Source organism: Carettochelys insculpta, chromosome 6 (assembly GCF_033958435.1).
Source record: "Carettochelys insculpta isolate YL-2023 chromosome 6, ASM3395843v1, whole genome shotgun sequence".
Lineage (NCBI taxonomy): Eukaryota > Metazoa > Chordata > Testudines > Carettochelyidae > Carettochelys > Carettochelys insculpta.
The window spans coordinates 126,946,539-127,083,466 of NC_134142.1; the positions used below are offsets into that span (position 1 = coordinate 126,946,539).

Sequence of the window (136,928 nt, forward strand, 5' to 3'; positions counted from 1 at the left end):
AACATCCCCAGCACCATGGCCCCCGCCGCCATGGGGCAGGGCAGGGCTGGCACACTGCAGGGACGGGCGGCTGTCCCTAGCAGGGCAGGGCAGGGCTGGCACACTGCGGGGACGGGCGGCTGTCCCTAGCAGGGCAGGGCAGGGCTGGCACACTGAGGGGACGGGCGGCTGTCCCTAGCAGGGCAGGGCAGGGCTGGCACACTGCGGGGACGGGCGGCTGTCCCTAGCTGGGCAGGGCAGGGCTGGCACACTGAGGGGACGGGCGGCTGTCCCTAGCAGGGCAGGGCAGGGCTGGCACACTGCGGGGACGGGCGGCTGTCCCTAGCTGGGCAGGGCAGGGCTGGCACACTGCGGGGACGGGCGGCTGTCCCTAGCAGGGCAGGGCAGGGCTGGTACACTGCGGGGACGGGCGGCTGTCCCTAGCAGGGCAGGGCAGGGCTCGCACACTGCGGGGACGGGCGGCTGTCCCTAGCAGGGCAGGGCAGGGCTGGCACACTGCGGGGACGGGCGGCTGTCCCTAGCTGGGCAGGGCAGGGCTGGCACACTGCGGGGACGGGCGGCTGTCCCTAGCTGGGCAGGGCAGGGCTGGTACACTGAGGGGACGGGCGGCTGTCCCTAGCTGGGCAGGGCAGGGCTGGTACACTGAGGGGACGGGCGGCTGTCCCTAGCAGGGCAGGGCAGGGCTGGCACACTGCGGGGACGGGCGGCTGTCCCTAGCAGGGCAGGGCAGGGCTGGCACACTGAGGGGACGGGCGGCTGTCCCTAGCAGGGCAGGGCAGGGCTGGCACACTGCGGGGACGGGCGGCTGTCCCTAGCTGGGCAGGGCAGGGCTGGCACACTGCGGGGACGGGCGGCTGTCCCTAGCTGGGCAGGGCAGGGCTGGCACACTGCGGGGACGGGCGGCTGTCCCTAGCAGGGCAGGGCAGGGCTGGCACACTGCGGGGACGGGCGGCTGTCCCTAGCAGGGCAGGGCAGGGCTGGCACACTGCGGGGACGGGCGGCTGTCCCTAGCTGGGCAGGGCAGGGCTGGCACACTGCGGGGACGGGCGGCTGTCCCTAGCAGGGCAGGGCAGGGCTGGCACACTGCGGGGACGGGCGGCTGTCCCTAGCAGGGCAGGGCAGGGCTGGCACACTGAGGGGACGGGCGGCTGTCCCTAGCTGGGCAGGGCAGGGCTGGCACACTGCGGGGACGGGCGGCTGTCCCTAGCAGGGCAGGGCAGGGCTGGCACACTGAGGGGACGGGCGGCTGTCCCTAGCTGGGCAGGGCAGGGCTGGCACACTGCGGGGACGGGCGGCTGTCCCTAGCAGGGCAGGGCAGGGCTGGCACACTGCGGGGACGGGCGGCTGTCCCTAGCAGGGCAGGGCAGGGCTGGCACACTGCGGGGACGGGCGGCTGTCCCTAGCTGGGCAGGGCAGGGCTGGCACACTGCGGGGACGGGCGGCTGTCCCTAGCAGGGCAGGGCAGGGCTGGCACACTGCGGGGACGGGCGGCTGTCCCTAGCAGGGCAGGGCAGGGCTGGCACACTGCGGGGACGGGCGGCTGTCCCTAGCTGGGCAGGGCAGGGCTGGCACACTGAGGGGACGGGCGGCTGTCCCTAGCAGGGCAGGGCAGGGCTGGCACACTGCGGGGACGGGCGGCTGTCCCTAGCAGGGCAGGGCAGGGCTGGCACACTGCGGGGACGGGCGGCTGTCCCTAGCAGGGCAGGGCAGGGCTGGCACACTGCGGGGACGGGCGGCTGTCCCTAGCAGGGCAGGGCAGGGCTGGCACACTGCGGGGACGGGCGGCTGTCCCTAGCAGGGCAGGGCAGGGCTGGCACACTGCGGGGACGGGCGGCTGTCCCTAGCTGGGCAGGGCAGGGCTGGCACACTGCAGGGACGGGCGGCTGTCCCTAGCTGGGCAGGGCAGGGCTGGCACACTGCGAGGACGGGCGGCTGTCCCTAGCTGGGCAGGGCAGGGCTGGCACACTGAGGGGACGGGCGGCTGTCCCTAGCTGGGCAGGGCAGGGCTGGCACACTGCGGGGACGGGCGGCTGTCCCTAGCAGGGCAGGGCAGGGCTGGCACACTGCGGGGACGGGCGGCTGTCCCTAGCAGGGCAGGGCAGGGCTGGCACACTGCAGGGACGGGCGGCTGTCCCTAACTGGGCAGGGCAGGGCTGGCACACTGCGGGGACGGGCGGCTGTCCCTAGCAGGGCAGGGCAGGGCTGGCACACTGCGGGGACGGGCGGCTGTCCCTAGCTGGGCAGGGCAGGGCTGGCACACTGCGGGGACGGGCGGCTGTCCCTAGCTGGGCAGGGCAGGGCTGGCACACTGCGGGGACGGGCGGCTGTCCCTAGCTGGGCAGGGCAGGGCTGGCACACTGAGGGGACGGGCGGCTGTCCCTAGCTGGGCAGGGCAGGGCTGGTACACTGAGGGGACGGGCGGCTGTCCCTAGCAGGGCAGGGCAGGGCAGGGCTGGCACACTGCGGGGACGGGCAGCTGTCCCTAGCTGGGCAGGGCAGGGCTGGCACACTGCGGGGACGGGCGGCTGTCCCTAGCAGGGCAGGGCAGGGCAGGGCTGGCACACTGCGGGGACGGGCGGCTGTCCCTAGCAGGGCAGGGCAGGGCTGGCACACTGCGGGGACGGGCGGCTGTCCCTAGCTGGGCAGGGCAGGGCTGGCACACTGAGGGGACGGGCGGCTGTCCCTAGCAGGGCAGGGCAGGGCTGGCACACTGCGGGGACGGGCGGCTGTCCCTAGCAGGGCAGGGCAGGGCTGGCACACTGCGGGGACGGGCGGCTGTCCCTAGCAGGGCAGGGCAGGGCTGGCACACTGCGGGGACGGGCGGCTGTCCCTAGCAGGGCAGGGCAGGGCTGGCACACTGCGGGGACGGGCGGCTGTCCCTAGCAGGGCAGGGCAGGGCTGGCACACTGCGGGGACGGGCGGCTGTCCCTAGCTGGGCAGGGCAGGGCTGGCACACTGCAGGGACGGGCGGCTGTCCCTAGCTGGGCAGGGCAGGGCTGGCACACTGCGAGGACGGGCGGCTGTCCCTAGCTGGGCAGGGCAGGGCTGGCACACTGAGGGGACGGGCGGCTGTCCCTAGCTGGGCAGGGCAGGGCTGGCACACTGCGGGGACGGGCGGCTGTCCCTAGCAGGGCAGGGCAGGGCTGGCACACTGCGGGGACGGGCGGCTGTCCCTAGCAGGGCAGGGCAGGGCTGGCACACTGCGGGGACGGGCGGCTGTCCCTAACTGGGCAGGGCAGGGCTGGCACACTGCGGGGACGGGCGGCTGTCCCTAGCAGGGCAGGGCAGGGCTGGCACACTGCGGGGACGGGCGGCTGTCCCTAGCTGGGCAGGGCAGGGCTGGCACACTGCGGGGACGGGCGGCTGTCCCTAGCTGGGCAGGGCAGGGCTGGCACACTGCGGGGACGGGCGGCTGTCCCTAGCTGGGCAGGGCAGGGCTGGCACACTGAGGGGACGGGCGGCTGTCCCTAGCTGGGCAGGGCAGGGCTGGTACACTGAGGGGACGGGCGGCTGTCCCTAGCAGGGCAGGGCAGGGCAGGGCTGGCACACTGCGGGGACGGGCAGCTGTCCCTAGCAGGGCAGGGCAGGGCTGGCACACTGCGGGGACGGGCGGCTGTCCCTAGCAGGGCAGGGCAGGGCTGGCACACTGCGGGGACGGGCGGCTGTCCCTAGCTGGGCAGGGCAGGGCTGGCACACTGCGGGGACGGGCGGCTGTCCCTAGCTGGGCAGGGCAGGGCTGGCACACTGCGGGGACGGGCGGCTGTCCCTAGCAGGGCAGGGCAGGGCTGGCACACTGCGGGGACGGGCGGCTGTCCCTAGCAGGGCAGGGCAGGGCTGGCACACTGCGGGGACGGGCGGCTGTCCCTAGCAGGGCAGGGCAGGGCTGGCACACTGAGGGGACGGGCGGCTGTCCCTAGCTGGGCAGGGCAGGGCTGGCACACTGCGGGGACGGGCGGCTGTCCCTAGCAGGGCAGGGCAGGGCTGGCACACTGCGGGGACGGGCGGCTGTCCCTAGCAGGGCAGGGCAGGGCTGGCACACTGCGGGGACGGGCGGCTGTCCCTAGCTGGGCAGGGCAGGGCTGGCACACTGCGGGGACGGGCGGCTGTCCCTAGCAGGGCAGGGCAGGGCTGGCACACTGCGGGGACGGGCGGCTGTCCCTAGCAGGGCAGGGCAGGGCTGGCACACTGCGGGGACGGGCGGCTGTCCCTAGCAGGGCAGGGCAGGGCTGGTACACTGCGGGGACGGGCGGCTGTCCCTAGCAGGGCAGGGCAGGGCTGGCACACTGCGGGGACGGGCGGCTGTCCCTAGCTGGGCAGGGCAGGGCTGGCACACTGCGGGGACGGGCGGCTGTCCCTAGCAGGGCAGGGCAGGGCTGGCACACTGCGGGGACGGGCGGCTGTCCCTAGCAGGGCAGGGCAGGGCTGGCACACTGCGGGGACGGGCGGCTGTCCCTAGCAGGGCAGGGCAGGGCTGGCACACTGCGGGGACGGGCGGCTGTCCCTAGCAGGGCAGGGCAGGGCTGGCACACTGCGGGGACGGGCGGCTGTCCCTAGCAGGGCAGGGCAGGGCTGGCACACTGCGGGGACGGGCGGCTGTCCCTAGCTGGGCAGGGCAGGGCTGGCACACTGCAGGGACGGGCGGCTGTCCCTAGCTGGGCAGGGCAGGGCTGGCACACTGCGAGGACGGGCGGCTGTCCCTAGCTGGGCAGGGCAGGGCTGGCACACTGAGGGGACGGGCGGCTGTCCCTAGCTGGGCAGGGCAGGGCTGGCACACTGCGGGGACGGGCGGCTGTCCCTAGCAGGGCAGGGCAGGGCTGGCACACTGCGGGGACGGGCGGCTGTCCCTAGCAGGGCAGGGCAGGGCTGGCACACTGCAGGGATGGGCGGCTGTCCCTAACTGGGCAGGGCAGGGCTGGCACACTGCGGGGACGGGCGGCTGTCCCTAGCAGGGCAGGGCAGGGCTGGCACACTGCGGGGACGGGCAGCTGTCCCTAGCTGGGCAGGGCAGGGCTGGCACACTGCGGGGACGGGCGGCTGTCCCTAGCAGGGCAGGGCAGGGCTGGCACACTGCGGGGACGGGCGGCTGTCCCTAGCAGGGCAGGGCAGGGCTGGCACACTGCGGGGACGGGCGGCTGTCCCTAGCAGGGCAGGGCAGGGCTGGCACACTGCGGGGACGGGCGGCTGTCCCTAGCTGGGCAGGGCAGGGCTGGCACACTGCGGGGACGGGCGGCTGTCCCTAGCAGGGCAGGGCAGGGCTGGCACACTGCGGGGACGGGCGGCTGTCCCTAGCAGGGCAGGGCAGGGCTGGCACACTGCGGGGACGGGCGGCTGTCCCTAGCAGGGCAGGGCTGGCACACGGCGGGGACGGGCGGCTGTCCCTAGCAGGGCAGGGCAGGGCTGGCACACTGCGGGGACGGGCGGCTGTCCCTAGCAGGGCAGGGCAGGGCTGGCACACGGCGGGGATGGGTGGCTGTCCCTAGCAGGGCAGGGCAGGGCTGGCACACTGCGGGGACGGGCGGCTGTCCCTAGCTGGGCAGGGTAGGGCTGGCACACGGCGGGGACGGGTGGCTGTCCCTAGCAGGGCAGGGCAGGGCTGGCACACTGCGGGGACGGGCGGCTGTCCCTAGCAGGGCAGGGCAGGGCTGGCACATGGCGGGGACGGGCGGCTGTCCCTTGCAGGGCAGGGCAGGGCTGGCACACGGCGGGGACGGGTGGCTGTCCCTAGCAGGGCAGGGCAGGGCTGGCACACGGCGGGGACGGGCGGCTGTCCCTAGCAGGGCAGGGCAGGGCTGGCACACTGCGGGGACGGGCGGCTGTCCCTAGCAGGGCAGGGCTGGCACACGGCGGGGATGGCAGAGCAGCTCCGGGGTAGCCCAGCAATGACCCCACTTGCCGCACTGGCTGGGCACACAGCAAAAAGGCCTCGGCCCTTGGCCCGAGCTGCTGCTGTGCTGAGAGGTTTGGGAGGAGCCTGTACCCACATCCCTCAACACCATCCCACATTCCCAGGCCACATGCTGCCCAGCCTTGAGCCCCCCCCGACGCCCCAGCTCCTCCTTGGGCACCAATGCAGCAGCGCTGTGTCGCTCGGCAGGGCACCTACCAGACTTCACTGTGCACGTGGACGCAAAGGCTGCCTGCCTCCACCTGTGCCTGCCCCTCCCTGCTCCCTTGGCCAGGCAGCGCCCACCTGGAGCCCCATGGCAGCAAGGGCAGCCCAGCCCTTCCGTGGGAGAACAGAGACAGGCTGGAGAGACGGGCGTGGGTGGCACTGATGGCTTTATTCAGTGACCACAGGCGCTGGGGTCACCCAGGGCAGCCCGGGTGTTGGTGCCCCCTGGGTGTCTGGGGCCCCAGGCTGCCCCACGGGCAGGGGACATGGGGGAGGCAGCAAAAGATGCTGGGAAATTCTCAGGCAATGTCAGAAAAGGTGCAGAGCCAGCGTGGAGTGGGAAAGGGTAATAAATTATCCATGGAGCTGGGGAGAGGAGGCCCAGGCAAGCCTGGGAGGGGGCAGATCTCAGGGGGCAGAGGACACCTCAAGCGGGGCCTTCTCAGGCAGTTTCTCAGGCTGTGGGGTGCAGGCAGGGGCACCAGGGGCGATTCTCAGGGGACAGCCCCACAACAGAGGGTTCTTGGGGGGACCAGCCCCTCTCGGCGAGGTTCCTGGGGCTCAGCCAGCTGTACGGTGCCTCGTTCCAGGGCTGGTTCCCTCCTGCCACTGCGTCTGCCTGCAACAGAGAGCCATGGGGTTAGGGGACGGCCTGGGCAGGGCTCAGGTAATGGAGATGGGGGGGCGGTCCAGCCATGGCAGGGGAGACACCTCCCAGCATGGGTGACTGGGGCAGAAGGGGCGCCCCAGGTAGCAATTCAAATATTGGCAGGGCCAGAGACTCCCATGCAGGACTCTCCATCCGCTGAGCATTTGGCAGCCGCCCACAAGAGTTTTGGCTACTGTCCAGCTGGTGATCAGAGCGCCTGCAGCCACCCCCAGCCAACAGGGGCCCTGCCCCTGCCCCCACCTTTCCCCCACACCCGGTCCCCAGCCGGCAGGGTGTCCTGGGGGTGCTGAACGTCCGCACACGCCGCCCTGCGCAGCGCAGAACTTAGCCCGCCCCCGCCGAAACCCGTAGCGGGACCCTCTCCCACAGCGCACGCGGGGCAGCCAGAGCTGCTGGCCCTGGGGTGGAGGGGTGCTGGACACAAGGACAGGGAAGTGGAACAAGTCACAAGGCAGGGGCAGAGACGGGAGAACACAGCCAGGTGGGGCCGGGGCCGGGGCCGGGCAGCGCTGGAGCCCGGGGGTCAGTACCTCGGACTCAGCGGTGCAGGTTCTCGTAGTCTGGACCGTCGTCCTCGCTCTCCCGGTTGCTGGAGCCTGCAAGGCAGCCGGGGGAGGGGTGAGCTGGGGCTTTCTTAGAGCCCCCAGGCCCTGCACACAAGTGCCCCACAACCAGAGCCGGGCACCGCTCCCACACCTCGTCTGTCAGGCGGTTCCCAAGTGAGGAGTGTCCCTCGGGCTACTGTACGAGAGCGCAGGCCAGCAACGGCTGTGCATGCCTCAGGTTCCCCGGTGGTGGTGATCTGGGCATGTGATTCTTGCCCAGACCCTTTGGAAACGTGAGGATGGGGTGCCTGGTCTCTAGACCCTGAGCTTAGGAGGGACTGCAAGCAGGTGACAGGGGCTCTGGGGGAGGGGAGCTGGTGTGTTGGGGGTTGGGCAGTTCTGCTGTTGGGGGGGTGCAGGGGGTCCAGCTGGGGCCCCCGTGATGGACTGAGCTAAGTCACCGCTGTGATGGAGTGGAGGGGTGCATGTGTGAGACTCAGGCTGGATGTGAGAGACAAGCAGAGCAGCTCCCGGTGGCTAAGGATGACCCTGGGGCTATAACCTAGGCTGGCAGGTAACACCTCAGCCCTGAACAAAGAGGAGGGTGGAGCCGAGCTGTTTTTTGAATGTGGGGGGGTGGCAGTTGGAGGCTGGAAGGAAGAGGGAGCTGGGAGGAGCCAGCCGGGCGAGGGGGGAGCTACACCCCAGAGGGGCCCCCCTCGGGCTCCTCTCCCCAGGACGGGTTGGAATGACCGTCTCTGCCGGCTGCACTGACACCTCTGTGCTGAGCTGGGCTCTGTCGCCTCATAAACCCCCTGTTCTACCTGCTGGGTGAGAGTCACTCCTGCCGGGGGAGGAGGTGCAGAGCTGGGGGACCCCAAACCCCATCACAACCGTTTCCTGTGCTAACAAGCTCAGTTCCATGCTGCGTCCCTGCCCCCCCTCGCGCCCCTTTGCACACCAGCTGAGGAATGGGGGACAGGTGCCCTGGCGCTGTCGGGCCCCAGGGACTTTATGGAACCATTAGTGCTCTCACTGCCCTGGCTTTACACCAGATCTCCGGCCCAGCAGGGTGTGTGCTGGGAGCCGGCGATTGCTGGGCCTGTTCACGCTGCTCGGACGTCTGTGGCGTTTGCGTATGGGACACTGCACATCCCGGCTCCGGGCTGCGATTTGAAATGTTAGTTCCTGGGAGAGCACAAGGCCAGGCCAGGCACACCCACAGTGATCTGAAGCTGCACGTAGCAGAGAAAGGGCTTCGTCAGACTCTGAGCCACACCTCAGGCAGTGTGGCTGTGGAGGCCACTGATGGCACAATGTCTCAAGAAGGACGTACTCCAGAGACCTGTCAGAGAGCAGCTGTGCCATCTGCTGCAGCCTGCACCCAGACCTGTGTGACTGGCTGTGATGGAGTGGGGAAGACCAGTGGCTCACAGGGGGTGTGGGGCTCTGCTGGGGGTAACCTGGCGACCAGGTGACACCTCTGTGCTGCAGACAAAGGGGAAGGTGGAGCCTGAGGGGTTTGAGTTGGAACTGGGAGTTGGAAGCAGGGAGTCTGGCCTGGGAGACAGAGAGACAAAGGAGGGGGCCAGGCCCCGGGTTTGGGGGCCCCTCGGGGCCTCCTCTCCCCAGCCTGGATGGGACTGGCTGTCTCTGCCGGCTGTACTGACTCCTCTGTACGACGCTGTGTCCTGTCAGTTAATAAACCTGCTGTTCTCCTGCCAGTGAGAGTCACTCCTTGTGATGGAGTGCGGGATACCTGTGTGTATGTGAGTGGCTCACAGAGGGTGTGAGGCTCCTGCTGAGGGTAACCCTGACGACCAGGTAACACCTTTGTACTGCAGACAAAGGAGGAGCTGGAGCCTGAGGGGTTTGAATTGGAACTGGAAGTTGGAAGCAGTGAGTCTGGGCTGAGGGAGAGAGAGACAAAGGAGGGGGCCAGGCCCCAGCTCTGGGGGCCCTTCGGGGCCTCCTCTCCCCAGCATGGATGGGACTGGCTGTCTCTGCCGGCTGCACTGACTCCTCTGTACGATGCTGTGTCCTGTCGGCTAATAAACCCGCTGCTCTCCTGCTGAGTGAGAGACTCTCCTGCCTGCGGATGGGGTGCAGAGCTTGGGGGACCCCAGAACCCCATCACACTGGTGTCAGCAGTGGGATCTTCTGCACCCCGAGGGTGGAGCATCCAGCAGTAAGTGACCGGGGCCCCGGAAGAAGTGGGGCCTGCGAGACCCAGGTGTGCTGACGGGCAGTGAGGTGCAGTTTCCCAAGGCAGAGGGGCCTGCGGCCGAACCCAAGCAACTGCGGTTGTGGTCCTCGAGAGGGGGTGCCACACCCGAGCTGGGGTTACTCCTGGGAATCTGTTGGAGTCGGTCCCAGAAGGTGGAGAGGCCGAGGGCCCAACCCCCAGAAACAAGTGACCCACAAGGAGGCTGACGCTGAATGAGTTCTTCCCAAGACAGTGTGGTCGTGGTCCTTGAGAGCGGGTGTCACACTGAAGAAGGGGTTCCTCTGACAGTCTGTTGGAGTTGGTCCCAGAGGGCAGAGGGGCCTACGGCCTAACCCCAGGGAGCCTGTGACCCGCAAGGAGCCTGGCACACTGAAGGGATTCTTCCAGGAATCGTGGGGTGCAGAGGGCATCAGCCTGAGAGCCTGCAACCACGCTGAGCAACTCCGCTGTGAAGTGGCAGCACCTGGAAACCGAATCGAGATTAAAGGAGCTGGACAAGGCAGCGTGGATGTGCAGTGGCAGAGCTGAGGGTTAAGGAAAATCCTGAAGAGGTGAGCCCGGATCGGGGAAGGGAACCCTGGACTGCCTGGAGCTCTGAACCGAGTGGCCTGCCACAGCTCAAGGAGGGAAGGAGCGATTCCAACCCATCATCTACTAGTGGCCAAGACAGACCTGTGAAGAGTTTTCCAGGCCTGGGCCGAGGAAGGTGCCTGTGTGTCTGTGCAGGAAAGCAGCTTGTCCACTGGGAATGGCAAGTTGTCTGTGAGAGAAGCTGCTTCACCTTCTGTGTGTGTGTGGAGACCAGCCGGGGGGCTGGGACAAAGGAGAGAGTGTCTCCCATTGTCTGTCTGTGTTGAACAGCAGCAGCAGCAGCAGCAGCAGCCTGGGGAGAGAGCAGAGCCTGCATTTGGAAAAGGTGCCAATTAGAAAACTAGACCATTGTCTGAGGAAGATTCACCAGCCTGGGGTGGCTGGAGAAGGAACCACCAGGAAAGAGCATTCCAGGTGTGTCTCTGAATCCAGCCATGGGGGCTGGAGCAGAGGGAATGGCTCTGGGATGGGCAGTGGTGTCCCTGCTAAGACACTGGTCCTTGGTGCAAGAAAAGTGCTTCTGCTTCTGGGGAAGTGAATCCTTTGCCTGAGCCTGTGGGGGCTCGAGATGGAGCCAAGATCCCAGAGCTGGATCTGAGGGCAGCTGAAGCCCAGCTGGGAAGTGGGCCTACCTCTGTGTCTCTCAGGGGGAATGATGCTTTAACTCGGTCTAATCCAGTTAGTATCATCAGGGAATCCCAGAGACCAGACGATTCTGGTACTTGTTCTTTGCCTGATGCTGAGGTGTTACTGGGAGGGGGTGAGAGGACTCTGTCCTACCAGAGTCATCCTCTCGCCAGGACACAAGAACAGACGGGCAATGGAGTTACGCTGACTGATGAAGATAAAGGAGCTGGTAGCAGAAGGGAGGAAAGGGACCCTAACCTTCTGTCCGGTGGTACTGGCTGTCTGCCTGGAGGGGGATTACATGGGAATCTGCCTGATGGGCCAGAAGTGATCCTGGGTGTAGGTGAACCCCAGGAGCTGGTTGTGGCTCAAGGGAGCAGTGCCCCTGTGGAGCCAGATAGGGGTGAGTTATTTTTTGGGGGAGCTCTTGAGGAAGACAATTTCCCTGAAACTTTTCCTGACCCGTCTGTGGGGACTGCAGAAAATGGGAGTGAGGTGGAGGAGAGTGAACAGGAAAGGTGCTTGTCTGTAAGCACCAGAGCAACCCTTTGCCTGGGGAGAAGTTTGTTTCAGCTCCTGATGTCCAGGACCTGCCTGAGTGTGAAACCACTGGCTGTGCTCTGCAAGGGTCCAAAGCAGGCAGGGTAAAAGTTTCTCAGGAATTGGAAGTTGATGCAAGTAAAGTGAAAACTATCAGGGAATGTGAGCAGCCCTGTGAGAACCAAGTAAAACAGCTGCACAGTCAGTCTCTGTAGGATGCAGGAGAGGGCCAGCAATTCCCCATCTCCAGATGGTGGAAACACTTATATTCTCATACTGGATTCGACTTCTGATTCCATGGGGAGGCAGAAGTTGGAGGTGGACAAAGGAGCTTTGGGCCTGGTGGGCCAGTAAGGGATAAACAGTAATTCCTTCATGTGGATTCTGAGTCTGGGACTCACAAAACAACTCTCAGAAAGCAGTTTGGTTTGCAAATTTCCAGACTGGCAGGGAGGGGGCCGTCTCCCTGAGATCATCAATGGCCCAGCTCTTGTTAGAAGGGAGGGCACACCCAGAGAGATCAAATTTCCACCCCAGGGGGCAAGGGAGAAGATTAGAACTTGATGGTGCTAAGAAAGGCCTCAGCCATTTATCCCCAAAATACCAGATTCTCAAGGATGTTGCACAAAGGTTGTGGTCTACCAAAGAGCAACGTAAATGTACAGTTGCAATGGGTTCGTTCTGTAACTCACGCTGACTGCTGTAACCAAGGGGTGCTGCTACCAAAAGCTGTAGAATTGTACCATGCACTGAATGTTTGGAAAGAGCCATGTGACATGATGACATTGATGTAGAAGCATGAATTGTATGTTGAAGGCGTCTGTAACTCTGAAATGTCACCATTGTTCCCTGTAACTAGTCTGGCAACCTCTCACATGAGGAGAAACATTCCAAACCTATTGTGTGGCAGGGAAAGGGAAACTGAGGCACACAGCCATTGTGGTGGTCTGGCTAAATGCCGAGGGTGGAAGCATTTGTACCTTCTTTTACTGGACTGTAACTGAATTCCAGACATGTGCCGGAGCAGCTGTATGGGTTGGTGGTCAGACAGGGCAGGGCCCAGACCAGAAAAGAACTATTTGATCTGTTGGTGCTGCAGCATCTGTATGGGCTCTGCCTGCTCGACTTGAGAACGTGGCTGATGGACCAGAGACAGAAGCAGGGAGACCGACCAACCTGAGGGAAGTAAAGGGACTTGCCCGGCTGCATCACATGAAAAGGGCCAATACCAAGCTCCTGAATTGGAGCCTCCCCCAGCAGGATTATGACATGGAGGTGGTGCACATCAAGGGGAGCACTGAGGGTACAGCCAATGCCCTGTCACGAGGGGAGGGCCCTGAACTTCCCCAGGTCACTGGCTGAGTGACCCCGCTCAGTTCAGTCTGGAAGGGGGGAGAGATGTGATGGAGTGGGGGATACCTGTGTGTGTGTGAGGGGCTCACAGAGGGTGTGGGGCTCCTGCTGAGGGTAACCCTGACGACCAGGTAGCACCTTTGTACTGCAGACAAAGGAGGAGGTGGAGCCTGAGGGGTTTGAACTGGAACTGGGAGTTGGAAGCAGTGAGTCTGGGCTGAGGGAGAGAGAGACAAAGGAGGGGGCCAGGCCCCGGCTCTGGGGACCCCTCAGGGTCTCCTCTCCCCACATGGATGGGACTGGCTGTCTCTGCCGGCTGCACTGACTCCTCTGTATGATGCTGTGTCCTGTCGGCTAATAAACCTGCTGTTTTCCTGCTGAGTGAGAGACTCTCCTGCCTGCGAACAGGGTGCAGAGCGTGGGGGACCCCAGAACCCCATCACACTCCTGCCTGCGGATGGGTACGGAGCTGGGGGACCCCTGAACCCCAACACTCTTCCTCTGAAGGAGAACAATGGAATTCCCTCCACGCGGGTAAGGGGACAAAGGGGACCCTGGGGCTCCCCCGTTTGCCTTCGCTCCAGCTCATCACGTGTGCGGGGAACATCTCTGCTATGAGCTGGGCCCGGGAGGGTCGCTGACCCGTCCCAGCAGAGGACGTACTCCAGAGACGGGTCAGAGAGCGGCCGTTCCACCTGCTGCAGCCTGCACCCAGACCTGTGTGACTGGCCTATGGAAGTCGAGTGCTTTAACAATTGTACCCTTCAGCTGCTCGCTCTCTCTTTTCTTAGTAGCCCGCTAGCTGTTAGCTGCCAAAGGACGGGCCCAGTGTGCCCCTGGGGTGAGACCGGAGGTGCACACTGACCCAGCCGGGCCTGTGGGGCTGGAAGCACCTCTGGGGATCTGGTGCGAGTGGTTTTCGTAACCTCTCCTCTGGCTAGGGAGGGGACTGGCTGCGACACCAGGGAGCTGGAGTGGTGAGGGAACGGCTGCTGTGACTCCTGGCTGGCCAGGTGCCCGCGGAGGTGCCCGTGTGAGGGGCTTGGTGCCTTACAGCGGAGGGCCCCAGCCTGGGCTAGCAGTGGCCCTGCGTGAAGCAGTTTGCCCTGGTTTGGCCTCTTGGCCGTGCCCAGGGAAACCTGCTACATTACATCCGCCCCCATCACACCTGTTCTGAGACAGAGCCACCGGCGCCGCCTCGGACTATTTCAATGTGGCACCAGCCCATGTCTCAGCAGCGCCGCATCTGCCCTGTTTGAAACCAGGCGCTGCCCCCGCCTGCCACGGGCACCGCTTTCGAAATGAGGCGCCCGCCCTGCCGAGCTATTCTGACAGCGCATGCACCTGCCGACGCTCACAAAGTCATTCGACTTGGCCCTGCAGCGTGAACGCAGCCTGGCAGAGGGGCAGCCGTGCCGCGCGCACGTTGGCCGGGGCGTGCGCTGGCCCTGGGGGACCAGAGAGCCTTTAGCTTGGGAGCCGTTGTCCATCCCGCGCCTGGGGACGGGAACAGCACGTCTGGCTCCGTGCGGTGGCAGAGAGGTGCTCTTTGGGAGCGGGGCTGCCTGGTTTCTCAGCTGCTCGCTTGAAGTGGTACTGCCACAGTGTGTCCCCAGAGCACGCCTGTGACCTGCCTGTTACACGCTGGCAACACAGCTCGCCCCGTGCACACGCACACTCACCACAGTGGTCATCAGGGAGGCTGCAGCCAGGCTCGGGCATGTTGACGTACTCCAAGCTGTCGGCTGTGGGGAGCGATGAGGGGAGTGAGCCGTGGGGCGCACAGGGTGATCCCTGACTGGGGGGACCTGCCTGGCCCAGTCCCAGGTGGGAAGCCCCTGTACCAGGGCCTGGGGGGCTCACTCCTGACCTCCACCCCCATGCACAAGGATCCCTTCCCAGCCCCTGCGGGTTCTGTCTCACCCTTGCTGCTCCCCCCCATGGGCCATGCTTGGGAACAGCCCTCTTCCCCACTCCAGGCCACCCCAGCAGCAGGCGCCAACAGACGGCCTGGGTCCCGCACTCACCCAAGGACTGTCTCTGGGCCTCTGGCGCGTTCTCGTAGTCCTCCGCTGGCGCCGCTGCCAGTGAGTGAGAAGGGGTCAGGGAGGGCAGCTCCCGGTGCCCCAGCCCCCCGCAGCGAGCCTTTGCTCTGCTCTGCACCCTGCGGCAGCAGCTGGGACCTGCCCCAGGTCCCCGGCAGCCAGCGGGGTGCGGGAAGGACGTGGCTCTGACTCACCCGAGGACGCGTTGCCCCTGTCCGGCGTCGAGGTGACCAGCTCAGTGGGGGGCATCTCCGTGACACTGTCGGGGAGCACCTCCCTGTGCCGGCAGGGGGATGGATGGACAGCCGCACAGAGCAGCCTGAGCACGTGCCAACCCCTGCCCTGCCCTGCCCTGCCCTGCCCTGTGCCCCCAGCAACAGCCCCTGCCCATGACCCGAACCTTAGACTGGGAGGCAGAGCCACCCGAAGTCTTGCTACCCCATCGCCCCCCGCCAACCTCCTCTGCCTGACTCCCCCCAGCCTGTCCCCATGCTTCCCTGACCCCCTCCAGGGACATTTCCCCTCCCCTCATCCCACCCCCCTTCCCTGACCCCCTCCAGGCCCATCTCCCCTCCCCCAGCCTGTCCCCCTGCTTCCCTGACCCGCTCCAGGGACATTTCCCCTCCCCTCATCCCACCCCCCTTCCCTGACCCCCTCCAGGCCCATCTCCCCTCCCCCAGCCTGTCCCCCTGCTTCCCTGACCCCCTCCAGGGACATTTCCCCTCCCCTCATCCCACCCCCCTTCCCTGACCCCCTCCAGGCCCATCTCCCCTCCCCCAGCCTGTCCCCCTGCTTCCCTGACCCCCTCCAGGGACATTTCCCCTCCCCTCATCCCACCCCCCTTCCCTGACCCCCTCCAGGCCCATCTCCCCTCCCCCAGCCTGTCCCCCCATTCCCTGACCCCCCTCCCGGCCCATCTCCCCCCAGCCAAGCCCTTACACGTAGCCGGTGGCGTAGAGGTCATTGTTATAGTCGTTGTCCTCGTCCCCGTCCCCGTGGGGCCGCTCTGCAAGCAGAGATGTGTGGGGGTTAGTGCGTGGGGCCTGAGTGCACTAACCCCCTCCTCCGGCCCCTGCTCCCCGTCCCCGGGGTTCCACACTCACCCGCATTCTCGTAGCTGGGCACGCTGTCTGAAGGGGAGGAGAGAGAGCGTCAGTCACCCCAAGTGCCAGTGACAGCCCCGCTGCCCCCGGGCGCCACAGACGGTGGAGAGGCACGCGCAGAATGGGGCCCCAAGCCCTGCTGCAGGCTTGCAGCAGATCTGCCGTGGCTGGGCAGGGTCTGTGCCAGGCTGCTGAGTGGCTGGCTGGGTGTGCCACTCTGGTGCACGCAGCCCTTCTGCCCGTGGAGTTATGGCCCAGCTCCGGGCTGCCGGGAACCCCAGCCGCAGGCATGGCCCCTCCTGAAAGGGCTCCTGGCTCTTCTTGCGTGACAAGAGCCCTCTGGGCATTGGGCTGGACCAAGTGCGACGTTCACGGACATGGAAGTGAATGGGGAACCGCTGCCCTAGGTCCGCACCAGACCTCGTGCCAGGCGGGGCCGTGCGGGTCTGATGGATGCTGGCGACTCGCTGGCTCTTTCTGCGCTGCTGATCTGTCGGTAGCGTTTTTACATGTGGCATTCGGAGCGCTGGCTCTGGGCTTGTAGCTGACCCGATAGGCTCTGGGAGACCACAGCGGGCGGCCTGGCACCAGCCACAGCAGCGCTTCACTCCACCCCACGCCTGAGGAACGTGGCTCTGAACGCGTAGCCTGGGAGGCTGCCGTGACCGAGTGCCCAAACAAGGCCATGGGCAGGGGACAGGCTCCATTTAGGATGTGCTCCCGCAGAAGGGGAACAATGGAGTTCCCTCCACGTGGGTAAGGGGACAAAGGGGACCCTGGGGCTCCCCCGTTTGCCTTTGCTCCAGCTTATCACGTGTGCGGGGAACATCTCGGCTATGAGCTGGGCCCGGGAGGGTCGCTGACCCGTCCCAGCAGAGGACGTGCTCCAGAGACAGGTCAGAGAGCGGCCGTTCCACCTGCTGCAGCCTGCACCCAGACCTGTGTGACTGGCCTATGGAAGTCGAGTGCTTTAACAATTGTACCCTTCAGCTGCTCTCTCTCTCTTTTCTTAGTAGCCCGCTAGCTGTTAGCTGCCAAAGGACGGGCCCAGAGTGCCCCTGGGGTGAGATCGGAGGTGCACACTGACCCAGCCGGGCCTGTGGGGCTGGAAGCACCTCTGGGGATCTGGTGCGAGTGGTTTTCGTAACCTCTCCTCTGGCTAGGGAGGGGACTGGCTGCGACACCAGGGGGCTGGAGTGGTGAGGGAACGGCTGCTGTGACTCCTGGCTGGCCAGGTGCCCGCGGAGGTGCCTGTGTGAGGGGCTTGGTGCCTTACAGCGGAGGGCCCCAGCCTGGGGCTGGCAGTGGCCCCGCATGAAGAAGTTTGCCCTGGTTTGGCCTCTCAGCTGAGCCTGGAAATACTCTAATATTACAGTCACTGTGCTCCTCCACCCACCCCGCCATCTGTCTGTCCATCCCTCATCTGCCTGACCCTCTTCTGCCCATCTGTGCATTACAGTGTCGGAGCTGCGCACTCCCCCACCGCCCACGCCCCCATTTATCTCCACACCCCCACTCACCGTTGTCGGTCTCTGTCCTGCTGAAGGAGGCCTGGCGGCTCTGGGGCACCTGTGGGGATTGCCTGGAAATGGAGCTCTGGGTCAGGGGGGGCAGGTCAGGCCTGAGCCCCCGCCACCTGGACAGCCGCCTCTCCCAGTGGTCCCAGGACTCACGTGCCCCACATGCAGGGCATGAGCACCCCGATGGAGGGCGAAGCTTTGATTGTGGGCAACTGTTGGGCATGCCTCAGTTTCCCCCATGCTGTCTGGTTCGACAAGTGGCGGGTAAGGGCACGGCCCAGAGACGCAGGTGTGACTGGCACCAGCTCTTGGTGTGGGGCAGATGCAGGTTGGTCAGAGGGCCAGGGGCAGGGCAGGGCAGGGCTTGGCATTGCTGCCACCTGGGGCTCTCCCAAGCACGGCTGGGTTTGGGGCTGGCTAAGAATTAACCTGCCTCTCTCTGGTTAACTGAGGCCTCCTGTGCCGTGGGCCGCGCCCATTGCACTCTCCTGTGGGGGGCAGCTCACTGGTTAGAGTTTTGGGGTTGTGAATTCTGGGCTTGGGGGATTCAAGGGCCTGGGGCAGCAGGTGCTGCCAGGAGGGCTGGGGACTGGGCTGAGGGACTTCTCAAGGTCCCTCCCACCCATGAGCTGTGCACAGCTCCATGTCTGAATGAGCCAGCCGTGCCACGTGGGCCCCCCACGACTGCTGGCACCGGAACAACCACAGCGCCCTGCGGGGTGCTCTCCGAGTCTTTCCTGCTCAGCTGGGGGGTGGATGTGGGGCATAGGGCTGGGGGGCGCCGGCCGGCACTCACGGGATGGACAGGAACTGCTCAGCTGGCCCCACGGGTTGCTGTTTGATCTGGTTCCTGGAGGGATCTGGGGAGACACCAGCAAACAGATCAGTGGCCGGACTGTGGGGCAGAAATATGGAGGTACAGGGATACAGAGATACAGTGTGGGGTGCACTGCAGGGGACTGGGGACATGAGGGTGAGGTCAAAGCATGGTGGTGGAGAATAGGGCGTGGGGAACATGTGGGGCAGAGGAGAGTGGGGTGGTGGAGGGCAGGGGATGTGGTGGTGGGGAATAGGGCACAGGGGGGCAGGGGAGAAAGGGGTGGGGAATAGGTCAAGGGGGCGGGGAATAGGACAGCATTGTTACAGACTAGGGGCTGACTGGCCCAGCAGCAGTACGATGGAAAGGGACCTAGGGGTTATGGTGGATGAAAGGCTGGATATGAGTAACCAGTGGGCCCTTGTAGCCAAGAAGGCTAACGGCAGACTGGGGTGCATTAGGAGGGGCATTTCGAGCTGATCTAGAGAAGTGGTTGTTCCCCTCTATTCGGCACCGGTGAGGCCACAGCTGGAATATTGTGCCCGGTTTGGGCCCCCCAGTATAAAAAGGATGTGGATTTGCTGGAGCAGGTTCAGTGGAGGGCAACAAAAACGATCAAGGGGCTGGAGCACATGAACTATGAGGAGAGGCTGAGGGACTTGGGCTTGTTTAGTTTACAGAAGAGAAGACTGAGGGGTGATTTAATAGCAGCCTTCAACTTCCTGAAGGGGAGCTCTAAAGAGGAGGGAGAGAAACTGCTCTCAGTGGTGTCAGGTGGCAGAGCAAGGAGCAATGGGCTGAAGTTGAAGGGGGAGAGATGTAGGTTAGAGATTAGGAAAAACTCCTTCCCCAGGCGGGGGGTGAAGCACTGGGATGCGCTGCCGAGAGAGGTGGTGGATTCTCCATCCCTGGAGGTTTTTAAGTCCCGGCTGGACAAGGTCCTGGCTGGGATGACTTGGTGGGGGGGTTGATCCTGCTTGAAGCAGGGGGCTGGACTAGATGACCTCCTGAGGTCCCTTCCAGCCCTGGGATTCTGCGATTCTGTGATGTGTGTGTGTGTGTGTGTGTGTGTGTGTGTGTGTGTAGCAGCTGCAGGATGTGTGTGTGTAGCAGCTGCAGAATGTGTGTGTGTAGCAGCTGCAGAACATGTGTGTGTGTTTAGCAGATGCAGAATGTGTGTGTGTGTAACAGCTGCAGAACATGTGTGTGTTTAGCAGATGCAGAATGTGTGTGTGTGTAACAGCTGCAGAACGTGTATGTGCACGTGTGTAGCAGCTGCAGAACGTGTGTGTGTGTTTAGCAGATGCAGAATGTGCACGTGTGTAGCAGCTGCAGAACGTGTATGTGCAAGTGTGTAGCAGCTGCAGAACGTGTGTGTGTGTTTAGCAGATGCAGAATGTGTGTGTGTGTAACAGCTGCAGAACGTGTATGTGCACGTGTGTAGCAGCTGCAGAACGTGTGTGTGGGGGGGGGGGGGGCAGCCTTCAACTTCCTGAAGGGGAGCTCTAAAGAGGAGGGAGAGAAACTGCTCTCAGTGGTGTCAGGTGGCAGAACAAGGAGCAATGGGCTGAAGTTGAAGGGGGAGAGGTGTAGGTTAGAGATTAGGAAAAACTCCTTCCCCAGGCGGGGGGTGAAGCACTGGGATGCGCTGCCGAGAGAGGTGGTGGATTCTCCACCCCTGGAGGTTTTTAAGTCCCGGCTGGACAAGGTCCTGGCTGGGATGACTTAGTGGGGGTTGATCCTGCTTAAAGCAGGGGGCTGGACTAGATGACCTCCTGAGGTCCCTTCCAGCCCTGGGATTCTGCGATTCTGTGGGCCGGGAATAGGACAGGGGCGGGGGGGGCGGGGGACAAGGGGGTGGGGAACAGGACAGGGGAAGGGAACAGGATGGGGGCAGGGGACAAGGGGGTGGGAAATAGGGCATGGAGGGGGGGACAAGGGGGCAGGGAATAGGACAGGGGGGTGGGGAACAGAACAGGGGGGCAGGGAAGAAGGGGGCAGGGAATAGGACAGGGGCAGAGAATAGGGCAGCGGGGGGCAGGGGACAAGGGGGCGGGGAATAGGGCACAGGGGGTGGGGAAGAAGGGATGGGGTGGGGGGTACTCACAGGTGGTTCGCGTCAGCACCATGAAGCTGTTGTGGGTGACATAGGGGGGGGGCCTGCAGGGCACAGAAGATTCCATTAACTCAGGCAAGGTCCCCCCAGCACCTGCCCTGCCTCGATCCAACCCCCCACTCCAGCCCCCCAGCCACTCCCCCAGGGACCCCAGGCAGCCTGCTGGGCAGGCCCGGGGCATGCAACAGACACATGGACACAGCGACAGATGGACTCACTTGTACTCGTAGTCTGCCACCGCCTGGGCGCCGTGGGCTGGCGAGAGAGCAGAGCGCAGCGTTAGGGGCAGAATAAACACTGTTCTGTGCACTGAGGCAAGCGAGCCGTGCACCTCGCGAAGGAACACAGGAACAGCTACCAGCTGCGGGCGCCTCCTGCCCGGCCCCTGAACCTGTCCAGGCAGCTGCCCCAGTGCCTGGGGGGATCCCGGCCAGGGGAGCCGTGTGCCTGGGGGGGATCCCGGCCAGGGGAGCTGTGTGTGGGGGGTGGGGATCCCAGCAAGGGGAGCTGTGTGCCTGGGGGGGATCCCGGCCAGGGGAGCTGTGTGCCTGGGGGGGATCCCAGCCAGGGGAGCTGTGTGCCGGGGGGGGGGATCCCAGCCCGGGGAGCTGTGTGCCGGGGGGGTGGATCCCGGCCTGGGGAGCTGTGTGCCGGGGGGGGGATCCCGACCTGGGGAGCTGTGTGCTTTGGGGGGGATCCTGGGAAAGGGAGTTGTGTGCATTGGGGGGCATCTGTGATGGAGTGGGGGGTACCTGTGTGCATGTGAGTGGGTCACAGAGGGTGGGGGGGCTCCTGGTGGGGGTAACCTGGCGACCAGGTGACACCTCTGTGCTGCAGGCAAAGGGGGAGGTGGAACCTGAGGGGTTTGAATTGGAACTGGGATTTGGAAGCAGTGAGTCTGGGCTGGGAGAGAGAGACAAAGGAGGGGGCCAGGCCCTGGCTCCGGGGGCCCCTCAGGGTCTCCTCTCCCCACATGGATGGGACTGGCTGTCTCTGCCGGCTGCACTGACTCCTCTGTAGGACGCTGTGTCCTGTCAGCTAATAAACCCTCTGTTCTCCTGCCTCATGAGAGTCACTCCTGCCTGCGGACGGTGCAGAGATTGGGGACCCCTGAACCCCATCACACTGGTGTCAGGAGAGGAATGTGCTGCACCCCGAGGATGGAGCATCCAGCAGTAAGTGATGGGGGTCCAGGAGGAAGAAGGGGGCCAGCGAGACCCACGTGTGCTGACGGGCAGGGAGGCGCAGTTCCCCAAGGCGGAGGGGTCTGTGGCTGAACCCGAGCAACTGCAGTCATGGTCCTCGAGAGGGGGTGTCACACCCGAGGAGGGGTTACTCCTGGGAGTCCATTGGAGTCGGCCCCAGAAGGTGGAGGGGCCGAGGGCCCAACCCCCAGGAACAAGTGACCCATGAGGAGGCTGACACGCTGAATGAGTTATTCCCAAGACAGTGTGGTCCTGGGCCTTGAAAGCGGGTGTCACAGCGAAGAAGGGGTACTTCTGGGAGTCTCTTGGAGTCGGTCCCAGAGGGTGGAGGGGCCTATGGCCTAACCCTGGGGAGCTTGTGACCTGTAAAGAGTCTGGCACACTGAAGGGATTCTTTCAGGGATTGTGGGGTGCAGAGGGCATCGGCCTGTGAGCCTGCAACCGCGCTGAGTAACTCCTCTGTGAAGTGGCAGCACCTGGAAACTGAATTGAGATTAAAGGAGCTGGACAAGGCAGCGTGGATGTGCAGTGGCAGAGCTGAGGGTTAAGGAAAATCCTGCAGAGGTGAGCCCGGATCGGGGCAGGGAACCCTGGACTGCCTGGAGCTCTGAACCGAGTGGCCTGCCACAGCTCAAGGAGGGAAGGGGCGATTCCAACCCATTGTCTACTAGTGGCTAAGACAGACCTGCGAAGAGTTTTCCAGGCCTGGGCTGAGGAAGGTGCCTGTGTGTCTGTGCAGGAAAGCAGCTTGTCCACTGGGAATGGCAAGTTGTCTGTGAGAGAAGCTGCTCCACCTTCTGTGTGTGTGTGGAGACCAGCCAGCGGAGCTGGGACAAAGGAGAGAGTGTCTCCCATTGTCTGTCTGTGCTGAACAGCAGCAGCCTGGGGAGAGAGCAGAGCCTGCGTTTGGAAAAGGTGCCAAGGAGGAAACTAGTCCATTGTCTGAGGAGGATTCCCCCAGCCTGGCGTGGCTGGAGAGGGAACCACCAGGAAAGAGCATTCCAGGTGTGACTCTGAATCCAGCCATGGGGGCTGGAACGGAGGGAATGGCTCTGGGATGGGCAGTGGTATCCCTGATAAGGACGCTGGTCCTTGGTGCAAGAAAGGTGCTTCTGCTTCTGGGGAAGTGAATCCTTTGTCTGAGCCTGTGGGGGGCTCGAGATGGGGCCAAGATCCCAGAGCTGGATCTGAGGGCAGCTGAAGCCCAGATGGGAAGTGGGCCTCCTCTGTGTCTCTCAGGGGGGATGATGCTTTAACTCAGTCTGATCCAGTTAGTATCATCAGGGAATCCCAGAGACCAGACGATTCTGGTACTTGTTCTGTGCCTGATGCTGAGGTGTTACTGGAAGGGGTGAGAGACTCTGTCCTACCAGAGTCATCCTCTAGCCAGGACACAGGAAGAACAGACTGGCAATGGAGTTACGCTGACTGATGAAGATAAAGGAGCTGGTAGCAGGAGGGAGGAAAGGGACCCTGACCTTCTGTCCGGTGGTACTGGCTGTCTGCCTGGAGGGGGGTTATGTGGGAATCCGCCTCATGATCCGGAAGTGATCCTGGATGTAGGCGAAACATAGGAGCTGGTTGTGGCTCAAGGGAGCAGTGCCCCTGGGGAGCCAGACAGGGGTGAGTTGTTGATTGGGGGAGCTCTTGAGGAAGAGAATGTCCTTTGAAATTTTTTCTGAGCTGTCTGTGGGGAAAATGGGAGTGAGGTGAAGGAGAGTGAGGAGGAAAGGTGCTTGTCTGCAAGCGCCAGAGCCAGACCTTTGTCTGGGGAGAAGTTTGTTTCAGCTCCTGAAGGCCAGGACCTGCCTGAGTGTGAACCACTGGCTGTGCTCTGCAAGGGTCCAAAGCAGGCAGGGTAAAAGTTTCTCAGGAACTGGAAGCTGGTCCAAGTAAAGTGAAAACCATCAGGGAATGTGAGCAGCCCTGTGAGAACCAAGTAAAACAGCTGCACAGTCAGTCTCTGTAGGATGCAGGGGAGGGCCAGCAATTCCCCATCTCCAGATGCTGCAAACACATTCTCATACTGGACTCCACTTCTGATTCCAGGGGGGAGGCAGAAGTTGGAGGTGGAAGGACAAAGGAGCTGTGGGCCTGGTGGGCCAGTAAGGGATAAACAGTAATTCCTTCATGTGGATTCTGAGTCTGGGACTCACAAAACAACTTTCAGAAACCAGTTTGGTTTGCAAATTTCCAGACTGGCTGGGAGGGGGCTGTCTCCCTGAGATCATCAATGGCCCAGCTCTTGTTAGAAGGGAGGGCACAGCCAGAGAGATCAGATTTCCATCCCAGGGGGCAAGAGAGAAGATTAGAACGTGATGGTGCATAAGAACATAAGAATGGCCATACTGGGTCAGACCAAAGGTCCATCCAACCCAGTATCCCGTCTGCCGACAGTGGCCAATGCCAGGTGCCCCAGAGAAGGAGAACAGAAGACAATGATCAAGTAATTTATCTTCTGCCATCCATCTCCTGCCCCTGTACTGAAGGCCAGGGCACCATACTTTAACCCTGGCTAATAGCCATTTATGGACCTAACCTGCAAAAATTTATCGAGCTCTTTTTTAAACCCTAATAGAGTCCTGGCCTTCACAGCCTCCTCGGGCAAGGAGTTCCACAGGTTGACTGTGCGCTGTGTGAAAAAAAATTTCCTTTTATTAGTTTTGAACCTACTACCCATCAATTTCATTTGGTGTCCCCTAGTTCTTGTATTATGGGGAAAGGTAAATAATTTTTCTATATTCACTTTCTCCACACCATTCATGATTTTATATACCTCTATCATATCGCCCCTCAATCGCCTCTTTTCCAGACTGAAAAGTCCCAGTCTCTCTAGTCTCTCCCCATATGGGACCCGTTCCAAACCCCTAATCATCTTAGTCGCCCTTTTCTGAACCTTTTCTAATGCCAATATATCTTTTTTGAGGTGAGGAGACCACATCTGCACGCAGTACTCAAGATGTGGGCGTACCATAGTTTTATATAGGGGAAGTATATCTTTTGTCTTATTATCGATCCCTTTTTTAATAATTCCTAACATCCTATTTGCTTTACTAACTGCCGCTGCACACTGCGTGGATGTCTTCAGAGAACTATCCACTATAACTCCAAGATCCCTTACCTGATCTGTCGTAGCTAAATTTGACCCCATCACAATGTACGTGTAATTTGGGTTATTTTTTTCCAATGTGCATTACCTTACACTTACCCACATTAAATTTCATTTGCCATTTTGCTGCCCAATCACTCAGTTTGCTGAGATCTTTTTGTAGTTCTTCACAATCCCTTTTGGTTTTGACTGTCCTGAACAACTTGGTGTCATCTGCAAACTTTGCCACCTCACTGCTTACCTCATTTTCTAGATCATTGATGAACAAGTTGAACAGGATCGGTCCCAGGACTGACCCCTGGGGAACACCACTAGTTACCCCCCTCCATTGTGAAAATTTACCATTTATTCCAACCCTTTGTTTTCTGTCTTTGAACCAATTCCCGATCCATGAAAGGATCTTTCCTCCTATCCCATGACCGCCTAATTTACATAAAAGCCTTTGGTGTGGGACCGTGTCAAAGGCTTTCTGGAAATCTAGGTATATTATGTCCACTGGGTGCCCCTTGTCCGCATGTTTATTAACCCCTTCAAAGAATTCTAATAGATTAGTTAGACGCGACTTCCCTCTGCAGAAACCATGCTGACTTTTGCCCAACAATTCGTGCTCTTCTACGTGCCTTGCAATTTTATTCTTTACTATTGTTTCTACTAATTTGCCTGGTACTGATGTTAGACTTATCGATCTATAATTGCCAGGGTCTCCTCTAGAGCCTTTTTAAAATATTGGCGTTATATTGGCCATCTTCCAGTCACTGGGTACCGAAGCGGATTTAAAGGCTAGGTTACAAACCACTGTTAACTCCGCAATTTCACATTTGAGTTCTTTCAGAACTCTTGGGTGAATATAACGTTGTATAAGAACAAAGGAGACAGAAGCGACTGCAACAACTACCGTGGAATCTCCCTCCTAAGCGTCACTGGTAAACTGTTTGTCATCCTTGGCAGACTCCAGAAGATTGCTGAGAGGGTGTATCCCGAATTGCAGTGCGGATTCCGCGCAGAGAGATCTACCGTTGACATGGTCTTCCCTCTAAGGCAGCTGCAGGAGAAGTGCAGGGAGCAGGGAAAGCCACTCTACATAGCCTTCATCGACCTGACCAAGGCCTTTGACTTGGTCAGCAGGGATGGTCTGTTCAAACTGCTCCACAAGATCGGCTGTCCTCCACGGTTACTCAAGATGATCCAGTCGTTCCACGAAGACATGAGAGGAACCGTCCAATATGACGGCGCATTATCGGATGCTTTCAGAATCAGGAGCGGCGTCAAACAAGGATGCGTGCTTGCGCCAACACTGTTCGGGATCTTCTTCGCACTCCTCCTGAAGCATGCCTTTGGATCTTCAACAGAGGGCATCTTGCTGCACGCAAGATCTGATGGGAAACTGTTTAATCTTGCAAGGCTGAGAGCTAAGACTAAGGTGTGGGAAGTCCTCATCAGAGACATGCTGTTCGCAGACGATGCTGCCGTAGTGTCTCACACAGAAGACCAGCTTCAAAAACTGCTGGATCGGTTCTCCAAAGCGTGCAAGGACTTTGGGCTTACCATCAGCCTAAAGAAGACGAACGTACTCGGTCAGGATGTTGCTGAATCCCCATCAATCAGCATTAACTATACGTTAGAGGTTGTCCACGAGTTCGTTTACCTCGGGTCCACCATCACTGACACCCTGTCGTTGGACACTGAGCTAAATAGGAGGATCGGAAAAGCGGCCACAACTCTGTCCAGACTCAGCAAGAGAGTGTGGAATAACAACAAGCTGTACACTCACACCAAAATGCAAGTCTGCAGAGCCTGCATCCTCAGCACCCTCCTTTATGGCAGCGAGACTTGGACCCTGTATGCCCACCAGGAAAAGAGGCTGAACGTCTTCCACTTGCGCTGCCTCAGGCGCATCCTTGGAATATCATGGAAGGACAGAGTGACCAACCCTAACAAAGAACCACCATGGCTAAACAGCCATGTTAAAAAGGCAGTGAGAGAGAAAAGGGCAGCTTTTAAAAAGTGGAAGTCAAATCCTAGTGAGGAAAATAGAAAGGAACATAAACACTCCCAAATTAAGTGTCATAATGTAGTAAGAAAAGCCAAAAAAGATTTTGAGGAACAGCTAGCCAAAAATTCAAAAAAATGATAGTAAAATGTTTTTTAAATACATTAGAAGCAGGAAGCCTGCTAAAAAAGCAGTGGGGCCCTTGGACGATAAAGATATAAAAGGAGCGATCAAGGAAGACAGTGCCATTGCGGAGCGATTAAATGATTTCTTTGCTTCAGTCTTCACGGCTGAGGATGTTACAGAGGTTCCTAAATCTGAGCCAGCCTTTTTAGGTGACAAATCTGAGGAACTCACTCAGATTGAAGTGACATTAGAGGAGGTTTTGGAATAAATTGACAAGCTGAATAGTAACAAGTCTCCAGGACCAGACGGCATTCACCCAAGGGTTCTGAAAAAACTCAAATGTGAAATTGCGGAGTTATTAACAGTGGTTTGTAACCTATCCTTTAAATCCACTTTGGTACCAAATGACTGGAAGACGGCCAATATAACACCAATATTTAAAAAAGGCTCTAGAGGAGATCCTGGCAATTATAGACCGATAAGTTTAACATCAGTACCAGGCAAATTAGTAGAAACACTAGTAAAGAATAAAATTGCAAGGCACATAGAAGAGCACGAATTGTTGGGCAAAAGTCAGCATGGTTTCTGCAGAGGGAAGTCGTGTCTAACTAATCTATTAGAATTCTTTGAAGGGGTTAATAAACATGCAGACAAGGGGCACCCAGTGGACATAATATACCTAGATTTTCAGAAAGCCTTTGACACGGTCCCACACCAAAGGCTTTTATGTAAATTAGGTGGTCATGGGATAGGAGGAAAGGTCCTTTCATGGATCGGGAACTGGTTAAAAGACAGAAAACAAAGGGTGGGAATAAATGGTAAATTTTCAAAATGGAGGAGGGTAACTAGTGGTGGTCCCCAGGGGTCAGTCCTGGGACCGATCCTGTTCAACTTGTTCATCAATGATCTAGAAAATGAGGTAAGCAGTGAGGTGGCAAAGTTTGCAGATGACACCAAGTTGTTCAGGACAGTCAAAACCAAAAGGGATTGTGAAGAACTACAAAAAGATCTCAGCAAACTGAGTGATTGGGCAGCAAAATGGCAAATGAAATTTAATGTGGGTAAGTGTAAGGTAATGCATGTTGGAAAAAATAACCCAAATTACACGTACTACATGATGGGGTCAAATTTAGCTACGACAGATCAGGAAAGGGATCTTGGAGTTATAGTGGATAGTTCTCTGAAGACATCCACGCAGTGTGCAGCGGCAGTTAGTAAGGCAAATAGGATGTTAGGAATTATTAAAAAAGGGATCGATAATAAGACAAAAGATATCATACTTCCCCTATATAAAACTATGGTACGCCCACATCTTGAGTACTGCGTGCAGATGTGGTCTCCTCACCTCAAAACAGATATATTGGCATTAGGAAAGGTTCAGAAAAGGGCGACTAAGATGATTAGGGGCTTGGAAAGGATCCCATATGGGGAGAGGCTAGAGAGACTGGGACTTTTCAGTTTGGAAAAGAGGCGATTGAGGGGCGATATGATAGAGGTATATAAAATCATGAATGGTGTGGAGAAAGTGAATATAGAAAAATTATTTACCTTTTCCCATAATACAAGAACTAGGGGACACCAAATGAAATTGATGGGTAGTAGGTTCAAAACTAATAAAAGGAAATTTTTCTTCACACAGCGCACAGTCAACCTGTGGAACTCCTTGCCTGAGGAGGCTGTGAAGGCCAGGACTCTATTAGGGTTTAAAAAAGAGCTTGATAAATTTTTGCAGGTTAGGTCCATAAATGGCTATTAGCCAGGGATAAAGTATGGTGCCCCTAGCCATCAGAACAAGGGCAGGAGATGGATGGCAGGAGATAAATCACTTGATCATTGTCTTCTGTTCTCCTTCTCTGGGGCACCTGGCATTGGCCACCGTCGGCAGATGGGATGCTGGGCTGGATGGACCTTTGGTCTGACCCAGTATGGCCATTCTTATGTTCTTATGTTCTTATGTCCTCGAGCAAGCTGGAATCCCAACCATGCACACCCTCCTCAGGCAGCGTCGGCTCCGCTGGCTTGGCCACGTCCACAAGACGAAGGATGGAAGGATTCCAAAAGACATCCTGTATGGTGAGCTAGCCTCTGGCAAAAGACCTCCCGGACGCCCCCAGTTGCACTACAAAGATGTCTGCAAGAGAGACCTCAGAGAGGTAGACATCGAGCTGGACAACTGGGAAGAACTAGCAGACGACCGCGGCAGATGGAGGCAGGGGTTACACAAGGGCCTTCAGAAGGGCGAGATGAAGATCAGACAGCTAGCAGAGGAGAAGCGAGCGCACAGAAAGCACAATAAGGACTTGCCAGACACCCACTACATCTGCAAGAGATGCAGCAAGGACTGTCGCTCTCGTGTGGGTCTTTATAGTCATAATAAATGCTGTAAATGAAGTCCTCAATTGAAACTTTAAAGGACGCAGACTGAAGGATGCCTACTACTACTACTGGGTGAATACCATCTGGTCCTGGAGACTTGTTACTTGCAAAGAAAGGCCTCAGCCATTTAGCCCCAAAATACCAGATTCTCAAGGAGGTTACACAAAGCTTATGGTCTACCAAAGAGCAATGTGAATGTACAATTGCAATGGGTTCATTCTGTTGCTCACGCTAACTGCTGTAACCAGTGGGTGCTGCTACCAAACGCTGTAGGATTGTACCATGTACTGAATGTTTGGAAAGAGCCATGTGACATGATGACATGGATGTAGAAGCATGAATTGTACGTTGAAGGAGTTTGTAATTCTGAAATGTCACCCTTGTTCCCTGTAACTAGTCCTGCAACCTCTCACATGAGAAGGAACATTCCAAACCTATAGTGTGGCGTGGAAGGGGAAACTGAGGCACACAGCCATTGTGGTGGTCTGGCTAAATGCCGGGGGTGGAAAGCATTTGTACCTTCCTTTACTGGACTGTAACTGAATTCCAGACATTGGCCAAAGCAGCTGTATGGGCTGGTGGGAAGACGGGGCAGGCCCCAGACCAGAGAAGAACTGTTTGATCTGCTGGTGCTGCAGCAGCTGTATGGGCTCTGCCTGCCCGACTTGAGAATGTGGCTGATGGACCGGAGACCAAAGCAGGGAGACCAACCAACCCGAGGGAACCAACGGGACTTGTCCGGCTGCATCACATGAAAGGGGCCAAGACCAAGCTCCTGCCTTGGAGCCTCCCCCAGCAGGATTATGACCTGGAGATGGTGCACATCAAGGGGAGCACCAAGGGTACAGCCGATGCCCTATCCCTTGGGGAAGACCCCGAACTTCCCCAGGTCACCAGCTGAGTCTGGAAGGCGGGAGAGATGTGACGTAGTGGGGGACACGTGTGTGTGTGTGTGTGTCTCACACAGGGTGGGGGGCTCCTGCTGGGGGTAACCTGGCGCCCAGGTGACACCTCTCTGCTGCAGACAAAGGGGGAGGTGGAGCCTGAGGGGTTTGAATTGGAACTGGGAGTTGGGAGCAGTGAGTCTGGGCTGAGGGACAGAGAGACAAAGGAGGGGGCCAGGCCCCGGCTCTGGGGGCCCCTCGGGGCCTCCTCTCCCCACATGGATGGGACTGGCTGTCTCTGCCGGCTGCACTGACTCCTCTGTACGACACTGTGTCCTGTTGGCTAATAAACCCGCTGTCCTGCTGAGTGAGAGTCACTCCTCCCTGCAGATGGGTGCAGAGCTTGGGGGACCCCGAACCCCATCCCAGTCAGGGGAGCTGTGTGCATGCGGGGGCATCCTGGCCAGGGAAGCTGTGTGTGTAGGGGCAATCACGATGAGGGGAGTTGTGTGCATGGGGAAGGTCCCACTGGAGCATGGAACGCCCACCGGAGGTTGTGGGTGCAGTAGCTGAACTTACCGGGGGAGCTGTTGTCTCGGCAACCAATGCACAGAGCCATCACCAGCAGAGCCGGGAGAACCAGTGTGAAGGCCCAGAGCACCCCAGCCAGAGAGATGGCCTCCATCGCACCTGGGGGCACAGGGGTTGGGTACTGACCAGACACCACCTCCATCGCACCGGGGGCACAGGGGTTGGGCACTGACCGCACATGTAGGGAAGGGGGATGGGGCACACAGCACTCCTAGTTTTATCCCCAGCTGTGGGAGGGGAGGCAGTCCATGAGTTACTGCAGGGGGTGGGAGCCCGGACTCCTGGGTTCCCCCGCCGGCTTGGGGGTCGTCGCTAGGGAGCCCTGACTGCTGGGCTGTTCCAGCTGTGGGAGGAGAGAGGGACCTGCGGGCCTGGGGCTGTCCCGCGGCGGCTGCAGGGTTGAGCAGCGCCGAGCACGGCCCGTGCCCTGCAGTTCCGAGCGGGCGTTGGCGGGGGAGCGCGGCTGACTCAGCCGCGGGGAGCTGCTGCTGCAGCCGGCGGGAGGTGGAGGCAGGGCGGCTCCGCTCCAGCTGCGGTTTCCAAACCCCGCTGCGCCGCCCCCGGGGAGCCGGGCTGGGCCTGCGCTGAGCGAGCGGCACCGCGACCGCAGCCCGGCCTGGCCCGGCTCCCACACGCCCAGCCCCCACCACTTCCCGCTCCCGCTCCCGCTCCCGCCCCCTCCCCTCGCCGGGCGCTGCCGGTCACCCCTCGCCCCTGCTGCCGGGACATGGGGAGCCAGACCCGCAGCCACGGGAGACAGACAGGGACCCGCAGACCCCGAACCCCAGGAGTCCTGGCTCCCGGCCCCCTGCTCTCAGCCCCAGCCCCGCCCCCGCTGCCCTCCCAGCGCCGGGAGAGAACCCAGGAGTCCTGGCTCCCAGCCCCCTGCTCTCAGCCCCAGCCCCGCCCCCGCTGCCCTCCCAGCGCCGGGAGAGAACCCAGGAGTCCTGGCTCCCGGCCCCCTGCTCTCAGCCCCAGCCCCGCCCCCGCTGCCCTCCCAGCGCCGGGAGAGAACCCAGGAGTCCTGGCTCCCAGCCCCTGCTCTCAGCCCCAGCCCCGCCCCCGCTGCCCTCCCAGCGCCGGGAGAGAACCCAGGAGTCCTGGCTCCCGGCCCCCTGCTCTCAGCCCCAGCCCCGCCCCCGCTGCCCTCCCAGCGCCGGGAGAGAATCCAGGAGTCCTGGCTCCCGGCCCCCTGCTCTCAGCCCCAGCCCCGCCCCCGCTGCCCTCCCAGCGCCGGGAGAGAATCCAGGAGTCCTGGCTCCCGGCCCCCTGCTCTCAGCCCCAGCCCCGCCCCCGCTGCCCTCCCAGCGCCGGGAGAGAACCCAGGAGTCCTGGCTCCCGGCCCCCTGCTCTCAGCCCCAGCCCCGCCCCCGCTGCCCTCCCAGCGCCGGGAGAGAACCCAGGAGTCCTGGCTCCCGGCCCCCTGCTCTCACCACCAGCCCCGCCCCCGCTGCCCTCCCAGCGCCGGGAGAGAACCCAGGAGTCCTGGCTCCCGGCCCCCTGCTCTCACCACCAGCCCCGCCCCCGCTGCCCTCCCAGCGCCGGGAGAGAACCCAGGAGTCCTGGCTCCCGGCCCCCTGCTCTCAGCCCCAGCCCCGCCCCCGCTGCCCTCCCAGCGCCGGGAGAGAACCCAGGAGTCCTGGCTCCCGGCCCCCTGCTCTCAGCCCCAGCCCCGCCCCCGCTGCCCTCCCAGCGCCGGGAGAGAACCCAGGAGTCCTGGCTCCCGGCCCCCTGCTCTCAGCCCCAGCCCCGCCCCCGCTGCCCTCCCAGCGCCGGGAGAGAACCCAGGAGTCCTGGCTCCCGGCCCCCTGCTCTCAGCCCCAGCCCCGCCCCCGCTGCCCTCCCAGCGCCGGGAGAGAACCCAGGAGTCCTGGCTCCCGGCCCCCTGCTCTCAGCCCCAGCCCCGCCCCCGCTGCCCTCCCAGCGCCGGGAGAGAACCCAGGAGTCCTGGCTCCCAGCCCCCTGCTCTCAGCCCCAGCCCCGCCCCCGCTGCCCTCCCAGCGCCGGGAGAGAACCCAGGAGTCCTGGCTCCCGGCCCCCTGCTCTCAGCCCCAGCCCCGCCCCCGCTGCCCTCCCAGCGCCGGGAGAGAACCCAGGAGTCCTGGCTCCCGGCCCCCTGCTCTCAGCCCCAGCCCCGCCCCCGCTGCCCTCCCAGCGCCGGGAGAGAACCCAGGAGTCCTGGCTCCCGGCCCCCTGCTCTCACCACCAGCCCCACTGCCCTCCCAGCGCCGGGCAGAGAACTCAGGAGTCCTGGCTCATGGCCACAACTCCCATCCTGCTCCTGTTCCATTGCCCATGTGTCAGAGAGGCTCAGCCCCACACAGGTCGCCCTGGAGTGGCAAAGGGGTGACCACAAACTACCAGAGTGCTTGGGGCGAAAGGAGCAGCACTTGGGACTGCTGGGGGGGAACCGGGGGGAGGGCGCTTGCAGAACGCTCCGGGGCAAACCAAATCTGGGGTTATGGGTCAGGAGTGGCAGGGAGCACCATGCTGAACTCCAGCAGGACTGGGGGTAGTGTGTGTAGCACCCTGGGGGCAAGTGGCACGGGGGAGGTGTGGGGAGCCCAGACCTAAGGAGGAGCAGTAGGTCCAGCAGAGAGGCACGGGGGAGGTGTGAGGAGCCCAAGGCTATAAGGGGAGGGGCACTGGGGAGGTGCAGGGAGCCCAGGGCTGTAAGGGGGGCAGTGGGTCAAGCAGAGGGGCACTGGTGAGGTGCTGGGAGCTAAGGGGGGGCAGTGGGTCGGGCAGGGGGGCACTGGGGAGGTGCAGAGAGCTAAGGGGGGGGCAGGGGGTCGGGCGGGGGGTACTGGGGAGGTGCAGGGAGCTAAGGGGGGCAGTGGGGCACTGGGGAGGTGCAGGGAGCTAAGGGGGGGCAGTGGGTCGGGCAGAGGGGCACTGGTGAGGTGTAGGGAGCCCAGGGCTGTAAGGGGGGGCAGTGGGTCAGGCAGAGGGGCACTGGGGAGGTGCAGGGAGCCCAGGGCTGTAAGGCGGGTAGTGGGTCGGGCAGAGAGGTCCACCCGTAGGGTGCCACGCGTGACCCATGAGCTCCTTGGTTCTAGGCTGTGCTCCAGTGCCCCACTCCCAGTGGGGGGGCCCCATGGCTGTGCCAACGCCCCATGGGATGGAGCTGGTGCTCCAGGCACCCTGCATGAAAAGGGGGCACAGCACGGCACGGACACCCGGCTCCCACAGCCTCCTGCCTGCACAGCTCACCCCACTGCTCTGGGGCCTCCTCTGCAAGCCCCCCATGGCCTGGGCCAGGCCTCCAGCCCTGGCGGCCCAGCTCCAGGATGAAGCTTATCTCCCAGCTTCTGTCCCTGCAGGGCTCACAGGCACAGCCTGGGCTGGGGGTCAGAGCCCCCGGCTGGAGCAAGGGCTGCGAAGGGCGCCGTGGGTCAGGGCCAGGCCACGGAGGCTGGGGGAGCGGCGCTGCCCCCCACGCCCACACTGCAGGGTGGTGTTCAGTCTGACTCAGCCCCCAGGCGGAGCAAGAGCCGCATCTGTGGCTGGCCCCAAGGGACAGACGCCACGTCCGGCTTCCGGTGGCCGCAGCCAGCCGGGGGGGCTGGCACCTACCTGGGCCGTGGGGCGTCCGGCGCTGGCTCCTCTAGCACTGACGCCCGCCCGGTGCCGCGCTGCGCGCTCTACCCGGCAGGAAGCTGCGGCCAGCAACGAGCTCCCAGCAGGAAGTCGTAGGGCTCAGCAAGTGGCAGGTGTGCAAGGCTCAGAGGCTCACGTCCCCCCAGCGCACAGCACACGAGGGCTCACACTCTTGTGTGAGGGGGATGGGGCTCCCAGCCAGGGGCTGAGCGGGGCTCCCAGGGAAAGGGAGGGGGCGAGGGGAGGCAGCCCCCGCAGGACAGACACCGACGGCAGGAGACGTAACAAGAGTTTAATGAGAGAACGGGGCAGCTGCACCCCCTGGGCACTGGAGGACCTGGGCCAGCAATCCAGGAGCCCCTCCTGGAGCCGGGCATCTCGGGGTCCCGTCCAAGGCCGCCCAGGGTGCCCAGCTGTCTGTCCCTGAGCTGGCCAGAGCCCAGAGGCTCTGCGACCATGTCAAACACCAGCCCCCAAACTGGTGGGGTTCCAGCCACTCCCCCAGCCTGCCTCGTGGGGCACCCAGAGGCCCTGTCTGCTGGGGCCTGAACTCAGTGCTAAGGGGACACCCAGAGCCTCTGCCCGCCGGGGCCTGAGCCCAGCACTACAGGGACACCCACAGTCTGTGCCCGCTGGCGCCTGTGGGGGCACCCAGAGCCTCTGCCCGCCGGGGCCTGAGCCCAGCACTACAGGGACACCCACAGTCTGTGCCCGCTGGCGCCTGTGGGGGCACCCAGAGCCTCTGCCCAGTGCTACGGGGACACCTGGAACCTCTGCCCGCCGGGGCCTGAGCCCAGCACTACAGGGACACCCACAGTCTGTGCCCGCTGGCGCCTGTGGGGGCACCTGGAGCCTCTGCCCGCCAGGGCCTGAGCCCAGTGCTAAGGGGCACCCGGAGCCTCTGCCCGCCGGGGCCTGAGTCCAGTGCTAAGGGGCACCCGGAGCCTCTGCCCGCCAGGGCCTGAGCCCAGTGCTAAGGGGCACCCGGAGCCTCTGCCCGCCGGGGCCTGAGCCCAGTGCTAAGGGGCACCCGGAGCCTCTGCCCGCCGGGGCCTGAGTCCAGTGCTAAGGGGCACCCGGAGCCTCTGCCCGCCGGGGCCTGAGCCCAGTGCTAAGGGTCATCCACAGTCTGTGCCCGCTGGTGCCTGCAGGGGCACCCGGAGCCTCTGCCTGCCGGGGCCTGAGCCCAGTGCTACGGGGACACCTGGAACCTCTGCCTGCCGGGGCCTGAGCCCAGCACTAAGGGACACCCACAGTCTGTGCCTGCTGGCGCCTGTGGGGGCACCCGGAGCCTCTGCCCACCGGCACTCGAGGGGCACCAATGTCAGATGAGGACGCTGGAGACGGGCACTTTGGTGGATCGCCCGCACTGTGGCACCACAATCCCATCCTCTGTCTCAGGCTCCTCCGGCAGCAGCCCTGGAGAAAGGGGAGAGAAGGGGGCTGGCACAGTGGGGCAGGTGCCACGGGGAGGGGCAGGTATTCATGGTGCCAAGGTTTGGGGCAGTACGCTCCCTGGCACACAGCTGGGAGGCAGCTGGATCCTGGGGAAGGTGACGATGGGGGCACTAGGGGGCTGTGGGGCACATACCCTGGGCACAGAGCTCGGTGCCTGCAATCAGCCAGGACGAAGGGCGTGGTGGTGGGATGGGGCTGTGGGGGGCGGTGGTGGGATGGGGCTGTGGGGCACATACCCTGGGCACAGAGCTCGGTGCCTGCGATCAGCCAGGACGAAGGGCGCGGTGGTGGGATGGGGCTGGGGGGCACATACCCTGGGCACAGAGCTCGGTGCCTGCAATCAGCCAGGACGAAGGGCGCGGTGGTGGGATGGGGCTGTGGGGGGCGGTGATGGGATGGGGCTGGGGGGCACATACCCTGGGCACAGAGCTCGGTGCCTGCAATCAGCCAGGACGAAGGGCGCGGTGGTGAGATGGGGCTGGGGGGCACATACCCTGGGCACAGAGCTCGGTGCCTGCAATCAGCCAGGACGAAGGGCGCGGTGGTGGGATGGGGCTGTGGGGGGATGGGGATGGGGGCACTGGGGGGCACATACCCTGGGCACAGAGCTCGGCACGCCTGCGATCCCCCTGGATGAAGAGTGCGGTGGCGAGGAAGAAGCCGCCTCCCAGCACCCCCGCGAAGGTGCTCAGCATGAGGGAGTACTCCAGGCTGTGGAACTCCAGGAGGTAGGACGGGGGTCGGCCCCGCCGGATCCTGTCGCTGATCTGGTGGGGGAAGAGGATGAGCCACACCATCCCACAACCCCCAGCACACACAACACACAGTGCCCCAGCAGGCCCTCCCTGTGCTGCGAGCTTCCCCCAGCAGTGCCCCTGCCAGGCCCTCCCTGTGCTGTGAGCTTCCCCCAGCGGTGCCCCCAGCAGGTGCTTCCCCCACATGCTGCGAGCTTCCCCCAGCGGTGCCCCCACCGGGTCCTGCCCCCATGTGCTGCTAGCTTCCCCCAGTGGTGCCCCCAGCGGGCGCTTCCCCCACGTGCTGCGAGCTTCCCCCAGCGCGAACTTCCCCCACGTGCTGCGAGCTTCCCCCAGCAGTGCCCCCAGTGCGAGCTGCCCCCAGCGGGTCCTTCCCCCACGTGCTGCGAGCTTCCCCCAGTGGTGCCCCCAGCGGGCGCTTCCCCCACGTGCTGCGAGCTTCCCCCAGCGGTGCCCCCAGTGCGAGCTGCCCCCAGCGGGTCCTTCCCCCACGTGCTGCGAGCTTCCCCCAGCGGTGCCCCCAGCAGGTGCTTCCCCCACATGCTGCGAGCTGCCCCCAGCGGTGCCCCCACCGGGTCCTGCCCCCATGTGCTGCGAGGTTCCCCCAGCGGTGCCCCCAGCGGGTGCTTCCCCCACATGCTGCGAGGTTCCCCCAGCGGTGCCCCGGTGGGCACTCACCACTCCAATGAGGTAGGGGCTGCCAGCGTCCCCCAGCAGGTGCGACAGGAGGATCTGGAAGGCCTCAGCCGTGGAGCGGCGCGTGGGGACCACAACATACTGCAGGAGAGAAGGACCAGGTCAGCACGAGGGGGAGGTACGAGCCTGCTGTGTGTCCGTCCATCTGTCCCTGCGGGGAAACGAGCCCTGCTATGTGTCCATCCATCTGTCCCCGTGGGGAAATGAGCCCTGCTGTGTGTCCCGCCATCCATCCCTGCAGGCAAACGAGTCCTGCTCTGAGTCCGTCCATCTGTCCCTGTGGGGAAATGAGCCCTGCTCTGTGTCCATCCCTGCTCGGAAACGTGCTATGAGACTCAGGCTGTCCGTCTGTCTGTCTCTCTGTGTGTGGGGGAGGGCGGGGGGGCAGAGCGGCTCCCAGCGACTAAGGATGACCCCTGGGCTGTACCCTAGGCTGGCAGGTAACACCTCAGCCCTGAGCACAGAGCAGGGAGGAGCCGAGCTGGGTTTGAATCGGAGGCGGCGGTTAGAGGCTCGGGGAGAGGGAGCTGGGAGGAGCCAGCCTGGCGAGGGGGGAGCTACACCCCAGAGGGGCACCCCTCGGGCTCCTCTCCCCAGGACGGGTTGGAAGGACTGTCTCTGCCGGCTGTACTGACACCTCTGTGCTGAGCTGGGCTCTGTTTCCTAATAAACTTCCTGTTCTACCTGCTGAGTGAGAGTCACTCCTGCCTGCGGACGGCATGCAGGGGATGGGGACCCCTGAACCCCATCACACTGGTGTCAGAAGTGGGATGCACTGCACCCACGGATGAGCTCCCAGCAGTGGCTGACTGAGCGCAGGAGAAGGAAGGAGCCTCACAAGAGCCAGAGGGGGAGCAGAGCCATTCCTGCAGCTGCTGCTGGTGAGTGGACACCCTGGGAGACAGCGGGGAGATGGATTATACCCGATTCCTGGAGGCAGAGTTAGTGGGGCTGTGCAGAGAGAGGGGCCTGACCGTGGGGAAGGCGACCAAGGCCCAGCTGATTGCACAGCTGGAAGAGAATGACCGATCCGGGGGGGCAGAGCCTGTCCTGGCAGGAAGTGGCCGGTCACCCTTGGGAAGCGTTTCGGATTCTCCGACAGGAGCAGGGGCTCGACGCCGTCAGACACACACGGTGCCCGCCAGGTCGTGCTCAGCTAGCGGTGGTCCATCGCGGGCAGAGTCCCCCGCCGCAGAGCTGCGATGGCTGGAGCTCAAGGTGAGATTAAAGGAACTGGAAGCCCAGGAACAGCAGAGGGAACATGAGCACCAGGAACGGGAAAGAGAGCGTGAGCACGAGCGCCAGCTACAAGAGAGACAGCGGGAGGAGAGAGTGTGATGGAGTGGGGGGTGCGTGTGACACTCAGGCTGGATGTGTAAGACAAGCAGAGCAGCTCCCAGCAGCTAAGGATGACCCTGGGGCTATAACCTAGGCTGGCAGGTAACACCTCAGCCCTGAGCACAGAGCAGGGAGGAGCCGAGCTGGGTTTGAATCGGAGGCGACGGTTAGAGGCTGGGGGAGAGGGAGCTGGAAGGAGCCAGCCTGGCGAGGGGGGAGCTACACCCCAGAGGGGCCCCCCCTCGGGCTCCTCTCCCCAGGACGGGTTGGAATGACTGTCTCTGCCGGCTGCACTGACACCTCTGTGCTGAGCTGGGCTCTGTCGCCTCATAAACCCCCTGTTCTACCTGGTGAGTGAGAGTCACTCCTGCCTGAGGACAGATGCGGACCTTGGGGACCCCTGAACCCCATCACACCTATGTGTCCGTCCGTCTGTCCCTGTGGGGAATCATGCCCTGCTGTGTGTCCGGCCCTCTGTCCCTGCAGGGAAATGAGCCCGGCTGTGTGTCCGTCCCTCTGTCCCTGCTGCCCCACGCCGGGGCAGGGAGCCTGCAGCGTGCATCCGTCTGTCCCTGCGGGGAAATGAGCCCGGCTCTGTGTCCATCCTTCTGTCCCTGCTGCCCCGTGCGGGGGCAAGGAGCCTGCGGTGCACATCCGTGCGTCCCAGCCGCGGCCAGCGCTCGGTTGTGACAGCGCAGCTCGCAGAGGCTGACAGGAGCAGCCTGGAGTGACCCAGGCCTGGCGGCTGGCAGAGCGCAGGACCGCGAGGAGAGAGGAAGGGGAGAAGCCCAGGAGAGGACGGCTCAGTGACCGTTACCCGGGGAGTCAGAGGCACGTAGGGGTGGGACGTCGCACACGGTGCCGGCCCCCAGGCCTGTACCGGAGCGGTCGCTGCTCGCTTTGTGCAGAATGCGGGGGGCCCCGTGACGAGCGCCTGGGCGCTGGACGCCCGGCACAGAGCTGGCTCCTGTCACGCTCTGAGCTCTCGCCCTTCCACCCTGCCCCGAGTGAGCCGCTGGGTGGGGCTCCAGGGGAGGGCCGCAGCCTGCTTCTGGGTGAGTGTGCGGCACACGAGCTGACCGGGCAGGTGGCTGCTCCCTGGGGACGGGCAGAGGGTGGCTGGGCGCAGGCAGGGCCCCAGCGCTGGCACAGGACAATGCAGTGAGCCACGGCATTCCTGGCTCAGCGCCTGCCTGGCCGGCCAGCCTGGGCAACTGGTCTGCAGCCAAGCCCCAGCTCCTGGCTCCAGAGCCCGTCTCTAAGCCCTCTGCCCGGACGTCCCCCATGGGGGCCGCTCCCCAGTGCTGGCTACAGGGCAAGGGGTGTTGTTCTGCAGGGCTGCCGAACGCCCAAAGCCGGCCCTGGGGCCCCACACCTGGGCCCAGGACACTCACCAGCAGCATGTCCGCCACGATGGCCCAGTTCAGAGACAGCAGCAGCTCCCCAGCAAAGATGAACCCCTGCGACGACAGGGAGCCAGTTACTGAGGTACAGCCCCCGCCACCGGGCCCCAGACCAGACTGTGGGCCGCTCACCGAGGTCACAGCCCCCCCCACCGGGCCCCAGACCAGACCGTGGGCCGGTCACTGAGGTCACGGCCCCCCCCCAGGGCCCCAGACCAGACCGTGGGCCAGTCACCAAGGTCACGGCCCCCCCGCCCACACCAGGCCCCAGACCAGACCGTGGGCCGGTCACCGAGGTCACGGCCCCCCCCACCGGGCCCCAGACCAGACCGTGGGCCGCTCACCGAGGTCACGGCCCCCCCCCAGTGCCCCAGACCAGACCGTGGGCCGCTCACCGAGGTAACGGCCCCCCAGACCAGACCGTGGGCCGGTCACTGAGGTCACAGCCCCCCCCACAGGGCCCCAGACCAGACCGTGGGCCAGTCACCGAGGTCACAGCCCCCCCAACCGGGCCCCAGACCAGACCGTGGGCCGCTCACCGAGGTCACGGCCCCCCCCGCCCACACCAGGCCCCAGACCAGACCGTGGGCCGGTCACTGAGGTCACAGCCCCCCCGACAGGGCCCCAGACCAGACCGTGGGCCAGTCACCAAGGTCACAGCCCCCCCCACAGGGCCCCAGACCAGACCGTGGGCCGCTCACCGAGGTCACGGCCCCCCACACAGGGCCCCAGACCAGACCGTGGGCCGCTCACCGAGGTCACGGCCCCCCCCCCCGAGCCCCAGACCAGACCGTGGGCCAGTCACCGAGGTCACAGCCCCCCCCCCCCCCAGCGCCCCAGACCAGACCGTGGGCCACTCACCGAGGTAACGGCCCCCCCGCCCACACCAGGCCCCAGACCAGACCGTGGGCCGCTCACCGAGGTCACGGCCCCCCCCCCAGGGCCCCAGACCAGACCGTGGGCCGCTCACCGAGGTCACAGCCCCCCCCAGCGCCCCAGACCAGACCATGGGCCAGTCACCAAGGTCACGGCCCTCCCACAGTCCCCCAGACCAGACCATGGGCCAGTCACCGAGGTCACGGCCCCCCCCGCCCAGACTGTGGGCCGGTCACCAAGGTCACGGCCCCCCCACAGGGCCCCAGACTAGACCATGGGCCGGTCACCGAGGTCACAGCCCCCCCGCCCACACCAGGCCCCAGACCAGACCGTGGGCCGGTCACCAAGGTCACGGCCCCCCCACAAGGCCCCAGACCAGACCGTGGGCTGGTCACCGAGGTCACAGCCCCCCCCACAGGGCCCCAGACCAGACCGTGGGCCGGTCACCGAGGTCACAGCCCCCCCCAGCGCCCGAGACCAGACCGTGGGCCGGTCACCAAGGTCACGGCCCCCCCCCCCAGAGCCCCAGACCAGACTGTGGGCCGGTCACAGAGGTCACGGCCCCCCCGCCCACACCAGGCCCCATACCAGACCGTGGGCCGCTCACCGAGGTCACGGCCCCCCCCCGCCCAGACCCCCCCTGGCAGCCCTGGGCCATGGCACTCACGTAGGTGGCGGCGCTGCTGGCCCGGGCGCACACCAGGGCGAGGAAGAGGAAGGGCGCAGAGCCCAGCAGGCTGGCGGCACACACCAGAGGGTCAGCCCGGGGGTTGGTTCTGCGCAGGCGCTGGGAGATCTCCACGCCCGCCCCCACGCCCAGGAAGCCCGTCACACAGGTGATGAGGCCGAAGATCAGGCTGTGAAGACTGAGGGTTGCAGGAGGCAGAGGTCACCAGGAAGAGAACAACCCAACAGCCGGGGGCAGAGCTCGGGGGTCACCGGAGAGAGAACAACCCAACAGCCGGGGGCAGAGCTCGGGGGTCACCGGAGAGAGAACAACCCAACAGCCGGGGGCAGAGCTCGGGGGTCACCGGAGAGAGAACAACCCAACAGCCGGGGGCAGAGCTCGGGGGTCACCAGGAAAAGAACAACCCAACAGCCGGGGGCAGAGCTCGGGGATCACCAGGAAAAGAACCACCCAACAGCCGGGGGGGCAGAGCTCGGGGGTCACCGGAGAGAGAACAACCCAACAGCCGGGGGGGCAGAGCTCGGGGGTCACCGGAGAGAGAACAACCCAACAGCCGGGGGGGCAGAGCTCGGGGGTCACCGGAGAGAGAACAACCCAACAGCCGGGGGGGCAGAGCTCGGGGGTCGCCAGGGAGAGAACAACCCAACAGCCGGGGGGGCAGAGCTCGGGGGTCGCCAGGGAGAGAACAACCCAACAGCCGGGGGGCAGAGCTCGGGGGTCACCAGGAAAAGAACAACCCAACAGCCGGGGGGCAGAGCTCGGGGGTCACCGGAGAGAGAACAACCCAACAGCCGGGGGCAGAGCTCGGGGGTCACCAGGAAAAGAACAACCCAACAGCCGGGGGGCAGAGCTCGGGGGTCACCGGGAAAAGAACAACCCAACAGCCGGGGGGCAGAGCTCGGGGGTCACCGGAGAGAGAAAAACCCAACAGCCGGGGGCAGAGCTCGGGGGTCACCAGGAAAAGAACAACCCAACAGCCGGGGGGCAGAGCTCGGGGGTCGCCGGGAAAAGAACAACCCAACAGCCGGGGGGCAGAGCTCGGGGGTCGCCGGGGAGAGAACAACCCAACAGCCGGGGGGCAGAGCTCGGGGGTCGCCGGGGAGACAACAATCCAACAGCCGGGGGGCAGAGCTCGGGGGTAACCAGGAAAAGAACAACCCGACAGCAGGGGGCAGAGCTCGGGGGTAACCAGGAAGAGAACAACCCAACAGCCGGGGGGCAGAGCTCGGGGGTCACCGGGAAGAGAACAACCCAACAGCCAGGGAGCAGAGCTCAGGGGTCGCGGGGAAGAGAACAACCCAACAGCCGGGGGGCAGACCTCGGGGGTCACTGGGCAGAGAACAACCCAACAGCCGGGGGGCAGAGCTCGGGGGTCACTGGGCAGAGAACAACCCAACAGCCAGGGGCAGAGCTCGCGGGTCACTGGGCAGAGAACAACCCAACAGCCAGGGGCAGAGTTCGGGGGTCACTGGAGAGAGAACAACCCAACAGCCAGGGGGAGAGTTCGGGGTCACTGGAGAGAGAACAACCCAACAGCCAGGGGCAGAGCTCGGGGGTCACTGGAGAGAGAACAACCCAACAGCCGGGGGGCAGAGTTCGGGGTCACTGGAGAGAGAACAACCCAACAGCCAGGGGCAGAGCTCGGGGGTCACTGGAGAGAGAACAACCCAACAGCCGGGGGGCAGAGTTCGGGGTCACTGGAGAGAGAACAACCCAACAGCCAGGGGCAGAGCTCGGGGGTCGCCGGGGGGGGGCAGGGCCAGGCCGAGCCCCACAGTGCTCACCTCTCCTGGGAGCTGCAGGGGTCCCCATCAGGACAGGGCTGGCAGCGCCCGGTGGCCAGGCAGGAGCGGTAGAGGAAGGCCGGGGCCCACAGCGCCAGTGAGCCCGTCACAAACGCTACCGCCGTGAAGCCCAGCGATGACAGCACGAAGCTGCGGCTGACAGGGGAAGTGGGGGAGGTGAGGGCCGTCCCCTTGAGCCTGGTCCCAGCCCCGGCCCCGGCCCCAGCCCCAGCCCCAGCCCCAGCCCCGTCCCAGCCCCGCTCCTCCCGGCTCCTCTCACTTGCGGCTCAGCGCCCTGATGTCGGCGGCCCAGGATGTGTAGCGCAGGGGGGAGTCACAGCGACGCTCCACAGCCCCACGGGGCGGCTCGCGCAGCACCGTCACCAGCAGCACCACGGCCAGCACGCCCAGTGCCGGGGTCACCTGGGGGCAGGAAGCGAGACCATATGGCTGAGTGGGATTTTTGTAGTGCCCCGGCCTCCTCTGTGCTCCTCCATCAGCCAGCGCGGCAGAGGGGCCTGTGGAGGGCACGGCTGGGGAGCCCCTGAGAGGAGCTCAAGAAAAGTCTGTGCGGAGCCTGCGGGAGAGGGGCCCTGGGATGGTGCTGGAGGGTTTTCCTGGACCGGCCCGGCTGGGCAGACGCAGATCCTGACAGTTGCATACACGGACGCACCCCAGGCTCTGCCCTGGACACAGGCTAGGTGGCAGGGCAGGGCAGGGCCCTGGCTATGGGGAGGGGACGGTTTCTCACAAGAGACAGCCCAGCTTGCTTCTAGGAAAGCTCGCGCAGCAAACCGGCCTGTGTGCCAGGCAGAGGGCAGAGAATGGGGTCGGCCAGGGACAGCCCAGAAGGCGGAGGGCAGACACTGGGGCCACCCACAAGTCAGGACACTCTGCTTCTCCCTGCGTCCCCCCGTGTGATGGGGTTCGGGGTCCCCCCAGCTCCGCCCCCGTCCGCAGGCAGGCGCGTGATGGGGCTCGGGGTCCCCAGGCTCTGCCCCCGTCCGCAGGCAGGCGCGTGATGGGGCTCGGGGTCCCCAGGCTCTGCCCCCGTCCGCAGGCAGGAGTGACACTCACTCAGCAGGAGAACAGCAGGTTTAGTAGCCGACATGACACAGCGTTGTACAGAGGGGTCAGTGCAGCCAGCAGAGACAGCCAGTCCCATCCATGCTGGGGAGAGGGGGCCCCCAGAGCTGGGGCCTGGCCCCCTCCTTTGTCTCTCTCTCTCCCAGCCCAGACTAACTGCTTCCAACTCCCAGTTCCAATTCAAACCCCTCAGGCTCCACCTCCCCCTTTGTCTGCAGCTCAGAGGCGTCACCTGGTTGTCAAGGTCACCCTCAGCAGGAGCCCCTGTGATGGGGTTCAGGGGTCCCCCTGCACTGCACCCTGTCCGCTGGCAGGAGTGACTCTCACTCAGCAGGTACAACAGGAGGTTTATTAGGCAACAGATGCCCAGTTTCTCACAGAAGCGTCAGTGCAGCAGCCAGAGACAGTCCTTCCAACACGTCCTGGGGAGAAGACCCCAAGGGGTGCCCCTCTGGGGTGCAGCTTTCCCCCTCCTCAGGCTGGCTGCCTTCCAGCTCCCTCTCCCCCTAGCCTCTAACTGCCACCGCGCCCCCCACCCCATTCAAACCCAGCTCGGTTCCTCCCTTCTCTTTGTTCAGGGCAGAGGTGTTACCTGCCAGTTATAGCCCCAGGGTCATCCTTAGCCACTGGGAGCTGCTCTACTTGCCTCTCACATCCAGCCTGACTCACACATGCACCCCCCGCACTCCAACACAAGGTGACAGAGCCCAGCTCAGCACAGAGGTGTCAGTGCAGCCGGCAGAAACAGTCCTTCCAACCCGTCCTGCGGAGAAGACCCCGAGGGGTGCCCCTCTGGGGTGTAGCTTTCCCCCTCCTCAGGCTGGCTGCCTTCCAGCTCCCTCTCCCCCTCGCCTCTAACTGCCACCCCCGATTCAAAAACCAGCTCAGCTCCACCCTCCTCTTTGTTCAGGGCTGAGGTGTTACCTGCCAGCCTAGGTTATAGCCCCAGGGTCATCCTTAGCCACTGGGAGCTGCTCTGCTTGTCTCTCACATCCAGCCTGAGCCTCACACATGCACCCCCCCACTCCATCACCTGCACTCCAGGACAACCCTGCCTGCGCCCCGCCCCCGTGCTCCAGGACGCCCCATCCCCATCCCTGCCTGCGCTCCGCCCCCGCGCTGCAGGACGCCCCGGCCCCACCTGCGCCCCACCCACACCTGCACCCCACCCCTGCGCTCCAGGGCACCCTGCCCCCGCCTGCGCCCCACCTGCACCCCGCCCCCGCGCTTCAGGGCACACCAGCCCTGCCTACACCCTGCCCCCACACTCCAGGACGCCCCTGCTGCCACCCGGAAACTCCGCTCTGGATGTTCACCCCTCCACATTAGCGACTGACAAGGGGCCACGTCCCTCTGAGTGAACCGACTTGATTTCTCCTCTTTTGCTGTTCATAACTCCAGATCACCAGCCCATAATAGGCCACATCCCCCCCAGCTGAACAGCTCTCATCAGCTCCGGCCCTCCCCTTTACTGAGACCCCTCCTTAAATCCTGCTCTGAACCCGCCCCCACTCATGCACCTGACGCAGCGGGTCTCTGCTCACGAAAGCTGATGCTCCAAAACATGTTAGTCTATAAGGTGCCATGGGACTTCTTGCTGTTTTTCAACACACCGACTAACTCGGCTCCCTCTCTCATACTCTCAGTGCAAATAGTAACAGAGAGGAAGCCGTGCTAGTCTATACACTATCAAAACAAAAAGCAGTCAAGTAGCACTTTAAAGTGCTACTTGACTTTCTCAGTGCAAAGATTCACAATGGGAGGTGGCTCCACCCCAGCCAGGACAATGGCCTAAGCAAAGGCCCAGACAGCCAAGACCTAGATGGGAATGTGGCTCTCCTCCTGAGCTGCAACGAATGGCAACACAGCACCCACGCAAGACCCCACAGTACGAGGCTTTACCAGTGCCAGACAAGATATTTATAAAACACACTTCCTCTTTCTACAAAAAAGAAGAGAGAATAAATTTTCTTCATTACTTCATTCCCCAGGATATTTCAACCACAATAACAGTAGCTCGACCAACAACATTGTTAACCTTTCAAACTACCAACTCAGCCCAGCAGAGGAGTCTCTCTTATCTTGGGGTCTTTCCTTCTGCCCTACCTCCTCCACGAACTTAATACAATTCTGTGGTGACCTTGAAGCCTTCTTTCGCCGCCTCCGTCTAAAGGAATTTTTCCAGCACACCTATGAACAACAGTCTGACTCTCTCGACCCCCCCTACCAACAACAAAAGAAGAAGAACTCTACGTGGACTCCCCCTGAGGGTTGTAGTGAAAGTCCGGATTTCTACGTACAGTGCTTCCGCAACCGTGCTCAGTCTGACATTATACACAAACAATGCCAAATGAGACACAATCTGAACTATGCTGAACGCCATGCTGTCCAGAGTCTCAAAAATAACCCAGACATCATAATCAAACCAGCTGACAAAGGGGGTGCTGTTGTCATCATGAATAAGTCAGACTATGAACAGGAGGCAGCCAGACAACTCTCCAACACCACGTTTTACAGACCTCTCTCCGCTGATCCCACTTTGGAATTCCAAAGGAAATTACAACAACTACTGAAGGAACTCCCTGCTGCTACTCGGGACCTCATTCACTCAGACACACCATCTGAGCCGCAGCCTGGATTATTCTATTTACTTGCCAAAATCCACAGACCTGGAAACCCTGGACACCCTGTCATTTTGAGTATTGGCACCCTTACCACCGGACTACCCAGTTACGTGGACTCCCTCCTCAAATCCTATGCCACCAACACCCCCAGCTATATCCGAGATACCACCGACTTCCTGAAGAAATTACAAAATGTCGGAAAAGTTCCTGATAACGCCATCCTTGCCACAATGGATGTAGAGGCTCTGTACACTAATATTCCACACAGAGACGGATTACAAGCAATCAGGAACACCATCCCTGATGCCACCACAGCCAATCTGGTGTCTGACCTCTGTAACTTTGTTCTCACACACAATTGTTTCCATTTTGGGGACAATTTATACCTCCAGAGTAGTGGAACTGCTATGGGCACCCGCATGGCCCCACAATATGCTAATATATTTATGGCTGACCTGGAACAACGATTCCTCAGCTCTCGTCCCCTATTACCACTCCTCTACTGAAGATACATTGATGACATCTTTACGATTTGGACCCATGGTACAGAGGCTCTAGAGGAATTCCACAGAGACTTTAACAACCTGCCACCCCACCATCAACTTATGCCTCGATTACAACATGCAAGAGATACATTCCCTGGACACTACACTACTAATCAAGGATGGCCTGATCAGTACCACACTGTACCGAAAACCCACTGATCGCTGTACTTATCTACACCCTTCTAGTTTCCATCCTGCACATGTGACTAGATCCATTGTTTACAGTCAAGCTCTTAGATACAATCGCATTTGCTCTGATCCAACTGACAGAGACCAAAAACTACAAGAACTTTACCAAATATTCATAAACCTGAATTACCCACCAGGAGAAGTAAAAAAACAAATCGACAGGGCCAGACGAATACCCAGAGACCAGCTACTCCAAGATCGGCCCAAAAAAGCTAAGAACAGAACACCACTGGTCATCACCTACAGCCCCCAACTCAGACCACTGCAACGAATTATTAAAGACCTACAACCTATTCTTAATCAGGATGCTACACTCCAGAAGGCCCTGGGTGACAGGCCTGTTCTCTCCTACAGACACCTCCCAACCTTATGAGGATCCTCACCAACAGCCACAGTCTATACCGCAGGAACACCAGTCCTGGAACCTTTCCCTGCAACAAAGCCCTCTGCCAGCTTTGTCCACATGTCTTCTCTGGAAATACCATCACTGGACCTAACCAGGTTACTCACAGAATCACGGGCACTTTCTCATGCTCCTCTACTACCATCATATATGCCATCATGTGCCAACAATGCCCAGATGCTTTGTATATTGGACAGACGTCTAACTCCCTTAGACAAAGAGTCAACGGGCACAAAACAGACATCAAAACACTCCAGATCCACAGACCAGTTAGTCAACATTTTAATGGAATGGGGCATTCTGTCAATGACCTAAAGGTATGTGTGTTACTGAAAAGGAATTATCACACCATTTTGGAAAGAGAAGCAGCCTAGCTGGCTTTTATATTCAAATTTGGCACATTAACACATGGTTTAAATCGTGATGGGAACTTTCTGAGTCACTGTAGGGGCTTGTCTGCGTACTTGGCTCAGTCTAATTCTTGACCTTCCCCCCCAACCCTCCACTCTCTGATTTGCTCACCTTGATTATCTTTTTCTGATTTGTCCTCCTTGCTCACTGTTTTTGGTTCTCTGTGCCTTAAATATTGAATCTGTTCTGATCTGGCTACAGTCTGAAGAAGTGGGTCTGTCCCACAAAAGCTCACCTAATAAACTATTTTGCTAGTCTTTAAAGTGCTACTTCACTGCTTTTTGTTCTGGTCAGGTGGTGAGCCCAAACCTACAGCAGAAGACATTTTCCCTCCACATAGAAACAATTGTAAGATGGTGTGATGGAGTGGGGTATACCTCTGTGTGTGTGTGTGTGTGGCTCACAGAGCATGTGTGTCTTCTGCTGAGGGTAACCTTGATGACCAGGTAACACCTTTCTACTGCAGACAAAGGAGGAGGTGAAGCCTGAGGGGTTTGAATTGGAACTGGGAGTTGGAAGCAGTGAGTCTGGGCTGGGGGAGAGAGAGACAAAGGGGGGGGCAAGGCCCCGGCTCTGGGGGCCCCTTGGGGCCTCATCTCCCCAACACGGATTGGACTGGCTGTCTCTGCCGGCTGCATTGACTCCTCCATACGACGCTGTGTCCTGTAAGCTACTAAACCTGCTGTTCTCCTGCTGAGTGAGAGTCACTCCTGCCTACGGATGGGGGCAGAGCTTGGGGACCCCGAACCCCGTCACACTGGTGTTAGGAGTGGGATGTACTGCACCCCGAGGATGGAGCATCCAGTAGTAAGTGACGGGGGCCCAGAAATCAGAAGGGGGGACCAAGAGACCCAGGTGTGCTGATGGGCAGTGAGGTGCAGGTCCCCAAGGCGGAGGGGCCTGCGGTCAAACCTGAGCAACTGCGGTCGTGGCCCTCGAGAGGGGGTGTCACACCCGAGCAGGGGTTACTCCTGGGAGTCAGTTGGAGTGGGTCGAAGGAGGCAGAGGGGCCGAGGGCCCAACCCCCAGGAACAAGAGACCTACGTGTGCACATGGCCCTTGAGAGCGGGTGTCACACTGAAGAAGGGGTTCCTCTGGGAGTCTGATGGAGTCAATCCCAGAGGGCAGAGGGGCCTACAGCCTAACCCCGGGGAGCTTGTGACCTGCAAGGAGTCTGGCACACTGAAGGGATTCTTCCAGGGATTGTGGGGTGCAGAGGGCATCGGCCTGTGAGCCTGCAAACACGCTCAGCAATTCCGCTGTGAAGCGGCAGCTCCTGGAAACTGAATTGAGATTAAAGGAGCTGGACAAGGCAGCGTGGATGTGCAGTGGCAGAGCTGAGGGTTAAGGAGAATCCTGCAGAGGTGAGCCCAGATCGGGGCAGGAAACCCTGGACTGCCTGGAGTTCTGAACCGAGTGGCCTGCCGCAGCTCAAGGAGGGAAGGGGCGATTCCAACCCATCATCTACCAGTGGCCAAGACAGACCTGCGAAGTTTTCCAGGCCTGGGCTGAGGAAGGTGCCTGTGTGTCTGTGCAGGAAAGCAGCTTGTCCACTGGGAATGGCAAGTTGTCTGTGAGAGAAGCTGCCTCACCTTCTGGGTGTGTGTGGAGACCAGCCAGGGGGCTGGGACAAAGGAGAGAGTGTCTCCCATTGTCTGTCTGTGTTGAAGAGCAGCAGCCTGGGGAGAGAGCAGAGCCTGCATTTGGAAAAGGTGCCACCAAGGAAACTAGTCCATTGTCTGAGGAAAATTCCCCAGCCTGGGTTGGCTGGAGAGGGAACCACCAGGAAAGAGCATTCCAGGTGTGACTCTGAATCCAGCCATGGGGGCTGGAACAGAGGGAATGGCTCTGGGATGGGCAGTGGTGTCCCTGCTAAGGACACTGGTCCTTGGTGCAAGAAAGGAGCTTCTGCTTCCGGCGAAGTGACTCCTTTGTCTGAGCCTGTGGGGGCTCGAGATGGGGCCAAGATCCCAGAGCTGGATCTGAGGGCAGCTGAAGCCCAGATGGGAAGTGGGCCTCCTCTGCGTCTCTCAGGGAGGATGGTGCTTTAACTCAGTCTGATCCAGTTAGTATCATCAGGGAATCCCAGAGACCAGGCGATTCTGGCACTTGTTCTTTGTCTGGTGTTGAGGTGTTACTGGAAGGGGTGAGAGACTCTGTCCTACCAGAGTCATCCTCTAGCCAGGACACAGGAAGAGCAGACTGGCAATGGAGTTACGCTGCCTGATGAAGATAAAGAAGCTGGTAGCAGAAGGGAGGAAAGGGATCCTAACCTTCTGTCGAGTGGTACTAGCTGTCTGCCTGGAAGGGGGTTATGTGGGAATCGGCCTGATGGGCCAGAAACGATCCTGGGTGTAGGTGAACTCCAGGAGCTGGTTGTGGCTCAAGGGAGCAGTGCCCCTGGGGAGGCAGACAGGGGTGAGTAGTTGTTCGGGGGAGCTCTTGAGGAAGAGAATTTCCCTGAAACTTTTCCTGACCCGGCTGTGGGGACTGCAGAAAATGGGAGTCAGGTGAAGGAAAGCAAACAGGAAAGGTGCACGTCTGTGAGAGCCTGAGCAGCCCTTTGCCTGGGGAGACGTTTGTTTCAGCCCGATGGCCAGAACCTGCCTGAGTGTGAAGCCACTCGCTGGGCTCTGGAAGGCTCCAGAGCAGGCAGGACAAAGGTTTCTCAGGAACTGGAAGTTGGTCCAAGTAATGTGAAAACTATCAGGGAGGCGAGCAGCCCTGTGAAAACCAAGTAAAACAGCTGCACAGTCAGTCTCTGTAGGATGCAGGAGAGCACCAGCAACTCCCCATCTCCAGATGGTGGAAACACTTATATTCTCATACTGGACTCCACTTCTGATTCCATGGGGGAGGCAGAAGTTGGAGGTGGAAGGACAAAGGAGCTGTGGGCCTGGTGGGCCAGTAAGGGATAAACAGTAATTCCTTCATGTGGATTCTGAGTCTGGGACTCACAAAACAACTCTCAGAAAGCAGTTTGGTTTGCAAATTTCCAGACTGGCTGGGAGGGGGCCGTCTCCCTGAGATCATCAATGGCCCAGCTCTTGTTAGAAGGGAGGGCACACCCAGAGAGATCAGATTTCCACCCCAGGGGGCAAGACGGGAGATTAGAACTTGATGGTGCTAAGAAAGGCCTCAGCCATTTAGCCCCAAAATACCGGATTCTCAAGGAGGTTACACAAAGGTTGTGGTCTACCAAAGAGCAATGTGAATGTACAATTGCAATGGGTTCGTTCTGTTGCTCACGCTGACTGCTGTAACCAAGGGGTGCTGCTACCAAACGCTGTAGGAGTGTACCATGTCCTGAAGGGTTGGAAAGAGCCATGTAACGTGATGACATGGATGTAGAAGCATGAATTGTACGTTGAAGGAGTTTGTAATTCTGAAATGTCACCGTTGTTCCCTGTAACTAGTCCGGCAACCTCTCACATGAGGAGGAACATTCCAAACCTATTGTGTGGCGTGGAAGGGGAAACTGAGGCACACAGCCATTTTGGTGGTCTGGCTAAATGCCGAGGGTGGAAAGCATTTGTACCTTCCTTTACTGGACTGTAACTGAATTCCCAACATTGGCTGGAGCAGCTGTATGGGCTGGTGGGCAGATGGGGCAGGCCCCAGACCAGAGAAGAACTGTTTGATCTGCTGGTGCTGCAGCAGCTGTATGGGCTCTGCCTGCTCGACTTGAGAACGTGGCTGATGGACCGGAGACAGAAGCAGGGAGACCAACCAACCCGAGGGAACCAATGGGACTTGCCCGGCTGCCTCACATGAAAAGGGCCAAGACCAAGCTCCTGAATTGGAGCCTCCCCCAGCAGGATTATGACATGGAGGTGGTGCACATTGAGGGGAGCACCGAGGGTACAGCCGATGCCCAATCACGCGGGAAGGGCCCCGAACTTCCCCAGGTCACCAGCTGAGTGACCCCGCTCAGTTCAGTCTGGAAGGCGGGAGAGATGTGATGGAGTGGGGCATACACGTGTGTGTGTGTGTGTGTGTGTGTGTGTGTGTGTGTGTGTGTGTGTGTGTGTGTGTGTGTGTGTGTGTGTGTGTGTGTGTGTGTGTGTGTGTGTGTGTGTGTGTGTGTGAGAGAGAGAGAGAGAGAGAGAGAGAGAGAGAGAGAGAGAGAGAGAGAGAGAGAGGTTCACAGGAGGTGGGGGGCTCCTGCTGAGGGTAACCTGGCGCCCAGGTGACACCTCTGGGCTGCAGACAAAGGAGGAGGTGGAGCCTGAGGGGTTTGAATTGGAACTGGGAGTTGGAAGCAGTGAGTCTGGGCTGGGAGAGAGAGAGAGAGACAAAGGAGGGGGCCAGGCCCTGGCTCTGGGGGCCCCTCGGGGCCTCCTCTCCCCACATGGATGGGACTGGCTGTCTCTGCCGGCTGCACTGACTCCTCTGTACAACGCTGTGTCCTGTCGGCTAATAAACCCGCTGTTCTCCTGCCAGTGAGAGTCACTCCTGCCTGCGGACAGGGTGCAGAGCCTAGGGGAGCCCCAAGCCCCATCACAGATGGGCCCTGGCAAGGACATTCTTGGCTCTTCTGTGCTCATGACTGAAGCCTGTCCGGACTGGGGGCCCGTCCCTCACTCAGACACTTGCAAAGACTTTCACAAACCAGCACAGAACATCACTGGCTGCAGCAGTAGCTGTAACTGATGTATGTAAAGCAGTGCTTTAACCATTCCTCTCTCGAACCCTCTTCTTTCTTTCTTTGTTAATAAACTTTTAGTTTTTAGATCTAAAGAATTTGGGGCAAGCGTGGCAATTTGAGTAAGATCCCAGTATACATTGACTGGGGACTGTGGCTGGACCCTCTGGGGCCCAGAAAAATGTGAGCAGAGTTGGTGAAATAGGCATTAGGAACCTCGCACCTGAGTTGGGGTTGTTGGTCTGGGCTGGTGCAGCAGCTGGGCAGTCTGTGGGTTTGCTTGTGTGGCTTCTGGCTGGCCAGTGGGGCTGGCAGAGGTGCTGTGGTGGCTGGTTGGATATGCCATAGTCAGAAGGAAATCCCAGCCTGGGGCTGTAAGTGGCCCTGTTTTAGGCAAAGATACCCGGGTTTGATTTCCTTAGCTATGCCCAGAAGCCCCGTCATACAACAGGTGTCTATTGAAAGCACTGGAGTCACTGAATCTACTTATACTGTTCATATTGATATGTGGCGTTTGTAAGTATTGGCTCTGGGCTTGCACTAGTGATTGTGGTTTCTCGAGACCACGATAGGAGGCACGACATGCTACTGTGACAGGGTCCCTAGTCAGTTGAGACCGTACTTGACAAAGGGCCTGATCAGCCTCCCATTGACCTCTGAGGAATCTGGCTGAAAGGTGTAACTCAGCAGAGAGGTAATGGCAGATTGCCTAAAAAGGACTTGGAGAGGTGGCCTGCCCCTGTGACAGGCTCCAGCTGGGAGGTCTTCTGCAGAGGGAGGACAACAGAGTACCCTCCATGTGGCCAAGGGCATAAAGGGGGCCCTGAGAGCTCCTCCATTTGCGTTCATGGCAGCGCATCACTTCAGAAGCTATGAGCTGGGCCCGGGAGGGTCGCTGACCCGTCCCAGCAGAGGACGTACTCCAGAGACGGGTCAGAGAGCGGCCGTTCCACCTGCTGCAGCCTGCACCCAGACCTGTGTGACTGGCGTAAGGGACTTGATCGCTTTAACAATTTTACTTGCACTCTATCTTTTCTCTCTTTTTATTAATAAGCCTTTAGATTCTAAAGGACTGACCCCGGTGCTCCTTTGGGTAAGACTGGAGGTGCACACTGACCTGGGGGTGGGGCAACCTTACCCTGGGGATGGGGCAACTTGACCTGGGGATGGGGCAACTTGACCTGGGGATGGGGCAACCTAATGCGGGGCAACCTTACCCTGCATTCTCTGGTCCAGCAACGTCCATGGTCCAGCAGGACCACAGGTCACTGAACTAGGAAGCCCCAGCAACAGAGGTTACCTGGAGAGAGCCATCATTTGCCGCTCTGACTGCCTGGAACTCCTGCCAATCAGAGCAGTGGGGATGGACAGGGGATGGGACCGGGTCTCCAAAAAGTCTCTCCAAGGCACTTCTCCCCACTGAGGTTCCCTGTGGGGGCGGGGACAGTGCTGCAGGGAGAGAAGCATCCCCCACTTCACCCACCCTGCTCCTGCCCAGACCCCCACCCTCAGCCTGTTCCTGCACCCTTGCTCCCACCCAGACTCCTCACCTCCAACCCGCTCCTGAACCGTCCCCCACACTTCAGCCTGCTCCTGCTCCCTCCTTCCCATCGGCACCCCAAACATCCACCCCAGCCCGCTCCTGCTCCCTCCTTCCCACCCGCACCCCAAACATCCACCCCAGCCCGCTCCTGCTCCCTCCTTCCCACCCGCACCCCAAACATCCACCCCAGCCCGCTCCTGCTCCCTCCTTCCCACCCGCACCCCAAACATCCACCCCAGCCCGCTCCTGCTCCCTCCTTCCCACCCGCACCCCAAACATCCACCCCAGCCCGCTCCTGCACCCTCCTTCCCACCCGCACCCCAAACATCCACCCCAGCCCGCTCCTGCACCCTCCTTCCCACCCGCACCCCAAACATCCACCCCAGCCCGCTCCTGCTCCCTCCTTCCCATCGGCACCCCAAACATCCACCCCAGCCTGCTCCTGCTCCCTCCTTCCCATCGGCACCCCAAACATCCACCCCAGCCCGCTCCTGCTCCCTCCTTCCCACCCGCACCCCAAACATCCACCCCAGCCCGCTCCTGCTCCCTCCTTCCCACCCGCACCCCAAACATCCACCCCAGCCCGCTCCTGCTCCCTCCTTCCCACCCGCACCCCAAACATCCACCCCAGCCCGCTCCTGCACCCTCCTTCCCACCCGCACCCCAAACATCCACCCCAGCCCGCTCCTGCACCCTCCTTCCCACCCGCACCCCAAACATCCACCCCAGCCTGCTCCTGCTCCCTCCTTCCCATCGGCACCCCAAACATCCACCCCAGCCTGCTCCTGCTCCCTCCTTCCCACCCGCACCCCAAACATCCACCCCAGCCCGCTCCTGCACCCTCCTTCCCACCCGCACCCCAAACATCCACCCCAGCCTGCTCCTGCTCCCTCCTTCCCACCCGCACCCCAAACATCCACCCCAGCCTGCTCCTGCTCCCTCCTTCCCATCGGCACCCCAAACATCCACCCCAGCCTGCTCCTGCACCCTCCTTCCCATCGGCACCCCAAACATCCACCCCAGGCTGCTCCTGCTCCCTCCTTCCCACCTGCACCCCAAACATCCACCCCAGCCTGCTCCTGCACCCTCCTTCCCACCCGCACCCCAAACATCCACCCCAGCCCGCTCCTGCACCCTCCTTCCCACCCAGACCCCAAACATCCACCCCAGCCTGCTCCTGCTCCCTCCTTCCCACCCGCACCCCAAACATCCACCCCAGCCCGCTCCTGCTCCCTCCTTCCCACCCGCACCCCAAACATCCACCCCAGCCTGCTCCTGCTCCCTCCTTCTCGGCCAGAACCCACTGGGGCTAGGGAGAAAAACAAGCCTGCAGCAGGTCCTTCAGGGCTCTGTGCTGCAGATGCCGGAGGGGTTCTGACCCTATCCCCACAGTGGGGCTCAGGGGAGGGGGCTCCAGCCCCATGGAAGGTCCAAGGAGTGGCCTCAGCCCCACACCGTACAAGGCTCCGGCTCCAGCTCCGGCCCCATGGCAGGGACTCCGAGGGTGGGGGGGGGCAGCCTCCAGCCCCACAAGTGGTCTGGGGAGCCTCGACCCCACACCTACAGGGCTCTGGCCCTGTGACACAGTGGGGGCTCTAGCAAGGGAGGTTCTGCTCTCGCACTGCACAGGGCTCCAGCCCCAGGCAGGGACCAGCCCAGTAGGCCTCTAGCCTGCAGTTCTGTCCCAGCCCCATGGGGGACTCTGGGGGGTGGTGCCTCCGGCCCTGTGGGAGATCCAGGGGGACTCTGGCCCCACACCATACAGGGCTCAGTCCTCACGTCATGCAGGGCTCCGGTCCAAGCTCCACACTGTGACAACCCCAGTCCCAGCCCCCTTTTCTCACCCCCTGAGCTCCAGCCCCAGCCTGACCGTGCACCTGAGCGAGGCCGGGGTGGCAGTGGCGTCCCAGTAGGGCAGCAGGCAGGGAGCTGCATTTTAAAAATGACGGTGGCAGAACGCTGTTCTGCGACATTACAGGGGAAAAGAGCCGCTCTCACTGATGTTATCTGTTGTAACCGTTGAGCTACTGGCACCAAAAGCTGCTAAGACATACTATGTGCATGATCTGCTAAGAAACCCGAGAACATGCTAGTAACATTGGTGCATAACAAAGACTGCCCGTTTACAGACTCCTAATTCTAGCATCAGAGAGGCACCGAAGAGAGATGGGAGAACAACATGAAGTCCTGTGGCACCTTATGGACATTTTGGAGCATAAGCTTTCATGGGCAAAGACCCGCTTCATCGGACGCATGCGAGGTAATTAGTCTTGTAATTTTCACATGAGAACAGACATTCCGGACTTAATATGTAAACAGGCACACAACCACCATCTCACCCGCATGGATAATTGCCAGGGATCCTACACTAGGGAAAACGTCTCTCCACATTCACTGGATGCATACTGAATTCCAAACATTTGCCAGAGCCTATATGGCTAAGTTCACTGTTTTGTTTACATCTTGGCAAAAATCACCTAAGTCATATAGAACCAAGCTGCAAAAGCAGGTCCAACACACAGTCCTAGTCTTACCTTGGATTTGTAAAGGAACATACAGGTAGTTCTAATGTTGGATCAGAACCCGCAGTAACACAGCCAGGCATGGGAAGGCCCAGTGGTGTACTTAGTGATGTTACTGGCATCCTTCCGGAATCAATTTTACTTTGGGATGCGACATTAGTGGACGTGGAAGTGAATGGGGAACCGCTGCCCTAAGTCTGCACCAGACCTCGTGCCAGGCGGCGCCGTGCGGGTCTGATGGACACTGGCGACTCGCTGGCTCTTTCTGCGCTGCTGATCTGTCGGTAGCGTTTTTACATGTGGCGTTCGGAGCGCTGGCTCTGGGCTTGTAGCTGACCCGTTAGGCTCTGGGAGACCACAGCGGGCGGCCTGGCACCAGCCACAGCAGCGCTTCACTCCACCCCATGCCTGAGGAACGTGGCTCTGAACGCGTAGCCCGGGAGGCTGCCGTGACCGAGTGCCCAAACAAGGCCATGGGCAGGGGACAGGCTCCATTTAGGATGTGCTCCCGCTGAAGGGGAACAATGGAATTCCCTCCACGCGGGTAAGGGGACAAAGGGGACCCTGGGGCTCCCCCGTTTGCCTTCGCTCCAGCTCATCACGTGTGCGGGGAACATCTCTGCTATGAGCTGGGCCCGGGAGGGTCGCTGACCCGTCCCAGCAGAGGACGTACTCCAGAGACGGGTCAGAGAGCGGCCGTTCCACCTGCTGCAGCCTGCACCCAGACCTGTGTGACTGGCCTATGGAAGTCGAGTGCTTTAACAATTGTACCCTTCAGCTGCTCTCTCTCTCTTTTCTTAGTAGCCCGCTAGCTGTTAGCTGCCAAAGGACGGGCCCAGAGTGCCCCTGGGGTGAGATCGGAGGTGCACACTGACCCAGCCGGGCCTGTGGGGCTGGAAGCACCTCTGGGGATCTGGTGCGAGTGGTTTTCGTAACCTCTCCTCTGGCTAGGGAGGGGACTGGCTGCGACACCAGGGGGCTGGAGTGGTGAGGGAACGGCTGCTGTGACTCCTGGCTGGCCAGGTGCCCGCGGAGGTGCCCGTGTGAGTGGCTTGGTGCCTTACAGCGGAGGGCCCCAGCCTGGGCTGGCAGTGGCCCTGCGTGAAGCAGTTTGCCCTGGTTTGGCCTCTCGGCCGTGCCCAGGAACACCTCCCACATTACAGATTGTACCCTGGGACACCCTGCCACCTCCCAGCCCTCTGCTTGTGCGCCAGGACACACTTCCCCCGGCAAACCCAGCCCTGTACCCTGGCACACCCCACCTCTGCCCAGGCCCTACCCAGCCTGCCTCACAGACTCACCCGCAAGGCCCAGTGCCAGTCATCAGCCAAGTCCTTCACCTTGGAGCCCACGATGTAGCCCAGTCCACTGCAGGGGAGGAGGGGTTAGCACCAGGCACCAGAGCCCTTCCACTGCCTCCCCACCCCCCTCCCACCCAGCTTCCCTCCCCTGCCCCCACACACCCTCAATGCCCCCAAACCTCCATCCCCCTCATCTGATGCCAATACCCCCTCACCAACGCCCAACCCTGTGCCACCAACACCCCTGCACCCCCAACCCATCCCACCTGGCCCACTCTCCCAGCTCTGACCCCAACACACATGCACCCCCTCCAACCTAACCATCCACCCTCCTCCGCCCTGACCCCAGCACTCCCTACAGAGCCCCACATCAGCTCCCCATCCTCTTCCTCAACATAAGAGCAGCAGTACTGGCTCACACCATAGGTCCATCAAGCCCAGTCTCCTGTCTTCCGACAGTGAACAATGCCGGGTGCCACAGAGGGAATGAACAGAACAGGGAATCATCAAGTGATCAATTCCCTGTCGCCCAGTTCCAGCCTCTTGCGAACAGAGGCCAGGGACACCCTTGTTAGCCTCAATAGCCACTGATGGACCTGTCCCCCATGAATTCATCTAGTTCTTTTTTTAGATGCTACTACAGTCTTGGCCTTCATGACGCCCTCCAGCAAGGAGTTCCACAGGTTAACTGCCTTGTGTGAAAAAATATTTCCTATTGTTTGTTTTAAACCTGCTGCCTATTAATTTCATTTGGTGACCGCTGTTCTTGTGTTGTGAGGAGTAAAAAATACCAATTCCTTCTCTATTTTCTCCACACCAGTCATGGATTTTACAGACCTCGGTCATATCCCCCCTTAATCATCTTATTTCTAAGCTAAAAAGTCCCAGTCTTATTACTCGCTCCTCATATGGCAGACGGTTCATACCCTTAATCCTTTCTGTTGCCCTTTTCTGAACCTTTTCCAAGTCCAACATATCTTTTTTGAGATGGGAAGACCACATCTATAGACAGTATTCCAGATATGGACATACCATGGATTTATATGAAGGTAATGACATTTTGTGTTTTATCTATTCCTTTCCTAATCATTCCCAACATTGTTCGCTTTTTTGACTTTCGCTGCGCACTGAGTGGATGTCTTGAGAGAACTATCCACAGTGACTCCAAGATCTCTTTGAGTGGGAACAGCTAAGTCAGACCCCATCATTTTATATGTATAGTTGGGATTATATTTTCCAACATGCATTACTTTGCATTTATCAACACTGAATTTCATCTGTCATTTGTTGCACAATCACCCAGTGTATTTGAGAACCTTTTGTAGCTCTTCACAGTCTGCTTGGGACTTAACTATTTGGAGCAGTTTTGTGTCATCTACAAATTTTGCCACCTCAGTATTTATTCCTTTTTCCAGACCATTTATAACTATGTTGAATAGGACTGGTCCCAGCACAGACCCCTGGGGCACACCACTATTTACCTCGCTCCGTTCTGAAAACGGACCCTATTCCTACCCTTTGTTTCCAATCTTTTAACCAGTTACCAGTCCAAGAAAAGAATCTTCCCTCTTAGCCCAGGACCGTTAACTTTGCTTAAGAGCCTTTGGTGAGGGACCTTGTCAAAGGCCTTCTGAAAACCTAAGTACACCACATCCACAGGATCACCCCGTCCACATGCTTGTTGACCCTGTCAAAAAATTCTAGTAGATTGGCGAGGCACAATTTCCCTTTACAAAAGCTGCATTGACTCTTCCCCAACAAATTCTGTTCTTTACTAGAGTTTCAACAAGTTTGCCCAGTACTGAAGTCAGACTGACTGGCCTGTGGCTGCCAGGATCACTTCTGGAGCCCCTTTTAAAGGTTGGCGACACATTAGCTATCCTCCAGTCATCTGGAACAGAAGCGGATTTAAATGACAGGTTACAAACTACAGTTAGTAGTTCTGCAGTTTCACTTTGAGCTCCTTCAGAACTCTTGGGTGAACACCACCTGGTCCTGGTGACTTATTACTGTTTAGTTTATCAATTTGTTCCAAAACCTTCTCTCATGACACCTCTTGAGACAGTTCAGGTTTATTACCTGAAAAGAACTGCTCAGCTTTCGGAATCTCCCTCACATCCTCAGCCCTGAGAACTGATGCAAAGAAATCATTTAGTTTCCCTGCAATGGCCTTATCATCCTCGAGTGCTCCTTTAGCATCTCCATCATCCCGTTGCCCTACTGGTTGTTTGGCAGCTTCCTGCTTCTGATGTTCTTAAAACTGTGTTTGCTATTACGTTTTGACTCTCTGGCTAGCTGTTCTTCACATTCTTTTTTGGCCTTCCTGATTACATTTGTACACTTCACGTGGCGGCATTTATGTTCCTTTCTATTTTCCTCCCTACGATTTAACTTCCATTTTTAAAGGATGTCTTTTTGGCTCTCATTGCCACTTTTACTTTATTGTTTAAATACGGTGGCACTTTTTTGGTTCTCTCACAACGGTTCCTGACTTGGGGTATACGTTTAAGTTGAGCCTCAATGATGGTGTCCTTAAAAAGTTTCCAGGCAGCTTGACGGGATTTCACTTTAAGTACCCACCACCTTCCCCTGCTGACCCCTCCCCCACAACCTGCAGTGGGGGAAGGAAGCCAGCACTGGGACTCCTGCCCTCTCCCCACCTGACCCAGCCCAGCCCCTCACCTGCCGACGGGGATGGCAAAGTAGAAGAGGGCCAGCATGCGGCTCCGCTGGTCGCTAACAAACAGGTCTGCGATGATGGTGGGGGCGATGGTGGAGTAGCTGGCCTCCCCCACCCCCACCAGCCCCCGAGTCACCAGCAGCAGCCAGAACCGCTGGGGGGAAGAGAGAGCTCAGACACGGCCATGCAGCCCAGCTTACCTGGGGCTGAGAGCTCACCCACAGCCCACTGCGAGCTCCAGAGCCGGCCTGCTCAACGCATCCCTCATCTCCCCATCAGCCTGATGAGCCTGGGGCTGGCATGAGCCAGTGGGGTTGAACTCATCTGCATTGCCACACAGCCCCAAACCCATCTGCACCCCCCTTGCTCCTGGGGCCATTATATACCAAGGAGCTGGGCACAGGTTATGTGAGCACTGAGGAACGCAGAGACTTTATCTGTTACAAGAACACGTCGTCACCACGCCGCTTTCGGTGGATTGGGTCGTTGATTGCCCACAACCTGCCAGCGCTCAGCACGTACCTCTGACAACAGACGCACCCAGCCCCTCCGCTCACCCACTTCCACTTCCATTCACACCCCCTACCACGCCTGCCCCGAGAACAGCACCCCCTCTCCCCTCGTCAGACACTCACACCTTCCCCACAGCCCAGGCACTACCCCCCACATCGCTCCAGCTCCCCAGCTGCTACAGCAACGCCCCCATGAACAGTCCCACCCCTTGCACCACTCCAGCTCTCGCCTCCTATGACAACAACATCCCCACACTGCTCCAGCCCCCACCCCTACCGCAACTCCCCCGCACAGCCCCAAGCCCCTCTGCGCACCCTGCAGAGCTCCACCCCAGGGCACAGCTCCCACCGCACAGCCGGGTACCTCTTTGGGGACGAAGCTGGAGCCCAGCGTGACAGCCGACCAGAAGACAATGCCCAGGCAGAGCAGGCACTTGCGGTGGTAGCGGTCTCCCAGGTACCCAAAGATTGGGGCCAGCACCATGTAGCTGCAGATAAACACTGTGGGGCAGGAGGGGGTCAGAACTGGGGTGCTGTGTGGGGATACAACAGTCCCTCTCCGCCCTGCTACCCCCAGCCCTCACCCCACGAACACACTCCTGCAGCACCCAAGGCGTGTCCCTCCTGTCGCTTAGGGACGCTGGCCCCATACCTGTCTGCAGGAGCCCGGAGCTGCTGTCTCCAATGCGAAAGAACGACTCGATGTCAGGAAGGACACCTGCAGAAACGGGGGGGGGGGGGGGGGATAAGAAAGTGGGAAGCACCCTGAACCCCACAGCCTCCCAGCTCTGCCCACTCCAAGCTCACTTCACTCTGCAGAGCCCCCACGGAGACTCTGCAGGCGGCAAACCCCACTGCTCACGCAACCCCGCCCACCACAGAGCCCCACGCGACGCCTGGCCGCCGGGGCTCCCATACGCTGACAGGCAGGCGTACCGCTCCCGCCCCTCTGCCCCATAACCTGCCCTACGCTCCGTGCGCAGGCAGCTCCGCTCCAGGGCCCGACTACCTTCCCTACACGCCCACGGACGCACAACTCCCAACACCTCTGCGCCAGTACCTCACCCACCCCTCGCACACGCAGCTCCGCTCCACGGCCCCTCGCACACGCAGCTCCCAACACCTCTGCGCCACTACCTCACCCACCCCTCGCGCACGCAGCTCCCAACACCTCTGCACCACTACCTCACCCACCCCTCGCACACGCAGCTCCGCTCCACGACACCTCGCACACGCAGCTCCCAACACCTCTGAGCCACTACCTCACCCACCCCTCGCGCACGCAGCTCCCAACACCTCTGCACCACTACCTCACCCACCCCTCGCACACGCAGCTCCGCTCCACGACCCCTCGCACACGCAGCTCCCAACACCTCTGCACCACTACCTCACCCACCCCTCGCACACGCAGCTCCACTCCACGACACCTCGCACACGCAGCTCCCAACACCTCTGCACCACTACCTCACCCACCCCTCGCACACGCAGCTCCACTCCACGACACCTCGCACACGCAGCTCCCAAAACCTCTGCACCACTACCTCACCCACCCCTCGCACACGCAGCTCCACTCCACGACACCTCGCACACGCAGCTCCCAACACCTCTGCACCACTACCTCACCCACCCCTCGCACACGCAGCTCCGCTCCACGACACCTCGCACACGCAGCTCCCAACACCTCTGCACCACTACCTCACCCACCCCTCGCACACGCAGCTCCGCTCCACGACACCTCGCACACGCAGCTCCCAACACCTCTGCGCCACTACCTCACCCACCCCTCGCGCACGCAGCTCCCAACACCTCTGCACCACTACCTCACCCACCCCTCGCACACGCAGCTCCGCTCCACGACACCTCGCACACGCAGCTCCCAACACCTCTGCGCCACTACCTCACCCACCCCTCGCGCACGCAGCTCCCAACACCTCTGCACCACTACCTCACCCACCCCTCGCGCACGCAGCTCCCAACACCTCTGCACCACTACCTCACCCACCCCTCGCACACGCAGCTCCACTCCACGGCCCCTCGCACACGCAGCTCCCAACACCTCTGCGCCACTACCTCACCCACCCCTCGCACACGCAGCTCCACTCCACGGCCCCTCGCACACGCAGCTCCCAACACCTCTGCGCCACTACCTCACCCACCCCTCGCACACGCAGCTCCGCTCCACGGCCCCTCGCACACGCGGCTCCCAACACCTCTGCACCACTACCTCATCCACCCCTCGCGCACGCAGCTCCCAACACCTCGGCACCAGTACCTCACCCACCCCTCGCACACGCAGCTCCGCTCCACGACCCCTCGCACACGCAGTTCCCAACACCTCTGCGCCACTCCCTCACCCACCCCTCGCGCACGCAGCTCCCAACACCTCTGCACCACTACCTCACCCACCCCTCGCACACGCAGCTCCACTCCACGACCCCTCGCACACGCAGTTCCCAACACCTCTGCGCCACTCCCTCACCCACCCCTCGCACACGCAGCTCCCAACAACTCTGCGCCACTACCTCACCCACCCCTCGCACACGCAGCTCCGCTCCACGGCCCCTCGCACACGCGGCTCCCAACACCTCTGCACCACTACCTCATCCACCCCTCGCGCACGCAGCTCCCAACACCTCGGCACCAGTACCTCACCCACCCCTCGCACACGCAGCTCCGCTCCACGACCCCTCGCACACGCAGTTCCCAACACCTCTGCGCCACTCCCTCACCCACCCCTCGCGCACGCAGCTCCCAACACCTCTGCACCACTACCTCACCCACCCCTCGCACACGCAGCTCCACTCCACGACCCCTCGCACACGCAGTTCCCAACACCTCTGCGCCACTCCCTCACCCACCCCTCGCACACGCAGCTCCCAACAACTCTGCGCCACTACCTCACCCACCCCTCGCACACGCAGCTCCGCTCCACGGCCCCTCGCACACGCAGTTCCCAACACATCTGCGCCACTACCTCACTCACCCCTCGCGCACGCAGCTCCCAACACCTCTGCACCACTACCTCACCCACCCCTCGCACACGCAGCTCCGCTCCACGGCCCCTCGCACACGCAGCTCCCAACACCTCTGAGCCACTACCTCATCCACCCCTCGCGCACGCAGCTCCCAAAACCTCGGCACCAGTACCTCACCCACCCCTCGCACACGCAGCTCCCAACACCTCTGCACCACTACCTCACCCACCCCTCGCACACGCAGCTCCGCTCCACGACCCCTCGCACACGCAGCTCCCAACACCTCTGCACCACTACCTCACCCACCCCTCGCACACGCAGCTCCACTCCATGGCCCCTCGCACACGCAGCTCCGCTCCACGGCCCCTTGCACACGCAGTTCCCAACACCTCTGCGCCACTACCTCACTCACCCCTCGCGCACGCAGCTCCCAACACCTCTGCACCACTACCTCACCCACCCCTCGCACACGCAGCTCCGCTCCACGGCCCCTCGCACACGCAGCTCCCAACACCTCTGCGCCACTACCTCACCCACCCCTCGCGCACGCAGCTCCCAACACCTCTGCACCACTACCTCACCCACCCCTCGCACATGCAGCTCCGCTCCACGACCCCTCGCACACGCAGCTCCCAACACCTCTGCACCACTACCTCACCCACCCCTCGCGCACGCAGCTCCCAACACCTCTGCACCACTACCTCACCCACCCCTTGCACACGCAGCTCCGCTCCACGACCCCTCGCACACGCAGCTCCCAACACCTCTGCACCACTACCTCACCCACCCCTCGCACACGCAGCTCCCCTCCACGACCCCTCGCACACGCAGCTCCCAACACCTCTGCGCCACTACCTCACCCACCCCTCGCACACGCAGCTCTGCTCCACGGCCCCTCGCGCACGCAGCTCCCAACACCTCGGCACCAGTACCTCACCCACCCCTCGCACACGCAGCTCCCAACACCTCTGCGCCAGTACCTCACCCACCCCTCGCACACGCAGCTCCGCTCCACGGCCCCTCGCACACGCAGCTCCCAACACCTCTGCGCCACTACCTCACCCACCCCTCGCACACGCAGCTCCGCTCCAGGGCCCCTCGCACACGCAGCTCCCAACACCTCTGCACCACTACCTCACCCGCCCCTCGCACACGCAGCTCCCAACACCTCTGCACCACTACCTCACCCACCCCTCACACACACAGCTCCGCTCCAGGGCCCCTCGCACACGCAGCTCCCAACACCTCTGCACCACTACCTCACCCGCCCCTCGCACACGCAGCTCCCAACACCTCTGCACCAGTACCTCACCAGCCCCTCACACACGCAGCTCTGCTCCAGGGCCTGACTGCCTTCCCAACACCCTCACGGATACAGGCAGCTCCCAACACCTCTGCACCAGTACCTCACCCACCCCTCGCACACGCAGCTCCTGTCCCCTCTGCTCCCAGTACCGCCCCAACCCCCCACACGGACACACGCCGCTCCCATCCCCTTTGCTCCCAGTACATACACCCCATCACTTTGAACCAATACCTCCCACGCCGCTCACACACACAGGTTTCAATCCCCTTGCCCCAGTGTGATGGAGTGGGGGAGTGCATGTGAGACTCAGGCTGCACATGTGTGTGACAAACAGAGCAACTCTCAGGGATAAGGATGACCCCTGTGGATATACCTTAACCTGGCAGGTAACACCTCTGCCCTGAATACAGAGCAGGGAGGAGCTGAGCTGGGTTTGAATTAGAGGCGGCAGTTAGAAGCTCGGGGGAGAGGGAGCTGGAATGAGCCAGCCTGGTGAGGGGGGAAGCTACACCCCAGAGGGGCACCCCTTGGGCTCCTCTCCCCAGGACGGGTTGGAAGGACTGTCTCTGCCGACTGCACTGACACCCCTGTGCTGAGCTGGGCTCTGTCGCCTCGAGCTCCCTGTTCTACCTGCTGGGAGAGAGTCACTCCTGCCTGCGGGCAGGGTGCAGTACAGGGGGACCCCTGAACCCCATCACACTGGTGTCAGCAGTGGGATGCACTGCACCCACAGATGAGCTCCCAGCAGCAGATGACGGAGAGCAGGAGAAAGAAGGAGCCTCATAGGAGCCGGAGTAGGAGCAAAGTGATTCTTGAGCCTTGTGGGGATGCAGCTGCTGCTGGTGAGTGGATATCCCGGGAGACAGCGGGGAGATGGATTATACCCGACTCCTAAAGGCAGAGCTACCGGGGCTGTGCAGAGAGAGGGGCCTGACCGTGGGGAAGGCGACCAAGGCCCAGCTGATTGCCCAGCTGGAAGAGAGTGACCGATCCGGGCGGGCAGAGCCTGTCCCGGCAGGAAGTGGCTGGTCACCCTCGGGAAGCGTTTCGGATTCTCCGACAGGAGCAGGGGCTCGATGCCGTCAGACACACACGGTGCCCGCCAGGTCGCGCTCAGCTAGTGGTGGTCCATCGCGGGCAGAGTTCCCCGCTGCAGAGCTGTGACGGCTGGAGCTCAAGGTGAGATTAAAGGAACTGGAGCACCACGAATGGGAAAGAGCGCGTGAGCACGAGCGCCAGCTACAAGAGAGACAGCGGGAGGAGAGAGAGTGAGAGCAGGAGGAGAGAGCGAGAGCACGAGCGGGCCATGGCAGAGGTGAGACACCGAGGCCCCAGCTGCGGTAAGCGGGGAGAGGGCCAGACGGCTCGGGGTGGCCAGTCACTTGGAGACGCGTGTGCTGGCCCAGTGTCAGGACCCAGGGGACATGGACGAGTTCCTTACTGCCTTTGAGCGAGCCTGTGAGTTGCACGAGGTTCCCCCAGCTGAGTGGCTCCGGCACCTCACCCGCTTGCTGGGCCAGAAGGCCGCAGCGGTGCTCAGCCGGCTGCAGGGGCTGCAGCCTGGGGACTATGAACAGCTCAAACAGGCCCTGCTGCATAAGTTCGGGCTGACTCCGGAGACGTACAAAAAGAGGTTCCAGGAGGTGCAGAAGAGGCCAGAGGAAACCTATGGAGATGCAGCCTCCCGCCTGATGCAATACTATTGGAAGTGGGTGTTCGGGGTGGGAGTCCAGTCCGTAAAGGACCTGGTTAAACTGATGGTCCAGCAGCGATTCTATGAGATGTGCTCACCTGACCCGAGGGTGTGGCTCAAGGACCGGAGGCCTGGGGATCCACACAATGCAGGGAAACTGGCAGATGACTTCACAAACAGCCGGGCCATGTTTGAAAGTGAGCCCCACAAAGAGAGGGAATCTCAGAGACACCAGTTCCTGACTGTACGACAGAGGGGATCACTGCTTGGGCAAGCCCAGGAAAGAGGGGCTGGCCGCCCACCCCCCAGAGGGCCAAGCAGAGCCTGGAGAGAGCAGCCGGCTCAAGGGACACAGCAAGACCCGGGCTATTATCACTGTGGACAAAAGGGACATAGATCAGCCCAGTGCCCCAAGCTCCCAGACAGGTTGAGCAGGCCGGGGGGTCATGGAGTCAACTGGGTGGGAGTCCCAGAAGCCAGAGAGGCGGGCGGCCAAGGCGGGTGGTGCTAAGAGTGGGTACTTGGATTGGGCCGAGTCAGCCCCACAGACCAGCTCCTCAGGGGAACCAAATGCTCAGAGGTCAGTTTACAGTGTGGGGGCGGCACTGCCTCTGCGGAGCAAGTGTCTCACACCCCTCGAGGTAGACGGGAAAAAGGTCACGCGGTTCGGGGACACAGGCGCTGACGTGACGCTGGCCCGACCCGGGGTGGTGGCACCGGGCCGTATGATACCCGATTCCCACCTGACTTTAACAGGAATTGGTGGGACCCCTTTCAAAGTGCCCATGGCGAGGGTGCACCTGAAATGGGGGGATAAGGAAGGCCCCAAGGAGGTGGGTGTGCACAGCCATTTGCCGGCAGATGTACTGATGGGGGGTGACCGGGAGAACTGGCCAGGTGAACACCCTCGTGCCCTGGTCCTGACCCGTAGCCAAAGAAAACGAGGGGTGTGTTCCCCAGATTCGGGGGTACAAGCCCAGCCAAAGTCACAGAAGCCACAGGGGTCAACCCTGAGAGAAAGGGGGCCCCAAAAAACGGGTCTCACAGGCCAGGGGCGCTGGAGCCAGGCAGGGATGGGGAAGTGGCTTCCGCCCCTGCCCCAGCCGAAGAGTTCCAGGCAGAGCAGCAGAGAGACCCCTCCTTGCAGAAGCTGAGGGAACTGGCCAGTCTCAGCCCAGCTCCACAGCTGCGGGAGGGCTGCAGGGGGAGATTCCTATGGGAAAAGGGATTCCTGTACTGGGAATGGGCTCCCAGATGCAAAGCGGAGCCATGGAAGGTCCAGAGGCAACTGGTGGCTCCCCAAAAGTACCGGCGCAGGTTGCTGTACCTAGCCCATGATGTCCCGCTCGCAGGACACCAGGGGATCCACCGCACCAGGAGAAGGTTGTTACAGAACTTTTTCTGGCCAGGGATCTTTGCAGCTGTCCATCTATATTGCCTGTCCTGCGATTCCTGCCAGAGGGTGGGAAAGACCCAGGACAAGGGGAAAGCTGCCCTGAGGCCACTGCCCATCATAGAGGAGCCTTTCCAGAAAGTGGCTATGGACATAGTGGGACCCTTCAGCAAGGCAACGCGTTCGAGGAAGAAATATATTTTGGTGGTGATAGATTTTGCCACGCGATACCCAGAAGCAGTGGCCTTGACCTCTGTCGACGCTGACACCGTGGCGGATGCACTGCTGTCCATTTTCAGCAGAGTGGGGTTCCCCAAGGAGGTCCTCACAGATCAGGGGTCCAACTTCATGTCGGCCCTGCTGCAAAGCTCGTGGGACTAGTGTGGGGTCCGGCACACCTGGGCCACAGCCTACCACCCGCAGACCAATGGGCTGGTGGAGAGGTTCAATGGGACTCTGAAGCAGATGCTGAGAACCTTCATGAATCAATACCCCCATGACTGGGACAAGTACTTACCCCACCTGCTGTTTGCATACAGGGAGGTGCCCCAGGACTCCACGGGGTTCTCCCCGTTTGAGCTGCTGTACGGAAGGAGGGTTTGGGGACCCCTGGACTTGCTCAGAGAAGAGTGGAAGGGGACGGCCTCTCCTGAAGGGGAGTCAGTGGTACAGTATGTACTGACCTTCCATGAAAAACTCACTGAGCTCATGGGCCTGGCCAGGGAGAACCTCTCCATGGCCCAAAGGAAGCAAACGGTCTGGTATGACCGTAACGCCCAGGCCCGAGCCTATGCCACCGGGGACCAAGTGATGGTTCTCATACCCGTGCGGCGGAATAAGCTGCAAGCAGCCTGGGATGGGCCCTTCAAGGTCGTCAAACAGCTAAATGAGGTGAACTACTTGTTAGAACTGTCAAACCAGGCCCACAGCCACCGGGTCTATCAAGCGAACATGATGAAACCTCACTGGGACAGAGAGAACTTGGTGCTGGCCATGTGCAGACACTGGGAGGGGCAGGGGGATGATCCCTTGGTGGATTTACTCACAAGGACTGGAGCCGGCTCCTTGCTGGAGTCTATTCCCCTCTCAGACCAGCTGACCCCTGCCCAGCAGACGGAGATCAAGGAGGTGCTGCATTCGCACCAACAGCTGTTCTCGGACAGACCCGGACGCACTGACCTGGCTATCCACCGAATAGAGACAGGCACCCACGCCCCTATCAAGTGTGTGCCATTCAGAGCCACAGGGAAGACGGCTCAGGACACAGAGTGGGAGGTTGAAGACATGCTGGCTCTGGGGGTGATCCAACCCTCCTCCAGGCCCTGGGCCTCTCCCATGGTGTTAGTCCCTAAAAAAGATGGGTCTGTTCGGTTTTGTGTGGACTATGGCAAGCTTAACGCCATCACTGTATCGGACGCCTACCCCATACCCAGGCCTGACGACTTTTTAGACAAGCTGGGGGGAGCCCGTTACCTCACCACCATAGACCTCACCAAGGGGGACTGGCAAGTGCCATTAGACCAAGATGCCTGGCTCAAGTCGGCTTTCATCACCCCTGTGGGGCTCTACGAGTTCCTGGTCCTGCCCTTCGGCCTCAAGGGGGCACCCGCTACCTTCCAGCGTCTGGTGGACCAGCTACTGAAGGGGATGGAGAGCTTTGCCCTGGCTTACATGGACGACATTTGCATCTTCAGCCAGACGTGGGAGGACCATGTGTCCCAGGTCAAGCAGGTGCTGGACCGACTCCAGAAGGCCGGTCTGACTATCAAGGCAGGGAAGTGCAAGGTGGGAATGGCTGAGGTGACCTACCTGGGCCACAAGGTTGGCAGCGGCTGCTTAAAGCCAGAGCCAGCTAAAGTGGAGGCTGTCAGAGATTGGCCCACACCCCAGACTAAGAAGCAGGTCCAGGCCTTCATTGGGATGGTGGGGTACTACCGGAGGTTTGTGCCCCACTTTAGCTCCATCACAGCCCCGCTCTCGGAGCTGCGTAAAAAGGGAAAGCCTGACAAGGTGGTCTGGACCGAGCAGTGCCAAGAGGCCCTCTGCGCGCTGAAGGAGGCTCTGGTCAGGGCCCCAGTGCTGGCAAATCCAGACTTCAACAAGCCCTTCCTGGTGTTCACCGACGCCTCAGACGTGGGGCTGGGGGCGGTGCTAGTGCAGGTGAATGACAAAGGGGAAAAACACCCCATCGTGTACCTGAGTAAGAAGCTGCTGCCTCGGGAGCAGAACTACGCGGCCATAGAGAAGGAATGTCTGGCCATGGGGTGGGCGCTGGGGAAGCTGCAGCCGTACCTGTTTGGACGGCGTTTCACCATGTACACCGATCACTCACTCCTGACCTGGCTGTATCACATGAAAGGGGCCAACGCCAAGCTCCTGCGGTGGAGTCTGCTGCTGCAGGACTACGACATGGAGGTGGTCCATGTGAAGGGGAACAACACCACCATGGCCGATGCCCTGTCACGCAGGGAGGACCCCAAACTTCCCCAGGTCACTGGCCAAATAACCCCGCTCAGTTTGGTCTGTAAGGGTGTGAGAGACTCAGGCTGGATGTGTGTGACAGGGAAAGCAGCTCCCAGCAGCTAAGGATGACCCTGGGGCTGTACCCTAGGCTGGCAGGTAACACCTCTGACCTAAACACAGAGCAGAGTGGAGCCGAGCTGGGTTTGAATCGGAGGCAGCAGTTAGAAGCTGGGGGAGAGGGAGCTGGAAGGAGCCAGCCTGGCCAGGGGGGGACCCTACACCCCAGAGGGGCACCCCTCGGGCTCCTCTCCCCAGGACGGGTTGGAATGACTGTCTCTGCCACCTGCACTGACACCCCTGTGCTGAGCTGGGCTCTGTCGCCTCATAAACCTCCTGTTCTACCTGCTGAGTGAGAGTCACTCCTGCCAGCGGACGGGGTGCAGAGCTTGGGGACCCCTGAACCCCATCACATCCAGTACCTCCCATACCCCTCGCACATGCAGCTCCCAGCCCCACACAGCTGCCCTCGGTCCCTTACCAGCCACAGTGAAGCGGTCCATGTAGTTGAGCAGGTTGATGTAGCAGAGTACAATGACAATCATGACGGAACGGCCGTAGGAGATGCCGGTGATGGCCGGCGCCCCGCCCTCCGGCTGCGCACCATCCGGATGCAGCGCTCCCTCCGCCTCCACCTCCGCCTCTTCTGTGCTGTCTGCCTGGCTCAGGAAGGGGGCAGCGTCAGGGCGGGGACCGGGCCGGGTCACCATGGCTGGGCCTGCGCCGTGCCGCCACCCGACGGGTAGCCCAGCTCCAGGGCAGAGCTGCAAAAGGAAGGGAAAGGGGGCTTACCTACCCCCTGCCACAGCTTCCCCTGCGCCCACAGACCTCCCCCACCCACCACCAGCAGCCCTGCACACACGAACTCCCAGTTCCCTGCTATGCTCACAGGGCAACCCCTCCGCCTCCCCGGCCCCCCAACCCTCCCATCTCCCCTGCCCTCGCACCAGCCCCCCAAACTGCTCCCCATCTCTCGCCCCAACCCCCTAACCGCCCCCCAACCTTCTGCCTTCCCTGCCCTCGCCCCAACACCCCAACCCTCCCCTGCCCTCGCCCCGACTCCGTAACCGCCACCCAACCCGCCCACCTTTGCCCCAACACCCCACCCCCCCGCCTCCCCGGCCCTCGCCCCGGCCCCGCCAACCACCCCCCCGCCCCTTGCCCCAACCCCCTAACCGCCCCCCACCTCCCCTGCCCTCACCCCGACCCCCTAACTGCCCCCAATCCCCTCACCTTCGCCCCGACACCCCAACCCCCCCGCCTCCCCTGCCCTCACCCAGACCCCCAACCCCCCCACCTCCCCTGCCCTTGCCCCGGCCCCCAGCCCCCCTGCCCTCGCCCCAACAACCCCCAACACCCCCCCGTCTCCTCTGCCCTCGCCCCAGCCCCTCAACCACTCCCCATCTCCTCTGCCCTCGCCCCGGCCCCCCAAACACTCCCTGTCTCTCACCCTGACCCCCCAACCCCCCTGCCCTCGCCCCAGCCCCCTAAGCACCCCCCAATCCCCCACCTTCTCCCTGACACCCAGCCCCCCGCCTCCCCTGCCCTCGCCCTGGCCCCCCAAACACTCTGTCTCTCACCCTGACCCCCCAACTCCCCCTGCCCTCACCCCAGCCCCCTAAGCACCTCCCAATCCCCCACCTTCTCCCTGACACCCAGCCCCCCGCCTCCCCTGCCCTCGCCCCAGCCCCCCAAACACTCCCTGTCTCTCACCCTGACCCCCCAACCCTCGCCCCAGGCCCCTAAGCACCTCCCAATCAGCCACCTTCTCCCTGACACCCAGCCCCCCGCCTCCCCTGCCCTCGCCCCGGCCCCCCAAACACTCCCTGTCTCTCACCCTGACCCCCCAACCCCCCTGCCCTCGCCCCAGCCCCCTAAGCACCTCCCAATCCCCCACCTTCTCCCTGACACCCAGCCCCCCACCTCCCCTGCCCTCGCCCCGGCCCCCCAAACACTCCCTGTCTCTCACCCTGACCCCCCAACCCTCGCCCCAGGCCCCTAAGCACCTCCCAATCCCCCACCTTCTCCCTGACACCCAGCCCCCCGCCTCCCCTGCCCTCGCCCCGGCCCCCCAAACACTCCCTGTCTCTCACCCTGACCCCCCAACCCCCCTGCCCTCGCCCCAGCCCCCTAAGCACCTCCCAATCCCCCACCTTCTCCCTGACACCCAGCCCCCCACCTCCCCTGCCCTCGCCCCGGCCCCCCAAACACTCCCTGTCTCTCACCCTGACCCCCCAACCCCCCTGCCCTCGCCCCAGCCCCCTAAGCACCTCCCAATCCCCCACCTTCTCCCTGACACCCAGCCCCCCGCCTCCCCTGCCCTCGCCCCGGCCCCCCAACCCCCCCACTTTTGACCCAACACCCCAACCGCCAACCGCTCCCCATCTCTCGCCCCAGCCCCCACTACCCTCGTCCCGGCCCCCCCAACCGCCCCCAACTTCACCCCAACCCCCCCGCTTCCCCTGCCCTCGCCTTGAACCCCCCACCCCGACCAGCCCCTCAAGCCCCCCACCTTCGCCCCCATCCCCCAACTGCCCCAACCCCCCCCGGCCCGACCGCGACAGGAAGCGCTGCTCCGTCTCCAGACCATGTGATGATCACGCATCAAAGGACCGGAAGGAAGTCACGCCCCTTCCGGTTCCGCGACAGACCCCGCCCCTCACAAACGCCGTGACAACCGGTGTCCGCTCCGTCCCCATGGCAACCAGGGCTCCCGTCCCGGAACTTTACCGCCGAGCCCGCCTCTCCGTCACCACGGCAACCGCAGGGCCTCGTGCACCCCGGCCCCCACTGCCGCGTGACACCGGCCCCACGGCAACCGCGTGGGCGCCGCGACACGGGGCATATCGGGCCCCTCCCCCTCCGCCGGGGGCCGGGTCGGAGCCCTGAGCTGTGTGTGTCTGTGACGGGGCTCGGGGTCCCCCCGCTCCGCCCCCCTCCCCGGGCAGGAGCGTGACGGGGCTCGGGGTCCCCCCTGCTCCGCCCCCCTCCCCGGGCAGGAGCGTGACGGGGCTCGGGGTCCCCCCTGCTCCGCCCCCCTCCCCGGGCAGGAGCGTGACGGGGTTCGGGGTCCCCCCGCTCCGCCCCCCTCCCCGGGCAGGAGCGTGACGGGGTTCGGGGTCCCCCCGCTCCGCCCCGTCCCCGGGCAGGAGCGTGACGGGGTTCGGGGTCCCCCCTGCTCCGCCCCCTCCCCGGGCAGGAGCGTGACGGGGTTCGGGGTCCCCCCGCTCCGCCCCGTCCCCGGGCAGGAGTGTGACGGGGTTCGGGGTCCCCCCGCTCCGCCTCGTCCTCGGGCAGGAGTGTGACGGGGTTCGGGGTCCCCCCGCTCCGCCCCCGTCCGCGGGCAGGAGCGTGACGGGGTTCGGGGTCCCCCCGCTCCGCCCCCGTCCGCGGGCAGGAGTGTGACGGGGTTCGGGGTCCCCCCGCTCCGCCCCCCTCCCCAGGCAGGAGCGTGACGGGGTTCGGGGTCCCCCCGCTCCGCCCCCCTCCCCAGGCAGGAGTGACTCTCACTCGGCAGCAGGACAGCGGGTTTATTAGCCGACAGGACACAGCGTCGTACAGAGGGGTCAGCGCTGCCGGCAGAGACAGCCAGTCCCACCCATGCTGGGGAGAGGAGGCCCCGAGGGGCCCCCAGAGCTGGGGCCTGGCCCCCTCCTTTGTCTCTCTCTCTCCCAGCCCAGACTCACTGCTTCCAACTCCCAGTTCCAATTCACACCCCTCAGGCTCCACCTCCTCCTTTGTCTGCAGCGCAGAGGTGTCACCTGGGCGCCAGGTTACCCCAGCAGGAGCCCCCCACCCTGTGTGACACACACACACACACACCCCCGTTGGGAGCAGTGGAGCCCAGTGGGTGCAGGCAGTGGGGGCGGGAGCCCTGGGTTGTCTGTCTGCCTGTTGGGGGGAGGCACTGGGGCCCAGTGACTAGAGGCGGGAACCGCCGCAGGGGACGCGCAGGAGCCGCCGCAGGGAACGGCCGGCGCCCGCGCTGCCCCCGGCTCCAGGACGTGACCCGCCCGCTCCCCGGCTCGGCGTGGGCCTGCGCCGCGGCGGGTGGAGCGGTCGGCGGGGGAGGCCCTGCTGCTCCCGGCCCGGCACGGAGGTGGGCGCCTGTCTGGCTCGGATCGGATACCAGGGCCCAGCCGGGCCCAGCCTGGCGACGCTGCGGGCGCTGCACCGCTGCCGCCTGTTCTCGGTGCCCTTCGAGAGCCTGAGCGCGCACTGCGGGGAGCCCGTCAGCCTGGCGCTGCCCCGGCTCTACGACCAGATCGTCTGCCGGCGCCGCGGGGGCTTCCGCTACGAGAGCAACGGGCTGTGCCCGTGGCTGCTGCGGGAGCTCGGCTGCGCCGCCGTGGGGCTGGCCGGCCGCGTGCGGAACCGCTGCACCGGCTGCTTCGGGCCGCCCCGGGACCACCTGGTGCTGCTGGCCCGGCTGGGGCCCCAGTTTCCTGTGCGACCTGGGCTTCGGGGACGGCTCCCTGGAGCCGCTGCGGCTGGAGCCGGGCCTGGAGGGGCGGACGCTCTACACCTTCACCCTGGAGGAGCGGGAACTGGGGGACTTCGCTGACACGTGCCACTACCACCAGCACTCGCCCCGCTCCATCTTCGCCTGCAAGTCCTTGTGCAGCCTGCCCCAGCCAGCGGGCGGGCGCCTCACCTACCTGGGCTGGCGGCTCATCGCCACGCGGGGCACAGCGCACCGAGACGGCGCTGCAGGCCTCCCAGATCCCCGGCCTGCGCCAGCGCGCCTTCGGCATCCACCTGAGCGGGGTCCTTGTGCCCAAGGATGAGGACATTGAGCCGCCCCCCAAGGGAGAGGAGATGGTGCCAGCTTGGCAGAGCGACCTGCTCCCCCCGCCCCAGGCCCACTGAACCAAGGGGCAGCCCCACAGGCAGACGGGGGTCTCAGACACACCCTGGCGCAGGACGCTGGGTTGCTGTGTCTGAGACCTGTGGGGAGGGGTGGCTGCACGAGGGAGAGAGGCCAGCTGGGTCCGGGCCTCGGAGCTTGTGATGGAAGGGGGGGGCGGGTGATAGGCCGAGCAGCTCCCACTGGCTGCGTGACCCCATGGGGCTGGAACCACAGCTGGCAGGTAACACCCCTGTCCGGGCACAGGGTGGAAGGAGCCGAGCCGGGTTTGAATCGGAGGCAGCCCTTACAAGCTGGGGGGAGAGGGAGCTGGGAGGCAGCCAGCCTGGCGAGGGGGGGAGCTACACCCCAGAGGGGCCCCCCTCGGGCTCCTCTCCCCAGGACGGGTTGGAATGACTGTCTCTGCCGGCTGCACTGACACCTCTGTGCTGAGCTGGGCTCTGTCACCTCATAAACCTCCTGTTCTACCTGCTGGGTGAGAGTCACTCCTGCCGGGGGACGGGGTGCAGTGCCTGGGGATGCCAGAACCCCATGACAGGCTGTTGGCACTGGGAGCCAGGACTCCTGGGTTCACTCCCCGGCTCTGGGAGGACGGGGCTGTGACGTTACTGGACATGTACGTTGAATACGTATCAGGGAGGAGCCGTGTCAGTCTGTATCTTCACTAACAAGAAGTCCTGTGGCACCTCATAGCCTAACATTTTGGAGTATAAGCGTTCGTGGGCAAAGACACACAAATCTCAATATGGAAGCCACTTATCTGACCACTGTACGTAGTGGTACAACATCTAGTGCCAGGTGGCCCAAGCCAGGTGTCTAATGAAGCTGGTGATGCCAAGTCTGTTTACGCTACTTGTGCGTCTGTGCCGTGCTTGCAGGTGACGTTACAGATACTGGCTCTGTCGGGGGATGGGAAATGTTAGAGTTATGGGCACACGATGGGGGGACGGGAAATGTTAGAGTTATGGGCACACAATGGGGGGATGGGAAATGTTAGAGCTATGGGCACATGATGAGGGGTGTGGTCACCCCACAGCCAGGACGAGGGACTAAAGGATACTGGCTCTGTCGGGGCACGGGAAACGTTAGAGTTACAGGCACGCGATGGGGGGACAGGAAATGTTAAAACTATGGGCACACGATGGGGGGCAGGGTCACCACCAGCCAGGACGAGGGACTAAACAAAGGCTCAGACGTCGAATACGCACCTCAGGCGTTTGGGACTTGTCCTCGGGGTCAGCCAACAGCAGCGTCCCAGCCGCCCACATGAGCAATGGGATTGGAATCAGACCAAGAGGTCCATTTCACCTGACACGTAAATGGACTGGGGCGCGCTCGCAAAACCAGCCGGCAATGGCAGTTTGCTGCAGCTGCTCACCTGGGTCAGGCCGAGGGGAAGAGGAAAGGACTTTTCCCCTCCGCTGGGAACATGGCCAGGTGGCCCTGGGGTAACGTGCTTGGTTCCAGAGTGCAAGGATCCGGCTCTCCAGTAACCAGGACTCTCCCACATGGGGGCCCGTCAGAGGCTTTCCAGGCTCACCCCAGAACACTGCTGGCTGCATCAGCAGCTGTCACTGGCGCATGGGATGTTACCACCTTACCAGTTGTTCTCCCCCTCTTCCTACTTGGCAGGATGGAGCTATCAGATCCTAAAGGACGGGCCCAGTGGGGCGACTGGGGTAGGATCCAGTATACGCTGGCTGGGGACTGTGGCCGGACCCTTTGGAGCCGGGGAGAATCTGTGGGGGGTTGGTGAAGTGAAGTAGGGGGCTGTGGAGGTGTGTGGGAAGGCTGTGGGATGCTCATGTGGCTTCTGGCTGGCTGAGGCACTTTCCCGCTGGGTTGCCTGCGTGAGAAGGAAATCCCAGCCTGGGCTGTAAGTGGCCCAGGTTTAAGCAACGTTACCCTGGGTGATCTCCTTAGCTGCCCCCCAAAGCTGTCCTAGTACAGGGCCAGGGCCCAGGCCCCTTTGTTCTCCGTCCACGGCTTGGACTGGGCGTGACTCCACCCCGATCTGTCCCTGTGGTCCCTGGCATGAGCTCCAGGGGAAGGTCCATGCAGTGGTGATCGCCAGGGCCGTGGCCAGCCAACCCCCAGCACAGGGCGACAGGCTCAGGACTGACACCAACCCCTTTATTCATTCCTAAGAGCAGCTCCCACCCCACCCACAGGGGTTGGAACCCCAAACAATCACCCATTGACACAGGAGGCCTGGGGCAGTCTCTTGGCCTTGCCCAGCTGAGGGCGGAGGGGGGGTGGGACATCTCAGTGGGCGTGCCCGTGCCGAGCTTGGGGGCGGTGACTCGGTGTGGCCATGAGGAACTGGGGGGTGGGGGGGTCTCAGTAGGCGTGGCCATGCTGAGCAGTGGGGATGTCTCGGTGGGCGTGGCCATGCCGAGCTCAGGGGATGCGACTCGGTGGGTGTGGCCACGATGAGCTGGGGTGGGGGGGGAGCCTCAGTGGGTGTAGCCACGCTGAGATAGGGGGACCTCTCGGTGGGAGTGGCCAGGCTGAGCTCTGGGGGGGGGGATTCGGCAGGCATGGCCAGGCCAAGCGGGGGGCGGGGGGGTTGAAGGGGGCAGATGTCTCGGCAGGCGTGGCCAGGCCGAGCTGGGGGAGGGGAGTCTCAGGGGGCGTGGCCAGGCCAAGCTGGGGGGCAGTCTGGGGGGCGTGGCCAGGCCGAGCTGGGGAGGGGGGGTCTCAGTGGGTGTGGCCAGGCCGAGCTGGGGGGGAGTCTCGGTGGGTGTGGCCAGGCCGAGCTGGGGGGGTCTCGGTGGGCGTGGCCAGGCCGAGCTGGGGAAGGGGGGTCTTGGTGGGTGTGGCCAAGCCAAGCTGGGGAAGGGGGGTCTCGGTGGGCGTGGCCAAGCCGAGCTGGGGGGGGATGTCTTGGTGGGCGTGACCAGGCAGAGCTGGGGAAGGGGTGTCTCGGTGGGCGTGGCCATGCCCGCTGCAGGAGGGAGCTGGGAGAAAGGGAGCCCCGGGCCCCAGCGATAGCAGCAGGCTCTTCATCCAGCTTGTGGGCTGGAAGCAAACCAGGCTGGGGTGGGCCCAGGCCTCTCCCTGCCCTGCTCCGTGTGTGGGGAGGTCAGGGGATCACTGTCTGTGTCATCAGGGGAGTGGGGGGTTCAGGGAGACCCCCAGGGGTGGCCCAGGCCTCTGTGTGCCCAGCTGGGTGGGGGGTGTCGAGGTTCAGGGAGACCCCGGGGGAGGCCCAGTCCTCTGCGTGCCCAGCCGGGAGGGGGTGTTGGGGTTCAGGGAGACCCCCAGGGGTGGCCCAGTCCTCTGCATGCCCAGCCGGGTGGGGGGTGTCGGGGCTCAGGGAGACCCCGGGGGTGGCCCAGCCGGGTGGGAGTGTCGGGGTTCAGGGAGGCCCAGGCCTCTGCGTGCCCAGCCAGGTGGGGGTGTCGGGGTTCAGGGAGGCCCAGTCCTCTGCGTGCCCTGCCGGGTGGGGGTGTCAGGGTTCAGGGAGGCCCAGTCCTCTGCGTGCCACGCCGGGTGGGGGGTGTCGGGGCTCAGGGAGACCCCGGGGGTGGCCCAGGCCTCTGAGTGCCCAGCCGGGTGGGGGTGTCGGGGTTCAGGAAGGCCCAGGCCTCTGCGTGCCCCGCCGGGTGGGGGTGTCGGGGTTCAGGGAGGCCCAGGCCTCTGCGTGCCCAGCTGGGTGGGGGTCTCGGGGTTCAGGGAGGCCCAGTTCTCTGTGTGCCCCGCCGGGTGGGGGGTGTCGGGGCTCAGGGAGACCCCAGGGGTGGCCCAGGCCTCTGCGTGCCCAGCCAGGTGGGGGGTGTCAGGGTTCAGGGAGGCCCAGGCCTCTGCGTGCCCCGCCGGGTGGGGGTGTCGGGGTTCAGGGAGGCCCAGGCCTCTGCGTGCCCAGCCGGGTGGGGGTGTCGGGGTTCAGGGAGGCCCAGTTCTCTGCGTGCCCCGCCGGGTGGGGGGTGTCGGGGCTCAGGGAGACCCCAGGGGTGGCCCAGGCCTCTGCGTGCCCAGCCAGGTGGGGGTGTCGGGGTTCAGGGAGGCCCAGGCCTCTGCGTGCCCAGCCGGGTGGGGGTGTCAGGGTTCAGGGAGGCCCAGTTCTCTGCGTGCCCCGCCGGGTGGGGGTGTCGGGGTTCAGGGAGGCCCAGTCCTCTGCGTGCCCCGCCGGGTGGGGGTGTCGGGGTTCAGGAGGCACCGCGAGGCCGGGCGGGGCCGAGGGAGGCTAGGCCCAGGCCTCGATGACGTCGTCGGGCTCCATGCCCAGCTGCTCGGGTGTGGAGGTTCCCGCCAGGTGCTGCCCGTCGAAGAAGAAGCGGAGCTGCTGGCCGCCCAGCCCCATGGCCTCCTGGTAGCGCTGCATCAGCCCACGCAGCGGCTCTGTCTGCGCAGGGGAGGGGAGAGTGGTGAGGCGCAGCCTCCTCCCCGCATGCCAGGGCCATGCTTGGGCCAGGACCCCAGCGTCCCGCCCAAAGAACCCCACGGTGGAAAGGGGGCGCTAGCACCCCACAGCTGCCCTAGCGCCCCTCAGCCAACAGCCCCACACTGGCTCAGTTCCATGTGTGACACCTTCACCCACAGCCCCTGCCCACATGGGCCCCTTGTGCAGCGCCCCCTTACCCTGGGCACGCTGAGCGTGAGCTGAGAGTCCTTCTCCTGGCCTCGCACCGTCAGCCGCAGCTCCCCCGGGCCCGGCCTTGCCCCGGACTCCCCCGCGCCCTGCGGCGCCCCAGCTGCCACGTCCACCACGCAATCTGGGGGGAGCAGAGTGCAGGAGGGGCAGACAGCTGGGGGTACTGCAGTGGTACCCTTCTGTAACCCCCAACCCAGAGGGGCTCCCCCAACCCCGGAGCCCCTTCCCTGGCCAGGGGGTCTCAGCACGCAGCTCGGGCCACTGACGCACGTTCTGCTGGCCAGGCCAGCGAGGCTGGTGCACGGTTCAGCCTGGGGGAAGCTGAGTGAGCAGAGCATGGCCCAAGGGCTATTCCAGCAGGGCCAGGCACCCTGGTGCCGAGAGCTCATGGCTGCACGAGCCTGTGCCACCTGCACCTGCAGCACACTGGGGCGTAGGGCTCGCAGGGACCTCCACAGCTCCCACCCACAACTGGCCCCAGGGGGCAGCGGTGCCAGGCAGACCTGGACCAGCCCTGGTGGCGGGCTGTCTAATCTTCAAGGTTGGGGCCTTCCCACCCGCAGACTGGGCCAGCAGAGCCCACTGAGAGGTTGACAGCACCGGCCTCAGTTTCCCCTGTCGTTGCACTGCTCCCCGGTGCAGCGGCAGGACCACGCTGGCTCTCGTGTCCGCCGAGCACACAGGTGTGTGCGTCACCCGTAGCTCAAGGGGGCTGGTTGGCAGCATGGCCTCCTGGAGTGATGCTGTCAGTGAGGGGCCCAGGGCCCAGCCAGGGAACAAAGGTCTGGGAGAGGGTGAGGTGGGGGAGGAAGAGCCTCCCCTGAGGGGTGCCCTGCGGCCTGGCGCAGGGGCTCTGGGCTGAGCAGAAGGAGGAACTGCAAGCTGCACCCCTCTGTACTCCCTAAGGGCTTCCTGTGCTGTCTGTGTGCAGCACTGGGTGAAGGCACCGTCCTGGCAGCTTGGGCATGTCTCTGCCGGGGGCTGGCACTGCAGATGCATGGAAGCAGGGGGCTACAGCCCACAGGCTCCCTCCAAGGCACGGAGGCAATGGGGCCAAGCTGGGGGCAGGGCAGCAGCTGGCAGGCATCTCCCATAGCGGGCTCACCCTCTGGGCACCAGCTCCTCCTGGGGCTGAGCTGCCCTCCAGAACCCCCAGGCCTTGCCTGGATCCTCCCGCTCTGGGTGTTGCTGCCACCCGCTGGCCCGTGGTTTCACCGCCAGCGCCGCTGTCATGCCAGGCTGAGCGACGCCCTGTCCCTGCACACGCCGCTGGCTGGCCACTCACCGAGGATGTCAGCCACGCCCAGGCCCAGGCTCTGGGGAGTGCTGCTGGGGAGCAGCTCCACATCTCGCAGCAGCAGCAGGATCTGCCCCGGCTGCACCTGCAGCTTCTGGGCCATGTGCTCCACCACCACCTGCAGAGGCTGCGACTGCCGGGAAGGGGACCATCAGGGGCGACAGCCCGGCACATCCGTCCCGCCCCCTTCAGGGACCCAGCTGGGCCCATGCAGATCCCCCATCTCCCACCAGCACTGGCAATTCCTGCATTGCAGGGTGAACCAGCCCCGACACCCGGCCCTGTGCCAGGCCATCCCGCCTGCCTGGAGCCCCACTCGCCAGCCATGTGCGGAGCGGGGGGTCACTCACCATCTCCACAGCAATGCGGTGGATCTCTGCCCGGCACCGCACCTTGAGCTGCAGCTGCCGGGGTGCAGGGGCCAGGGGCGGTTCCACCAGGATCACGTCATCCTCAGGCAGCTCCTCCCGCAGGCTGCGCTGGGCAGCTGAGAGCCACGTGCTGAGCCCCCGCAGCTGGCGTGCCACCTCCCTGGGGGGCAAGGCCGTCAGACCCCATCCCCCCACAGCCAATTCCCTGGAGGCCCATCTGAACCTACCATCTCCCACCTCCTGGGCTGGGGGGGAACCAGGGCCATCAAAGCTCCCCATCCCCGCCTCCAGGCTCCTCTCCAACCCTGCGCTCTTCAATTCCCCATGTCCTGAAGGGGCAGAGGTTTCAGCAGAGATCCCCCCCTCCAGCCCCACCACCCCGAGCAGCCAGCAGCCACCCCACCCTCCCAACCCCAAGATGGGCAGCTCCTCACCTGCGCGTCCGGCCCCTCTGCCTGCCTGTGGGCTGTGGTGGGGGCGGCGGGGAGGGGGATTCATCCCGGACCCTGAGAGAGAGAGAGAGAGAGCACGCAGGAGGTCAGATAGGGGCTGCTGGGAAGGGAGCCCGGAAAGCTGTGCCCCACACATAACCCCTGGGGCACAGACCCTGATCAGACATTACTGAAAGTGGAAGGAAGCCAGCCCAAGAGGTCACTGAGTCCAGCCCCCTGCCCTCACGGCAGGAGCAGCAGCATCTAGAGCAGGGATTCCCAGCCTATGGGTCAGGCCCCAACCATGAGTCACCATTAGACTTTCTAAGGGTCGCCGGCTGGGTGGCTCTTTAAGGAGCCATTTGCAGCTGCTACCGCTCACTTCTCCGGCTCCCAGTCCCTGCCCTGCGGCACTGAAATGGAACTCAGTTTAACTGGTTTAATGGCCGACAGGAGGGATCCAGCAAAGTCTTACTGAATTGTCAAAAAGGTTGGGAACTGTTGATTTAGATCATGGGTGTCCAACCTTTTGGCTTGCCGGGGCCGCACTGAGTGAAGAGGAATTGTCTTGGGCCACGTACAAAATACGTAATATAGGTAATGCACATAAATCACATCATCATATTAAAAGTTTACGATCTTGTGGGGCCGCATTACGAGCTGTCCAGGGCCGCAGGTTGGACACGCCTGGTTTAGATCATCCCTGACAGGCGTTTGTCCCAGCTGTGCTTCAACATCTCCAGTGCTGGAGATTCCACAACCTGCCCAGGCAATTCACCCCAGTGCTCCACCTCCCTGACAGGAAGTTTTCCTCACGTGCACCCTAAACCCTCCAGGCTGCAGTTTAAGCCCATTGCTTCTTGTTGTCCTACCCTCAGAGGCCAAGCAGAACAATTTTCTCCCTCCTCTTTGCAGCACCCCTTTAGGCACATGGAAGCTCCTAGCATGTCGCCTCTCAGCCTTCTCTTTGCTAAATTAAACAAACCCAGTGCTTTCAGGTGTCCCTCACCGGTCACCTTTATCATTCCTGTCGCTCTTCTCTGGACCGTCTCCAGTTTCTCCACGTCTTTCTTGAAATGCGGCGCCCAGAACTGGACACAGTACACCAACTGCGGCCGACTGAGCGCTGAGTAGAGTGGAAGAATGACTCTCGTGTCTTGTTCACAGCACTCCTGTTAATGAGTCCCACGTTCATGGTTGCTGTTTTTGCAGCAGTGTCACACTGATGACTCATATTTAGCTTGTGGCCCACTCTGACCCCTAGGTCCCATCCGCAGTGCTCCTGCCGAGACAGTCACTTCCCATTTTGTATGTGTCCAACTGATTTGATTGTTCCTCCCTAACTTTGCATTTGTCCTGGTTGAATTCATCCCATTTACCTCAGGCCATTTCTCCAGTTTGTCCAGATCACTTTGAATTCTGACCCTGCCCTCCAAAGACTTGCTCCCTGCTTGGTACCAGCTGCACATTTTACAAGTGTACTTCCCATAATATTATCTACTTTGCTGATGAAGCTATTGAACAGAACCGGTCCCAGAGCTGATCCCTGAAGAACCCCATTTGTTCTGCCCTTCCAACGTGACTGACGATGGCGATCACCCACTGCTGAGTATCATCTTCCACGCGAGTTGTGGCTCCTCGGGTGGCCGATAAGGCCTGTCCTTGAACTACAAGTTCTATTACAGTGAGGACAGATATTTCCAGGGACGCAACAGGCTGCTGGCCATGACGGAAGGCCTGTCTCTCCTTCCTCCTGTGGCTCTCCTCCTGCTCCTCAAGTTGGTCGTGGGCAAGTTCAAATGCAGGGGACCATTGCGTAGGACTTCTCTCCGCTTTGAGTGACCCTGGGTGGGTGTCTCCCCCAATTGTCAATGTCAATACCACACTTCTTTAAGTTATCCTTCAGCAAGTCGTTATCACGCTTCCGTTGGCCTCCTGTGTTAGGGCCCCCTCCTCCAGCTGAGAGAACAGGGCCAGTCTGGGAGGTGATGGTCTGGTGTTGGAACAACGTGGTCAGTACAGTGGAGGTGCTGATGGATGACCATTGCCTCAATGCCGGTCGACTTTCTCTTTTCCAGAACACTAACATGGGTGCGTCTGTCTTCCCATTTGATCTTCAAGATATTGCAGAGGTAACATTGGTGGTGCCTCTCAAGGACTTTCAAGTGATGTCAGTAGGCTGCCAGGTTTCAGACCCAAACAACAATGTTGGGAGAATAACCGTTTGATAACCATAAGTCTGGTGTCTGTTAGAATGTTGCGATGGTCAAAAACCCTCTGCCATAAACGAGAAAGGGTGCATAGGCACATCTCAGACGGTGTTGGATTTCTGCACCAACACCTGCCTTGGATGAGAGGACTTCCAAGGTAGAGGAAACGGTCGACGCACTCTAGCACTGCGCCACTGATTTTAACAGACGGAGCGTGTGGGACTCATTTGGAGAGGGTGGATGGAGCACTTTGGTCTTCTTCACGTGGAGGGTGGAGATGAAAACATGTAAGCATCAGCAAACACACTCCAGAGTCTGCAGATCCTTCTCAGAGTGGGCACAAGCTGCATTGTCATCAGCATGCTGACGTTCCACGACAGTGATGGAAACCTTCCTCTTAGCTTCCAGCTGCTCAGCTGGAACAGCATTCTAGCCACTCTACGGCAGATTTCAGCGCCAGCTGGGAGCTTCCCCGCAATTAGGTAACGAACGACAGCAATAACAATCACAAACGTGAAGCAGGCCTGTTTGTACGTCAGAAGACTCACTCTGGGAGCCAGTGCTACGCGGAACAGTCGCTTTCATGTTGTCATGAAGCAACTCTGGAATTTAATCGAGACATCCAATCTTTGAAAGTACAGTCCAGAGGTCACAGTGATTCACTGACTCAAAGGCTTTTGTTAGGTCAATCAAAGCAACGTATGGCGGTCGCTTTTGCTCCTGATGCTTTTCTGGCAGCTGCCGTGCTGTGAAGGTCACATCCGCACTGGCAGCATGTCTAGGTCGAGCTCGTTCTGGGCTTTGGCCCCTACATGCTTCTGTCATTTCTTTGCCTTCATCATTTGTAATTTGACCTGGTTTCTGACTTGATACAGGACACCTTTTGGATCTTTAGGGGCTCTGCTGCCACACTCCTGTACCCTTAACAGCCTCTGAAAAATGGACAACTGTCTTCAATTCTTTCCAATCTCCGACTTGCTTCCCCAGCACAGACCTGCCAGCTCCCGGAGTTGGCTCAAATGTGGCCTCTTCAAATGCGTTATCCTCACCTTGCTGTCCCTCCTCGTTCCGTACAATCACAACCATCATTTCAGGATCACTTCCACACAAACGCCATCTATGTGCAAATGTATGGGGCCACAGAGCCTGAACCACACCCCCCATGGAACACCACTGTACCCCTGCTCCCTTCCCGACCTCCCCCTTCTCCCACACCCTTGCTGTATCCCTGCCCCAATCCCCCACGGCCCCCCTCTTTAGGCCACCCCACACCTACGTTCTTCCTGCCCCCTGACTCTGGGGCTCCTCCTCCAGCCAATCAGTGCAGGGGCCCTGGAGCAGGCGTGGGGCGTGAGGCCGCTCGGGTCGTGGGGGTGTGGCAGGGCCAATCTCGTCAACATCCAAATCTGCCCCTAGGCGGATGGGAGAATGCAGCTGTAACTGCCAGGCACGGGGTACTGCTCCCAACAGCTGTATCCCCACAATGCATCACTCCCTCCCCCAGCAGAGGCAACCCCAACCCCCACATCCCATGACTGCCCTCACCCAGCACGGGTAACCCCAAATCCCCCATCCCATGTCTGCCCTCGCCCAACACAGGTAACCCCAAACTCCATCCCATGTCTGCCCTCGCCCAGCACAGGTAGCCCCAAATCCCCCATCCCATGTTTGCCCTCACCCAACACGGGTAACCCCAAACTCCATCCCATATCTGCCCTCGCCCAGCACAGGTAACCCCAAATCCCCCATCCCATGTCTGCCCTCGCCCAGCACGGGTAACCCCAAATCCCCCATCCCATGTGTGCCCTCGCCCAGCACGGGTAACCCCAAATCCGCCATCCCATGTGTGCCCTCGCCCAGCACGGGTAATCCCAAATCCCCCATCCCATGTCTGCCCTCGCCCAGCACGGGTAACCCCAAACTCCATCCCATGTCTGCCCTCGCCCAGCACGGGTAACCCCAAACTCCATCCCATGTCCGCCCTCGCCCAGTAGGAGTAACCCCTAACTCCATCCCATGTCCGCCCTCGCCCAGTAGGAGTAACCCCAAACTCCATCCCATGTCACCCTCACCCAGCACCAGTAACCCCAAACTCCATCCCATGTCCGCCCTCGCCCAGTAGGAGTAACCCCTAACTCCATCCCATGTCTGCCCTCGCCCAGCACAAGTAACCCCAAACTCCCCATCCCATATCTGCCCTTGTGTTATGATCATGAGGGTTAGCCAGCAACCTGGAAGTAAAAGGGTTAACCTTCTTAGCCAGGTGGGGTTGGCCTATAGAAATGTAGGTAAGAATTAAATTTTGGCTTCTTTCTTTTTTGTTTTTTGCTGCTTTTTTTTAGCCATGAGGGAGAGAAATACAAAATATTCCCTTTAAAAACAGGCCCTTTAATCTCTTGTAAGTAGGGTAAAGTTGTTAGGCTTTATTGTTTTATGGTTTGGAAAGTGGGATTTAATGTTTGTGCACTTTTTAAAAATGTTTTTTTACTTTTTCTGTAACTAAGTCTTAGGCCCATGGTGGAGACTTTCCATGTGTTTTACTTTGTAACGTTTTTATTTAGTTATAAAGCTTGCAACATAAATATGATTGTAATAATAAAAGGGTTTTGGTTTTTTTATTAACCTGGTATTGGTTAATGTTTGTGTTTTGGTTTTTACTTTTAGGGCTGAGATTTTTAAGTAGTTTTTTCCTGGTGGGGTTGGCCTATAGGAATGTAGGTAAGAATTAAATTTTGGCTCCCCCCTCTTCTGTTCTCTGTCTTTTGCTGCTTCTTTCCAGCCATGAGGGGGAGAAACACAAAATATCTCCCTCCAAAACCAGGCCCTCCAATCTTCTGTAAGCAGGGTAAAGTTCAGATAGATCCATTTGGCTTTGCTGTTTTATGGTTTGGAAAGTGGGATCTAATGTCTGGGCACTTTTCAGAAACGTTCTTTTACTCTCCTTGTAACTAAGTTCTAGGCCCATGGTGGAGACTCCCCATGTGTTTTACTTTGTGACTCTTCCATCTAGTCATAAGGCTTGCAACATAAATATTGTTGTAATAATAAAAGTTCTCTCTTTTTCTTTTTATTAACCTGGTATTGGTTAATGTTTGTGTCCTGGTTTTTACTTTTAGGGCTAAGATTTCCCAAGTACTCTCTCCCTAGTTTCCTTATTATTGGATGGTGGCAGCAAATTTTATCTCCAAAATCTAAGGTTCTTAGAATGTTTTGGGGGAAAGTTTATACCTAAACCTGGTAAATAAGGTTTTGAAGGTACATTTGCTGGCTCCTACTTCTGCATTTATCTTGCTCAAGTGGGGAAGAAGCCATGACACCTCGCCCAGCACAAGTAACCCCAAACTCCATCCCATGTCTGCCCTCACCCAGCACGGGTAACCCCAAACTCCAACCCATGTCTGACTTGGTCGAGAGTTTGAATGTGGGAGGCTGCTTGGGTGAAAGTGATCATGAAATCATAGAATTCACAATTCTAAGGACTGGTAGGAGGGAAAACAGCAAAATAGAGATGATGGATTTCAGGAAGGCAGATTTTGGTAAACTCAGAGAGCTGGTAGGTAAGATCCCATGGGAGGAAAAACTGAGGGGAAAAACAACTGAGGAGAGTTGGCAGTTTCTCAAAGAGACATTATTAAGGGCCCAAAAACAAGCTATTCCCCTATGTAGGAAAGAGTAAATATGGGCAAAGACCGCCTTGGCTTAACAAGGAGATCCTGCATGATCTCAAACTAAAAAAGGAATCCTATAAAAAATGGAAACTAGGACAAATTACAAAGAATGAACATAGGCAAATAACACAGGAATGCAGGAGTAAAATTAGAAAGGCTAAGGCACAAAATGAGCTCCAACTAGCTACAGGCATAGAGGGTAACAAGAAGGCCTTTTACAAATATATTAGAAACAAGAGGAAGACCAAGGACAGGGTAGGGCCACTGCTCAGTGAGGAGGGAGAAACAGTAATGGGGAACTTGGAAATGGCAGAGATGCTTAATGACTTCTTTGTTTCGGTCTTCACAGAGAGGTCTGAAGGAATGCCTGACATAGTGAATGCTGGTGGAAAAAGGGTAGAGTTAGTTTTTGAAATAAAAAAAGAACAAGATAAAAACCATTTGGAAAAATTAGATGTCTGCAAGTCACCAGGGACTGATGAAATGCATCCTAGAATCCTCAAGGAGCTGATAGAAGAGGTAGCTGAGCCGTTAGCTCTCATTTTTGGAAAGTCACAGATTCCAGAAGACTGGAAGAGGGCAAATATAGTGCCCATCTACAAAAAGGGGAATGAGAACAACCCAGGAAATTACAGGCCAGTCAGCTTAACTTCTGTGCCAGGAAAGGTAATGGAGCAGGTAGTTAAGGAAGTCATCTGCAAGCACTTGGAAGGTAGTAAGGTGATAGGGAACAGCCAGCATGGTTTTGTAAAAAACAAATCATGTCAAACCAACCTGATAGCTTTTTTTGACGCGATAACGAGACTCGTAGATAAGGGAGAAGCAGTGGATGTGGTATACCTAGACTTTAGTAAAGCATTTGATATGGTCTCGCATAATATTCTTATTGACAAACTAGGCAAGTCCAGCTTAAATGGGGCTGCAATAAGGTGGGTGCATAACTGGCTGGCTAATCGTACCCACAGAGTAGTTGTTAATGGGGCTCAATCCTGCTGGAAAAGCATAACAAGTGGGGTTCTGCAGGGGTCTGTTTTGGGACCAGTTCTGTTCAATATCTTCATTAATGATTTGGATATTGGCATAGAAAGTACGCTTACTAAGTTCCCAGATGATACCAAGCTGGGAGGGGTTGCAACTACCTTGGAGGATAGGGTCATAATTCAGAATGATCTAGATAAATTGGAGAAATGGTCTGAAGTAAACAGGATGAAGTTTAATAAAGATAAATGTAAGGTGCTGCACTTAGGAAGGAATAATCTGTTTCACACATACAGAATGGGAAAAGACTGTCTAGGAAGGACTACAGCAGAAAGGGACCTAGGGGTTCTAGTAGATCACAAGTTAAATATGAGTCAACAGTGTGATGCTGTTGCAAAAAAAGCAAACATGATTCTGGGATGCATTAGCAGGTGTGTTGTGAACAAGACACGAGAAATCATTCTTCCGTTCTACTCTGCGCTGGTTAGGCCTCAGCTGGAATAGTGTGTCCAGTTCTGGGCACCCCAATTCAAGAAAGATGTGGAGAAACTAGAGAAGGTCCAGAGAAGAGCAACTAGAATGATAAAAGGTCTGGAGAACATGACTTATGAAGAAAGGCTGAAAGAATTGGGCTTGTTTAGCTTGGAAAAGAGAAGATTGAGGGGGGACATGATAGCGGTTTTCAGATATCTTAAAGGGTGTCATAACGAGGAGGGAGAAAACTTGTTCTTCTTGGCCTCTGAGGAGAGAACAAGAGGCAATGGACTTAAGCTGCAGCAAGGGAAGTTTAGGTTGGACATTAGGAAAAAGTTCCTAACTGTCAGGGTGGTCAAGTACTGGAATAAGTTGCCAAGGGAGGCTGTGGAATCTCCCTCGCTGGAGATATTTAAGAACAGATTAGATAGATGTCTATCAGGGATGGTGTAGATAGTGGTCGGTCCTGCTGTCGGGGCAGGGGACTGGACTCGATGGCCTCTCGGGGCCCCTTCCGGTCCTAGTGTTCTATGATTCTATGTCTGCCCTCGCCCAGCACGGGTAACCCCAAACTCCATCCCATGTCCACCCTCGCCCAGCACGGGTAACCCCAAACTCCGCATCCCATGTCCGCCCTCGCCCAGCACGGGTAACCCCAAACTCCGCATCCCATGTCCGCCCTCACCCAGCACGGGTAACCCCAACCCCCACATCCCATGTCCGCCCTCGCCCAGCATGGGTAACCCCAAATTCCATCCCATGTCCGCCCTCGCCCAGCACGGGTAACCGCAAACACCGCATCCCATGTCCGCCCTCGCCCAGCACGGGTAACCCCAAATTCCATCCCATGTCCGCCCTCACCCAGCACGGGTAACCCCAAACTCCACATCCCATGTCTGTCCTCGTCCAACACGGGTAACCCCAAATTCCATCCCATGTCTGCCCTCGCCCAGCACGGGTAACACCAAACTCCGCATCCCACGTCTGTCCTCGTCCAGCACGGGTAACCCCAAACTCCATCCCCTGTCCGCCCTCACCCAGCACGGGTAACCCCAAACACCGCATCCCATGTCCACCCTCGCCCAGCACGGGTAACCCCAAACTCCATCCCATGTCTGCCCTCGCCCAGCACGGGTAACCCCAAACTCCGCATCCCATGTCCGCCCTCACCCAGCATGGGTAACCCCAAACTCCATCCCATGTCTGCCCTCGCCCAGCATGGGTAACCCCAAACTCCATCCCATGTCTGCCATCGCCTAGCATGGGTAACCCTGTCTCAAATATTGCATCATGCTCCCCCCGGCCAGACAACCCCATCGCCCCGTCTCATCACCTGGCCACTCCCCCGACCTAGCACTACCCACAGGTGAAAGAAAGCAGCACATGGAAGTGCCAGGCCAGCAGGGAGGGTTTGAGTGACCCTGCGTTGGGGGGAGCCCCTCAGCCTGGGGAATGCTGGTCCCTACAATTCCTGTTGTTAAGAAAGGGAAAAAGCCACGATGCAGGACCCCCAGGCATGGCCCGGCCCCTCAGTGTCAGCGGGGCTGTGCCCCAGGCCCTGCAGAGGGGGCGGTGATGGGGGAAAAGTGCACCGTGGCTTTACAAAAGGGAGCTTTGGCCAGACCGAGCCAAGCGCCTGCACGGGGAGCAGAGTGGCTATTTAGCCCAAGGAACGGCAGGCAGTCTGGCCTACCCAGGGCCAGCAGACACAGCTGGGCACAGGAAGTGTCGGTCATGCTGGGGGAGACAGGAGTCCCCATGAGCACTGATGGCTGCAGGAGGGCGAAATAGAGGGGAGGCTGCAAGCACTCCTGTGGGACAGGGAGTGACGCACCGTCACCTCTCCGAGCGTCATCGCTGACCCTGGCACAGAACCTCGGGGCGCAGGACGAGAGCAGCCACACACGTGAAGGGGGCTCTGGAAGGAGATGAAATGTACCGGTGCACAGAGCAGGGTCATGCCTGGACTAACCAGGAAAGGTCGCCTGCAGCTGGGGCATCAGTGGAAGATCTCGGGGTGCCTGAGACGGGCTGACTGGGGCCACCTGTGTGACACAGCCATGACAAAGGGCGCACCCGGTGAGGTGTGTGCCACTGACAGGGCGTGGTTGGCGCTGCCCCTGCTCTGGAAGGCTCCTGCTCCCGCACTCGCTCACGGAGAGCGACTCAGAGTGAGACTCCGGCACGGAGGAGGAGCCACAGAGCACAGCCAGTCAGTCGAAGGTGCTGCGGGAGACCGAACCGCTCTCCGTAATCACTGCTGAGGGGACGCGCCAGGCACGGGAGGAGGCAGTGGTGTGACACACCAGGGCAGACACTAGAAGAAATGGACAAGAGCTGATCAGGGACAGTCTGGCCAAACGAGGAGAAGGCTTCTCGCCACCAGCGGAGTCGCACTCAGAGGAGCCTCTCGAGGAGACCAACTAGCCTCGAGTCAGAGCTGGTGGGCACCTGCGACGGCACTAGCACAAATCCCAACAGCTGCAGCAGGCTCGGTAGCTGGGCCGGGGGGACGGTTCTGAGTATCACAGAGATTTCGCTCCTGGGAGGCAGGGCTGCTGGGTCCCTCCACTTGCTCCAACAATTCGGGTTGGGAAGGATCCCCCCTTCCCCTGGGTCACTCTGGCAGAAACCTTGAGGGGGGTCACCTTCCCCTGCAGCATGGGGCACAGGTCGCCTGAAGGTCCGAAAGGACACAGGCGGAGGGGTGGGGGGCACAACAGGTGGTCCTCTGTGAGCGTAAGGCACAAGGTGACGGTGACAGTAACACACCTGGAGGCTACAGGCCTGTCCCAGCTGGGTGGGCAGAAGCATATGTGGCCTCCAAACTGCAGCTCCGACAGACAGGCACGGCCAACCATACACTCATCCAGTGTGTGACACCCGCAACGCTCCCCACTACCCTGTGGGGGACGGCAACCACAGCCTGGCCTGACACAGACAAACAGACACTGCCGCCCACCCAGTGTGTCACACCCGCAACGCTCCCCACCACCCTGTGGGGGACGGCAACCACAGCCTGGCCTGACACAGACAAACACTGCCACCCACCCAGTGTGTGACACCCGCAATGCTCCCCACCACCCTGTGGGGGACGGCAACCACAGCCTGGCCTGACACAGACAAACAGACACTGCCGCCCACCCAGTGTGTGACACCCACAACCCTCCCCACCACCCTGTGGGGGACGGCAACCACAGCCTGGCCTGACACAGACAAACAGACACTGCCGCCCACCCAGTGTGTGACACCCGCAATGCTCCCCACCACCCTGTGGGGGACGGCAACCACAGCCTGGCCTGACACAGACAAACAGACACTGCCGCCCACCCAGTGTGTCACACCCGCAACGCTCCCCACCACCCTGTGGGGGACGGCAACCACAGCCTGGCCTGACACAGACAAACACTGCCGCCCACCCAGTGTGTGACACCCGCAACGCTCCCCACCACCCTGTGGGGGACGGCAACCACAGCCTGGCCTGACACAGACAAACACTGCCGCCCACCCAGTGTGTGACACCCGCAACGCTCCCCACCACCCTGTGGGGGACGGCAACCACAGCCTGGCCTGACACAGACAAACACTGCCACCCACCCAGTGTGTGACACCCGCAATGCTCCCCACCACCCTGTGGGGGACGGCAACCACAGCCTGGCCTGACACAGACAAACACTGCCACCCACCCAGTGTGTGACACCCGCAATGCTCCCCACCACCCTGTGGGGGACGGCAACCACAGCCTGGCCTGACACAGACAAACAGACACTGCCGCCCACCCAGTGTGTGACACCCACAACCCTCCCCACCACCCTGTGGCGGACGGCAACCACAGCCTGGCCTGACACAGACAAACAGACACTGCCGCCCACCCAGTGTGTGACACCCGCAATGCTCCCCACCACCCTGTGGGGGACGGCAACCACAGCCTGGCCTGACACAGACAAACAGACACTGCCGCCCACCCAGTGTGTGACACCCGCAATGCTCCCCACCACCCTGTGGGGGACGGCAACCACAGCCTGGCCTGACACAGACAAACAGACACTGCCGCCCACCCAGTGTGTGACACCCGCAATGCTCCCCACCACCCTGTGGGGGACGGCAACCACAGCCTGGCCTGACACAGACAAACAGACACTGCCACCCATCCAGTGTGTGACACTCACAACCCTCCCCACCACCCTGTGGGGGACAGCAACCACATCCTGGCCTGACACAGACAAACACTGCCACCCAAAGAGTGTGTGACACCTGCAACCCTCCACACCACCCTCTGGGGGACAGCAACCACAGCCTGGCCTGACTGTGATGGGGTTCAGGGGTCCCCCTGCACTGCACCCCGTCCGCTGGCAGGAGTGACTCTCACTCAGCAGGTACAACAGGAGGTTTATGAGGCAACAGATGCCCAGTTTCTCACAGAAGCGACAGTACAGCAGTCAGAGAGAGTCCTTCCAACCCGTCCTGGGTAGAAGACCCCGAGGGGTGCCCCCCTGGGGTGTAGCTTTCCCCCTCCTCAGGCTGGCTGCCTTCCAGCTCTCTCTTCCCCTAGCCTCTAACTGCCGCCCCGATTCAAAAAAACCCAGCTCGGCTCCTCCCTCCTCTTTGTTCAAGGCAGAGGTGTTACCTGCCAGTTGTAGCCCCAGGGTCATCCTTAGCCACTGGGAGCTGCCCTCCTTGCCTCTCACATGCAGCCTGAGTCTCGCATTTGCACTCCCCCCACTCCATCACATCTCTCCCCACTTCCAGACCGAACTGAGCAGGGTCACTTAGCCAGTGACCTGGGGAAGTTCGGGGCCCTCCCTGCGTGACAGGGCATCGGCTATGGTGTTGTTGTTCCCCTTCACATGGACCACCTCCATGTCGTAGTCCTGCAGCAGCAGACTCCACCGCAGGAGCTTGGCGTTGGCCCCTTTCATGTGATGCAGCCAGGTCAGGGGTGAGTGATCGGTGTACATGGTGAAACGCCGTCCAAACAGGTACGGCTGCAGCTTCCCCAGCGCCCACCCCATGGCCAGACATTCCTTCTCTATGGCCGCGTAGTTCTGCTCCTGGGGCAGCAGCTTCTTACTCAGGTACACGATGGGGTGTTTCTCCCCTTTGTCATTCACCTGCATTAGCACCGCCCCCAGCCCCACGTCTGAGGCATCGGTGAACACCAGGAAGGGTTTGTTGAAGTCTAGATTTGCCAGAACTGCGGCCTTGACCAGAGCCTCCTTCAGCGCGCAGAGGGCCTCTTGGCACTGCTCGGTCCAGACCACCATGTCAGGCTTTCCCTTCTTACACAGCTCTGTAATCACCCCCAGAGCCAGCATGTCTGCAACCTCCCGCTCTATGTCCTGAGCCATCTTCCCTGTGGCTCTGAATGACACACACTTGATAGGGGCGTGGGTGCCTGTCTCTATTCGGTGGACAGCCAGGTCAGTGCGTCCAGGTCTGTCAGAAAACAACTGTTGGTGCGAATGCAGCACCTCCTTGATCTCCGTCTGCTGGGCAGGGGTCAGCTGGTCTGAGAGGGGAATAGACTCCAGCAAGGAGCCGGCTCCAGGCCTTGTGAGTAAATCCACCAAGGGATCATCCCCCTGCCCCTCCCAGTGTCTGCACACGGCCAGCACCAAGTTCTCTCTGTCCCAGTAAGGTTTCATCATGTTCACATGATAGACCCGGTGGCTGTGGGCCCGGTTCGACAGTTCCACCACATAGTTCACCTCATTTAGCTGTTTGACGACTCTGAAGGGCCCATCCCAGGCCGCTTGCAGCTTGTTCCGCCGCACAGGTACAAGGACCATCACTTGGTCCCCGGTGGCATAGGCTCGGGCCTGGGCGTTACGCTCATACCAGACCTTTTGCTTCCTTTGGGCCATGGAGAGGTTCTCCCTGGCCAGGCCCATGACCTCGGTGAGTTTTTCCCTGAAGGTCAGTACATACTGTACCACTGACTCCCCTTCACGAGAGGCCGTCCCCTCCCACTCTTCTCTGAGCAAGTCCAAGGGTCCCCGTACCCTCCTTCCGTACAGCAGCTCAAACGGGGAGAACCCCGTGGATTCCTGGGGCACCTCCCTGTATGCAAACAGCAGGTGGGGTAAGTACTTGTCCCAGTCATGGGGGTATTGATTCATGAAGGTTCTCAGCATCTGCTTCAGAGTCCCATTGAACCTCTCCACCAGCCCATTGGTCTGAGGGTGGTAGGCTGTGGCCCAGGTGTGCCGGACCCCACACTTGTCCCACAAGCTTTGCAGCAGGGCCGACATGAAGTTGGACCCCTGATCTGTGAGGACCTCCTTGGGGAACCCCACTCTGCTGGAAATGGACAGCAGTGCATCCGCCACAGTGTCAGCGTCGACAGAGGTTAAGGCCACTGCTTCTGGGTATTGCATGGCAAAATCTACCACCACCAAAATATATTTCTTCCCCAAACGCGTTGCCTTGCTGAAGGGTCCCACTATGTCCACAGCCACTTTTTGGAAAGGCTCCTCTATGATGGGCAGTGACCTCAGGGCAGCTTTCCCCTTGTCTCGGGTCTTCCTCACCCTCTGGCAGGGATCGCAGGACAGGCAATATAGACAGACAGCTGCAAAGATCCCAGGCCAAAAAAAGTTCTGTAACAACCTTCTCCTGGTGCGGTGGATCCCCTGGTGTCCTGCGAGCAGGACATCATGGGCTAGGTACAGCAACCTGCGCCGGTACTTTTGGGGAACCACCAGTTGCCTCTGGACCTTCCATGGCTCCGCTTTGACTCTGGGAACCCATTCCCGGTACAGGAATCCCTTTTCCCACAGGAATCTCTCCCTGCAGCCCTCCCCCAGCTGTGGAGCTGGGCTGAGACTGGCCAGTTCCCTCAGCTTCTGCAAGGAGGGGTCTCTCTGCTGCTCTGCCTGGAACTCTTCGGCTGGGGCAGGGGCGGAAGCCACTTCCCCATCCCTGCCTGGCTCCAGCACCACTGGCCTGTGAGATCTGGTTTTTGGGGTCCCCCTTTCTCTCAGGGTTGGCCCCTGTGGCTTCTGTGGGTTTGGCTGGGCCTGTACCCCTGAATCTGGGGAGCGCACCCCTCGTTTTCTTTGGCTATGGGTCAAGACCAGGACACGAGGGCGTTCACCTGGTCAGTTCTCCAGGTCAGCCCCCCTCAGTACATCCGCCGGCAAATGGCTGTGCACGCCCACCTCCTTGGGGCCTTCCTTGTCCCCCCATTTCAGGTGCACCCTCGCCATGGGCACCTTGAAAGGGGTCCCCTCAATTCCTGTTATCGTCAGGTGGGAATTGGGTATCATGCAGCCCGGTGCCACCACCCCGGGTCGGGCCAGCGTCACGTCAGCGCCTGTGTCCCAGAACCCTGTGACCTTTTTCCCGTCTACCTTGAGGGGTGTGAGACACTTGCTCCGCAGAGGCAGCACCGCCCCCACTCTGTAAACTGACCTCTGAGCATTTGGGCCCCCTGAGGAGCTGGTCTGTGGGGCGGACTCAGCCCAATCCAAGTGCCCACTGTCAGCACCACCCGCCTTGGCCGCCAGCCCCTCTGGCTTCTGGGACTCCACCCAGTTGACTCCATGACCCCCCGGCCTGCTCAACCTGTCTGGGAGCTTGGGGCACTGGGCTGATCTATGCCCCCTTCACCCACAGCGATAACAGACTGGGTCTTGTTGTGTCCCTCGGGCCGGCTGCTCTGTCCAGGCTCTGCTTGGCTCTCTGGGGGGTGGGTGGCTGGCCTCTCTTTCCTGGGCTCGCCCAACCGGTGGTATCCTCTGTCGTACGGTCAGGGACCGGTCTCTCTGAGATTCTCGGTCTCTCCGGGACTCCCTCTCCCTCCGGCACTCCCTCTCTTTGTGGGGCTCACTTTCAAACACGGCCCGGCTGTTTGTGAAGTCATCTGCCAGTTTCCCTGCATCGTGTGAATCCCCAGGCCTCCGGTCCACGAGCCACACCCTCAGGTCAGGTGAGCACATCTCGTAGAATCGCTCCACGACCGCCAGCTCGATCAGGTCCTCTACGGACTGGACTCCCATCCTGAACGCCCACTTCCGGTAGTATTGCTTCAGGCGGGCGGTTGTATCTTCATGGGTTTCCTCTGGCCTCTTCTGCGCCTCCTGGAACTTCTTCTTGTACATCTCTGGAGTCAGCCTGAACTTATGCAGCAGGGCCTGTTTACCCGTTCATAGTCCCCAGGCTGCAGCCCCTCCAGCTGGCTGAGCACCGCTGCGGCCTTCTGGCCCAGCAAGGGGGTGAGGTGCCGGAGCCACTCAGCTGGGGGAACTTCGTGCAACTCACAGGCTCGCTCAAAGGCGGTAAGGAACTCGTCCATGTCCCCTGGGTCCTGACACTGGGCCAGCACGCGCGTCTCCAAGTGACTGGCCACCCCGAGCTGTCTGGCCCTCTCCCCGCTTACCGCAGCTGGGGCCTCTTGGCGTCTCGCCTCCGCCACGGCCTGCTCGTGCTCCCACTCTCACTCTCTCTCCTCCCGCTGTCTCTCTTGTAGCTGGCGCTCGTGCTCACGCTCTCTTTCCCGTTCCTGGCGCTCATGTTCCCTCTGCCGTTCCTGGCCTTCCAGTTCTTTAATCTCACCTCGAGCTCCAGCCATCGCAGCTCTGCGGTGGGGAACTCTGCCCGCGATGGACCACCGCTAGCTGAGCACGACCTGGTGGGCACCGTGTGTGTCTGACGGCGTCGAGCCCCTGCTCCTGTCGGAGAATCCGAAATGCTTCCCGAGGGTGACCGGCCACTTCCTGCCAGGACAGGCTCTGCCCCCCTGGATCCGTCACTCTCTTCCAGCTGGGCAATCAGCTGGGCCTTGGTCGCCTTCCCCACGGTCAGGCCCCTCTCTCTGCACAGCCCCGGTAGCTCTGCCTTCAGGAATCGGGTATAATCCATCTCCCCGCTGTCTCCCGGGGTATCCACTCACCAGCAGCAGCTGCAGGAAAGGCTCTGTTTCCCCTGTGGCTCTTGTGAGGCTCCTTCCTTCTCTTGCGCTCAGTCAGCCACTGCTGGGAGCTCATCCGTGGGCGCAGTGCATCCCACTTCTGACACCAGTGTGATGGGGTTCAGGGGTCCCCCTATACTGCAACCCGTCCACTGGCAGGAGTGACTCTCACTCAGCAGGTACAACAGGAGGTTTATTAGGCAACAGATGCCCAGTTTCTCACAAAAGCGTCACTACAGCAGTCAGAGACAGTCCTTCCAACCCGTCCTGGGGAGAAGACCCCGAGGGGTGCCCCTCTGGGGTGTAGTTTTCCCCCCTCCTCAAGCTGGCTGCCTTCCAGCTCCCTCTCCCCCTAGCCTCTAACTGCCGCCCCCCATTCAAAAAAGCAGCTCGGCTCCTCCCTCCTCTTTGTTCAGGGCAGAGGTGTTACCTGCCAGTTGTAGCCCCAGGGTCATCCTTAGCCACTGGGAGCTGCTCTGCTTGTCTCTCACAGCCAGCCTGAGTCTCGCATTTGCACTCCCCCCACTCCATCAGACTGACACAGACAGCCAGACACTGCCACCCATCCAGTGTGTGACACTCACAACCCTCCCCACCACCCTGTGGGGGACGGCAACCACAGCCTGGCCTGACACAGAAAGACACTGCCGCCCACCCAGTGTGTGACACCCACAACCCTCCCCACCACCCTGTGGGGGACGGCAACCACAGCCTGGCCTGACACAGAGCCCCAGAAGACCCCTGTTGCCTCGTCCCGTTGCCCTCACCTACCTCCTCTCTCCTGCCCAGAGTCCAGACCCCGCACCCTCATGCAGCCCTGGCCCCCTCACCTCTCTGCCACTGCCCAGCTGGCACCTCCTGGCACAGCCGAAAGCTGCTGTTCACCTGGGGAGAAAGGGGGGAAGTTACCCACAATGCCCTGCCGCACACCCTGCAGGGCACTGTGCCTCTGAATGGGCACTAAATGAGTGAGCATATTGGGGGTAAGGGGGTGGCTGGGAGCCTAGACTCCTGGGTCCTGCCCATGGCCACAGGAGGGGAGGAGAGTGGACTGATGTGGGGATGCTCGGACAGAGGGGTCCCTGTTACCTTGTTTGAGTAGACAGGCACCACAGGGACCTCGCTGCTGCAGAGAACACGCCGGCGCTTGGGGCGTGGCTGCCCCACTGCTCCCCGCGGGGATCTTACGGGCTCCCCCTCGGTGTCACTGCTGTGGCCCCCTCCACGGACCTGGGGCGGCGCGGGGCCAACATGCATAAGGATAAGAAGTGCAGGGGCTGGACATCACTCCATCCCCACCCCCCACCCAGAGACCCCCACCGCCCTGACTCCTCCCCCTGCCCAAAGACCCCCATCACTCCATCCCTGCCCCCTGCCCAGAGACCCCCACCACCTTGCCCATCCCCGTGCCCAGAGACCCCCATCACTCCATCCCTGCCCCCTGCCCAGAGACCCCCACCGCCCTGACCCCTCCCCCCGCAGAGACCCCATCACTCCATCCCTGCCCCCTGCCCAGAGACCCCCACCGCCCTGACCCCTCCCCCCGCAGAGACCCCATCACTCCATCCCCGCCCCCCTGCCTAGAGACCCCCACTGCCCTGACCCCTCCCCCCACAGAGACCCCCATCACTCCATCCCTGCCCCCGCCCAGAGACCCCCACCACCTTGACCCCTCCCCCCCGAGACCCCCATCACTCCATCCCCACCCCCCGCCCAGAGACCCCCACCACCTCGACCCCTCCCCCTGCCCAGAGACCTCCATCACTCCATCCCCGCCCCCCGCCCAGAGACCCCCACCGCCCCGACCCCTCCTCCCGCCCAAAGACCCCCACTGCCCCGACCCCTCCCCCCACCCAGAGACCCCCATTACTCCATCCCCACCCCCTGCCCAGAGACCCCCACCACCTCGACCCCTCCCCCCACCCAGAGACCCCCATCACTCCACCCCCGCCCCCCGCCCCGCCCAGAGACCCCCATCACTGCATCCCCACCCCCTGCCCAGAGACCCCCATCACTCCATCCCCGCCCCCCCAGAGACCCCCGCACCGCCCTGACCCCTCCCCCCCCAGAGACCCCCATCACTCCATCCCCGCCCCCTGCCCAGAGACCCCCATCGCCCTGAGCCCTCCCCCCGCAGAGACCCCCATCACTCCATCCCCGCCCCCCGCCCAGAGACTTCCACCGCCCTGACCCCTCCCCCCGCCCAGAGACCCCCATCACTCCATCCCCGCCCCCCGCCCAGAGACCCCCACCGCCCTGACCCCTCCCCCCCCAGAGACCCCCATCACTCCATCCCCGCCCCCCGCCCAGAGACTTCCACCGCCCTGACCCCTCCCCCCGCCCAGAGACCCCCATCACTCCATCCCCGCCCCCCGCCCAGAGACCCCCCCCACCGCCCCGACCCCTCCCCCTTCCCAGAGACCCCCACCGCCCTGACCCCTCCCCCCGTAGAGACCCCCACCGCCCTGACCCCTCCCCCACTCACCGGCTCGGCCATGTCGCGCTCCTCAGACACTTCCGTCGTGCCCCTGCGGCCATTGGCTCCGGGGCCTTCGGGTGTGTGACGTCATCCAACCGGCCCCGCCCACCGCGCAGGGGGCCCTGGGAGTTGTAGTTGCAGCCCTGTTAGTTGTACAGTTGTATAGCCGGGCTCGTGTGTGTCCAGCATCCGAGCAGCGAGCGGCCGAGGGGCGCTTCAGAGACCCCCGAAATGGTGCATCGGGTGCTGAGCTGTCCTGGGACAGACCCGCTTCTGCAGCCCACAGCCAGACCAGAGCCCGCCCAGAGCCAGCCCGTGCCATATGTGATGGGGCTCAGGGGTCCCCCTGCACTGCACCCCGGCCGCGGGCAGGAGAGACTCTCACTCAGCAGGTACAACAGCAGGTTCATTAGGCAACAGATGCCCAGTTTCTCACAGAGGCGTCAGTGCAGCAGCCAGAGACAGTCCTTCCAACCCGTCCTGGGGGGAAGACCCCAAGGGGGGCCCCTCTGGGGTGCAGCTTTCCCCCTCCTCAGGCTGGCTCCCTCCAGCTCCCTCTTTCCCCCCCAGCCTCTAACTGCCGCCCCCCATTCAAAAAAACCCAGCTCGGCTCCTCCCTGCTCTTCGTTCAGGGCAGAGGTGTCACCTGCCAGTTGTAGCCCCAGGGTCATCCTTAGCCACTGGGAGCTGCTCTGCTTGTCTCTCACATCCAGCCTGACTCACACATGTACCCCCCCCACTCCATCACACCATAACAGCCCGTGCCCTCGGGGTCTTCCACGCAGGGAGCCCAGGGACAGCTGTGTTACTCTGTCACACACGCACGCACACACACGCAGGGAGCCCAGGGACAGCTGTGTTACTCTGTGTCTTACACACGCACGCACACACACGCAGGGAGCCCAGGGACAGCTGTGTTACTCTGTCACACACGCACGCACACACACGCAGGGAGCCCAGGGACAGCTGTGTTACTCTGTGTCTTACACACGCACGCACACACACGCAGGGAGCCCAGGGACAGCTGTGTTACTCTGTCACACACGCACGCACACACACGCAGGGAGCCCAGGGACAGCTGTGTTACTCTGTCACACACGCACGCACACACACACAGGGAGCCCAGGAACAGCCGTGTTAGTCTGTGTCTTACACACACACACACACACACACACAGGGAGCCCAGGAACAGCCGTGTTAGTCTGTGTCTTACACACACACACACAAACATACACACACACGCAGGGAGCCCAAGAACAGGCATGTTAGTCTGTGTGTGTCTCTCTCACACACACACACACACACACACACACAGAGCTCAGCGTCTGCAAGGAGGGGTCTGCCTGCGCCTTGGCCTGAATCCGCCAGCTGGGGACGGACAGGGACCTGTTCCCCACCGCTGCCTGGGTCCCGCGTCCCGGCCCTGCTGAGCCCCGAGCCTGTCGGGGCGGGGTCCTGCGCCCCCTGCTGGGTGCCCTCCCCCGGGGCAGGGCCGTTAACTCCTCGCTGACTCTGGCTACAGTAGTGACCAGAGCACTGGGGGCCCTTCTGGCCTCGCCTCTAGGTCGCCCCCCATCAGCACCTCCGTAGGCGAGTGCTGGAGCACCCCCACGTCTTGGGGGCCCTCCTTGGCCCCCGTTTCAGATGCACCCGGGCTGCGGGTACCTTGAACGGTCCCGTCTGGGCCCCTCCCTCGGGGTAGCTGGGGCTGGGTACCATGGGGGTCTGGGCACTGTGGGCTGTGGACCCCTCCCTCAGGGGCAGCTGGGGCTGGGCTCCATGGGGGCTGGGCTCCATGGGGGCTGGGCCCCTCCCTCAGGGACAGCTGGGGCTGGGCACCGTGGGGGCTGGGCCCCTCCTTCAGGGACAGCTGGGGCTGGGCACTGTGGGGCTGGGCACCGTGGGGTCCAGGCCCCTCCTTGAGGGACAGCTGGGGTGGGCTCCATGGGGGCTGGGCCCCTCCCTCAGGGACAGCTGGGGCTGGGCACCATGGGGGCTGGGCCCCTCCTTCAGGGACAGCTGGGGCTGGGCACTGTGGGGCTGGGCACCATGGGGTCCAGGCCCCTCCCTGAGGGACAGCTGGGGTGGGCACCGTGGGGGCTGGGAACTGTGGGGTCTGGGCCCCCCCCTCAGGGACAGCTGGGGCTGGGCACCGTGGGGGCTGGGCCCCTGTGATGGGGTTCAGGGGTCCCCATGCACTGCCCCCCGCTCGCAGGCAGCAGTGTCTCTCACCCAGCAGGTAGAACAGGAGGTTTATGAGGCGACAGTTGCCCAGCTCAGCACAGAGGTGTCAGTGCAGCCGGCAGAGACAGTCCTTCCAACCCGTCCTGGGGAGAGGAGCCCGAGAGGTGCCCCTCTGGGGTGTAGCTCCCCCCATCACCAGGCTGGCTTCTTCCAGCTCCCTCTCCGCCAGCCTCTAACTGCCGCCCCCGATTTAAACCCAGCTCGGCTCCTCCCTCCTCTTTGTTCAGGGCTGAGGTGTTACCTGCCAGTTGTAGCCCCAGGGTCATTCTTAGCTGCTGGGAACTGCTCTGCTTGTCTCTCATATGCAGCCTGAGTCTCACACCTGCACTCCCCCCACTCCACCACATCTCTCCCCCTTCCAGAACGAACTGAGCGCGGTCACTCAGCCAGTGACCTGGGGAAGTTCAGGGCCCTCCCTGCGTGACAGGGCATCGGCTGTGGTGTTGTTGTTCCCCTTCACATGGACCACCTCCATGTCGTAGTCCTGCAGCAGCAGACTCCACCGCAGGAGCTTGACGTTGGCCCCTTTCATGTGCCGCAGCCAGGTCAGGGGTGAGTGATCGGTGTACATGGTGAAACGCCGTCCAAACAGGTACGGCTGCAGCTTCCCCAGTGCCCACACCATGGCCAGACATTCCTTCTCTATGGCCGCGTAGTTCTGCTGCCGAGGCAGCAGCTTCTTACTCAGGTACACGATGGGGTGTTTCTCCCCTTTGTCATTCACCTGCACTAGCACCGCCCCCAGCCCCACGTCTGAGGCATCGCTGAACACCAGGAAGGTTTTGTTGAAGTCTGGATTTGCCAGCACTGGGGCCCTGACCAGAGCCTCCTTCAGCGCGCAGAGGGCCTCTTGGCACTGCTCGGTCCAGACCACCTTGTCAGGGTTTCCCTTTTTACGCAGCTCCGAGAGGGGGGCTGCGATGGAGCTAAAGTGGGGCACAAACCTCCGGTAGTACCCCGCCATCCCAATGAAGGCCTGGACCTGCTTCTTAGTCTGGGGTGTGGGCCAATCTCTGACAGCCTCCACTTTAGCTGGCTCTGGCTTTAAGCAGCCGCTGCCAACCTTGTGGCCCAGGTAGGTCACCTCAGCCATTCCCACCTTGCACTTCCCTGCCTTGATAGTCAGACCGGCCTTCTGGAGTCGGTCCAGCACCTGCTTGACCTGGGACACATGGTCCTCCCACGTCTGGCTGAAGATGCAAATGTCATCCATGTAAGCCAGGGCAAAGCTCTCCATCCCTTTCAGTAGCTGGTCCACCAGACGCTGGAAGGTAGCGGGTGCCCCCTTGAGGCCGAAGGGCAGGACCAGGAACTTGTAGAGCCCCACAGGGGTGATGAAAGCCGACTTGAGCCGGGCATCTTCGTCCAATGGCACTTGCCAGTACCCCTTGGTGAGGTCTATGGTGGTGAGGTAACGGGCTCCCCCCAGCTTGTCTAAAAGGTCATCAGGCCTGGGCATGGGGTAGGCATCCGATACGGTGATGGCGTTAAGCTTGCGATAGTCCACACAAAACCGGACAGACCCATCTTTTTTAGGGACTAACACCATGGGCGAGGCCCAGGGGCTGGACGAGGGTTGGATCACCCCCAGAGCCAGCATGTCTTCAACCTCCCGCTCTATGTCCTGAGCCGTCCTCCCTGTGGCTCTGAATGGCACACACTTGATAGGGGCGTGGGTGCCTGTCTCTATTCGGTGGACAGTTAGGTCAGTGCGTCCGGGTCTGTCAGAGAGCAGCTGTTGGTGTGAATGCAGCACCTCCTTGATCTCCGTCTGCTGGGCAGGGGTTAGCTGGTCTGAGAGGGGAATTGTGATGGGGTTCGGGGTCCCCATGCACTGCACCCCGTCCACTGGCAGGAGTGGTTCTCACTCAGCAGGTACAACAGGAGGTTTATTAGGCAACAGATGCCCAGTTTCTCACAGAGGCGTCAGTGCAGCCGGCAGAGACAGTCCTTCCAACCCGTCCTGGGGAGAAGACCCCGAGGGGGGCCCCTCTGGGGTGCAGCTTTCCCCCTCCTCGGGCTGGCTGCCTTCCAGCTCCCTGTCCCCCCAAGCCTCTAACTGCCACCCCCCACCCCGATTCAAAAACCAGCTCGGCTCCTCTCTCCTCTTTGTTCAGGGCAGAGGTGTTACCTGCCAGCCTAGAGTACAGCCCCAGGGTCATCCTTAGCCGCTAGGAGCTGCTCTGCCTGTCACACACCTGCACCCCCCACTCCTTCACAGCCTGTCTCTCGGGGGGAGCAGGGGCGCGGGGTGCGGCCGGCTGGTGGCCCCCCTGCCGCCCCCCGTGCAGCACAGGGCCAGCGTGGTGGTGGGCAGACAGCCCCAGCTCTGCGTGCGTGGCGGCGGGCGGCACCTCACTGTGCCAGCAGTGCCTGGGCCGTGCCGATAAAGGCCCAGCCAGGTGGCAGGGCTCCGATAAGGGCCCCTGGGGCAGCCGCCCCCTGAGGGGCTGGGAGGGGCCTCGGGCGTGCCGGTGCCTGGGCTTGTTTGTGTCCCAGACCCGGGGCGGCCGGTGACTGGGTGGGACCCTCCCCAGCCCGCGGGGGGCCGGGGACAGCACTCCTCAGCGTGGCAGCCTGGGAGCCAGGTGACCCCGCTTTGTCCCCGGGGCCCAGGCCAAAGGTGGGGGAGGGGTCTGGCCTGGGGGAGAGATGTGGGGGGCCAAGGCCCTGTTCCCCAGACGGGGTTCACTGGCAGGTCTCCTGGTCTCCCTGGCGACGGAGAGCCACCCCTGACGCCGGGGGCAGGGCCTGGGGACCCCCCGGCAGCACATCAAAGGCCTGGGCACAACACACCCTCTGCTCTCGCCAGGGCAGCCGCCGCTTGGGCGAGGTGCAGGGTGCCGCATGGCCTCCTCCTTCTCCAGGGGCGTCTCTCCCAGCCCAGGCACAGAGCGTGGGGCAGGGAGGGGGGCCCAGCCGTGGGGTTCAGCCCCTCCCCATCCCAGAGCAGGACACAGACTGCAGAGCCCCATACCTTTATTGAGACAACAGCGCTCACGCACTGAGTCGCCCCCCCAACGCTCAGCCCCCCAGTGTGCCTCGGTGCACAGCCCCACAGCATCCCCCAATGCCCAGCCCCTGCAGCGTCCCCCAATGCCCAGCCCCCCAGTGTCCCCCAATGCACAGCCCCCCAGTGTGCCTCGGTGCACAGCCCCACAGCATCCCCCAATGCCCAGCCCCTGCAGCGTCCCCCAATGCCCAGCCCCCCAGTGTCCCCCAATGCACAGCCCCCCAGTGTGCCCCTGTGCACAGCCCCACACCATCCCCCAATGCCCAGCCCCTGCAGCGTCCCCCAATGCCCAGCCCCCCAGTGTCCCCCAATGCACAGCCCCCCAGTGTGCCCCTGTGCACAGCCCCACACCATCCCCCAATGCCCAGCCCCTGCAGCGTCCTCCAATGCCCAGCCTCCCAGTGTCCCCCAATGCACAGCCCCCCAGTGTGCCCCTGTGCACAGCCCCACACCATCCCCCAATGCCCAGCCCCCGCAGTCTCCCCCAATGCACAGCCCCAGAGCATCCCCCAATGCCCAGCCCTGCAGCATCCCCAAATGCCCAGCCCCACAGCGTCCCCCAATGCCCAGCCCTGCAGCATCCCCCAATGCACAGCCCCGCAGCGTCCCCCAATGCCCAGCCCCGCAGCATCCCCCAATGCACAGCCCCGCAGCGTCCCCCAATGCCCAGCCCCCGCAGTGTCCCCCAATGCACAGCCCCACACCATCCCCCAATGCCCAGCCCTGCAGCATCCCCAAATGCCCAGCCCCACAGCGTCCCCCAATGCACAGCCCCGCAGCGTCCCCCAATGCCCAGCCCCGCAGCATCCCCCAATGCACAGCCCCCGCAGTGTCCCCCAATGCCCAGCCCTGCAGTGTCCCCCAATGCCCAACCCCCCAGTGTCCCCCAATGCACAGCCCCGCAGCGTCCCCCAATGGCCAGCCCCCGCAGTGTCCCCCAATGCCCAGCCCCCCCAGTGTCCCCCAATGCCCAGCCCCGCAGCGTCCCCCAATGCACAGAAAGCCCCCAACTCTCCCTGTCCCCCATTCCTGTTCACTCCACTGCCCAGTTCTCCCCCTCTACTCTCCCCATACCCACCCCCGCCCCAGGGCTGCCCCTCCAGTGAGCTGCTCCCCAGGCAGCCAGAGCACCCCACGGAGTTGGGGCTGGGCTCAGGGCTTCTCCCCACCCCCGGTGCCTGCTGCATCCATCTTGCGGCTGATCTGCTCCAGGAGGCTCAGCACCCGCTCCAGCTTCGCCAGCACCAGGGGGTCGGGGGCACAGGCGTCGGGGGCCTCTGGCTCCGCCGGAGTCAGCTTTGCGGGGTCTGCGGGGCACAAACCAGCACCACCAGGGATCAAAAGCTGCCCCACCGCCGCAGCAGGGCAGCAACAGCAGCTGCTGCAGCCCCAGCCTGGCCCAGCAGGGGGCGCTGTGGGGGGGCAGCTCCCAGACAGCGGGGCCCAGCAGGGGGCACTGTGGGGGGCAGCTCCCAGGCGGGGGCCCAGCAGGGGGCGCTGTGGGGAGGGGGGCATTGGCCAGGCAGGGGCAGGCCCCACCTCCCCGCCATATACCCCAGGTCAGGCCCTACAGCACTCTCCATCCCCCATGTCAGCCCCCCCGCATGCCCCACACATGCCTGCATCAGGCCCCACACATGACTTGCGGTGGGCCCCACGTTAGAGCCCCACACCCCAAGCGTGACCCACAGCGGGCCGGCCAGCCGCCTTACCCTCCACCTCCAGGACGACCTGCTTGATGCGGATGTCGGGCGCGTAGGTGACGTAGCAGCGGTAGTTGCCAGCGCTGGCGGGCGTCACCTGGCTGAGGTGCAGAGCAGCGTTGCCAGTCTGCAGCCCCTCGGGTCGGAGGGTGGCACCGGGCCGGCTGGCGCTCACCACGCCCTCGTCAAACTCCACCAGCTGCCCGCCCCGGTGGAACCACTGCACCACCAGCTGGCTCAGGTCGACCGGCGGCTGCGGCACCGCGAACTGGCACTTCAGCACCACGTCGTCCCCCACCCGGGCGCGCACCGGCGACGCATCCGTCTCCACCGCCAGCTTGCCGGCTGCACACGCAAAGGCAGGGTCAGCGTGCCAGGCAGGGCCCGACGGGGACAGCAGCCGACCCAGGTCTCTGCGCTGCCAGGCTTTCCTTCCGTCCGGCACCCGCGGGATCCCTGCCAGGGCGACGGTCACTGCCCTGTGCCCCTGAGCCCGCGCGGTCCCTGCCGGGGCGACGGTCATGCCCTGTGCCCCTGAGCCCGCGGGATCCCTGCCGGGGCGACTGACACTGCCCTGTGCCCCTGAGCCCGCGGGATCCCTACCGGGGCGACGGTCACTGCCCTGTGCCCCTGAGCCCGCGGGGTCCCTGCCGGGACGACTGACACCGCCCTGTGCCCCTGAGCCCGCGGGGTCCCTGCCGGGGCGACGGTCACCGCCCTGTGCCCCTGAGCCCGCGGGGTCCCTGCCGGGGCGACGGTCACCGCCCTGTGCCCCTGAGCCCGCGGGATCCCTGCCGGGGCGACGGTCACCGCCCTGTGCCCCTGAGCCCGCGGGATCCCTGCCGGGGCGACGGTCACCGCCCTGTGCCCCTGAGCCCGCGGGGTCCCTGCCGGGGCGACGGTCACCGCCCTGTGCCCCTGAGCCCGCGGGGTCCCTGCCGGGGCGACGGTCACCGCCCTGTGCCCCTGAGCCCGCGGGGTCCCTGCCGGGGCGACTGACACCGCCCTGTGCCCCTGAGCCCGCGGGGTCCCTGCCGGGGCGACGGTCACTGCCCTGTGCCCCTGAGCCCGCGGGGTCCCTGCCGGGGCGACTGACACTGCCCTGTGCCCCTGAGCCCGCGGGGTCCCTGCCGGGGCGACGGTCACCGCCCTGTGCCCCTGAGCCCGCGGGGTCCCTGCCGGGGCGACGGTCACCGCCCTGTGCCCCTGAGCCCGCGGGGTCCCTGCCGGGGCGACTGACACCGCCCTGTGCCCCTGAGCCCGCGGGGTCCCTGCCGGGGCGACTGACACCGCCCTGTGCCCCTGAGCCCGCGGGGTCCCTGCCGGGGCGACGGTCACTGCCCTGTGCCCCTGAGCCCGCGGGATCCCTGCCGGAGCGACTGACACTGCCCTGTGCCCCTGAGCCCGCGGGGTCCCTGCCGGGGCGACTGTCACTGCCCTGTGCCCCTGAGCCCGCGGGGTCCCTGCCGGGGCGACTGACACTGCCCTGTGCCCCTGAGCCCGCGGGGTCCCTGCCGGGGCGACGGTCACTGCCCTGTGCCCCTGAGCCCGCGGGGTCCCTGCCGGGGCGACGGTCACTGCCCTGTGCCCCTGAGCCCGCGGGGTCCCTGCCGGGGCGACGGTCACTGCCCTGTGCCCCTGAGCCCGCGGGGTCCCTGCCGGGGCGACGGTCACTGCCCTGTGCCCCTGAGCTCGCGGGGTCCCTGCCGGGGCGACGGTCACTGCCCTGTGCCCCTGAGCCCGCGGGATCCCTGCCGGAGCGACTGACACTGCCCTGTGCCCCTGAGCCCGCGGGGTCCCTGCCGGGGCGACGGTCACTGCCCTGTGCCCCTGAGCTCGCGGGGTCCCTGCCGGGGCGACTGACACTGCCCTGTGCCCCTGAGCCCGCGGGGTCCCTGCCGGGGCGACGGTCACTGCCCTGTGCCCCTGAGCCCGCGGGGTCCCTGCCGGGGCGATTGACACTGCCCTGTGCCCCTGAGCCCGCGGGGTCCCTGCCGGGGCGACGGTCACTGCCCTGTGCCCCTGAGCCCGCGGGGTCCCTGCCGGGGCGACTGACACTGCCCTGTGCCCCTGAGCCCGCGGGGTCCCTGCCGGGGCGACTGTCACTGCCCTGTGCCCCTGAGCCCGCGGGGTCCCTGCCGGGGCGACTGACACTGGCCTTTTCCCCTGAGCCCGCGGGGTCCCTGCCGGGGCGACGGTCACTGCCCTGTGCCCCTGAGCCCGCGGGGTCCCTGCCGGGGCGACGGTCACTGCCCTGTGCCCCTGAGCCCGCGGGGTCCCTGCCGGGGCGACGGTCATTGCCCTGTGCCCCTGAGCCCGCGGGGTCCCTGCCGGGGCGACTGACACTGCCCTGTGCCCCTGAGCCCGCGGGGTCCCTGCCGGGGCGACGGTCACTGCCCTGTGCCCCTGAGCTCGCGGGGTCCCTGCCGGGGCGACGGTCACTGCCCTGTGCCCCTGAGCCCGCGGGATCCCTGCCGGAGCGACTGACACTGCCCTGTGCCCCTGAGCCCGCGGGGTCCCTTCCGGGGCGACGGTCACTGCCCTGTGCCCCTGAGCTCGCGGGGTCCCTGCCGGGGCGACTGACACTGCCCTGTGCCCCTGAGCCCGCGGGGTCCCTGCCGGGGCGACGGTCACTGCCCTGTGCCCCTGAGCCCGCGGGGTCCCTGCCGGGGCGACTGACACTGCCCTGTGCCCCTGAGCCCGCGGGGTCCCTGCCGGGGCGACGGTCACTGCCCTGTGCCCCTGAGCTCGCGGGGTCCCTGCCGGGGCGACGGTCACTGCCCTGTGCCCCTGAGCCCGCGGGGTCCCTGCCGGGGCGACTGACACTGCCCTGTGCCCCTGAGCCCGCGGGGTCCCTGCCGGGGCGACTGTCACTGCCCTGTGCCCCTGAGCCCGCGGGGTCCCTGCCGGGGCGACTGACACTGGCCTTTTCCCCTGAGCCCGCGGGGTCCCTGCCGGGGCGACGGTCACTGCCCTGTGCCCCTGAGCCCGCGGGGTCCCTGCCGGGGCGACGGTCACTGCCCTGTGCCCCTGAGCCCGCGGGGTCCCTGCCGGGGCGACTGACACTGCCCTGTGCCCCTGAGCCCGCGGGGTCCCTGCCGGGGCGACGGTCACTGCCCTGTGCCCCTGAGCCCGCGGGGTCCCTGCCGGGGCGACGGTCACTGCCCTGTGCCCCTGAGCCCGCGGGGTCCCTGCCGGGGCGACGGTCACTGCCCTGTGCCCCTGAGCCCACGGGATCCCTGCCGGAGCGACTGACACTGCCCTGTGCCCCTGAGCCCGCGGGGTCCCTGCCAGGGCGACTGACACTGCCCCGTGCCCCTGAGCCCGCGGGGTCCCTGTGCAGTGCCCAAAGGGAGGTGAGATGTCTGTCTCTGCTCTGTCCCCCCCCAGGCCCATGTGGTCCCTGCCACAGCACTGAAACAGGGCCAGGGGTGACAGCCTCTGCCCTGCTCCCCCAGTGCCCAGCCAGGCTGTTAGGGGCAGGCAGTGGGGGTTCCTGACCCCCCCCCAGTATTGCCCTGCCTGCCCGGCCCAGGGAGCCAGCCCCTCAGGGATTTGCCTGTGGCTGGGGGCCGTGTGAGCCATCAGAGCCCCCGAGTTGGGTCGCAGCTACTCACAGCAGCCCCCGAGGAGGAGGCCGAAGCCGAGGAGGACGGTAGGCAGGGACCCGCTCATGCTGCTGCTGGTGCTGCGTGTGCGCCAGGCTCGGGCGGTGCGGCTGGAGCAGGGGCGTTATCAGGGGAGTAGCCAGCACCCCACAACAGGCAGCAGGGCAGGCCCTGCACAGCTGGAGCCTGGAGATACGGGTCCTCTTGGCCATTCGCCGACACGTGTATACTGGGGAGCACCGGCCTCGGGTCTGACCCCTGTTACCTCCCAGCACCGGCCTCGGGTCTGACCCCCGTTACCTCCCAGCGCCGGCCACGGGTCTGACCCCCGTTACCTCCCAGCGCCAGCCTCGGGTCTGACCCCCGTTACCTCCCAGCACCAGCCTCGGGTCTGACCCCTGTTACCTCCCAGTGCCGGCCTTGGGTCTGACCCCCGTTACCTCTGAGCGCTGGTCACGGGTCTGACCCCCGTTACCTCCCAGCACCGGCCTCGGGTCTGACCCCCGTTACCTCCCAGCGCCGGCCTCGGGTCTGACCCCCGTTACCTCCCAGCGCCGGCCACGGGTCTGACCCCCGTTACCTCCCAGCGCCGGCCTCGGGTCTGACCCCCGTTACCTCCCAGCGCCAGCCTCGGGTCTGACCCCCGTTACCTCCCAGCGCCGGCCTCGGTTCTGACCCCCGTTACCTCCCAGCACCGGCCTCGGGTCTGACCTCCGTTACCTCCGAGCGCCGGCCACGGGTCTGACCCTCGTTACCTCCCAGAGCCGGCCTCGGGTCTGACCCCTATTACCTCCCAGCACTAGCCACGGGTCTGACCCCTGTTAGCTCCCAGCGCCGGCCTCGGGTCTGACCCCCATTACCTCCCAGCGCCGGCCTCGGGTCTGACCCCTATTACCTCCCAGCGCCAGTGTGATGGAGTGGGGGTACCTGTGTGTGTGTGTGGCTCACAGAGGGTGTGGGGCTCCTGCTGAGGGTAACCTTGATGACCAGGTAACACCTTTGTACTGGAGACAGAGGAGGAGGTGGAGCCTGAGGGGTTTGAATTGGAACTGGGAGTTAGGAAGCAGTGAGTCTGGGCTGGGGGAGAGAGAGACAAAGGAGGGGGCCAGGCCCCGGCTCTGGGGGCCCCTCAGGGACTCCTCTCCCCAACATGAATTGGACTGGCTGTCTCTGCTGGCTGTACTGACTCCTCTGTACGATGCTGTGTCCTGTCGGCTAATAAACCCGCTGTTCTCCTGCTAAGTGAAAGACTCTTCTGCCTGCGGACAGGGTGCAGAGCTTGGGGGACCCCAGAACCCCATCACACTAGTGTCAGGAGTGGGATGTTCTGCACCCTGAGGATGGAGCATCCAGCAGTAAGTGACCGGGGCCCTGGAAGAAGTGGGGACTGCGAGACCCAGGTGTGCTGAAGGGCAGTGAGGTGCAGCTCCCCAAGGCGGAGGGGCCTGCGGCCGAACCCAACCAACTGCGGTTGTGGTCCTCGAGAGGGGGTGCCACACCCTAGCTGGGGTTACTCCTGGGAATCCGTTGGAGTCGGTCCCAGAAGGTGGAGGGGCTGAGGGCCCAACCCCCAGGAACAAGTGACCCACAAGGAGGCTGACGCTGAATAAGTTCTTCCCAAGACAGTGTGCTCATGGTCCTTGAGAGCGGGTGTCACACTGAAGAAGGGGTTCCTCTGAGAGTCTGTTGGAGTCGGTCCCAGAGGGCAAAAGGGCCTACGGCCTAACCCCGGGGAGCTTGTGACCCACAAGGAGCCTGGCACACTGAAGGGATTCTTCCAGGAATCGTGGGGTGCAGAGGGCATCAGCCTGAGAGCCTGCAACCACGCTGAACAACTCCGCTGTGAAGTGGCAGCACCTGGAAACCGAATCGAGATTAAAGAAGCTGGACAAGGCAGCGTGGATGTGCAGTGGCAGAGCTGAGGGTTAAGGAAAATCCTGCAGAGGTGAGCCCAGATCGGGTCAGGAAACCCTGGACTGCCTGGAGTTCTGAACCGAGTGGCCTGCCACAGCTCAAGGAGGGAAGGAGCGATTCCAACCCATCATCTACTAGGGGCCAAGACAGACCTGCGAAGAGTTTTCCAGGCCTGGGCTGAGGAAGGTGCCTGTGTGTCTGTGCAGGAAAGCAGCTTGTCCACTGGGAATGGCAAGTTGTCTGTGAGAGAAGCTGCTTCACCTTCTGTGTGTGTGTCTCAGACCAGCCGGGGGGCTGGGACAAAGGAGAGAGTGTCTCCCATTGTCTGTCTGTGTTGAACAGCAGCAGCAGCAGCCTGGGGAGAGAGCAGAGCCTGCATTTGGAAAAGATGCCAATGAGGAAACTAGCCCATTGTCTGAGGAAGATTCCCCAGCCTGGGGTGGCTGGAGAAGGAACCACCAGGAAAGGGCATTCCAGGTGTGTCTCTGAATCCAGCCATGGGGGCTGGAGCAGAGGGAATGGCTCCGGGATGGGCAGTGGTATCCCTGCTAAGGACACTGGTCCTTGGTGCAAGAAAAGTGCTTCTGCTTCTGGGGAAGTGAATCCTTTGCCTGAGCCTGTGGGGGCTCGAGATGCAGCCAAGATCCCAGAGCTGGATCTGAGTGCAGCTGAAGCCCAGATGGGAAGTGGGCCTACCTCTGTGTCTCTCAGGGAGGATGATGCTTTAACTCGGTCTGATCCAGTTAGTATCATCAGGGAATCCCAGAGACCAGACGATTCTGGTACTTGTTCTTTGCCTGATGCTGAGGTGTTACTGGGAGGGGGTGAGAGGGCTCTGTCCTACCAGAGTCATCCTCTCGCCAGGACACAAGAACAGACGGGCAATGGAGTTATGCTGAGCGATGAAGATAAAGGAGCTGGTAGCAGAAGGGAGGAAAGGGACCCTGACCTTCTGTCCGGTGTTACTGGCTGTCTGCCTGGAGGGGGATTACATGGGAATCTGCCTGATGGGCCAGAAGTGATCCTGGGTGTAGGTGAAACCCAGGAGCTGGTTGTGGCTCAAGGGAGCAGTGCCCCTGTGGAGCCAGACAGGGGTGAGTTGTTGTTTGGCGGAGCTCTTGAGGAAGAGAATTTCCCTGAAACTTTTCCTGACCCGTCTGTGCGGACTGCAGAAAATGGGAGTGAGGTGAAGGAGAGTGAACAGGAAAGGTGCTTGTCTGTAAGAGCCAGAGCCAGACCTTTGCCTGGGGAGAAGTTTGTTTCAGCTCCTGATGGCCAGGACCTGCCTGAGTGTGAAACCACTGGCTGTGCTCTGCAAGGGTCCAAAGCAGGCAGGGTAAAAGTTTCTCAGGAATTGGAAGTTGATGCAAGTAAAGTGAAAACTATCAGGGAGTGTGAGCAGCCCTGTGAGAACCAAGTAAAACAGCTGCAGTCAGTCTCTGTAGGATGCAGGAGAGGGCCAGCAATTCCCCATCTCCAGATGATGGAAACACTTATATTCTTATACTGGACTCCACTTCTGATTCCATGGGGAGGCAGTAGTTGGAGGTGGAAGGACAAAGGAGCTGTGGTCCTGGTGGGCCAGTAAGGGATAAACAGGGATTCCTTCATGTGGATTCTGCGTCTGGGACTCACAAAACAACTCTCAGAAAGCAGTTTGGGTTGCAAATTTCCAGGCTGGCAGGGAGGGGGCCATCTCCCTGAGATCATCAATGGCCCAGCTCTTGTTAGAAGGGAGGGCACAGCCAGAGAGATCAAATTTCCACCCCAGGGGGCAAGAGAGAAGATTAGAACTTGATGGTGCTAAGAAAGGCCTCAGCCATTTATCCCCAAAATACCAGATTCTCAAGGAGGTTACACAAAGGTTGTGGTCTACCAAAGAGCAACGTAAATGTACAGTTGCAATGGGTTTGTTCTGTTACTCACGCTGACTGCTGTAACCAAGGGGTGCTGCTACCAAAAGCTGTAGAATTGTACCATGCACTGAATGTTTGAAAAGAGCCATGTGACATGATGACATTGATGTGGAAGCATGAGTTGTATGTTGAAGGAGTCTGTAACTCTGAAATGTCACCATTGTTCCCTGTAACTAGTCTTGCAACCTCTCACATGAGGAGGAACATTCCAAACCTGTTGTGTGGCATGGAAGGGGAAACTGAGGCACACAGCCATTGTGGTGGTCTGGCTAAATGCCAAGGATGGAAGCATTTGTACCTTCCGTTACTGGACTGTAACTGAATTCCAGACATTGGCCGGAGCAGCTGTATGGGCTGGTGGTCAGATGGGGCAGGACCCAGACCACAAAAGACCTGTTTGATCTGTTGGTGCTGCAGCATCTGTATGGGCTCTGCCTGCCCGACTTGAGAACGTGGCTGACGGACCGGGGCCGAAGCAGCGAGACCAGCCATCCCAAGGGAACTAAAGGGACTTGCCCGGCTGCATCACATGAAAAGGGCCAAGACCAAGCTCCTGAGTTGGAGCCTCCCCCAGCAGGATTATGACGTGGAGGTGGTGCACATCAAGGGGAGCACTGAGGGTACAGCCGATGCCCTGTCACGAGGGGAGGGCCCCGAACTTCCCCGGGTCCCTGGCTGAGTGACCCCGCTCAGTTCGGTCTTGAAGTGGGGAGAGATGTGATGGAGTGGGGGATACCTGTGTGTGTGTGAGTGGCTCACAGAGGGTGTGGGGCTCCTGCTGAGGGTAACCTTGATGACCAGGTAGCACCTTTGTACTGGAGACAGAGGAGGAGGTGGAGCCTGAGGGGTTTGAATTGGAACTGGGAGTTGGGAAGCAGTTAGTCTGGGCTGAGGGAGAGAGAGACAAAGGAGGGGGCCAGGCCCCGGCTCTGGGGGCCCCTCGGGGCCTCCTCTCCCCAACATGGATGGGACTGGCTGTCTCTGCCGGCTGCACTGACTCCTCTGTACGATGCTGTGTCCTGTCGGCTAATAAACCTGCTGTTCTCCTGCTAAGTGAAAGACTCTTCTGCCTGCGGACAGGGTGCAGAGCTTGGGGGACCCCAGAACCCCATCACACCAGCCACAGGTCTGACCCCCGTTACCTCCCAGCGCCGGCCTCGGGTCTCACCCCCGTTACCTCCCAGCGCCGGCCTCGGGTCTGACCCCCGTTACCTCCCAGCGCCAGCCTCGGGTCTGACCCCGGTTACCTCCCAGCGCCGGCCTCGGGTCTGACCCCCGTTACCTCCCAGCACCAGCCTCGGGTCTGAACCACGTTACCTCCCAGCGCCGGCCTCAGGTCTGACCCCGGTTACCTCCCAGCGCCGGCCTCGGGTCTGACCCCCGTTACCTCCCAGCGCCGGCCTCGGGTCTGACCCCGGTTACCTCCCAGCGACAGCGTCGGGTCTGACCCCCGTTACCTCCCAGCGACGGCCTCGGATCTGACCCCGGTTACCTCCCAGCACCGGCCTCGGGTCTGACCCCGGTTACCTCCCAGCACCGGCCTCGGGTCTGACCCCCGTTACCTCCCAGCGCCGGCGTCGGGTCTGACCCCGGTTACCTCCCAGCGCCGGCCTTGGATCTGACCCCCGTTACCTCCCAGCGCCGGCGTCGGGTCTGACCCCCGTTACCTCCCAGCGACGGCCTCGGATCTGACCCCTGTTACCTCCCAGCGCTGGCCTCGGGTCTGACCCCCGTTACCTCCCAGCGCCGGCCTCGGGTCTGACCCCCGTTACCTCCCAGCGACGGCCTCGGGTCTGACCCCTGTTACCTCCCAGCGACGGCCTCGGGTGAGGAGGAGAGAGTGTGAGAGCGGGAGCACGAGCAGGCCATGGCAGAGGTGAGATGCCAAAAGGCCCCAGCTGCAGTAAGCGGGGAGAGGACCAGACGGCTCGGGGTGGCCAGTCACTTGGAGACGCGCGTGCTGGCCCAGGGTCAGGACCCAGGGGACATGGACGAGTTCCTTACCGCCTTTGAGCGAGCCTGTGAGTTGCACGAGGTTCCCCCAGCCGAATGGCTCCGGCACCTCACCCCCTTGCTGGGCCAGAAGGCCGCAGTGGTGCTCAGCCAGCTGGAGGGGCTGCAGCCTGGGGACTATGAACGCGTCAAACAGGCCCTGCTGCATAAGTTCGGGCTGACTCCGGAGACGTACAAGAAGTAGTTCCAGGAGGCGCAGAAGAGGCCAGAGGAAACCCATGTAGATACAACCGCCCGCCTGAGGCAATACTACCGGAAGTGGGTGTTCTGGATGGGAGCCCAGTCCGTAGAGGACCTGGTGGAGCTGGCGGTCCTGGAGCGATTCTACGAGATGTGCGCACCTGACCTGAGGGTGTGGCTCGTGGACCGGAGGCCTGGGGATTCACACAATGCAGGGAAACTGGCAGATGACTTCACAAAGAGCCGGGCCAGGTTTGATAGTGAGCCCCACAAAGAGAGGGAGTCCTGGAGAAACCGAGAATCTCAGAGAGACCGGTCCCTGACCGTACGACAGAGGGGACCACCTCTTGGGCCGGCCCAGGAAAGAGGGGCCGGCCACCCACCCCCCAGAGAGCCAAACAGAGCCCGGACAGAGCAGCCGGCCCGAGGGACACAACAAGACCCAGGCTGTTATCACTGTGGGCGAAAGGGGCATAGAGCAGCCCAGTGCCCCAGGCTCCCAGACGGGTTGAGCAGGCCGGGGGGTCATGGAGTCAACTGGGTGGAGTCCCAGAAGCCAGAGGGGCTGGCGGCCAAGGCGGGTGGTGCTGACAATGGGCACTCGGACTGGGCCGAGTCCGCCCCACAGACCAGCTCCCCAGAGGGCCCAAATGCTCAGAGGCCAGTTTACAGAGTGGGGGCGGCTCTGCCTCTGTGGAGCAAGTGTCTCACACCCCTCGAGGTAGATGGGAAAAAGGTCACGGGGTCCTGGGACACAGGCGCTGACGTGACGCTGGCCCGACCCGGGGTGGTGGCACCGGGCTGCATGATACCCGATTCCCACCTGACGATAACAGGAATTGATGGGACCCCTTTCAAGGTGCCCATGGCGAGGGTGCACCTGAAATGGGGGAAGAAGGAAGGCCCCAAGGAGGTGGGCGTGCACAGCCATTTGCCGGCGGATGTACTGATGGGGGCTGACCTGGAGAACTGGCAAGGTGAACGCCCTCGTGCCCTGGTCCTGACCCGTAGCCAAAGAAAACGAGGGGTGCGCTCCCCAGATTCAGGGGTACAGGCCCAGCCAAAGTCACAGGAGCCACAGGGGCCAACCCTGAGAGAAAGGGGGCCCCCAAAAACCACATCTCACAGGCCAGGGGTGCTGGAGCCAGGCAGTGATGGGGGAGTAGCATCTGCCCCTGCCCCAGCCAAAGAGTTCCAGGCAGAGCAGCAGAGAGACCCCTCCTTGCAGAAGCTGAGGGAACTGGCCAGTCTCAGCCCAGCTCCACAGCTGGGGGAGGGCTGCAGGGAGAGATTCCTGTGGGAAAAGGGACTCCTGTACCGGCAATGGGCTCCCAGACGCAAAGCGGAGCCATGGAAGGTCCCGAGGCAACTGGTGGTTCCCCAAAAGTACCGGCGCAGGTTCCTGTACCTAGCCCATGATGTCCTGCTCGCAGGACACCAGGGGATCCACCGCACCAGGGAAAGGTTGTTACAGAACTTTTTTTGGCCCGGGATCTTTGCAGCTGTCCGTCTGTATTGCCTGTCCTGCGATCCCTGCCAGAGGGTGTGGAAGACCCGGGACAAGGGGAAAGCTGCCCTGAGGCCACTGCCCATCGTAGAGGAGCCTTTCCAGAAAGTGGCTATGGACATAGTGGGCCCCTTCAGCAAGGCAACGCGTTCGGGGAAGAAATATATTTTGATAGTGGTAGATTTTGCCACGCGATACCCAGAAGCTGTGGCCTTGACCTCTGTCGATGCTGACACCGTGGCAGATGCACTGCTGTCCATTTTCAGCAGAGTGGGGTTCCCCAAGGAGGTCCTCACAGATCAGGGGTCCAACTTCATGTCGGCCCTGCTGCAAAGCTTGTGGGACAAGTGTGGGGTCCGGCACACCTGGGCCACAGCCTACCACCCCCAGACCAATGGGCTCTTGGAGAGGTTCAATGGGACTCTGAAGCAGATGCTGAGAACTTTCATGAATCAATACCCCCATGACTGGGACAAGTACTTACCCCACCTGCTGTTTGCATACAGGGAGGTGCCCCAGGAATCCACGGGGTTCTCCCCGTTTGAGCTGCTGTACGGAAGGAGGGTACAGGGACCCTTGGACTTGCTCAGAGAAGAGTGGGAGGGGACGGCCTCTCCTGAAGGGGAGTCAGTGGTACAGTGTGTACTGACCTTCCGGGAAAAACTCACCGAGCTCATGGGCCTGGCCAGGGAGAACCTCTCCATGGCCCAAAGGAAGCAAAAGGTCTGGTATGACCGTAACGCCAGGGCCCGAGCCTATGCCACCGGGGACCAAGTGATGGTCCTTGTACCTGTGCGGCGGAACAAGCTGCAAGCGGCCTGGGATGGGCCCTTCAAAGTCGTCAAACAGCTAAATGAGGTGAATTATGTGGTGGAACTGTCGAACCGGGCCCACAGCCACCGGGTCTATCATGTGAACATGATGAAACCTTACTGGGACAGAGAGAACTTGGTGCTGGCCCTGTGCAGGCACTGGGAGGGGCAGGGGGATGATCCCTTGGTGGATTTGCTCACAAGGTCTGGAGCCGGCTCCTTGCTGGAGTCTATTCCCCTCTCGAACCAGCTGACCCCTGCCCAGCAGACAGAGATCAAGTAGGTGCTGCATTCGCATCAACAGCTGTTTTCTGACAGACCTGGACGCACTGACCTGGCTGTCCACCGAATAGAGACAGGCACCCACGCCCCTATCAAGTGTGTGCCATTCAGAGCCACAGGGAGGACGGCTCAGGACATAGAGCGGGAGGTTGAAGACATGCTGGCTCTGGGGGTGATCCAACCCTCGTCCAGCCCCTGGGCCTCGCCCGTGGTGTTAGTCCCTAAAAGAGATGGGTCTGTTCGGTTTTGTGTGGACTATCGCAAGCTTAACGCCATCACTGTCTCGGACGCCTACCCCATGCCCAGGCCTGATGACCTTTTAGACAAGCTGGGGGGAGCCCGTTACCTCACCACCATAGACCTCACCAAGGGGTACTGGCAAGTGCCATTAGACCAAGATGCCCGGCTGAAGTCGGCTTTCATCACCCCTGTGGGGCTCTACGAGTTCCTGGTCCTGCCCTTCGGCCTCAAGGGGGCACCCGCTACCTTCCAGCGTCTGGTGGACCAGCTACTGAAAGGGATGGAGAGCTTTGCCCTGGCTTACATGGACGACATTTGCATCTTCAGCCAGACGTGGGAGGACCATGTGTCCCAGGTCAAGCAGGTGCTGGACCGACTCCAGAAGGCCGGGCTGACTATCAAGGCAGGGAAGTGCAAGGTGGGAATGGCTGAGGTGACCTACCTGGGGCACAAGGTGGGCAGCGGCTGCTTAAAGCCAGAGCCAGCTAAAGTGGAGGCTGTCAGAGATTGGCCAACACCCCAGACTAAGAAGCAGGTCCAGGCCTTCATTGGGATGGCAGGGTACTACCGGAGGTTTGTGCCCCACTTTAGCTCCGTCGCAGCCCCCCTCACGGAGCTGTGTAAAAAGGGAAAGCCTGACAAGGTGGTCTGGACCGAGCAGTGCCAAGAGGCCCCCTGCGCGCTGAAGGAGGCTCTGGTCAGGGCCCCAGTGCTGGCAAATCCAGACTTCAACAAACCCTTCCTGGTGTTCACCAACGCTTCAGACGTGGGGCTGGGCGCGGTGCTAATGCAGGTGAATGACAAAGGGGAGAAACACCCCATCGTGTACCTGAGTAAGAAGCTGCTGCCTCGGGAGCAGAGCTACGCGGCCATAGAGAAGGAATGTCTGGCCATGGGGTGGGCGCTGGGGAAGCTGCAGCCGTACCTGTTTGGACGGCGTTTCACCGTGTACACCGATCACTCACCCCTGACCTGGCTGCATCACATGAAAGGGGCCAACGCCAAGCTCCTGCGGTGGAGTCTGCTCCTGCAGGACTACGACATGGAGGTGGTCCATGTGACGGGGAACAACAACACCACAGCCAATGCCCTGTCACGCAGGGAGGGCCCCGAACTTCCCCAGGTCACTGGCTAAGTGACCCCGCTCAGTGCGGTCTGGAAGGGGGGAGAGATGTGTTGGAGTGGGGGGATGCATGTGTGAGACTCAGGCTGGATGTCTGAGGCAAGCAGCAGCTCCCAGCGGCTAAGGATGACCCTGGGGCTACAACTGGCAGGTAACACCTCAGCCCTGAACAAAGAGGAGGGAGGAGCCGAGCTGGGTTTTGAATCGGGGGCGGCAGTTTGAGGCTAGGGGGAGAGGGAGCTGGAAGGAGCCAGCTGGAGGAGGAGGAAAGCTACACCCCAGAGGGGCACCCCTCGGGCTCCTCTCCCCAGGACGGGTTGGAAGGACTGTCTCTGGCTGCTGTACTATCCCTTCTGTGAGAAACTGGGCATCTGTTGCCTAATAAACCTCCTGTTGTACCTGCTGAGTGAGAGTCTCTCCTGCCAGCGGACGGGGTGCAGTGCAGGGGGACCCCTGAACCCCATCACACCCCCAGGGACACCCAGTGCCCCCCTGGCCTGCGATCCTTCACCCCCCCCAGCTGCCCCACGTGCCCCTTCCCATCCGTGGGGTGAAGTTCTCGTCCCCTTTAAGGGAAGCCGGCCAGAGGTGGCACCATGCCAGGGCTGCATTTAGACTTGCGAATTGCTGAGCCAGCGAGGGGGCAGACAGCTGGTCAGGGGGCTGGGCCCTTCCTGGACAGAGGGACAGGCGTGGGGGCGGGGCACTGCCAGGAAGGACAGACAGACAGACAGACACAGGACCAGGGCCCCACAGGGACGGAGAGGACAGACGTGGGGGCAGGGCGCTGCCGGCACAGACGGAGGCCCCTTGCCAGCGCTAGGAACCATGGAGGGGACGTAAGCGCCTCCCCAAGCCCCACTACCCCTGCCCGGCTATGACGCTTGGGGGCAGGAGGAATACGGAAGTGGTGCTGAGAGTGGGGCACAGGGGGTGGCACTTGGGGGGCTGGAGCCTTGACCCCCATCTCCCCAGGGCCCCCCCGTGGGCGGCGTACCGGGTGGCCATGGTGCTGAGGGGGAGGGGGAGGGGGTGGCAGTTGGGGGGCTGGAGCCCTGGCCCCCATCTCCCCAGGCCCCCCCGTGGGCAGCGTACCGGGTGGCCTTGGTGCTGAGGGTGGGGGGGAGGGGGGGTGGCAGTTGTGGGGCTGGAGCCCTGACCCCCATCTCCCCAGGTCCCCCCCGCGGGCGGCGTACCAGGCAGCCATGGTGCTGAGTGGGGCAGGCGATGCCCTGGGGTACCGGAACCAGCGCTGGGAGTACTGCACCTCAGGCCCACAGATCCACGCCGAGCTGGCCCAGCTGGGGGGTCTGGGGAGCATCCTGGCCACACCCCCAGACTGGCCCATCAGCGACGACACCGTGCTGCACCTGGCCACCGCTGAGGCCCTGGCCACCGGTGAGGGGGCGCACCCGGGGGCACAGGCCTGAGCAGGGGCAGCGCAGATCCGGGGTGCAGGTTGGGCCACTTGACTGAAGCCAGAGAAGTTGGGCCAAATAGGGGAGGGGCACAGGGCTGACTGTCTCTCTGCCCCCCAAGGCTGGAGGAGAGGGGAGGGGAGGGGCGGGAGTGGCGGGAGGGGAGGGTGTGGGTCTGACCCCTCTCTGCCCCCCAGGGCTGGAGGGGAGGGGCGGGAGGGGCGGGAGGGGAGGGTGTGGGTCTGACCCCTCTCTGCCCCCCAGGGCTGGAGGGGAGGGGTGGGAGGGGAGGGTGTGGTTCTGACCCCTCTCTGCCCCCAGGGCTGGAGGGGAAGGGAGGGGCGGGAGGGAAGGGTGTGGGTCTGACCCCTCTCTGCCCCCCAGGGCTGCAGGGGGAGGATCTGCTGCAGGAGCTGGCCCAACGCTACGTGGCCGCAATGGATGACATGGAGGGCAGAAAACCCGGCCCCACAAGCATCCTGGGTACCGTAGGGCTCCCAGCCCCCCCCACCCCCCCGGCACCCCCTGGCTGGGCTCCCATAGCCCTCCCTGCTCCCAGCCCCCCCACCCCCTGGCACCCCCTGGCTGGGCCCCCATAGCCCTGCTCCCAGACCCCCACCCCCCAGCACCCCCTGGCTGGGCCCCCATAGCCCTGCTCCCAGCCCCCCGCCCACCTGGCACCCCCCAGCTGGGTCCCCATAGCCCTGCTCCCAGCCCCCCGCCCACCTGGCACCCCCCAGCTGGGTCCCCATAGCCCTGCTCCCAGCCCCCCGCCCACCTGGCACCCCCTGGCTGGGCCTCCATAGCCCTGCTCCCAGACCCTCCCCTCAGCCAGCTGCTGCCTGGGACCCACCCAGAGCCCCACGTCTCCCCCACACCTGCATCATGGGGGAGGCTGCCAGGGGCTCAGGAAGGGGGAGGGGGGTGCTGCTGGTAAGAAGCATACAGGATCAGTGATGATGGTAGAAAAGAAGTTGGCAGATGCTCACATGAGGGACCCCGACTGCCCCAACGCCACCAGCACGAGGGGACCCCGACTGCCCCATCTCCGCTAGCATGGGACCCCCTACCACCCCAACGCCGCTGGCACGAGGGGAACCCCAATCACCCCAATGCCACCAGCATGAGGGGACCCCGACTGCCCCAACGCCACCGGCATGAGGGGACCCCGACCGCCCCATCTCCGCTGGCACAAGGGGACCCCCTACCACCCCAATGCCGCTGGCATGAGGGAACCCCGACCACCCCATCTCAGCCAGCACAAGGGGACCCCGACTGCCCCATCTCAGCCAGCACGAGGGGACCCCCGACCGCCCCAATGCCGCTGGTATGAGGGGACCCCGACCGCCCCATCTCAGCCAGCAGAAGGGGACCCCGACCTCCCCATCTCTGCCAGCACGAGGGGACCCCGACTGCCCCAATGCCACTGGTATGAGGGGACCCCGACCGCCCCATCTCAGCCAGCACAAGGGGACCCCGACCTCCCCATCTCTGCCAGCACGAGGGGACCCCGACTGCCCCAATGCCGCTGGTATGAGGGGACCCCCGACTGCCCCAACGCTGCCAGCATGAGGGGACCCCTGACCGCCCCAACACCACTGGCATGAGGGTACCCCGACTGCTCCATCGCTGCTGGCACAAGGGGACCCCCCAACCGCCCCATCTCCGCTGGCACGAGGGGACCCCCTACCACCCCAATGCCGCTGGCATGAGGGGACCCCGACCACCCCATCTCAGCCAGCACAAGGGGACCCCCGACCGCCCCAATGCCGCTGGTATGAGGGGACCCCGACCGCCCCATCTCAGCCAGCACAAGGGGACCCCGACCTCCCCATCTCTGCCAGCACGAGGGGACCCCGACTGCCCCAACGCTGCCAGCATAAGGGGACCCCCCGACCGCCCCAACACCACTGGCATGAGGGGACCCCCAACCGCCCCATCTCCGCTGGCACGAGGGGACCCCCTACCACCCCAATGCTGCTGGCATGAGGGGACCCCAACCACCCCATCTCAGCCAGCACAAGGGGACCCCGACTGCCCCATCTCAGCCAGCACGAGGGGACCCCCGACCGCCCCATCTCAGCCAGCACAAGGGGACCCTGACTGCCCCAATGCCACTGGTATGAGGGGACCCCTGACCGCCCCAACACCACTGGCATGAGGGGACCCCCAACCGCCCCATCTCCGCTAGTATGAGGGGACCCCCGACCGCCCCATCTCAGCCAGCACGAGGGGACCCCCGACTGCCCCAACGCTGCCAGCATGAGAGGACCCCCAACCGCCCCAACACCACTGGCATGAGGGGACCCCCGACTGCCCCATCTCTGCTGGCACGAGGAGGACCCAACAGCCCTAGTCAGCTCTACTCCTAGCTGAGAAGTGTCGCCTGGGGTTGTCGAGCCCCCAGTCTGCCCTGCGCCCCCATCCCCAGTGGGACACCCCATCTCCCAGCGTCCCCGTGTGTGTGGGCCACCCCCGGCCTTACGCGGGGCCCCTGGCAAGGCCCTCACCCTCCACAGGCCACTTGGTCTGCACAAGGGCACAGTGGGATTTCCTCCCGCTGTGGGGCTGGCCCCAGTGGGGAGGTGCTGGGGGCTGCAGGGGTCTCATGCTGCTGTGGGGCTGGGCCCAGTGGGGAGGTGCTGGGGATGGCAGGGGTCTCATCCTGCCGTGGAGCTGGCCCCAGTGGTGAGGTGCTGGGGACTGCAGGGGTCTCATCCTGCTGTGGGGCTGGGCCCAGTGGGGAGGTGCTGGGGATGGCAGGGGTCTCATCCTGCCGTGGAGCTGGCCCCAGTGGTGAGGTGCTGGGGGCTGCAGGGGTCTCATGCTGCTGTGGGGCTGGGCCCAGTGGGGAGGTGCTGGGGATGGCAGGGGTCTCATCCTGCCGTGGAGCTGGCCCCAGTGGTGAGGTGCTGGGGACGGCAGGGGTCTCATCCTGCCATGGGGCTGGGCCCAGCGGCGAGGTGCTGGGGGCTGCAAGGGTCTCATCCTGCCGTGGAGCTGGGCCCAGTGGTGAGGTGCTGGGGACGGCAGGGGTCTCATCCTGCCATGGGGCTGGGCCCAGCGGCGAGGTGCTGGGGGCTGCAAGGGTCTCATCCTGCCGTGGAGCTGGGCCCAGTGGGGAGGTGCTGGGAACCGCAGGGGTCTCATCCTGCTGTGGGGCTGGGCCCAGCGGTGAGGTGCTGGGGGCCACCCGAATCTCCTCCTCCCCCAACTCCCCACAGGCACTGTGGGCTGTGACCTGCCCCCCGCACCCTCCCCAGGCCTGACCCCCTTCTCCCCGCAGGGACGTCCCAGCTGCGCCCAGGTGAGCCCGCCGGGTACCGGATCCCCTTCAACCCCCACGGGACCGGCTGCGGTGCTGCCATGCGCTCCATGGCCATAGGACTCAGGTGGGGCTGGGCCTGGGGGCACCAGGGAGGTGGGGAGCCAGCCCAGTGGGTGCTGGGGGGCCACTTGGGGGGCTGACACAGCTCTGCCCCGGCTCCCCCAGGTATCCACGCCCCACGGAGCTGCAGGAGCTGATCCGGATCAGCGTAGAGAGCGGGCGCATGACACACCATCACCCCACAGGTGGGGGGCAGGGAAAGGGGTCCCACACTCCCACTCTGCCAGACCCACTTGCAGGGACTGCAGATGGGCTGGGCCACCCCAGCATCCCTCACTGCAGAGAACTGGGGGTTCAGGGTGGTCTGGGGGAAGGCCAGGGGTACCTGAGGTATCGAGGGGCCCTGACCCCAGGCTCCACAGCACAGAGGCCTCGGGACCCCTGAGATCCTGACCCAAAGGGGGGACAGGACCCCCTCATGCCATGCCCCACACCGGGGGGCCACGGGACCCCCCCCCCATGCTGTGACCCACACCAGGGGGCACAGGACCCCCCTCATGCTGTGCCCCACACCAGGGGACCATGGGACCCCCCCCATGCTGTGCCCCACACCCGGGGACCATGGGACCCCCCCATGCTGTGCCCCACACCGGGGGGCCATGGGATTTCCCCCCCATGCTGTGACCCACACCAGGGGGCACAGGACCCCCCCCCATGCTGTGACCCACACCAGGGGACCATGGGACCCCCCCCCATGCTGTGCCCCACACCCGGGGACCATGGGACCCCCCCCATGCTGTGCCCCACACCGGGGGGCCATGGGATTTCCCCCCCATGCTGTGACCCACACCAGGGGGCACAGGACCCCCCCCCCATGCTGTGACCCACACCAGGGGGCACAGGACCCCCCCCCATGCTGTGACCCACACCAGGGGGCCATGGGATTTCCCCCCATGCTGTGCCCCACACTGGGGGAGCACGGGACTGCCTGAGGCCGTGCCCTGATGCCCGGACGTGGCCATTGCAGGGTACCTGGGGGCGCTGGCCGTGGCGCTGTTTGTGGCCTATGGGGTGCAGGGGCGGCCCCTGGAGCAGTGGGGGGCCGGGCTGATGCAGACGCTGCCTCTGGCCCAGGCCTACGTGCAGGACGTCGGCATTGAAACCCAGCCCAACATGGAGGCCTGGGGGTACTTCCAGGAGAAGTGGGGCTGGTGAGTGCGGGCCAGGAGAGGTCTGAGCCCCAGGGGCCAGGCGGAGGATGGGGGTGGGGGCTGGGGTTGGGGGCTGGGGGGCTGGTCAGAGGATGGGGCTGGGGGCTGGGGTTGTGGGCTGGAGGTGGGTGAGGGGAGCTGGTCAGAGGATGGGGTTGGGCGCTGGAGGTGGGGGCTGGGGGAGCTGGTCAGAGGATGAGGTTGGGGGCTGGAGGTGGGGGCTGGAAGTGGGGGCTGAGGGGAGCTGGTCAGAGGATGGGGTTGGGAGGGTGGCTGGGGGGGCCGGTCGGAGGATGGGGTTGGAGGATGGGGCTGGGGGCTGGGGTTGTGGGCTGGAGGTGGGTGAGGGGAGCTGGTCAGAGGATGGGGTTGGGGGCTGGAGGTGGGGGCTGGGGGAGCTGGTCAGAGGATGAGGTTGGGGGCTGGAGGTGGGGGCTGGAAGTGGGGGCTGAGGGGAGCTGGTCAGAGGATGGGGTTGGGAGGGTGGCTGGGGGGGCCGGTCAGAGGATGGGGTTGGAGGATGGGGTTGGGGGCTGGGGGAGCTGGTCGGAGGATGGGGTTGGGAGGGTGGCTGGGGGGGGCCGGTTGGAGGATGGGGTTGGGGGCTGGAGGTGGGGGCTGGGGGAGCTGGTCAGAGGATGGGGTTGGGGGATGGGGTTGGGGGCTGGGGGAGCTGGTCGGAGGATGGGGTTGGGAGGGTGGCTGGGGGGGGCCGGTTGGAGGATGGGGTTGGGGGCTGGAGGTGGGGGCTGGGGGGGGCCGGTCGGAGGATGGGGTTGGGGGCTGGTGGAGCTGGTCAGAGGATGGGGTTGGGGGATGGGGCTGGGGGCTGGAAGTGGGGGCTGGGGGAGCTGGTCAGAGGATGAGGTTGGGGGCTGGAAGTGGGGTCTGGAGGAGTTGGTCGAAGGATGGGGTTGGGGGCTGGAGGCGGGTGCTGAGGGAGCTGGTCAGAGGATGGGGTTGGGAGGGTGGCTGGGGGGGGCCGGTTGGAGGATGGGGTTGGGGGCTGGAGGTGGGGGCTGGGGGAGCTGGTCAGAGGATGGGGTTGGGGGATGGGGTTGGGGGCTGGGGGGGGGCCGGTTGGAGGATGGGGTTGGGGGCTGGAGGTGGGGGCTGGGGGAGTTGGTCAAAGGATGGGGTTGGGGGATGGGGTTGGGGGCTGGGGGAGTTGGTCAAAGGATGGGGTTGGGGGATGGGGTTGGGGGCTGGGGGAGCTGGTCGGAGGATGGGGTTGGGGGCTGGATGTGGGGGCTGGGGGAGCTGGTCGGAGGATGGGGTTCAGGGTAGAGGTGGGGTCTCGCGGGCCAGAGGTGGGGGGCTGGCGGTGATCTCTGGGGTGCAGTGGATTTGGGGGCCCTGGAGAGCTGGTCCCGAGCAGGAAGTGGGGGGCTCCTGGGCATGGGGAGCCTGGCTCACCCCTGCCCACGCAGGTACCTGGCGGAGCGGGGCCTGGCCCAGGGCTGCGGCTCCCCACAGTTCCCCTCCCCCTACGGCCCGGCCGAGCGGGACCAGATCTACCAGAGCTTCAGCCTGGGGGGCTGGGCGGGGCGCAGCGGGCACGACGCCCCCATGATCGCCTACGACGCACTGCTGGGGGCCGGCCCCTGCTGGGACGAGCTCTGCAGCCGCGCCATGTTCCATGGGGGTGAGTGCAGCACCCCAGAGCCAGCCGCATCCCCGGCCCCAGGCGCATCCCCAGAGCCAGCCGCATCCCCGGCCCCAGGCGCATCCCCAGAGCCAGCCGCATCCCCAGCCCCAGCCCCAGTCAGACCCCAGAGCCAGCCGCATCCCTGGCCCCAGCCCCAGCCCCACTCCAGAGCCACCTGCATCCGCAGCCCCAGCCATACCCCAGAGCCAGCCACTTCCCCCACCCCAGGCACACCCCCACCCCAGAGCCAGCCGCATCCCCAGCCCCAGCCATACCCCAGAGCCAGCAGCACCCAGCCCCAGCCACATCCCTGGCCCAAGCCATACCCCAGACCAGCTATGCCCCGGCCCCAGCCCCAGCCCCACCCCAGAGCCAGCCGCATCCCTGGCCCCAGCCATACACCAGAGCCAGCTGCGCCCCGGCCCCGGCCCCACCCCAGAGCCAGCCACATCCCCAGCCCCAGCCCCATCCCAGAGCCAGCCGCATCCCCAGAGCCAGCTGTGCCCGGCCCCAGCCATACCCCAGAGCCAGCTGCATCCCCGGCCCCAGCCCCAGCCCCACCCCACAGCCAGCCGCATCCCCAGCCCCAGCCGTACTCCACAGCCAGCTGCGCCCGGCCCCAGCCCCACCCCAGAGCCAGCCGCATCCCCAGAGCCAGCTGTGCCCAGCCCCAGCCATACCCCAGAGCCAGCCACTTCCCTGGCCCTAGCCCCACCCCAGAGCCAGCCACATCCCTGGCCCCAGCCCCACCCCAGAGCCAGCCACTTCCCTGGCCCCAGCCCCACCCCAGAGCCAGCTGCAACCCAGCCCCAGCCATGCCCCAGAGCCAGCCGCAGCCCCCGTCCAGGACAAGAAGCTCTGCCGCGTGCACCTGACCCAGAGCCAGCTGCTCTTGTCCCTGGTCTGGGTACACAGAGGGACACCCAGAGCCAAGCACCTCCCCACCCACTATCAACAGGTCCTGGTCCCACCGCAGAAGGCAGCCCCCACAGCCCCCACCCCAGGACCAGGTGCAGGCCAGCCCTGGCCCTCTGCTCCTGAGCTCCGACCCCAGCAACCACGCCCCTGCTATGCTCTCATCCCCCTCCCCAGCAAGCTCACTTCACAGCCCCTGGCCTGGCGACCCACGGCCGGGCTGTCTGGCCAGTCCACCCCGCTCCTGGTCAGCACCGTGGCCCTGGGACTGGTGGGGCAACGGGGCCACCCATCCCCGCCACCCAGCGTGAACCTTCACTGCACCCCAGCCCAGTCCAGCCCAGCTCAGCCCAAAAGGGAGCTCAGGCACCCAAGAGTCAACACTGCCAGAAAGAGGGGACCCTGGCGTCCAGCCCCCGCCCTGGCCAGGGGTCCCCGGTGTCCAGCCCCCGCCCTGGCCAGGGATCCCCGGCGTCCAGCCCCCGCCCTGGCCAAAGATACCTAGGCACTCCACCCCCGCCCCTACCCCAGGCAGCCAAGGGGTCCCCAGTGTCCAGGCTCCACCCCAGCCAGGGGTCCCCCCGTGCCTGTCCTCGCTCCTGCCCCCGCACAGGTGGCTGAGGGGTCTCCAGCTGCCTTGCCCCTGCCCTGGCCAGCCAAGGTCCCAGCCATGCCCGTCTCTCTGCAGGTGACAGTGATTCGACAGGTGTCATCGCTGGCTGCTGCTGGGGGCTGGCGCACGGCCTGGCTGGGGTCCCTGCTGGGAACCACCAGGCCCTGGAGTACCGGCAGCGCATGGAGGTGGCTGCGGATCGGCTCCACGCCCTAGCCTGGGGGGAGAGCACCCCATGAGCACATGCCTGGCACCACACAGCCAGAGGGCAGCGGGTGTCCGGCTACTGCTCCCGGCCCGGATGCCTGGGTCCTTTCTCAGTGCCACCTGGGATGTAGTGGGGGTGGATGTGTGAGCGAGGGGACGAGCAGCTCCTCCCGGCTGGGTGCCCCCTGGGGCTGCAACCGCAGCTGGCAGGTGACACCCCTGTCCGGGCACAGGGCGGGGAGGAGCCTGGCTGGGCTGAATCAGAAGATGTGGGGAGAGCAAGAAGGCAGCCGGCCTGTTGTGCTGGAGTGGGGGATACGTGTGTGTGTGTGTGTGTGTCTCACCGGGGGGGGGGGGGGGGGGCTCTGCTGGGGGTAACCTAGCACCCAGGTGGCACCTCTGGGCAGCAGACAAAGGGGGAAGTGGAGTCTGAGGGGTTTGAATTGGAACTGGGAGTTGGAATCAGTGAGTCTGGGCTGGGGGGGAGAGAGACAAAGGAGGGGGCCAGGCCCTGGCTCTGGGGCCCCTCGGGTTCCTCTCCCCAGGACGGGTTGGAATGACTGTCTCTGCCGGCTGTACTGACACCTCTGTGCTGAGCTGGGCCTCTGTCAACCAATAAACTTCCCATTCTACCTGCTGAGTGAGAGTCACTCCTGCCTGCGGACAGGGGCAGAGCTTGGGGACCCCTGAACCCCATCACACTGGTGTCAGGAAAGGGATGTGCTGCACCCCGAGGATGGAGCACCCAGCAGTAAGTGACGGGGGCCCAGGAGGAAGAAGGGGGCCAGCGAGACCCAGGTGTGCTGATGGGCAGTGAGGTGCAGTTCCCCAAGGCAGAGGGGCCTGTGGCCGAACCCGAGGAACTGCGATCCTGGCCCTCGAGAGGGGGTGTCACACCCGAGGAGGGGTTACTCCTGGGAGTCGGTTGGAGTCGGTCCCAGAACGCAGAGGGGCCTAGGGCCTAACCCTGGGGAGCTCGTGACCTGCACGGAGTCTGGCACACTGGAGGGATTCTTCCAGGGACTGTGGGGTGCAGAGGGCATCGGCCTGTGAGCCTGCAACCGCGCTCAGCAACTCCTCTGTGAAGTGGTAGCGCCTGGAAACTGAATTGAGATTAAAGGAGCTGGACAAGGCAGCGTTTATGTGCAGTGGCAGAGCTGAGGGTTAAGGAAACTCCTGCAGAGGTGAGCCCAGATCGGGGCAGGGAACCCGGGACTGCCTGGAGCTCTGAACCGAGTGGCCTGCCACAGCTCAAGGAGGGAAGGGGCGATTCCAACCCATCGTCTACTAGTGGCCAAGACAGACCTGCGAAGAGTTTTCCAGGCCTGGGCCGAGGAAGGTGCCTGTGTGTCTGTGCAGGTGTGATGGGGTTCTGGGGTCCCCCAAGCTCTGCACCCCGTCCGCAGGCAGGAGCGTCTCTCACTCAGCAGGAAAACTGCAGGTTTATTAGCCGACAGGACACAGCATCGTACAGAGGAGTCAGTGCAGCAGGCAGAGACAGCCAGTCCAATCCATGTTGGGGAGAGGAGTCCCCGAGGGGCCCCCAGAGCTGGGGCCTTGCCCCCTCCTTTGTCTCTCTCTCCCCCAGCCCAGACTAACTGCTTCCAACTCCCAGTTCCAATTCAAACCCCTCAGGCTCCACCTCCTCCTTTGTCTGCAGTACAAAGGTGCTACCTGGTCGTCAGGGTTACCCTCAGCAGGAGCCCCACACCCTCTGTGAGCCCCTCACACACACACACACACACACACACACACACACACACACACACACACACACACACACACACACACACACGCAGTTATCCCCCACTCCATCACATCTCTCCCCCCTTCCAGACCGAACTGAGCGGGGTCACTCAGCCAGTGACCTGGGGAAGTTCGGGGCCCTCCCCTCGTGATCGGGCATCGGCTGTACCCTCAGTGCTCCCCTTGATGTGCACCACCTCCATGTCATAATCCTGCTGGGGGAGGCTCCAACTCAGGAGCTTGGTCTTGGCCCCTTTCATGTGATGCAGCCAGGCAAGTCCCTTTAGTTCCCTCAGGTTGGTCGGTCTCCCTGCCTCTGTCTCTGGTCCATCAGCCACGTTCTCAAGTCGAGCAGGCAGAGCCCATACAGATGCTGCAGCACCAACAGATCAAATAGTTCTTTTCTGGTCTGGGCCCTGCCCCGTCTTCCCACCAGCCCATACAGCTGCTCCGGCCAATGTTTGGAATTCAGTTACAGTCCAGTAACGGAAGGTACAAATGCTTCCATCCTTGGCATTTAGTCAGACCACCACAATGGCTGTGTGCCTCAGTTTCCCCTTCCATGCCACACAATAGGTTTGGAATGTTCCTCCTCATGTGAGAGGTTGCAAGACTAGTCACAGGGAACAATGGTGACACTTCAGAGTTACAGACTCCTTCAACATACAACTCATGCTTCTACATCAATGTCATCATGTCACATGGCTCTTTTCAAACATTCAGTGCATGGTACAATTCTACAGCTTTTGGTAGCAGCACCCCTTGGTTACAGCAGTCAGCGTGAGTAACAGAACAAACCCATTGCAACTGCACATTTACGTTGCTCTTTGGTAGACCACAACCTTTGTGTAACCTCCTTGAGAATCTGGTATTTTGGGGATAAATGGCTGAGGCCTTTCTTAGCACCATCAAGTTCTAATCTTCTCTCTTGCCCCCTGGGGTGGAAATTTGATCTCTCTGGCTGTGCCCTCCCTTCTAACAAGAGCTGGGCCATTGATGATCTCAGGGAGACGGCCCCCTCCCTGCCAGCCTGGAAATTTGCAACCCAAACTGCTTTCTGAGAGTTGTTTTGTGAGTCCCAGACGCAGAATCCACATGAAGGAATCCCTGTTTATCCCTTACTGGCCCACCAGGCCCAAAGCTCCTTTGTCCTTCCACCTCCAACTACTGCCTCCCCATGGAATCAGAAGTCGAATCCAGTATGAGAGTATAAGTGTTTCCACCATCTGGAGATGGGGAATTGCTGGCCCTCTCCTGCATCCTACAGAGACTGACTGCAGCTGTTTTACTTGGTTCTCACAGGGCTGCTCACACTACCTGATAGTTTTCACTTTACTTGCATCAACTTCCAATTCCTGAGAAACTTTTACCCTGCCTGCTTTGGACCCTTGCAGAGCGCAGCCAGTGGTTTCACACTCAGGCAGGTCCTGGCCATCAGGAGCTGAAACAAACTTCTCCCCAGGCAAAGGTCTGGCTCTGGCTTTTACAGACAAGCACCTTTCCTGTTCATTCTCCTTCACCTCACTCCCATTTTCTGCAGTCCCCACAGACGGGTCAGGAAAAGTTTCAGGGAAATTCTCTTCCTCAAGAGCTCCCCCAAACAACAACTCACCCCTGTCTGGCTCCACAGGGGCACTGCTCCCTTGAGCCACAACCAGCTCCTGGGGTTCACCTACACCCAGGATCACTTCTGGCCCATCAGGCAGATTCCCACGTAATCCCCCTCCAGGCAGACAGCCAGTACCACCGGACAGAAGGTCAGGGTCCCTTTCCTCCCTTCTGCTACCAGCTCCTTTATCTTCATCAGTCAGCATAACTCCTTTGCCCATCTGTTCTTGTGTCCTGGCGAGAGGGTGACTCTGGTAGGACAGAGTCCTCTCACCCCCTCCCGGTAACACCTCAGCGTCAGGCACAGAACAAGTACCAGAATCGTCTGGTCTCTGGGATTCCCTGATGATACTAACTGGATTAGACCAAGTTAAAGCATCATCCCCCCTGAGAGACACAGAGGCAGGCCCACTTCCCATCTGGGCTTCAGCTGCCCTCAGATCCAGCTCTGGGATCTTGGCTCCATCTCGAGCCCCCACAGGCTCAGGCAAAGGATTCACTTCCCCAGAAGCAGAAGCACTTTTCTTGCACCAAGGACCAGTGTCCTTAGCAGGGATACCACTGCCCATCCCAGAGCCATTCCCTCTGCTCCAGCCCCCATGGCTGGATTCAGAGACACACCTGGAATGCTCTTTCCTGGTGGTTCCTTCTCCAGCCACCCCAGGCTGGGGAATCTTCCTCAGACAATGGGCTAGTTTCCTCATTGGCACCTTTTCCAAATGCAGGCTCTGCTTTCTCCCCAGGCTGCTGCTGCTGCTGTTCAACACAGACAGACAATGGGAGACACTCTCTCCTTTGTCCCAGCCCCCGGGCTGGTCTCCACACACACACAGAAGGAGGTGGAGCAGCTTCTCTCACAGACAACTTGCCATTCCCAGTGGACAAGCTGCTTTCCTGCACAGACACACAGGCACCTTCCTCAGCCCAGGCCTGGAAAACTCTTCGCAGGTCTGTCTTGGCCACTAGTAGATGATGGGTTGGAATCGCTCCTTCCCTCCTTGAGCTGTGGCAGGCCACTCGGTTCAGAGCTCCAGGCAGTCCAGGGTTCCCTGCCCCGATCCGGGCTCACCTCTGCAGGATTTTCCTTAACCCTCAGATCTGCCACTGCACATCCACGCTGCCTTGTCCAGCTCCTTTAATCTCAATTCAGTTTCCAGGTGCTGCCACTTCACAGCGGAGTTGCTGAGCGTGGTTGCAGGCTCACAGGCCGATGCCCTCTGCACCCCACAATCCCTGGAAGAATCCCTTCAGTGTGCCAGACTCCTTGCAGGTCACAAGCTCCCTGGGGTTAGGCCGTAGGCCCTTCTGCCCTCTGGGACCGACTCCAACAGACTCTCAGAGGAACCCCTTCTTCAGTGTGACACCTGCTCTCAAGGACCATGAGCACCCTGTCTCGGGACAAACTCATTCAGCGTCAGCCTCCTCAGGGGTCACTTGTTCCTGGGGGTTGGGCTCTCGGCCCCTCCACCTTCTGGGACCGACTCCAACAGATTCCCAGGAGTAACCCCTCCTCAGGTGTGACACCCCCTCTCGAGGACCACAACCACAGTTGCTTGGGTTTGGCCGCAGGCCCCTCCGCCTTGGGAAACTGCACCTCACTGCCCGTCAGCACACCTGGGTCTCACAGGCCCCTCTTCTTCTTCCGTGGTGCCCGTCACTTACTGCTGGATGCTCCATCCTCGGGGTGCAGAACATCCCACTGCTGACACCAGTGTGATGGGGTTCTGGGGTCCCCCAAGCTCTGCACCCTGTCCGCAGGCAGGAGAGTCTCTCACTCAGCAGGAAAACAGCAGGTTTATTAGCCGACAGGACACAGCATCGTACAGAGGAGTCAGTGCAGCCGGCAGAGACAGCCAGTCCCATCCATGTTGGGGAGAGGAGGCCCCGAGGGGCCCCCAGAGCT

At 62.2% G+C, this 136,928-nt stretch overlaps 5 protein-coding genes and 1 pseudogene across 11 annotated transcripts; 2 read left to right on the plus strand and 4 right to left on the minus strand.

Annotated features, from left to right (window-relative positions):
* Positions 1 to 6,592: 6,592 nt before the first annotated feature.
* Positions 6,593 to 34,135, minus strand: LAT (linker for activation of T cells). Its single transcript, XM_074996122.1, has 13 exons — positions 34,124 to 34,135; positions 30,536 to 30,646; positions 20,485 to 20,521; positions 20,258 to 20,310; positions 18,130 to 18,193; positions 17,334 to 17,395; positions 15,814 to 15,840; positions 15,650 to 15,716; positions 14,905 to 14,987; positions 14,693 to 14,746; positions 14,348 to 14,410; positions 7,313 to 7,378; positions 6,593 to 6,731 (listed from the first exon to the last, which is right to left on the minus strand). Exons 2-12 carry the CDS (start codon positions 30,639 to 30,641, stop codon positions 7,320 to 7,322), a joined length of 675 nt encoding a protein of 224 aa, XP_074852223.1. The 5' UTR covers positions 30,642 to 30,646; positions 34,124 to 34,135; the 3' UTR covers positions 6,593 to 6,731; positions 7,313 to 7,319.
* Positions 34,136 to 34,425: 290 nt separating this feature from the next.
* SPNS1 (SPNS lysolipid transporter 1, lysophospholipid) lies at positions 34,426 to 74,111 on the minus strand. Of its 4 annotated transcripts, XR_012646092.1 has the most exons (14): positions 74,050 to 74,108; positions 71,975 to 72,257; positions 62,259 to 62,324; positions 61,971 to 62,107; positions 61,097 to 61,248; positions 58,415 to 58,481; positions 43,426 to 43,568; positions 43,146 to 43,301; positions 41,341 to 41,539; positions 39,789 to 39,854; positions 37,039 to 37,137; positions 36,201 to 36,372; positions 34,919 to 35,566; positions 34,426 to 34,887 (listed from the first exon to the last, which is right to left on the minus strand). XR_012646092.1 is itself a non-coding variant. In XM_074998475.1 (13 exons), exons 2-13 carry the CDS (start codon positions 72,201 to 72,203, stop codon positions 35,472 to 35,474), a joined length of 1,581 nt encoding a protein of 526 aa, XP_074854576.1. In that variant the 5' UTR covers positions 72,204 to 72,257; positions 74,050 to 74,108; the 3' UTR covers positions 34,426 to 35,471. The 4 variants fall into 4 exon arrangements, 2 of the variants coding, with proteins under 2 accessions (XP_074854576.1, XP_074854578.1); XM_074998475.1 differs by having other exon boundaries at positions 34,426 to 35,566; XM_074998477.1 differs by lacking the exon at positions 74,050 to 74,108 and having other exon boundaries at positions 34,426 to 35,566; positions 71,975 to 72,333.
* Positions 74,112 to 74,190: 79 nt separating this feature from the next.
* LOC142015222 (arylamine N-acetyltransferase 2-like) lies at positions 74,191 to 77,351 on the plus strand (annotated as a pseudogene).
* Positions 77,352 to 80,541: 3,190 nt separating this feature from the next.
* NFATC2IP (nuclear factor of activated T cells 2 interacting protein) lies at positions 80,542 to 101,856 on the minus strand. Of its 3 annotated transcripts, none has more exons than XM_074998479.1 (9): positions 101,783 to 101,856; positions 100,387 to 100,527; positions 100,128 to 100,182; positions 86,543 to 86,678; positions 83,060 to 83,131; positions 82,605 to 82,785; positions 82,243 to 82,387; positions 80,945 to 81,078; positions 80,542 to 80,708 (listed from the first exon to the last, which is right to left on the minus strand). In XM_074998479.1, exons 1-9 carry the CDS (start codon positions 101,792 to 101,794, stop codon positions 80,550 to 80,552), a joined length of 1,035 nt encoding a protein of 344 aa, XP_074854580.1. In that variant the 5' UTR covers positions 101,795 to 101,856; the 3' UTR covers positions 80,542 to 80,549. The 3 variants fall into 3 exon arrangements, with proteins under 3 accessions (XP_074854580.1, XP_074854579.1, XP_074854582.1); XM_074998478.1 differs by having other exon boundaries at positions 100,387 to 100,574; positions 101,783 to 101,813; XM_074998481.1 differs by lacking the exons at positions 100,387 to 100,527; positions 101,783 to 101,856 and having other exon boundaries at positions 100,069 to 100,168.
* A 6,260-nt stretch (positions 101,857 to 108,116) lies between these two features.
* Positions 108,117 to 112,473, minus strand: LOC142014096 (programmed cell death 1 ligand 1-like). Its single transcript, XM_074996123.1, has 3 exons — positions 112,354 to 112,473; positions 108,746 to 109,081; positions 108,117 to 108,340 (listed from the first exon to the last, which is right to left on the minus strand). The coding sequence occupies exons 1-3, from the start codon at positions 112,409 to 112,411 to the stop codon at positions 108,186 to 108,188; spliced, it is 549 nt and encodes a 182-aa protein (XP_074852224.1). The 5' UTR covers positions 112,412 to 112,473; the 3' UTR covers positions 108,117 to 108,185.
* A 10,572-nt stretch (positions 112,474 to 123,045) lies between these two features.
* Positions 123,046 to 131,993, plus strand: LOC142014097 (ADP-ribosylhydrolase ARH1-like). 2 transcript variants are annotated; one of them, XM_074996124.1, is made up of 8 exons: positions 123,046 to 123,170; positions 123,506 to 123,729; positions 124,134 to 124,232; positions 127,036 to 127,141; positions 127,243 to 127,322; positions 128,105 to 128,288; positions 129,719 to 129,933; positions 131,540 to 131,993. In XM_074996124.1, exons 1-8 carry the CDS (start codon positions 123,160 to 123,162, stop codon positions 131,701 to 131,703), a joined length of 1,083 nt encoding a protein of 360 aa, XP_074852225.1. In that variant the 5' UTR covers positions 123,046 to 123,159; the 3' UTR covers positions 131,704 to 131,993. The 2 variants fall into 2 exon arrangements, with proteins under 2 accessions (XP_074852225.1, XP_074852227.1); XM_074996126.1 differs by lacking the exon at positions 124,134 to 124,232.
* Positions 131,994 to 136,928: the final 4,935 nt, after the last annotated feature.

What these genes read in the sequence shown, in the direction of transcription:
- LAT (XM_074996122.1), bottom strand. Translation starts at nt 30,641, where the DNA reads ATGGAGGCCATCTCTCTGGCTGGGGTGCTCTGGGCCTTCACACTGGTT. An exon ending in CCGAGACAACAGCTCCCCCG is followed by an intron (nt 20,522 to 30,535) that starts GTAAGTTCAGCT and finishes CTCTCTCGCCAG; the next exon opens with CCCACGGCGCCCAGGCGGTG. An exon ending in GGTGCTGACGCGAACCACCT is followed by an intron (nt 18,194 to 20,257) that starts GTGAGTACCCCC and finishes GTGTCTCCCCAG; the next exon opens with ATCCCTCCAGGAACCAGATC.
- LOC142014097 (XM_074996124.1), top strand. An exon ending in CGCTGAGGCCCTGGCCACCG is followed by an intron (nt 123,730 to 124,133) that starts GTGAGGGGGCGC and finishes TCTGCCCCCCAG; the next exon opens with GGCTGCAGGGGGAGGATCTG. An exon ending in GACACACCATCACCCCACAG is followed by an intron (nt 127,323 to 128,104) that starts GTGGGGGGCAGG and finishes TGGCCATTGCAG; the next exon opens with GGTACCTGGGGGCGCTGGCC.
- NFATC2IP (XM_074998478.1), bottom strand. Translation starts at nt 100,554, where the DNA reads ATGCATGTTGGCCCCGCGCCGCCCCAGGTCCGTGGAGGGGGCCACAGC. An exon ending in AGCTGGGCAGTGGCAGAGAG is followed by an intron (nt 86,679 to 100,127) that starts GTGAGGGGGCCA and finishes CCATCCGCCTAG; the next exon opens with GGGCAGATTTGGATGTTGAC. An exon ending in GGGCGTGGCTGACATCCTCG is followed by an intron (nt 81,079 to 82,242) that starts GTGAGTGGCCAG and finishes TGCTCCCCCCAG; the next exon opens with ATTGCGTGGTGGACGTGGCA.
- LOC142014096 (XM_074996123.1), bottom strand. Translation starts at nt 112,411, where the DNA reads ATGAGCGGGTCCCTGCCTACCGTCCTCCTCGGCTTCGGCCTCCTCCTC. An exon ending in CCTCCTCCTCGGGGGCTGCT is followed by an intron (nt 109,082 to 112,353) that starts GTGAGTAGCTGC and finishes TTGCGTGTGCAG; the next exon opens with CCGGCAAGCTGGCGGTGGAG. An exon ending in GGTCGTCCTGGAGGTGGAGG is followed by an intron (nt 108,341 to 108,745) that starts GTAAGGCGGCTG and finishes TGTGCCCCGCAG; the next exon opens with ACCCCGCAAAGCTGACTCCG.
- SPNS1 (XM_074998475.1), bottom strand. Translation starts at nt 72,203, where the DNA reads ATGGTGACCCGGCCCGGTCCCCGCCCTGACGCTGCCCCCTTCCTGAGC. An exon ending in CCAGCAGCGCCGCCACCTAC is followed by an intron (nt 39,855 to 41,340) that starts GTGAGTGCCATG and finishes CTGTCGTCGCAG; the next exon opens with GGGTTCATCTTTGCTGGGGA. An exon ending in GCCCCTACCTCATTGGAGTG is followed by an intron (nt 36,373 to 37,038) that starts GTGAGTGCCCAC and finishes TTCCCCCACCAG; the next exon opens with ATCAGCGACAGGATCCGGCG.